Raw genomic sequence first — 138,236 nt, 5'->3', positions numbered from 1 at the left:
CACAACCATCATGACTCTGTGATACCATAAATTATAGCCATCGGAAATATTATTTTTGTTCAGACGTGACCGTGATTTCAATCTGTATGACTTTTATGGGCCACTAATAATGATGTATGCCGCGCAAATCGCTTTTAAGTGAGAGCAATCGCTTTTTCAGCCCACTGCTCTTGTGCTTTGTTTAATTGGAAGAGAGTCATTACAAAAGCCATATCAGCCCTAATGCTACAAGAACAAGAGCTGTAATGATTTCGCGGCAGATAAGTGCACTGAATATAAGATGTGAGGGTGTTCAGTGATGTTTGATCCATTTGCGATCAAGCCATTAATGGAGATTTTGTTTGTGAAATCGTTATGGGCTTAGGTCATAATAACAATGGCATTGTGATTTTCTCAAAGTTGGTTTGAAAGCAACATTAATAAAAAGGGAAGGTGTTACTGGAACTCCATTCATTTTTATTCACAGCAGCCCTACCAATTTACACAATACATTTTTTGAATCGCTTGAGTAAATGATTCAATGACTCTATTAACTTTTAAAACACAAAAAACGTGGAGTGAATCAACGTTTCTGAACAAATGGTTAAATAAGTGAGTCAGATGGTGACTTTAATCAGTGAATATTTAATTAAAGTAATGATTTAGCAATTGGCACATCACTTTAATACATGGCCATCATCATCATCATCTGTTACGTCATATTCATCTCTCTCAGTGAAAAGCTAGACGTTTTCTTTCTATTAACTTTCTTGATGATGGAATCTAAGAGTCATCTGATTGACTATATTGGATTCCAAATATATATATACCAAGAGACCAAGAAGGCAAAGCCATGATGGTGTTTTGTGCTCCCAGAGCAATAATCTTCTCTCATTTGCAGTGCCCTCGCCGTTGTCTCTTTGTCTCTTGAGGGGTACTTCTGCATTACTCTTTTCCTCTAAAAAGCTTAACCTGCTTTACCTGCTGCTCCAAGCAGCTCAGCCGCATGACAAAAATAATGTTTAGAGCCACCTTAAACATTGAGGACACTTGGGGCCGAGCATGTTTCTTTCCATAATGTGCTTTTGAGAAACCAAGGGCTTTGTGTCTTTCCTGAGCTAACTTAATTCTAGCTTTGCATGCAGGTTTTTCAGGCCTGAAAAGAAACTTGATTTTCTTCGTATGAGTCACAGTATAAACTGCTCCATGAGACATCATTCAAAGGCATAAGTATATAGTCTAATTAAAACAGGTTCTCAAATTGTATTATATCAGCACACTCAGGTCCACATAGCCATCATTCAATACTTTAAGCGTTATTAAAATCACCCTCTTTCACCCCACAAAACCAAACTACTCCCATTGCTTCACATTAGAAAGATCGTTTAGTGAAAATACATCACCTTCCTCTAATTACTTTGCCCTCTATTGGAATGAACTCTTTCCACCATTTATTCAGTGCTAGTTTATTTCAATTACTGGCATACTTTTCTCTACTTCTTCTCTTCCTCTTTTCTCCCTTCCTCTTGTTCCCTAAATAGATGCATTTCTAGTTGTCAGCAGAGTTAGTGGGACAGAAGGAATTATGGAATCATACAAGCTTTGGGTGCTTTAATAGTTTTTCTGTGGAGAAGATTACAGAAAGAACACAAAGAGCCTATGCTGGATTAGGACAGATATATTACATTGTGATGGATCACAGAGCCTGGATTTGGCAGTAAAACCAAGCATAAAAGACGTCCATTTTTAGAAAACATCCTATCAAAACCATCCCACCTGAGAACCATCAAATGTTCTTTTGATTGGAAATCTTTCATCCAGGCTTTGATGCGGGGTTTCTGACGCGTCTACTGACAATGATTCGGTTTGAAATGTATTTTTAACTTTGAAGACAATGTGGAGAACTCTTTTTGTTTATATACAATGAAAGTCAATGGGGTCCAAAAGTTTGGATCATATTGTCTTTCACTGTATGGACGAAAGTAGTTCACTTATTTTTTTAACCAAAATTTTATACATAAAAATTTTATACATAAAATTTTATGAAAATACCAAAATGTATTTTCGATGCTCCAAAAAATTCTAACTGACCCTATGATGTCACATGGACTACTTTGAAGATGTTTTATTACCTTTCTGGACATGGACAGTAGACCGTACACACAGCTTCAATGGAGGGACTGCGAGCTCTTGGACTAAATCTAAAATATCTTAAACTGTGTTCCGAATATGAACTGAGGTCTTACGGGTTTGGAACGACATGAGGGTGAGTTATTAATGACATAATTTGCATTTTTCGGTGAACTAACCCTTTAAACTGCATAAATGTACAATGAATGAAATGTTCAAAGCTGACAATCAACCTCACTTCTCTTCAGGAAGGGAAGCAGCGAGCTAAACCGCTGCTCAGGAGGCAGAGAAGGGCCTAAAACAGGATGATCGTGGCCCTTGAGTGGGATGCTAATGATGATAAATGGTGTATGCGTGGATTAATGAGAACAGAAGACCAAACGGGGGGAACCGGGAGTTCCGGGAGAAAATCTTTGTGCCATCTCGCTCTAGACGTGAAGAGCTCAGTCGTCGGTGACAGTACTTCACTGTTTGTCCTTGAAAAGCAGGTCCAGTAATTATCTCTCCCCTGTGCAGAAAAGGGGGAAGGGACAGACCTGCCTGGAAGCTTCCTCATAATTACATGCTGCCTCTCCAGCAGGATCAGATGAGATGATTTTACCTGTGAACCATCTGTGTTATACTCCACAGTTATTGGTGAGAGAGGATATCAAGCAGACTCGGGATTTTTTAGTAACAGCAATAGTCTCGTGGGTGTGCAGCATTATCTCAAGGTTAATAATGAAAAGAAGAATGACTTATGAACAATGGTCCCATAGGCATTATTTGTATTCCATGATGACTTTTCAAATTGCATATGACCAGAAGGATTCTGCAAATCAGGTCTGCACAGATATTAGGACATAATCTGTGAAACCCTAAACAGTACTAGACACTTAGCTTAAGGCATAAATAATAAACCAAAATATATCTATAAAATTTAGGCCTAAACATTCACTAGACATTCTGTTTTTTTAAGATATTTCATATCTTAGTATCTCCCAGTTGTTTATCAGCTATCTGGTTATTGTAGGATGTAGATAACAACAATAAAAGCTTGATCACACTAACCCCAAATTTTGTGCTTTATGTTATCACATAAAGCACAAAATTACATTTAATTGTAATTACACAGATGGATTTCACGAAGCTTCAGATTCAAATTAAAAGAAGATTAAATTAAAAAACCAACTCAATGCAAACAGATAATCCAAACACGAGCAGCACAGTCCAATTTCGCTTCAATTAACACTTTGATAGGCCACATTAATCACAAACTGCAACAATTCAGCCTGTATCTCTTCAGCGTGTCCCTAAACAAAACACTGCAGAAGAAGGGAACAAACGAGCAGATAAAGCAAATTGGATTGGAAATTTAGTCCACGTAATGATCGCGTAAATTATTGCCCATGCAAACTGTCCCACTGTTAAGCGTCAAACAAGAAAGAGGGTATGCTGATGCTCGCCATCCACCAAGGATAATTAAGTTCCAAAGTAGCTGGAGTCTTTCATAAAGGCAATGCAGCAAATAATCGATGTAGAGTTGGAGCACACATTACTTTTAAGACACAACAGCAATACAAAGTCGTGTATTGTTATTGATCCGTGCCTCCAGCTCGAATGCTGCTTCTTGGTGTATGAACATGAAGCGAAATTCAGTCAAATCCCTCAGAGACCGGCCAAAAGCCAGCGCAGCACTTTCACTGTAAACATGGCCACAGGAGAAATTAATGGAAATGTGTTCTGAAGGAGTTTTTGAATTTGCAGTCTTGAATAAGATATAAGCAATCTCAAGAGACTCGTCTTCGCGAAGCATTGAGATTGCATTCAGCGTATCTATATAACGCTAAGGAATCTCTGCTTTTCTCGACCATATAGCAGCCCTTGAATGTGTTTAGGCTTCGGTTAGAGGCAGATGGGTTTTCTTTTCACTGGGCTAAATTATTATTGATTTAGAAGCCAAATCCTTTTCACTTGAAAGGTAAAAGCATACAAGTGGGAATAATTTGAGCAATTTGCCCTGCACAGTAGCGCCACGTACGAAAAAGAAAAAGAGTGATAATGGATCATTTCATTTTCCTGGTATACAGCTTTGTTGCAAGCCGCTTCAAAAGGTATTCATAAATACACTGCGCTTGAACATGCATGTTATGAAAATGACATGCAGTCATAAATACACTTTTCTTCAATAAAATGAATCAAGAAAACTAGATGTGCTACTATAACACGGCTTGAAATATTTCACATTTCATTTTCTTTTATCTTTGTGCACTATTTCCTCTACTGCAGTGCTAATTGCCAAACGGCGGATCATTTTGAGGGAACTTTATGAAGTCGTTCTGATAAAAAGTGACATTTTCCCAATATTTTTCTTTTCTCAACTCTTTCTTTTATTCAGATCGATGGCTGCAAGCCTCCCATTCCCTCGTTCTCGCTGCCCCTGATGTTCAGAGTAGCTCTAGGCTCATTTGAATTTCAACAAGAAGCCAGTTGACGCTTATGTCAGTCTACACAGATTAATGGAGTGGAACTTTCCTCACAGTGTGCGGGCAAACACAAGGCCCTGAATGTGTAAACAAGCAGTACAGACTCAGTACATCAGCCCAGATAAAGGTCTTCCACATAGAGCGCCAGTGTACTAAGGGATACAATCTGTGCGGCTGCCTCAGAAAATAATCATGAGTGTTGCATTTTAAGAAGCTGACTGGCTTGTCCTCAATTTATCCTCTAGCCCTTCACATCAGAGCCCTTCTGGTTCATATTCAAGTTTCGCCTTACTCTTTTTCCAAGATTGGAGAGACACAGCTGCAATTTTAACTAGTGCTTGGGTACCTAAAGGCGAGGGCTGGACCTAACATAATTTTGCTTTGCAAGCGACCTTGTTGATTTCGAATCTCTTGCTCTTTAAAATCGCAAAGATCTAAGAAATCTTGATTTTATGAACCGTTTAAGTTTTTGCATCCTCTAATTCTACGGCTACAGTTTAGACGGTAGGAGTCTTTTTGCACCCTGCGGATTTTTAAAGATCCAGTGTCATGCATCCTGTAATTTTAAAAGGAAGTCAGTGTGAGCGGAGAATGCTAAGTGCCTCTGTAGAGATTCGACGTCTGTGGAATTAATTGTCTGTAAAAAGTTGAATGCTGGGGAAAGGCGGGGTTGAATTGATTCTCATTGATTTGCGCCAAGGCTTTGATCCATGAGAAAATGCCTTGTAATCATGCTTCAGGAGCTATAAACGAGACTAAGAGCTAAGTCATTAATAGCAATGTTTTTTTTAGAAATGGCGTTCTGTAAAACCCCCCTTGGTGTGATAAAGCAATAGCATAGCTGTAAGTTTAAGCACTGTAGCTTTTTATATGCTACTGTTTTCATAAGGCCTCAAAGATATCAGTTTATTTTTTTCCCATTAACACAGTATTGCTGTTCTTGAATCAATCACTGTTTTTTAACGAATCGTTTTTGAGTGAATTGGCTGAGTGAATGATTCAGTGATTCTTTCATAAACACAACAATGTTTTGTTCCCGAATGAATCAGTGTTTTTGAACATGAATCATGTAAAGACTCACTGATAAATCCACAATTCTATTGTGTCCCATAGCAGTTTTATTATTGGATGATCAATTCAGAAACATCTTCTTAGCCTAATGCCATAATGGTTCATATTCAGACTTGTTCATGTAAGACTTTAAATTTGAAAAGATCTCTAATGATGTGTGTGCATGTGCATGTGAGTGGAAGATGACAGATCTGACAGCTGGATTTGAGACATGCTGTTCATGTCATGGTGCTTGACCTCATTCTCTAAACACTGTGCTTGAGGTTGATGCCATCCCCAACATAGGCTTCCAGATGTGAGGTCAGAGCTTGGAGAGAATGTTGTTTGTCCCAGTCAATAACGCGAAGGCACCATTGTACGCCTGGCTTCCAGGACCAGTTGTTTGTGTTTGCATTAGGCCATGGTATGCATGGAAAAGACACCTAAACATTCTTAGCACTCCAGAGCCGTCACTCTTTGTCACTTTCACACAGAGCAGGACTGTTTTTGAAAGGACGCCAGGCCGGAGGACATGAGCTGGAGCAGAGGTTAAAATAACCCACTGAAACTGATGCATGTAACAGGATGGCAGTCTGGCGGTAATTGGGGGATGGCAGTAACTTCCTCTGCTGCTCTTTTTCATGGGGAGAAGTTGATCCACTTAATGTGGAAGCTCAATATCTGAACGTGCCGCAGGATACATTATGAGCAATTAGAGAACAATTGGCAACTAAAATCCCTGCAGACTCTGAAACAACATGTGTTGTGATTTTGTAGCGTTGCATTAATCGTGTTTTACCCTCACTTTGATGTACACATAAAATACTCATCCAAAAGCTACTGGTTTTCCCTTTACAAGCAATTACATGTGTGGCAAGGGTCCAATCACACATGGTACGGTGTCAGGGCCAGCGGATGCAATTTGCTTGTATTTTTTTCACAACCATTTTGTCGGCTCTGAAAGAAAAGAAGAGAGGCCACTTAAGACCATTTTCTAAACCTAGCCACAAAGCTGTTGGATTACAGTGATTTTCTGTCAGTCTCAGTCTGGACTGGATTATGGGTGAATCCCACGAGTGACCCAACACAGTGCTTTAATACAGACCCTCAACCAATCGTTTGGAATGTATGTCAAAACAGCCTAGTAGGGACAATCGAATTGTCCCAGACGAGAACCCCTTTGAGAATGATGGCCTGGTTATGGCAAGACATTGTTGGAAAATATTGAGCGATATTAGAAGATATTGGAAAATGGGAGGAGACTGGATGAGATTGGGAAGTGGACCAAGCTTTTGCATGTGTGACACCTGTTCATATCTCCAGCCATATGTGACTTCTGGATGTGGTAATGGCCTATATTAACCTTCGTTTATGCATGAATAATGGTAATTTCCCTTATTTTTGCATATAAATTGCCTTTGCCATCATCTAATGCATATTTGGTTGCATCTCATTTTATGATTGTGAATCCCCCTTAAAAAGGCTCGAGAAACAAACAGGAAAATATTTAAATGTGCAGTATGTAAAGTGCTAACACAGCACTACTAGGAAGTATATTTACATTTGAAAAATGCTACTTGGGTCTTCGGTGACGTTAGTGGGCACTGGATTACTGTAAATCAACTGATAACACAAAAATTAAAATGATCAAGTAGCAGTGTTGTCAGGTAGCAGAAAGACATTGTGACTCCTCATGGTTCACGCTTTAAAACTATCTGATGTAAAATAGTAAACGCAACTTAAAACAAGGTTAATTAACCCGGGCATATGCTCAGTTCACACTCTCCTGTTGTAAAATATCTCATGTTGTTCAGAATTAAACAAGCCTACAGAGATAATTAGATAAGTAATGAGTTATTCAGTTCACTTCTCACGTACTGTATTGTGGTTGTTTAGATAGGGTTGTTGGATGCTATCTGATCCTCTAACCTACATTTCTTTGTGATATGTTATCTTTAGCCCAGAAATGTTTCTGCATTTCTAGTTTATTCCACATTTCTGCACTATAAGCAGATGCTGTTTTTTAAATGATCTGCGAAGACTCATTTAGGTATTCAGATCTGTATCGCATTAGATTCTTTTTAAAAGAATTAATGTGTTTCTGTTCCACCAGATGTTCTCCCAGTTGGTTACCAAAACTAGCTTATATGAGTTCAAAATATGTCTATATATCTGCAGACAATTCATCAAAGGGCTCCGTGGGCTCCTAACTGAGAGTACCATGTGAAACATCACTGACAACAGCTCATCAAATACAGACAAAAAAAGTCATTTATTATATGTCAGAACTTGTTCTTTCAGTATTATTCAGCATTTTATTTCAGACCGATTTGATTATGGCAGAAACTGCTACTGATTGTTGTGAAGTGTTTCTTATAAAAGAACGTTTTGAGCTCTGAATTAAGTAAGCAATACATGCTATTTCAGTTTATATTGTGTTACAGGCAAATTCTCATCTTTAATAACTTTTTATATAATTAGGACGTTTGCAAACAACCTGTGTACTTAAAATCATATTTTCTAACCAAATTACAGTTTAGAACAACATATTTTTAATGAAACTGAATAGCTTATGGTTGCAACTCACTCCTATAGCAGCCATACTCTGAGCCATACTCTCCTATTAATTTTTCTATGGTCCATCTCCTTCTCCTCATACTTTCTCTGGTATAGTATTACACACCATTTGATAGTGTATAAAAGATTTAGGTTGTTTCATAAAACAAAAAACGGTCCAGATGTCTCGGGGTATATACGGTGGGGTGTATCATTTATTTACTCGATTCATTTTATTTCTGCGCTTCAGACTTGTTAGACTGTGTAAAGTGAAAACTATAGCTTTAAGGCAAAATAAATCCACAAAAACACGAATATAACCACCTGTGCTGTGGTATGACATCCAACTGATTTTGATACGTTGGTGACAAAAGAAAGTTTAAATTTGCATTTCAGGTCTTGTTGTTATTCGAGGCATTTTGGACCTTATACAGTGCAATCCTAATGCAAAAAAAAAGTAAAGTATTCAATTAATTACCATCCCATAACCGCCCCCCCCCCCCCCCCTCCTTCTCTCTGCTTCTCTTTTTACTCTCTATCTAGGTCATCAGCACTGCAGAGTCTCTGTAGCGGCAGCAGTTAATTCCCTCTCTTCAAAAAACAGGTTTGTTTCACCATACACGCTTCATCAACGGGACGTAGATGAGGCCATTATCGAGAAAAATAGTTGAGCCTAAAAGATCCATAAAGGGTGATTATAGATGTCATCTGTCAGTTCATCCATCCCTTGATGCAAGTCAACAGGATTACAGTCAAACATCAGAGAGCTCTAATTGCAAAAACACGTAATCTTTTGTTGATTGCCGAAACCTGGCCGACAGGTTACCCACTGGGATTTTAAAGAGGTATAACCAAATCTCCCACAAGTGCCGGCGTTAAAAACCCCTCTCTGTAGGTTTTGCATGAATACAGTTGATTATTCAGAGAGAGCCAAACCATGATTACAATCAGGTTTTATTACTGTGATCAACACGGTATGACATTCAATCAGGGGTTTTAATTGAGAGAATGAACGAACGATAGCAGTCAGGTTGTTAGAGCCAAATAGTCTATTCTTGCCTGAAACCCACACTATATTTTCCACAGCTATGATAAGGAATAAAATATGAAATAATTGGTCTATTAAAGTATACACGTGGGAGCTTGTTGTCCAAAAGTCAGATTTAATTAGTCAAAAAGTTTACAAATTTTAATTAACCAAATGTTAATGACACCGACCTTATTGAGTCTAGAAATACAATGCAGCTAAAACCTAAAACCATTTTTTTTTCTTAGAGGACAACCGAAACAACTGAAATCCATTTGCATTCTCCCATTCACTCTATTGTCTGACTGGCCCATTTACTGCATGTGTCTTTGTCTTACCATGCAAACATTTCACAGTTCTGCGCTGTGACACTCAGCATGCCCTCAAGATTTATTATTTTGTCTTTATTATGCACACTGACACCCGTCTCCCTCCCTTGCCCTTTTAACAATAGTTTTTCTATTATAAAAATATATATTTTAATGATCTTATGTGGATTCTCTTGGCAAAATTTGTTAGCAGTTATGTGCCAAGCTCTGCCTGAACAGCTAAATAAACATGCCTGAAGAATAGTGTATCCAGAACTACAATTTTAGGCCAAGCAGTTTACGACCTTATGACCAGCAGATTGTGCTTTGCATGGTAAATTTTTTAAAGAAAAAATATAGCATTTTCTGAATTCAAAACAGCAGATGGACTACAATAAAAATATCAAAAGTGACGCACATTTCCACACCACTGCACCCACACTGTTGCCAGTGGCATTCCTTCAAGTTCGTAGTCTTTGCCATCATTTTTGTGAAGCCATTTGTTAGGAATGGAACCAATCCTTAATGAGGATTGGTCTGGAAGATCATCTGTGCCAAATTTGGTGAGTATCGCCTAAAATTAGTTTTTTGAGTATTCAAAAAACTTGAACATGTCGGCCAGTTTTGCCAGGCGCAAATTGAAACCACCAGGTGTGTTGAATGAGTCATAAAACAATAAAGCCAAATAATTGTATTTGTAGAGCACATGTTTTGAAAGATATGAGCAGAAACATAAGTGTAATTTTAAGCATGTTTCTCTGTAGTTCTCTGTTGATACCTGAGGGGTTGTGATGGCCTATAAATCCTCTCTATTCCCTGATTTAGGATTGGACGTCTCAAGACAAATAGAAGAGGACTACCTGGAGATACTTACATTAAAGCCAGTCAGATTCCAGTTGCGTTGAAAGCTGTTTTCTACCAATTATAAGTGCCTACGGGTAGGTAAAAAATTCAGTAAGTGCCTGCAGAGCACCAAGACATACTTGAGAAAGAATTATCTAATGAAAAGTATTGTTATATTAATATTAAATGTGCTATACATATTTATGTTTAAAAGTTTGATGTAAGATTTATTTTCTTTTTTTTTTTCTTTTTTTTAGGAAATCTACTTTTATTTAGCAAATTAATTTGTATTCATGCATTAAATTAGTTAAAAGTTACAGGAATAAAGTTATAGTAAATTATAAAGTTACAAAAGATTTATATTTAAAATGAATACAATTTTGTCAAGGCAACTCTCTGAGAGTATAGCATGGAAAAATACATGGCAATGTTAAAGGGATAGTACATGTTTTTCTGCTTACCCCCAGGGCATCCAAGATGTAGGTGACTTTGTTTCTTAGGTAGAACACAAACAAAGATTTTTAACTCAAACCATTGCAGTCTGTCAGTCATATGATGGAATTGAATGGAAATCATGGTTTGAGTTAAAAAACTTTGTGTTCTACCTAAGAAAAAAAGTCACCTACATCTTGGATGCCCTGGGGGTAAGCAGATAAATGTTAATTTTTCGATGAACTATCCCTTTACTGTGTTTGGTCTTGGTGGAATAAATCTGCTACTGTATGTTGCTGCAGCAGAGCATCCACATACATGCTGCTGTGAGCATGTAAGGAAAACTGCTGCTGCACATAAATGAAATAACCCCCATATATAACATACATCAATTCACCCATTAGCAGATCTATACAGGTGGAGCTGGGGAAGGTGAAGGGTTTCTGAAGCGCATTGCAACTGCTACACCAAGCACTAGGAGAGTATGTGAAAGTTGAGCATCAAGCTATTTGGTTGCTGATGTGAAAAGAAACTGCTGCACCATGTGAGTAATGATTGAGTTAGAACTCTGTGCCAGCTAGAGTTTCATAGCAGAACTTTGAATTTCTTTTCAACTTTCTATTATTTAAAGAATCTTGAAAAAAAGAAAGAAAAGTTGATCAGGGCTTTCACTAAAACATTAAGCTGTTTTCAGCACTGATTAAAAGTTTTAACATCACAAAAATAGTGTACATTGTAAAATATATTACAATTTTATTCAAACTTATTTTAAATTGTAATCAATTTAGCTGTATTTCGATATATAATCTTAGCCAACATTGCATATTCGCAACGTAGAAGAATTTTATACTCTTTTATTTCTATATTATTCACATTATTAATAACCAGTGGGTCATATTGAAAACCCACTGGGCTGACATGGAAATGCACTGAAGTGCTATGGTTTCTGCTAATGGTTTATACATATCTTGTGTAGTTCTTTATAATGATTATTTTTGACATGCTTCAGAGTCATTTAGATTTGGACAGCCCATCAAAAGCCCTCATGTTACCAGATTTTCTAACACTTGTATGACTAATTCACACTCACAGCACGCTATTCCATCAACCAGTATATAAAGTCACCGGCACATTACACAGAAATTAGTGAGACGTGTACAGTCACGGCGTGTTCCACATCAGCCTCGGACCAAAACTAGCAGCGGCTCCATCTTGCCCTGCCGGGAGCTCAGGAGTCAGACTCACCTCACTCTGAGCAGTCCTGTTTTCATTTGCGCTGTGTATCGTGTAAATTGATGTTCTTGCAGGCCAGGTCATGCTTCCATTCACTTCCATTCACTTGAATAGGACCGTGACCTGTGTGTGCGCAACGGCTCAAATCGCTACTTTCTCAATGTCCTGAAACTGGGCATGTCAGAAAGAGAATGATGAATGGGCGTGGTGTAAGTACGCGTGTGTGTGTGTGTGTGTGATGATGCTGCAGCAGAGGACACTGTTTCCATTCAATCACACACACACCAAACCAAACAAGACTCAGGGGTCAGTCGCTCGTCCCAGCGGTGCAATCTGTCCCACCAAATTGGGTTTTATAACAGATCGACTACAGCGACAGTGAGCATAATAGCTTCCACTATTACCTTTGCCCATCAACAGCCAGATGTCTTCTTTAAAATCTGATATAAGACCATTTCCGCTCACACACGGCTGAGTCAAAAAAGTAAATATAAAACGCAACCTTAAGTCCAACTGAAATCAAAATTGACCATTTTACTTTGTTTGCCTAAATTGATCATTTTGTGGTGAACAATTCATCCATGCAAGTCAATCCACACACCAAAAAATTTTGGCTTCGTAATCTTTAATCAAAATCTGAAAATGCCCCTCCCCTCTGCATTGGAGGACCTTCCCTGATGAAGTAGGTTTGACGGTTTGGGTGTCTGCTTAGCATCCGTAACCACACCCCTCCAACTGACAGTAGACAGGCTGCATGTGTGTTTGAGAGAACTGACAGCGATGGCGAGGAGGTGCATTTTAGGTTGTGGCACTCACAAAACACTTTTCCCATTCCCCAAAATTCCCTCGTTACGGTCCAGATGGCTCAAATTTTTACATTTCCAGGAAGGAGGGATAACAGAGAGGTAACGGGTGTGCTTGAAGCACTTCACAGGCGAATGCTTCAAAAATTGGAAAGAACACGAAATGGGTTTTGTGAGATATCTGTCATTAACTTTCTAGATCCAGTCAAGTGCTAGTTGGAAAATAAAGCCACGCCCACTATGTTTCCTAATTTAGTATTCCGTTTCTCTCGGAAATACGTCACAACACTGGCGAAAAGTCATATGCAACTTCTGGTTCAAGCGGACTTTAATTTTGTCATTTAAGAGTGACTACCTGGTTATTGCTCTGTTGTAGGACAGCAGATGCGATTTTGCGGTTCATGAGAAAGCATTTCTGGTTTGCGGAAGCTCCACTCATGAAGACTGAAACAAATCATTTCAAATCATAAAGTGGTGCTACAAAAAACCTTATCCATCAGTTTGACTAAATGAGCTTTTTCCTTTATGTTTTATTTTCAGATGGTGGGAGAATAATGTAACGCTTGGTACTTTAATGTGACACGGTATATCTACAGTTTTGTTCAAAATAATAGCAGTACAATGTGACTAACCAGAATAATCAAGGTTTTTAGTATATTTTTTATTGCTACGTGGCAAACAAGTTACCAGTAGGTTCAGTAGATTCTCAGAAAACAAATGAGACCCAGCATTCATGATATGCACGCTCTTAAGGCTGTGCAATTGGGCAATTAGTTGAAAGGGGTGTGTTCAAAAAAATAGCAGTGTCTACCTTTGACTGTACAAACTCAAAACTATTTTGTACAAACATTTTTTTTTTTCTGGGATTTAGCAATCCTGTGAATCACTAAACTAATATTTAGTTGTACGACCACAGTTTTTTAAAACTGCTTGACATCTGTGTGGCATGGAGTCAACCAACTTGTGGCACCTCTCAGCTGTTATTCCACTCCATGATTCTTTAACAACATTCCACAATTCATTCACATTTCTTGGTTTTGCTTCAGAAACAGCATTTTTGATATCACCCCACAAGTTCTCAATTGGATTAAGGTCTGGAGATTGGGCTGGCCACTCCATAACATTAATTTTGTTGGTTTGGAACCAAGACTTTGCCCGTTTACTAGTGTGTTTTGGGTCATTGTCTTGTTGAAACAACCATTTCAAGGGCATGTCCTCTTCAGCATAGGGCAACATGACCTCTTCAAGTATTTTAACATATGCAAACTGATCCATGATCCCTGGTATGCGATAAATAGGCCCAACACCATAGTAGGAGAAACATGCCCATATCATGATGCTTGCACATCCATGCTTCACTGTCTTCACTGTGTACTGTGGCTTGAATTCAGAGTTTGGGGGTCGTCTCACAAACTGCCTGTGGCCCTTGGACCCAAAAAGAACAATTTTACTCTCATCAGTCCACAAAATGTTCCTCCATTTCTCTTTAGGCCAGTTGATGTGTTCTTTGGCAAATTGTAACCTCTTCTGCACATGCCTTTTTTTTAACAGAGGGACTTTGCGGGGGATTCTTGAAAATAGATTAGCTTCACACAGACGTCTTCTAACTGTCACAGTACTTACAGGTAACTCCAGACTGTCTTTGATCATCCTGGAGGTGATCATTGGCTGAGCCTTTGCCATTCTGGTTATTCTTCTATCCATTTTGATGGTTGTCTTCCGTTTTCTTCCACGTCTCTCTGGTTTGGCTCTCCATTTTAAGGCATTGGAGATCATTTTAGCTGAACAGCCTATCATTTTTTGCACCTCTTTATAGGTTTTCCCCTCTCTAATCAACTTTTTAATCAAAGTACGCTGTTCTTCTGAACAATGTCTTGAACGACCCATTTCCTCAGCTTTCAAATGCATGTTCAACAAGTGTTGGCTTCATCCTTAAATAGGGGCCACCTGATTCACACCTGTTTCTTCACAAAATTGATGACCTCAGTGATTGAATGCCACACTGCTATTTTTTTGAACACATCCCTTTCAACTAATTCAACTAATTGCCCAATTGCACAGCCTTAAGAGCGTGCATATCATGAATGCTGGGTCTCATTTGTTTTCTGAGAATCTACTGAACCTACTGGTAACTTGTTTGCCACGTAGCAATAAAAAAATATACGAAAAACCTTGATTATTCTGGTTAGTCACATTGTACTGCTATTATTTTGAACAATACTGTACATGCATATCTGGCAAGAGTTATTTTCAGTCCACTGCATTCTCTTCCTCCTGATTATTTTCTTTTTTTCTTTTATATTGCCCTGCAGTATGAAAAATACAACAAATACCTCACATTTGTGGTCTGCTCTCCTGATTTAATTTATAATATTTCTAATGAATAATTCACTGGAACAAACTAAGAATCTCTACCATTTTTCTACCAAATCTTCATGTCTCTTTCCTGGTTTGTTTTCAGGCAGATTCTTTTAAAAGTTATGATGCATGTTACGTAATATAGACACATATTAGTAGAGTCATATTTTAAAACGGCTGCAGATAGAATCAAGCTTTAGGGGTTTTTCATAGTCTGTTGAAATTGGTTAATGCTTTTTACATTTTAACATTTCCTTTTAATGTCCGCAGATTGAAGGATAAGTCAAATAATGTCACCTCACTGTACCCAGTTGAAAATGCTTATTATTGCATTCGTAAAGAGAACTTTTCATTACTCCCATAATTCATGCAAAAGCCACATGGGGCTCAGGAAAATGGTGGATACTATAAAAATATTCATGACCATTAGTTAAAAAGCCTATTCTGTCTGACGCTGGATGATAAACATGCTTTACCACCAATCACCAATAAGTTTTCTAAATTTGTGACTGGCCCAGGTTCGAGTGATATATAATTTACCCCATGGGACCTATTTACTAATAGTCTATTCAGACAGACTAGTAAGTAAAATGACATTTTATACTAATAAAAATGTCCTTAAAGGAACAGTTCACTCAAAAATGTCCCCCCCAGGCCATCCAAGATGTATATGACTTACTTTCTTTAACCGAAGTGAAATTAAGCTTTTGGAGGACAACATTCCAGGATTATTCTCCAATGCAAGAGAACCAGGCTTTATGTAAACCATTTTTAAAGACTCAAAATCCATATTTAGGCAGCTTCAAAGTAATCCACACGACCCCAGCGGACAAATAAGTGTCTTCTCTAGCAAACCGTTCAGGCATTTTCAGAAAATGAAACACTTTTTAAATACAAATGCTCACCATGGTCCACCTCTGATTACTTCACAACCTCTCGTGTGATGCATGCATGCTGTGAAGGTCACGCGTAATGTAAGCAGGAGGGAAAAAAAGACCCCTAAACACCCCTATACAAATACATTGGTTGATTGTTTTGACCCACTCTTGCTATAACAAAATAAAAGACATTGAAATGCAAGATTGCCAATTTCAGGTCTATGTCATGTGGTAAAACATTCACATTCGTTTTTAAATGTAATCATTCAATTCGTAAGGTAAATCCAGTCTGACGTTCCCCGTATTAGAGTTGTGTGAATCAGTCTGGCGCTTTAATACTTCCAAAATCTTTTTGTAGACTTTTAATTGGACGAAAGATATTATGAGCCCTATCTGTCAGTCTAATCTCCCATAATATCCCACCCAGCAATGACAATCAAGCTCCAGGAGGGTTTATCTCAATCAGAAGGGGTCATTAAAACTTCTTAAAACTAAGCGCACTTGAATAAAACTTTCACAGGCTTCAAGGTAATCCAAGTGACAAAGAAACTCCAATAGTTTTATTGTACCAGTGCTTTCTTTCTATTAAAAAAACCAGTGAGATCCAGTCACATGCCATGATTTCCCATTTAAACACCCCCATCCGAGTATTTGAGTTTGAGCTCTCCTTAATATTTCTCACATGTATTTATGTTGCTTCATATATTTATTTTTAATCTCAAGTATAGATCTTCGATAGATAGTGAACTTTGATAGATTAGTGTTGTTCTATTATGTATTGCATTTTTCTTCTGAAATAGTGATTGCTAAATCACAGTATTTTTTCATACAGTTGAAGTCGGTGGGGTCCAAAACAGCACTGGACCCCATTGACTTTTTTTGTGTGTGTGTGTGTGTGTTGCACAGAAGAAAGAAATGACCCTCTTTAGCAGCAGTAAGAATGAACAGACATCATAATTTCACTGAATTATAAATTACAGAAGAACTATTTGTTGGCTGATTTAATTTGTAATCATTGTTCCCCTTGTATGATCACTTTAAATAGCCCAAAAGCTCTGATGGAAAGAAAATGGTCAATTAGATGAGATAAAAATGCTTGCAAAATAACACACAATTTGACAATAAATGATTTGTATATTTTCTGGAAACATTCTGCAGATCAGTATATGAGACGATTTAGCTTTGCAAAGCATCAATCTGTCCCTCAACATCTTAAAACACTTATGCATCTATTTTGGATGAAGCACTTCTTAGCCTTTGGCTGTTGATGGGCTTCAGATAAATGAGTAAGAAAGCAATCTTATTTTCGTAAAGAGAGGCTGAGAGAGGGAGGATGAAAATCGCATAAAAGTGGGATGATGGAACCAAAAAGCAGAGGTTTGCATATTGAGGTTTGAAAAGATGTGTTTTAAGGAATCACAGCTAAATCATTCCTAACCTCTCGGTTCAGTTGTTGTTTAAGTTGGGCCAGTATTGCACCCATTATCGTCGCTTTAGAAATGTGGATTATTCATAACCACCCAAATTCCAATTAAACCATGAGAATTTAAAGCAATAGTTCAGCCTGAAAATTAAAATTTGCTGAACATTTACTCCTCCTCAGGCTATCCAAGATGTAGATGTGTTTGTTTCTTCATCAGTACAGATTTGAAGAAATAAAGCATTACATCACTCGCTCACCAATGGATCATCTGCAGTGAATGGGTGCCGTCAGAATGAGAGTCCAGACAGCTGATAAAAACATCTCAATCTCTATCCCCTATCCTTGATATTGCTTTCTCCAGGGACAAGTCATCTCATATGAATCAGGAGAGAAATATGCAGACACTGCTGTAATGATACATTTTTCCAAATCCGTTCTGATGAAGAAACAAATTCATCTACACCCTGGATAGCCTGGGGGTGAGTAAATTTGTATCAAATGAAAAAATTTTAAGTGAAAGATTCCTTTAAATTATTAATTGATAAATAAATAAACTAATAAAACAATGCAAGCAGTGTGTGCAGTCACCGGCTGCAAGTGATTTTTGGCTGTTACCTTCTGAAATGTTCCCCCAGAATGTACAGGAAATTAAATGATGAATAATATTTCATGTCTGTTCAAACAGGGAGCAAAGCAACTAGAGATGTTTGAACAGCTGTGAGCAGCTTTGAGTACCACTATCAGATCTATTCATTCTTCTGAAGTTTATGGTTTACTCCACAGCCATATTTTTAGAGGAATGAATGCACAATGCTGCTTTCTGAAATTGTTTAGTGTTTGTAGTGAATTGCCCATCTGTCACATTAAGACAAATCCTCCATTAACAAATGAAATGAGACGTCCAGATGGCATGAAAATAACACTTCAGTATGGTACCAAATGTCACAGGAGAGTGATAAATGCTCTTTAATTTTCGAGAAAGTTAATATATTATTATTTTTTTTAATTATCATGATTAAAATATGTTTGATTGTTTGGAATTCAAGGGCAACTTGCACCTCTTAATACATCAGTGCTTAATTGTTCATACATACTATTTTCATTTCCTTGTTATTATACACAAATATTATTGCAATGATTTAGAAAGACTTCATGTTACTCGTTTTTCCAGTAACAGCAGAATTTGTCCTCAGAGATCTGATTTAAGAGAAATCCTTCTTTCTTATATCAGTGTGTGCCTTCCTACAAAAGTCATAATAAAACTAATAAGGGGGAAAATCGATGAAAACTCTGGGGTCTAGGTTATCAGTTTGCAGATATTAGTTCTGAAAGTTCTCTGAATGCCCATAAATAGAAACTTGAAAGGAACCCCCCCCCTCCCCTTTTATATAAGCCATGAGAATTTTTTTTTTTTTTTTTTTATTAATTCAACAATAGCATTTAACTTAATTTAATTAAATGTATACCTCTGGCTTCAATAAACATACTGCATAACAAGGTACACTGTTCATTGTGGAATAATGTCAAAAAACAATATATTGTCAGTATGCAATACGTATATACTGTGCAGTATTCAGTCAGTTATTAACACATTCTATCCAAACAGTCATTTTTACAGTTCCATTTACACTGTATTTGAAATATTTGCATGCTGAATTGTGATTGGGCTTTTGTACATCCATTTACACCAACTACTGCATTCTATCTGTGTTTACAACTTTTCTAACTATGCTTACCTACTTCTAACACTATTCTTTTGCTGCCTTGCAATCACCGGTATTTCCTTCAGGAAATGCAAATTTGGTTTGTCGGGATGATTGCATCTCTCCTGTCAGACATCACAGGCAAATTTGCACCTATCGCATGTGGAAAGAGATGAAGACTTTAATGTTTACATCCACTGCTCCGTCGACCGACACAAACCAGTGAACAAACATTCGTATCGTTTCATCTCTAGAGCCCTGGAGCCACACACCCTGTGCTCCAAACAGAGTGCGGTCCATCGCTGCAGCAAGCATATAATATGCACCCTCTGACTAAAAAAAAACCCCTAGAGCCCTCCAAGACGGAGAACAATATTTCCCCTTGACTCGCTACAGCTGCGAAATGAATGCTCCGCTGAAAAACAGAATCACCACCGGGGGTCTGGCGACTTACTGCTGACACGAGAATCAGCGATTTTCTAGACTCCAGTAATTAGCGCTTCAAAGACAGAAAGTTACCGGGAGCCGCTACATCAGCGCGTGTTTTCCACTATCCTCAGCACACACATCGCCTGCGTGAACTTCTAATAGTCCGCCTGCTCCTGTTTATCTCGAGAAGCATTTTTGCTACACTCATAGATGGTGACTTTCATTTTATAAACTTTTAGAGAGATATTCAGTATACTGTATAATTTTTTGAGTGGAGAAGGTCAGAAGGCAGAAACAATTCAGGCCTCGATATTTGGGTGGCTGCTAAAGCATTGAAGAGTGTCAAAAGCAACCTTTTCAGTAAGGGATAAAATTCTCCTCCTCAAACAGATTTTCAGGGACATTTTGTCTTTATGAAAGCTTTAACCATATAAAAACACAGTGTGCTTTCCATTTATGTAAATGTATATTTACAGGATCCGTGAACTGAAATAAATTGTGAAATCTACAAAAACAAATCAACGTCAAATAGCTGTAGTCAAATAGCAAGTACAGTAGGTGTAAATAATGCACAAGATTTGGAGTTTGGGGAACGTTTGCTTCAAGTTCAATTTATTCAGTCAGCAGCACTCTCTAAGGTGCACTAAACGAAATAGGCTTTTAATAAAACAAGAAAGAAGTATATATTTAAACACTATGCCCAAACATTTTAGATCTTTACTTTAGTTTGGACAGATTCATTTTTCACACTGGTTAAAAAGTGTCAAAACCCAAGTCCCTAAATATGCCAACCCCAAAGTATGAGCAATAGTACCACAATGGTGATATTTGCTTTAAACGTTCTGAAATAAATGAATCTTTCAGTGATCTGATGAATTATTGATGCTATGCTCATAACACATGTTGTCAGAGCCTGACAACTGCAACTGAAATCTGAATCATAAACGTGCTGGATGCTAACAGCTTTCTTTATACATCCTAGTAGACCCAGCATCATCCTGTGAGAATATTACTCACTGTTTAATGAACACACTATTGTCGCTTTCTGGTTTGTCTGCCTAACCAAGCATACATTTCAGACACTTGTCTGGGTTTAAATATCTCCTTTTTTTTTGTCTTATTCGGTTCCTTATCCAGAGAAATCGATAGGATGCAGGGAGAAATAAACATGTATCGATCAGAGAAGGGAAGTTAGATGCAAGGGTGGGATTAGAGCAGACCCCCTCTCTATCAGTCGGAGAATGTACCTCTAAATTGACTCTCTCTCTCTCTCACACACACACACTCTCTCTCTCTTTCCCTGATGGCAATGGCAGAGCTGCTTATTCCATCCGATTCCACATCAGATTTGAAGATTAAATACTTTTTAATAAAAGTTGGAGCAGAATGCAAGCACAGACCAGTTAAAGGCCATGAGAGGTCACCAGCTGTTGGATTTTCATGAGCCAATCATGACTGTTTGAGCTGTAGCCTAATATTTGCAGTGTTTTCCATTTAAAAATGACAGACACAGACAAACAGAAATTGGGCTGGAAAAACAGTCCAACTCGATTCATATGAACAGAATGGCTGGCAACATCCTAATCTAGTTTATATACTGTTACTTCTGATACTGTTGTTGGTTTGGTTTTTGGTTGGACGAGAGGCACTTGGACTGCGTTTGCACATTACAGACAGACTGCCAGTCTGTGTATTAGTGCCGGAGATGTTTTATCGACTCTTTCTGCATGCTAAATCCTTATTCTAGAAGCAAAACATTGTTGATTTAACCAACGTGTTCAAAAATGTATTGATTAATTTAGGAACAAAACGTAACTGTCTATATAAGTCAGTTAATTATTCACTCAACTCTTCAGTTCAGAAACACTCATTCATTCATTCATTCATTAACTCCAATGATAGGCTTTATAGATGAGTCACTCGACTGTTTTTTTCCCTTAAAAAACAAATAAATCTGGAATAAAACATGTAGCTGTTTTTATAAACGAGTCACTGATTTATTCACTCAATTTATACATTTAAAAACGCCAATCAATAACACTGATTCATTCAGAAATGGAACAAGTGACTTTTTGGGAGGGGAAGGGGGTTGAGTCACTGAATGTTTCATTCAGCCAATTTGTTCAAAAGTACATATCATATGCCATTATGTAAATTATGACAAAATATTCATGCTCCAGTGAACTATTCCTTTAGTCTGATAATTGGCATCACAGCGAAAAGAAAATGTGGCATTGTCCATCCAACCCCACAGCATGAAAACCGGCTAATATCCAGCACCTTCCCCTCTCCTCCTTCCCACCAACCACGTCCCAATCAGCCCAGCCAAGCGATTTATCATCCTCACCTGCGGCCGCTCCATTTATCATCCTTAGATCGCATCTCCAACGGACAGGAAATGTTTATTTTCGCTCATTACAGTCACCCCCATTCCCCTTCCACCAATGCCTTCTCAACCCCCCAACCCTTATGTGATACCTGGGCCTGTCTGATCTCATTGCATGTACCCCCGTCTCATGCAGACCATGCACCGCTGCCCTCGGCCATCAAGCCCTCACAGCCTCCAGCACCACTCCATTTGCATTTAAATGGGCAAAAATACACATTTCACAGCCTGTTATTGGATTACACTCCCCCTCCCCTGATATCTCCTATTAGCAACCGGAAAGGTTAAATGACTAATATTGTCGAGTCACACCAGGACTTGTAATAAAATTGATGCGATGCTGCACAAACTCATATGGAGGGGGTTCGAGGGAATTACCTTCCATTTTATACACCAGCGGCATCCCAATTATTCTGTCAGACCTGCAGTGATAGCAAATAACACCCACATTTCATACAAGTTAACTCACCCGGGCAAGACTGCATTAGCGTTGAATTATGAGGATCCAATAGGGATTTGTTTGCGGTCTTGCATAAAACCCTTCATCCTGGAGAATATGATCAAGAGCGGAGTATTATTACAGTGACTGCTACAAGCTACCCTTGATTGCACACCATGTAGTGCAGATGGTAAACAACCATCTCCGACCACCGATAAGGGCACTTGAACCTCTTTCACACTTTGCTTCATTCAAGATCAATCATTACAATCCTCTGCACAGGGCAACGACTGTTAGCTGGCACCAAACATCCCACTTTTTCCCACATGCCGCGTGACATTGAAATTCTCATTTCGAACCAAATCTATTTAAAATGTAATTTTTTATTTCTATTGTAAGTTGACATCAATGTGTGCGAGCCTGTTCATTTCTGAGCCGATGTGAATAAACAGCTCTAACTTCAAGGTTGTACAAGTTTTTCTGGCCTCTAATTTCCAGATTTTGTTTGGCTGGGATGAACCAAAGCTCTTTTTAGAGTCTGTCTCCCCCGTATTTTGCTGAAAACTGCACCTCTGCCTCCGCTCTCCCTGCTGACAAATCAATCCAACACTTTTCTTTATTGCAGCAGGCCTGCAAGGAGCTTTCGACTGCCTCCTTTGGTTTTGTGGATTGCAAAGTACTTTGGTAACAGTGAATAAAACGTACATATGCTGCAGTTAAATTACTTTGCCATGTAGTCTACAGTTAAGTATATTGTCCTTGTTGGAAAATTCACACAATTTTACTAATACTATTTTACAATAGTACTACTATAATACTATTTGATAGTATATCATATTTAGACAACATGTTAACATTTACAATAAAAATGTAATTTTTAGTCAAATAATTCATATTAAAATTGTTTTAATAAAACAAATAATATTAATATTATGATCAATCAATTTTTTTTTTTTTTTTTTTTTTTATGAAATATGTTTATTTACGTATAAATGTAGTGATTTATTGTGCAAGTTATGTATAAGTATTAGAATGTTTAATGTTATACTTTAGGCAATTTTGCAGTGAACCAGATGTTAGTTTACTAATAAATTGAACAGTAAGCCTATTTTTTGCTGGTGGATATAGAAGTCTTTTTATTTATTTTTTGCAAGAAAAGCTATTTTTTTTATATATATATATAGATTTCTCAGATGAAGCCTTGAGTGGCTGGTAATTTGTAGGATATGCATGCAGACGGTGTGTGTACAGATTCATGCGAACATGTGTCCATTCCCACTGGAATAAATCTGATGAGACTGTGTGAGATTAAATTGTCTGAAGCCTCTGCACCTGAACTAAATTGATTCACACGACATGGCAGAGAGCCCAAAGAGACAGATTTATATGACAATAACACAAAAAGCAAGCACTCCACTCATCTTGCATAAAAATGGAAGAATGGAAGAAATGCAAGGATGTGTTTATCATGGGCTACAAGATCTGCAGGTTTACCTTCAAACCAGGGTCACTCAAAGAGTTCGTGTTTTTTCACGTACTAAACATAATTAAACATAAAACTACAATTGCTCAATTGCTTGCTCCGAAGTGACAAATGTGACCATTTCTGTTTCTGTTCTTTTACAAATTTTTCTGACACACAATATCACAGTGAGTTATGTGTTCAATTAAACTCAGAAGGACCTGAAAACCTTGAATATTTTATACATTTGTACATTTGTGACAGAATACGCAGTAGGCCATTGTGAAAACCATTTGATGGGAAGCTTCCTTTGACATTAGCTTGTATTATGCAAGAGTGCTCTTCATTAAACATTCATGCTTACACATCAATCTCAAAGGTGGAGCGAAACCCTTTTATTTTGTGCGTGGAGGAAAAGAAACATTAAATAAATTGCCACAGGAAACATCCAAGCACCAAAGAAACCATTTGACATTACAGCAGATGAAAACCGGCGATGTAAAAATGCTGATGTAGAGCAAAAAAAAAAGCTGACCCTTACTAAGGCCACCACTGAATTAAATTTGATATTTTATCAACAGGGGAGAGCTATGACTGGCAGATTAATTAAACAAAATGACATGTGTAACCCAACCGCAGTCGCATTTTATGTGAGCAAATGCGAACTACTCCGTTTGCCTCAGGTAAGAGATCAGAGCGCATTTCAAACTATTTAAAAAGTCAGTTTCTAAACTTCAACGTGAATACTTTGTTCCCCATGTTTGCATAAATGTTCATTCCGTGGATATTTTGATATGCGAGTCAAAGTCGGTGAGGTAAAGAATGATATTTTTGCATAATTGCATCTACTGAGTGGACTGGCGTGCTGTAATACACGGCTGATGAAGGGGGTGAGAACCAGCTGCCAGCTGTGGTGTAATAAAACCCTTTTATGCCTCACACTGATTGCTGAGCTATGGAGGTTGAGCTTATGACCACCGAGCTGATTTCCGCCACCAGAATAGCCCTTTTCGCCATCAAGGCTGTGTTTCAATGCTGAGAACATACCGATTCAGATTCAATGTTTGCGTAATAAGTTGTCCGAGATGCCTTCAAGTGGTCGGTTTAATAGGTGTGCTCGAGCTGAACTATACTTGGCTTCCACCAACAGATGAGGTTTCAGGCAGAAGAGGAGGAAAGAGCCATTTTCTGCTTCCTGTAGTGACACTTACTCGTTTTTTTATCACAAGATAAAGTGGATTAGATGCAATGTTTGTCAAACACATTTTCAGACATTTTCATAAAGCATGGTTGGACAGTTGGATCATGGTTTGACGGTTGACGGTTGACGGAATTATTACATTTTTACGTCAGAAACCTGAATTGTAGTGAATACATATTTGAATATGTCCAAAGGCGAGATGAATTTGTTCTAGCTGCTTAGAAGTGATCTTGTGATGTCTGAAATCGTATAATCGTAAAAACTGTTGTCAACATAATTTAATGTGGATGTGGCCCAGAGTGTAATAAGCTGCTGTGAGGCGGCTGCCGAGTACTGTACTGTATGTTTATTGTATTTTTAAAGTTACGTTTGTCTGTTCCCGCTTCCTTCTTTTACTTTGTTACATACACATTTTCCTTAAATCATCCTGGCGACCCATTTTTCAAGTCTCACCTCCCTCAAATGGGTTTGAAACCTAGGGTTTGAGAACCACTACTTTATTGTATCCCTCGTGGCAAAACTGATAAATTATGAATTGTGGCATGAAGGTGTTTGTGCAAGTGCGGTTACAGTACATACTTACATAGAGCTTATTACAATTATAAGACCTGACACATTTTGGAAAACATTTAGGCTTGTGTATTCCAATGCATCTTATCTCCTAAAACGGATAAATTAGAATCAATTTGTCATAAATAGTGGTCTGAATGTTACGTCAGTTTACTGTCAAAGATGAAATGGGTGCTTTGTGATATGTTTCTCTGAAAATACACTCACTCTTACTCTAATGATGCTGATTACTCGCCAGACTTTTTCTTTTTTTTGTTTGTCGTGAAATGGGGGCATTAAGTACAGTCATGAATCTTGTTCTTTCTCCCAAATGGGAGCGACGTCAGGGGCAGCGCAGGATTAATGGTCATTCCTCCTGCCTTCTCTTTTTTCTTCAGGGCCTGGGTTTCTATTCACCCACAGGCTAATGCAAATTAATATCCACTCTCCCAGAAAATGAGTCCTGCGGAGCTGGGCTCTCTCGGCCCCGACAGATGCCGAAAAGGAGTTGCGGAGCACAAACACTTCATTAACTATTTCTTTGCGCATTAATAGAAATAAAAAGCAGTGGAACCTTGCCACAGACTGGATGGTGGTAATCAGTTTTCTGCTTGATTGTTTGTTTGCAGAAGAGGAAGTCCACCACCCATGGGTTCTCGTTCAGTTAGTGCGATGTGTACATATTCGGAGGAATCTAATAACTAATAGAAATCTGTTCATAGTGTAGTCGTCCTTGATAAGATTGGCTTTGCTCTAACTCACTTATTCATGCATTTATTCATTAATGGCTACCAATGTGTATAAAATGAGTAAGTTTCAGAGCACTTTTGACCCTGACAAGGTTAAACATCTGCATCGATTGGTAGCTTAGAGGGCATACTGTACATGCAAGTAAAGAGCCTTCAGAGGACTGTTCTCATGCACAGCTTTTTAAGTGCAGATGCCACTCAATAGTGGCACGATTAAAGCTGTCTCCTCTATTTTTGTCCTAACCAGCTGCGAAAAAGGACATTTTGTCAACAGTTTGGATTAATTATAACTTAGCAATTCATTTGCGTCAATGTCTGGTTTGAAAAAGGAAAGAAGTATTTTTTTTATTATTATTATTATGGTTCATAAATTAAATACATAAAAAGTTAAAATAAAAATGGCATTAACTGGATATTAATGTTGTTTTAAGGAGGATTTTTCTGGCAATGTGAAATTCAAGCAACTTGAAATGAGTAGGATGTCTGAAAACTCATTATTTATGAAACAATATGTTTCAAAATTGTCTCTGATTGACACTTAAAGCTGCGGTAGGGAACTTTTGACGCTCTAGCTGTTAATAAACAGAACTGCTTGCGTCTTGCGGAAGAACATCGTAGCCGGAACTACTTCTCTCTGTTTATGTCTATGAAGAATCACAAAGGTACTGGGTTACTCCGCCGCGGTACCCCCGAAGCAATCTAAGATAGTCCGAATATAAACACTTATTATAGGTGCACCCTAGTGATTCAGGACAAGCTAAAAACACGGTTTGGAAAATGGATTCATGGTGTACTCGCTTATTATATACATTTTTCTACATTTTGAACACAAACAAAGTTACGGACCGCAGCTCTGATTGGTTATTTTTTACCGGGAGCGATGGGGTTTCTGCAAATGGCAATAGGACCACTGGGAGGAGCCAGAGGAGCTTGATTTTTTTCACAGATTATCTGTCTCATATTCCACTGTCAGGACATAATGACAGGTTTAATAAATATGTAAAAAATATTTTTTTACAAAAGTTCCCTACAGCACCTTTAATAGCAAAAATGGCATGCATAAATACCACTTTGGCATGCACGAAGTGGGCTAGGCTTCATATGGTTGTGCTTTTCAGGAAGTCGCACAGATATAGACTTGCCTCCGGTGAATTTTTCACATTATCTACAATTAGACATTCTGAACAACATGCCTTGCGGGCATCCACTGCCCATGATACAGTTTGTTAGCTGTAGTTTTGGGACAAGGAAGGTTTCGCACAATATGAGGATGTTTGACAAATTGAAAGTGCATTGTACAGGCTGATTTCCATAAAAATAACTCTTCGGATGGCAGAAGACTGTAAAGACACAGAGCTTCCTCAGAGAACTAAAGCGTTCCAACCTCCCTGTGTGCGTCTCTGTTTCTCAAGAGAGTGAGAGATGTAAACACATCACAACACAACTTCACATCTGTCATTTCCCAACCTTGAACCACTTAGATGATCGCATATGAGGTTTATAAATACTGTACCATTGTTTGAAGCCTCTTTGAGATGTCACTTTTTTCTTGTCCTTTAAGTGAAAAGGAACGGAATATGACTAATACTATTAAATACAAAGCTGTCTCACTGGAGAATATGAAAAAATATGATTAAAAAAATGACATAATGCACAGTTTTATTCCAAAGTCATGTTGTATGCACGACATTTGCCTTAAATAAATAAATAAACTCATGAGTTTGCTAGTGGCATGCTCTGCTATTATGATTAATAAATGTATTTATTATTATATTTATTTCATATATAAATGGTTAATATATTCAACTGTAAATAATAATAATAATTTGCATCTAATCTACAAATTAAAAAAATTTAAAAAAAATCTAACAATAATCAATAAAAAATAATTTAATTATAATCAAATGTAAAATAATGTTTAAATAATCAAATGTAATAAAAAAATAGAAAAGTAAATAAAAATGAGAAAAACCTAATTTGAAATAATAAACACTTTCAAATGTATAATTTACATTTTATTTAATACTGATTTTTATTTTAATGTTTTAATATCTTCAGTAATTCATAACTAACATTTAGCCAAATAATTTACAGTACTTTACAGTTTCATTCCAAAGTCATATTTTATGCATATTATTTGAATAAATAAATAAAACCCATGACTTTTCTAGTGTCTTTTCTAGTGGCATGGGTTACTGTAAAAAATGTATATATCTAAAATATATATATATATACACAGTATATAACAAAAGTATAACAAAAATCATTTAAATATGAATTACATTTTAAATAATTAAAAAATATTTATAGTGCAAATCTAATAAAATAATGAATTAAGTGAATTGAATTAAAATGTTTATTCAGTACTACTTTTTGTTTTAATGAGTTAACAACTTCAATAATTCATAATTATTCTTTAGGCAAATAGTTTGCATGGTTTTATACGCACATGCTTGATATATTTTTAGAGCTTGATAAATGTGCTTTGACATTCAGTCTCGTTCCAATATGTTTTATCAAGCAATTTCACATTTGCATGATTTATCAAGCATATGACTATGTGGCATATTCGCTTCTCATTTTAATGACCCCTTTCCTCTTGTCAAACAGAAAAGATAAAGGCAGCGGCACAATTTCCTGTTGCAAGGGGCTAAAAATACTTCCGACTTGCTGATCTAGATGGATTCAGTCAATAAAAAGATGTGAAAATTACAGGGCAGCTCAAAAGGACACGGCTAGTAGCTGGTGAGCGTGCGTTTGTATGAGTAACCCTATATGAATATGTGTGTGTGTTTGCACCAGGATGGCATATGAATGCATCTGGCTCTTTTCACAGGTGTGAACGAAATGCAAAAGACCCAGAGAGTTGATGGAAAGGCCATTCTATTTAAAATACTCTGTTAAAGCCCAGTGCCAAATGGAGTTATAGGAGACCTGTTTGTTAGACCACTTCTCTCAGCTTTTCTCATTTGGTGAGCTTCAAATTAGATTCAGTGTGTTACCACCATCAGTTTTCAGCAGTCCGTCTACCTTCTTTACTCTCTGCATTCTAATTTGATTCTCTTTCATTCGCCATTCATTTTCCTCCCCCTCTCTCTCTTATTCACTCACTTTCTCTTAAACTCCCCGACATCTCTGTCTTACCAGTCCAATTTCATTCCAATCAGTCTTCAACTGTCCAGCAAAATAAAAAACAGCCAAAAAGAACAATGGAAGGCATTGTTAATCAAAGCAAGCAAGCCAGTGTTATTGGATACCACATTAAAGCTAAAATACCTGCTTTAGAAACTGCTTTAGTAAACAGATTGCACTTGCTTTTCTAAATGCTGTTGCACATGGTCTGAAATATTTAATAGGCGACTTATTGGATATTAATGGTGTGTTCAAAAAACTTTTTACTTGATATAAAATTTAGTTTAGTCATTCCTACTTCCAAATATGCTTACTTCCCTGATATACTCTACGAAAATGTTGTGGAAAAAGCCATATGTCACATAAACAGGAAGAAGTCTGAAACATAATCATTAAAAAAATAATCTAATAAAAAATAATATCAAATTTAAAGTTTGCTAAAGTCGTCTGAAAATTGTAAAAAAAAAAATGAATAGTTTCAATAGCAAAAAATGCTGTTAGACTTACAAAGTGTGATTCATTTTATAAATAAGTTTGAAATTGAAAGTGATTTGAAAATGCAGATTTAGATTCAAAATGAACAGTTGTGATTCTGATACAATTTATTCAGTGTATTCATTTAAAACCTATTTAAAGATTTACTTTGTCATCATTCAAAAAAATAAAAAATTGTCTAATTTAATAAATGCTTTCAAACCTTTTCAGATGAAATACACAAGTATTGAGATATTGAATATCCTTATTTCTCACTAAGCCCTATTATATAAAACTAAGCTGAGATTTTCTGGAACTGAGAGAGGGAGAGAGTGATTTCAAATTGTATCAGTGGCTCATTTGCATATAGAGGAGGTTGCACAATCGTGACCAGTGTGAAATGAGTTTGGTCACTGATGAGAAAATAAACAGTATTTGTTGGCTCCTCTATACACTGAAATGCACTTTCTTCACAGAGTGTGTGTTTCAAAAAATAAATATATTATACATTACACTTTACAAATCATTTGAAGGTCATCCTGTGAATAGTTGCATGGAAATATAATTGAAAGGGGATAGAGGAACATATAACAATAAGAACAAATTAATCAAACTATGTTTCTCTGCCATTTACAACTTATCTCTACTGATAGCAAGCAATTGGGAAATGGGAAAAATTGTATCTTCAACTTCATTAGCTGGGTTATCTAAATTACAGCCCTTATCTGTTTTAATTATTAATTTAAGTTTTAAGTGACTTCTTTATCTGTACTATTCAAATACAATGTGGTGCTATACTGCTGAAATTTCCACTACAAGTCTAAATCTACTCGGATTTTCTTGCTCTAGAACTATTAAATTGATATGAGGTTCCCATCTGCTTGTCATATTCTAAGTCATCTGACAGACCCGAAAAAAGAGGGAAAAGTTCGATTTGAACCTGAAATCCACATGGTGCACTGCTGTTTCATTTACAAGCCCAGCAGCTCCAGAATGCAGTCTGATTTCAGCACCATGGAGAGCTCACAAAGCAAGCTCCTCACAGCTGAGCACTCCTCTTTCAACTAGGGAATTTCTCTGTGTATCTGTGTTCTAGGTCTGTTTTTGGAAAGTGGCATGGAATATATTTTCCTACCTTTCTGGATGGGTTCTGTCATATTGTTGCCCTATTTTCCTTCTCCCCAAATGTAAATTATTAATATATCCCCATTTGAGGACATTTTATGCCACTAAATCTTTGATTACTCAATTATTTGTGCTAACTGTGCAGCCTTCTAAACTCTAAAATATATGTTAGTCATTCTGTCCATTTTCGGGGTCAAATAAATAAATACATACATACATAAAATTATTTTATTAATTAAATTAAAAATAATAAATAAAAGTATTTATATTCAGCCCGTGTAACTCCAAAATGCATAATTTTATATAAAAAGGCAACCTATCCCATTTTTTGAACAAATAAAATGTAATAATTATATAAAAAAAGAAAATTATCATATAAAAAATATAAAGAATATATATTGATTGGTCAAAAATAATAATAAATACAATTATTTTATCAATGTTTTTCATGTTTCGTCCATTATTTGTGTGTGTGTTATAATCATTGTACTACATTATTATATATATGCAGCCTTCTTAATCGCTTAATGAAACATAAAAAAAAAAATCATACATTGTTTATATGTAATTCAAATTAAATATAATGTGAAAACATCAACATAAATAGCATATTATCATTTAGCAGACTCTAAAAGAAGAAACCTCAACCAATTAAAAACAGGTATGCATTAAATGTGGTAAAGTCATTTGTGTTTTAGGGTCAACTGCATTCTTCACTGACTTAAGAAATTGATCTGAATTAAGCTAAACTGAATTTTCTTGCCTTATATTGTAGTATCTCAGTGCATAATGTTAAAACAAATGTGAAATGCTTCCTTTCTCTCTCTTTACTTCTCCTTTTTAGTTTGTCCTTGATGCCATTTCACTCAACCCAAGGCGAAAAAAAAGCTACTGTACACAGAGCTATTTTAGCAACACAATGGCTTTTTTCATACAGCTCCACAACCTTTTTGGCACATTATCCACAGGGCCTGTGAGGTCATTTATAAAAGACTGTAAAGAAACCGCAGCCTTTCAAGGGCTATAGTAATACGCCTTTGGATTTACACAGTTTCGTTTTGCACATATAAATGTACATTTCTAATAAAAAGCATTTACAAGCACAGACCTTTATTACTGTGCTGTGAAACACCTCACTGTGGTTTAATTAGTCCCATTACCCAGCATTCTCTCTGACTGAGCATTGATAATACAGCGGATGCAAAAGCTGTGTAATTGTATTCGAGGCCCTCGCCTGAAGCCGGCGTCTGCGACACATTAAAAATGAAGCGGCACACATACCCAACTCTCACAAACACTCCACTTGCTAATCTCCTGCCTGAGTTAGCACTTGTTATGTTGAGGGGAGAGTCAAATAGTATGGCCCACTGCCTCACAGACAAATGTGCCACATTAGCATTTGAATATGTATTGTATTCTAATCTCCTTTCACTCAAGCATATTGAATATAAACCAACTTTTTTCCTGTCCATTCCGATTAGTCACTTTGCATTGCTCCGAAAGGACATGGTTAATATTCAGTATCAGATTTTCATATTTTGTAGGTTCATTGTGTGGTAATGATATTTTATGCTATAATAAGTTTTTTTTTGCGATTTTTACTGATGTGGGTTTTATACTAGGCTTTGTCTGAAGTCTATTTTTTTCTTTTGCTCTGATACAAACCTATCTTTGAAGCTGTCATAAACTATAAGGTTGTTGAGCTAGGTTTCTGTGTGCTATATTTAATCAGAGATTTGAAGGCAGGAGTTAGCCCGCTTCTTCAGAGCGAGCCTCAAAAGGCCAGATCAGACATTTTGTATATATATATATATATATATATATATATATATATATATATATATTTATTTATTTATTTATTTATTTGGTTTATTACACTAACCCTGAGTGTTAAGTGTCATGATTCTGCCTTCATGTCCTGACTTTTCTCTAGTCTTGAGGCAGGATCATGACAGACCCGTGTTTTGTGTACGAGCACATGGCCTTGTCTTTGGGCCATGTGCTTGTGTTGTCTCGTTCCCTTGCCCCGCCCCCTTGTTATCCTAGTTTTGTCGTGATTGCCTTACCTGTGCCACCTGTTGTGTCTTAATTAGTTCTCCTATTTATATCCCCTAGTGTGCTCTGTCTTTTGTCGGTTCATTATTTCTATATATGTTTCTACATGGTTCCTGTGATTGTTAGCTTGTGAGTTATTGTATCATTGTTACCCCTAGAAGAAGTTGTTGTGTTACCCGTGAGTGTTTTGTTTGTAGTTAGTGTTTAGAGTCATTGTTTATCGTGTCAACCCAGTCTTGTTTAGGTATTTAGTCTCTGCCTTAGTCATTGTTTTCCCCCTCGTGGGTTTTGTTTTCCCCTTTTTTTGTCTTGAATAAACCGTTGTGTTGTACTTCCTGTCTGCAAGTGAGTTCCTCCTTACCCTCCACATAACAAACCAAGCTTCCAATAAGGTGTGACTGATGAGGTAACAAGACACAGGTGAAGGCAATCAGTGATGATGAGTCTGGCAAAGAATTATGGGAAATGTAGTCTGTGAGGGTGTGACAAGGGGAGGTCAGGGAGTCAGGGGAGGGATGCCCTCTGGTGGAGCTCATGGGCACTGCAGTTGGTGATCATGACAATAAGATGATTAATTACAAATGTATTAGCACACACAAAGTACAGTCTCTAAAGTAAATAATATAATATTAATATAATAATATACAGAAGTAATTATACATATATATAGAACCACTCTGATTTCATAAGCCCATTAATTATAAAATTAATAATATTCATATTTAATATAATAACAGGATAATAATAATTTGATAGTTTTAATGTTTAAATTTACATTTGAAATAAGTTGTGTTTTAAAAAGTAATTACCTGTTATCATTTGGAAACATTGACCTCGTATGTACCAAATGTACCAAACTAGTCCTTGCATAATTTACAGCAACAGCTGAAAGAGAATGTCTTCCATTTAAGCAAAATTCCATTACAACCAATTATATACCCAGATGAATTTAATGAAACAAAGCAAATTGGAACTGAAATGAATCGAGAGCTTGTTAATGTGAATCAAACCCACTTGAAGCTGCATAGAAACTCCCTGGACAATCACCCACAATGCCCTTCCATTGTGAAAGCAAGTCTTTCTTGAACAAATACTGCTTAAAATCTAATAGCATCTCCATCCATTAGCATCGCCCCTGTTACAAGATGGGAAAACCTCTGGTGTGTGCTACATAAAACACCTTTGCCACTAACAGGCTTCTATAATTAGAGCTTTGTCAATCAAATATTGAATTTCTGGACTTGTTTTATTAAAGGACAGTATTCAAAAGAAAAAAGAACAGCCTGTCTCATCAGTGTAGTTTATAGCAAGGGACCCAAGCAGGTGGTGATCATTAGTCTCTGGGTTTGATGTTGCTTCTGGGAAGTGTCTACGTCATTGTGTCTTATCAAAGAGAAATACACCACCAGACCACAGCTACAGATGACCACAGCGGAGCTATTGCGAATCTGTTCACCTCTAACATAATTAGAGGTTAAGAGCTTTAAAATGGCCCTTGACTCATTTGCTTCACCAGAGCCATCATTAAAGGATTTGAGTTCTGCACGGGAGGGCCTAATAAATCTCTGTTTCTCACTAAGTGAGTAGATTTCATGATTTCAAGATTCACCCTAAGCACTTTCTACTGACCTAAAAGCTAAGCTTTGCAGTCAGACCCACAAGTGAGAGAAGCCCCTGCAGTCAACTGCGAGCAGCAGCCCGTGACAAGTTATGTCCATGGTTTGATGAAGCACATCTTCAGAATGAATGGTGTCAGGTCAGTACAATGACATATTCTATGGGTGGATCACTGTAACATGTCCTCCAGCCAATACACGGGTATAGGTTGTTTGTCAAAATCCCTGAAATATGACCCATCAAAGTGTATACAACAATTATGCCCCTATCAGCAACAGGACACTTTCATATTAATGCTTTGTACTCTTTTATCTGTGTCATAATTTGGGATTCGTATAGCTCAATTGGTAGAGCATCATGTTATATATGACAATATGCAATCATGGGATCATGGATTTGATCCCAGAGAACGCACTTGCTAGTAAAATGTATATGCACTGTAAATCACGATTTTGCATGATTTCTGTGAGGGTAGGTTTAGGGGCGGGGTTAGGTGTGTTCATTCATACAAATTCATATTAATAAGCCACCTAGTAAAATAGGTATGAATTGCTGTGAGATCATGTTGAACCATGTAAAAAGTCTGCGCTGCATTTAAATAAAGACACATTTTGATTGGTAATGACAGTCATACATCATTTCATGACGACAGACGCGACACAAAACTGTCATTATTTTTACGCCCGCTAGAGGGCACTTAACTTTAAAACGTAAATATAGGTCCTAATAAGGTACTTGCACAAATTACCTATAGGGTGTTTTTTTGTTGGAGAAAAGTCTGGGTGGATTATCCTTTGTTTGCTTCACATCAGGCGAACAAAACAAACAGATCCTTATACATATTAAACAATTTTATAATGTTTTCTCTGAAACAGCGGGGACATCTAATTACATCATTTGTTGTGATGTTAAGACCTGTGCAAATCTGCTCCTCGCAAAAAAGACAGATATCAAAGTGAACATGTGTCCAATGGCATGTGTGAGGGTGATTGTATCGATGTAGACCCCATGCACTGAATTTCAAAGAGGGATGCGTTGAACCTGACTCCAGACACGGCAGGCTGACAGTGAAATGCCTCGGATTGAGAGTGGATACAATGTCAACATTCATTAGACAAGGTCCTAAATGAAATGGAGAGCTAATGGACTAGAAACTAAATGAAACTCTGGTCTGTGTGTGTGGAAAGCAGGATTTCTGGAGTTTTTTTTTTACCTTGGCTAAACAAACTTTGCATCAAATATTAAAATAATCAATTTTAAAGCTAATGATATCAATACAGCATAGTATATTGTCTCCTCTTTATAATTCAAGCACAGCTAAGCAGTATCATTGAGTGATAATAAGTAGACTATCTACAGTGACTTTGACTGCTGAAAACAAATGAACTATGGGTTCCATCTATCTAGTACTTTTGTGAAAGAGGCAAAAAATAATCATTTGCAGAAATTAGCTTTTATAGGTGAAATACCAAGAGTAGGAGAAGAATTGCAGCTCACTGGAACAAAGAAAGTCATAGTCAGAGTTGGCGTAATGGGTACTGAACAGTCTGAACACAGGCTATTGTGGAAACAGAAAGATCTTTTACAAGAAGAGACTCTTGTAAAAGGCCTTTAAAATGGGTTTCATTTAAAAGTAATACCACAGGGAGTAATCTCAGCATTATACGCTCAATTTAGGATCACATTTTCAAAACATATAGTTAAATATTACACTTATAACCTCCAAAGATAAAACTCCCAAATGTTTAGTGCTGCAGACCAGTGTTAATTCAGTATTAATTTTATACTGTAATAATTTTTATTCATATTTAGATTTTGTTTCTCATTTTATTTTGGTTTCATTTTAGTTCATTTTTAGTAATTTTCTTATTTGGTTTTATTATTTCTGTATATTTCTATTTAGGTTTATTTATTTTTATTTCAGTTCTTTTATTTTATTTACATTTAGTAATTTTAGTGCTTCAGCTTTTATCAGTTAGTTGCCAAGGAAACATTTCTAGTTTTCATTTATTGTAAGTTTTTAATTAAATATTTATATTTTATCTTATTTCAGCTTTATTTCAGTTAACAAACAAACAAACAAAAACTCTGTAATACAATATTTTTAATTAACAATAATAACTGCTGTGGACATTATAAAAACACACCTAGCGATGACAGAGAATACCCAAACAACCACTCCAAATGCATAAGCATCCACACAGAAATGTACAAATAATAATATGTCTATACTATATTAAATATGACTACTTTAGCAAATCATATCTACAATTTCCAGCAGTTTTTTTATATAAAAAATATTTTAATAAACAAAAAAGAGAAAACTTAACTTGTAATGAAATATATTAATGTTTTTTTTCTAGCAGATTTTCAAAATATTTTTCCTATATGTCATTTGAATATTTTTCTATGATATTTTGTAGCAAATAAAAAAAAAACACATAGCTGAAAGTAAAAACTGATTATTTCTTTGAGAGTGAAAATATTGGCAGGTCAATTAAAATCAGAACTACAGGTCTGCCAGGCCAGCAGCAAGAATCCTTAATGCTGAACACTGAAGGTATATCTGTTTGTAATGCCAACAACACACATGCCTGCACACACACACTTGCTGATATTAGATGGTGGTGGATAAGAGAGTCTGTAGACTCAGTATTTGTATTCAGAATGCTTTGGTCCAGTTGAATGAGTTCATGTTTTTGTAATGATGATCGTAATAAGAGGCTGTGTGTTTTTGCAAAGATTTCCCACGAGCCCCATTACAGACATCAGACAGCTGCCGCCACCACCTCTGTCCACCAGTTCCAGCATCTGCTACACACACACACACACACACACGGATGCCAATAGACACCATTCACTCACATACAAAAGCGGACTTCCTGAGGAGCCAGTAGGGGCCTCAAGTTTCACTTCTCACCTTTAAAAGGTGAAACAAACCCATTCGGCCACTGGGACCTCGTACTCTTTGCCAATAACCGTGCCAAGTAAGGTTTATTAACATTTTAGACAATCAATCATTCGATCAATAAATAATTTTCTTTTCATTTTAAAATGGCCTTACACAAAGGAATGCATCAATGTATCATTTAAATGCACCTCAAATATTATGCTGACCGGTTTTATTTCATGCATTAAATCAATTTTATTTTCCAAAATTGCTTATTCGTTAACTAATGCTGAAAAATATATATTTAAAGAAGTCTGCTATCATGTACATTTGCCTCAAAACTTATGCCAACAAATTATATTTTGCCATTTTCTACCGGATTGTTTATAAATAATAAACAATTGCACATAAATAAATGCATCCGATTTCCCTTCACAAAGAAATACAGCAAAGAATCGGTCGACATTTAAATGCACCTCAAGAATAATGCAAACAGGGTTTATTTTATGTTTTAACCCCATAAACTTCCTAAATTGCTTACTCATTCTCAATTCCTTAATGAAATATATCAAGAAATCTTTTATCACCTCATGTCAACAAGTTTGCCAATTTATGTGAATTTTCCAGATTGCTTTGCTTATTCATTCTCTATTATTTATAACGAAGTGCATAAATGTTTCAAATGGTCCACAAGAGTAACATAACCACAAAGCCACAAAGTGATGTCAACAAATCCCACAAGAACCCAATCCACAGTTGCCAAACATGTTAGCCGATAGCTTCGTGTGTGCCAGAAATGGGAGGGAATGTTCTTCCACGTTTACCTAAAACTAACTAATCACGAGAAACCAATATGACCCAAACCTGACTTCACCGATCTGTCGTTTTTTCCCTCCGAGGGCTCAAGATTAAGCCGAACAAATGGACAGATTGTGCAAAAGAAACCCCATCTCCTTTCAAGCCAACTTTATTACATTGTGTTGTCATCCGATACCATGATTAGGACAATGACTCTCACTGTGAGACAGCGTATGGCTATACGAGACAGAAACGAATATCCTTCGTTTCACACAAAAGCGGCCTTAAATGTTAGCGGACATCCAAACTCAGCAAAGGACATTTCTGTTTTCCTTTCTCTCCTGATTATTCAGAATAGATGGACCCCAACACTATGTCTGGCGTACAATTATCATCGGGCCCATTTAGCACAGGAAAGAAAGAGCAGCTTGTTGATTAAAAAGCTTTTTACTTTAGACGTGTCCTCCATTCATTCTATTCAAGCGCTCACATCAAATCGCCTTGTCTGGAGGCTAATCACTATGAATGATCTGCAAACTCAAGCAGCCCAAAGAGAAGCTATTCATAACTATTAGCAGCCTCAATAATAAAGCCTTCTAATGCTTTAATGGCTGTAGCTGGTGTGTAGTGGGATTCATTTTCCTTTTTAAAAGCAATTACGTTCAAATACTCAAACAGGTGCGCAGTCTCTCTCAGAGCTGTTTACTGTGACACGGGGTGCAATAAACCTTCTTTTGGATGGCATAGACTAATTTAAAAACAGCAGATTGATTCATATGCTAGACTTTATGGCTTCCGCGAGCTCTCTGGTGGATGCTAGCTCAGTTTTAGTATTGTATAATATGTTAAAACTACGCTAATCTAACTCACAGCCGTGCCTGGAAAGTTGAGCTGTTCGCTGGCACGGTGATTTTTAACGAGTGCAGCTTCTCATTACTGTCAAGAACTAAAGGACCGTCTTCTCTGACTTTAAGGTGCTAATTTCGCAAACAGTGCATTTTTTACCAGTCAAGTCCTCGTTTCTTTATATTTTCTGTGGCACGCAGCAAAACCAACTTAAGTAACATATTGCAGCGGAAGCTAAAATTCACAAAACTTATTTATGCAGATGACACGTACTTTACGGCACCTCTTGACTCTGTTTTGGATCTGTTACTGTCATCACCTCGCTCCTCCAGACGTCTCAAAGGGGAGGAAGGCAGATGCAGAGGGTCATTCATGGCCGTGATACGTTCTCATCCATGCTGACCGAGAAAAGGAGCTTTTCTGAGAAAGATCTAAAGTGCTCGTCTGCCTACCAGCTGATAGCAGCATTCCAGACTTAGAAATAACTTTATTGCAGAGATAATATTGGAAAGAAAAATGTAATTCATCATTTTAACCCTTATGTCAATCCAAACCTGCAGGATTTTATTATTTCCATAAAACGCAAGAGATAGTTGGATGTTCAAGATGCTGTTTTCCATCAAAGGGAGCCCTGACCAAGGCCTGTCGATGTCGAAAATGAGTAAGAAACGTATATGTAGCATAGCAGTCGCAGTGAGTCCTGGATCAACATCTTTTGATGATCCTGGGTCAACATTATTGTCCAAAAATATAGATTTAACCCAATCCCTACCCCTAAACACAACCCTACCTATATGATAGCTAATTAACAAGGGTGTAGAAGAACCTAACTCTGATTGTAAGCTTAAACCAGATATTTCCTGAAAAATGATATCTCAATTCTGATTGGTTGATTGGAATGCTGTTCCAGGATCAAGGATGTTGATCCAGGAACATGTTGTACTTGGTGAAATCACGCTCACCGTAGCATAAAAGTGCTTTATATCATTAGCATATCATAATAAGTCTTTTAATTTACTCGCCTTCGTGACTGACTTTCTCATGTCAAACTTAGAAATCTAGCAAATCATGACAGTATATTAATTGTTGGGTTATTTATTTCTTTTTATATACACTTACTGGCTATAAAATTATAATTGTATTATAATAACACATTATGCTAATCAAGTTATAGTAATAATAGCTAAAATCATTGGTGTTTATTGTACATATTTTATTGTTTAAATAAAAACAGCAACAATGATAATAATAGCTACAATTATTATTTATTAAACATTGAATATTTTAATATAGTTAATAGTTCAAAATAATTGAAAATATATTGTATTTTCATTCATAGCTTTATTTTTTTCAGGTCTTACACCTCTAACTCTAAATGAAAAAAGATCAACAATTAAAGATCTTTTCCGCACATATTTTTAACAGTATAAATCGGTCTTTATATGTGAACCTGGACCACAAAACCAGTCATAAGGGTACATTTTTTGAAATTGAGATTTATACATCATTTGAAAGCTGAATAAATAAGCTTTCCATTGATCTATGGTGTGTTATGATAGGACAATATTTGAGATACAACTATTTGAAAATCTGGAATCTGAGGGTGCAAATCTAAAAACTGAGAAAATCACCTTTAAAGTTGTCCAAATCAATCTGGATCTTTACGTAATGTACTAAAGATTTTTGGTAGCACTTTATTTTACAGTCCTGTTCCTCATGTACATACTATGTACTTATTATACTGTAGTAATTACAATAACTATGTAATAACTAGGTACTTACCCTAAACCTACCCCTAAACCTAACCCTACCCCATGTAGTTACCTTGTATTACCAGAACTTGGATCTTAGATAAGTACACTATAAGTACACGATAAGTACACGTAAGTACAAATACTGTAAAATAAAGTGCAAGCAGATGTTTGGCATAAAAAAAAAAACTATATTTTTAACCCATACAATGTATGTTTTGCTATTGCTACAAATATACCCCAGCAACTTAAGACAAGTTTTGTGGTCCAGGGTTCACATACAGTATATGAAATAAATGTATAGCTTCTTCGATATTTTTGGAAAGGGATCCAATGCAAGGGAGTTCGTGGCATCAAAAAGCTTACGAATCTCTGGGTTAACAAACTCCAGGAAGCATCCCTCATTTGTCTTTTTCATGTATTTCATTGATTTCTTCATTGTGTTTTCATTTTGATAATGGACTTTGAGACGGTTTATTCTTTGTGACATTAATGATTCAGACTGACCTACCATGTTTGAGCCAAATAACAAGGCCAGTGGATTCAGACTGCAGAACCAATGAGAGTGACAAATTATCTAAACATCAGAATCTAGCAGATCATCTGACTCATCGTCTCCGGTGTGTTCATTTCAGTTCCGTTCTTGTTCGAGGTGGATGGAGGATGAGTCACTGGAAGCGTTTTTAAGCTCATAAATGCACTCTGCTCATCATCTGCAACTGATGAAGTCATAATTACAGAGCTTTGCAGCCGTGCAGCCGCCAGATATCATTCAGCATCACCTCTGTCCTCAGATGTGTGTCTAACAGTCGGGCCGGTGGAAAGAGATGCTGCACAGCCACAGTTAGGAATCCGTGTTCGCAGATGGGCACAGCCTTCAAACACTTTGTGCAACATCAATCTTGTGGACGTGACATTTGGCCCCCTCCCGGCGCCTTCCACAAAGCTTGCTTTTGAAAGATTACTTCGGGGAGCGTTTTTCTGGAGAGCAGAACAACCTGATGTATTTCGGTCTTGGAAAAACCTCAAAAAGATTAAAAGCAGACTGCACCTGCACCTGCAATCGACATATTTTCGTACAGCGTGATGAATGGATATCCTAGTTTTTCAGTTATTAACTGCATTAAAGAGTTTCTGTACAGGTCAGCAGAGATCTGGTAGCTGGTCATTAGTGGTGTCTGCTAAAGCAAAGCATTGCTAATAATTTTGCTCATTCTTGAGGGATTTGAAAAAAAAATCACTAAGCAGTAAAATTTGGTGCATACATTTTCCTGAATGCATAAAATCAAGCAGCTTGTTGAGGAGATGTTCGATTGCGTTCGATTTTTATACCTGGTGGACAATAAAATGTATGAAAATATCCTTGCACTGAAGGTGAAGAGATAACCCCTGACAATTTAAAACGAGTGCCTAGAAAAGCATTATATAAATGTAAGGAATTATTATTATTAAATTCAGCAAGACAAGACTGCTTTGCTGTCTTCTCGCACCATGCCAGCTCTGTGAGACATCCAAAAAATCCCCCGTGCGTTAACTGGCATGGACACTCATCCCTGGCAAGACATGAATTAAAGCTAATACAGCATGGATCAGCACCACCTGTTCTCACAGAACAACAAGACTTAGACCCAAAACTTTTCATTTAAAAAAACAACACTTTACATAAAAACACTCTTAAGCCACTATAAAACGGCTTTTGAGGACTCACTTGGTTTGAAATTAAACTGATAGTCCGTATTAAAACTTTTATCTTTCTAATTAAGTCACATTCATGGATTCATATGCTACTCATATAGTCCAAAACATACTAATATGTTTTTTTATACAGTTTTCATAACTTTGTTCCTTATGATGCCTACTAAACACATGTATGCCTATTTGGAGATAAAACATTTTTAATCTTGTGCTGCTGCTAATAAGTTAATGAACAGTTATCAAACACTTGTTAGCTGTTGTTATATGTTGTATTATAATAAAATGACACTTCTTAATCCTGTGAAATGTCAGATTAAGAGACTTCCACAACAGGAAACTGTTTCTAATGAGGTGTACTTTTCGATACAGCATTACTGAAAGAAATGAGAAGGTCGTTGAAAAAGCAGGAACTTGTTAATCATTTATAATGTCTGAGACACATATGCTTTTTACAACACTTGAATATTATAAGGATGTACTTTATATTAAAACTACTTCTACTGATAGCAAGGGACAGCTTAAGGGTCAGCTCTTTTGATGCATGTTTTAAAGCATTCAATTTTAATTGTCCATGGTTGATTTTATCCAGTAAAAAGGGATTAGTCTAAGAGATATTTCTCTGGTATCACTACATACAGCAGGAGGTTTGAAGGCTTATTGTAGAGCAGGTTCCAGCTTGTCAGTGATTGAATTTAGAGCCTTTAACACCCAGAAATTTATCAGACCATTCATAACAAACGTCTGGAATCTGCCCAAGTTCAATCTAGACTTACCATTATTGATCAAAACACATCGCACATCTGAAATTGGATTGGTTGTCTCGGAAAATATATAAAAAATAAGAGTGAGCCTCTTTTTTTTTTTTTGCACTCTGCTCAGTTTTCAAGCATGTGAGGTATTTAAGTCATTCCTTAATCCAGATCTTAATTTTGATAGACAAAAGAAAGAATTTTCTCTATGAATGTTATTAAACTTTAGACCTTAACAATTTAACTCAAGAAATCCATGCTGGCATTGTAGATTAATAGAAAAATAAAGTGGAAGGCTATTTTTAAAATCTGTACTTAAAGCGCCATCTAGAGGCAAGTAAATGATTTATTATTTTAAAAAATATATTTATTTTTTAATTATAATAAATTATTTATTGTTTAAATATATGTATTAGAATATTTATACAACATCTTGTATAGAATATAATTTCTTAATATAATAAATGGCTCAGTGAACTTCCAAAGGGCCACAAGATGTTACATTATACTGTACATATTAGATTAAAATGTTGAAACCATTAAAAATAATAATGATAATAATAATAATAATAAACCTGTAACAGGAAAAACATCTGAAACTTTACAACACAACATTTCTCTCAATAAATAAATAAATTAACTATAAATCAGCGGATCTAAAATGTTTGTACTGACAAATTCTCCCAGATATACAGTATTTACTCATGTTTCCTGTAAATAGCTAAAAAAAAAAAAGACTACAGTATATATGTTCTTCAAACAAAGAAAAAAAGTTTATTTTAAATGGATACTCCACCCATAAATAATCAATTCATTCATAATTTACTCACAAACATTATTTAATACATTTTGAAGAATGTTGGTAACAAAACCATTTCGGTTCCTAGAACCATACAAAAGATATTCATACATGTTTGGAATGACATGAGGTGGAATAATTGATGACAGAATTTTCACTTTTAAGTGAACTATACCTTTTAGAATCGTTAAAAAAAAAAAAGGTTCTTTCTAGAACCCAAAATGGTTCCATGGTATAGCTGCAAAACAAAACTTTATTTTTAAGATCGAATGACAAAATAATCATAGCAGAAATCCATGTAAGCAATAAAAAGAATATGCATTTATTTACATTGAAGGGTTAACGTAAAATCAGTTAGAAATTACAAAAGAAGAGGAAGAAAAAACTGACCAGGGAGCAGGACTTCAACGGAGCAAAATCAAAGAAAATAATAAAATACAACTCCACTTTAACTAGATTCTCATTCCCAAAAACTACCTATATAAAATAATAGAGTAATAATAATTTTTAAAGTTATTATTAACTTTCCTAATAACAGTTTGTTTTCCTAGGTGTGTGCAAACATGGAAGACAAGTGACACCCTAGTCACTGTTTGCAGCAACTTCAGAAAACACATCGAAATAGAAAAAGCACTAGCAAAAAAAACTCTTCATCAGTTTGACAGCAGGTGCTGCAAATGCTCACAATGCAAACAAATAAAGAAATGCATTTCAAATGCTTACAACATAACCAAATAAACAATTTTATTTGCAGCGTTTCTTTGTTTGGTTGTGTTGTGAGGGTTTGCATTGCATGTTTGTTTTTTTGGTTGCGTTGTGAGCATTTGCAGCAGTGCATCTGTTGTCAAACTGATGAAGTTGTTTTCTTAATTTGCAGGTGTTTATTCTATTTGAAGCACGTTGAGTTCTCTCGGCCACCGTAGGCCGGCGATCACAAATCATAACAAACTGGCAAGTAGCAACATAAAGACTCTAAATATCAAAGTAACACCAAAAAATACTAAATAAAAAAATTAAAACTAGTTAGTTCAAAGCAGGAACGACATTAACTAACACACACACACTCACTAAGCCTGTTCAATCGCTTGGTAGCACAAATTGCTAATCAGCCAATCACATGGCAGCATCTCTCATTTAGACATCTAAATGTGGTGAAGGCGACTTGCTGATGTTCAAACTCAGCATCATGGGGAAGAAAGGGGATTTAAGTGACTTTGAACGTGGAATGGTTGTTTGTGCCAGACGGGCTGGTCTGAGTATTTCAAAAACTGCTGATCTACTGGGATTTTCAAGCAAAACCATCTTTAGAGTTTATAGAGAATTTTTGAAAAAAATATCCAATGAACAGCAGTTGTGTGGACAAAAATGCCTTGTTGATGTCAGAGGTCAGAGGAGAATGGTAAGAGATGATAGAAAGGCAACAGTAACTCAAATAACCACTCGTTACAACCAAGGTATACAGAATAACATCTCTGACTGCACAACACGTCGAACCCTGAAGCAGGTGGGCTACAGCAGCAGAAGACCACACCAGGCGCTGCTCCTGTCAGCTTAGAACAGGAAACACCAAAATTTGACAATAGAAGATTGGAAAAACGTTGACTGGTCTGATGAGTCTCGGATTCTTTTGCGACATTCAGATGGTAGGCGTGATTTTTGGCGTGAAGAACATGAAAGTATGGATCCATCCTGCCTTTTCTCAATGGTTCAGGCTGCTTCTGGTGGTGTAATGGTGTGGGGGATATTTTCTTGACACACTTTGTGTCACATTTTTGTGGGGAAGTCGTGGCCTAATGGTTAGAGAGTCAGACTCCCAATCGAAGGGTTGTGGGTTCTAGTCTCGGGCCGGACGGAATTGTGGGTGGGGGTAGTGCATGAACAGTTCTCTCTCCACCTTCAATACCACGACTTAGGTGCCCTTGAGCAAGGCATCGAACCCCCAACTGCTCCCCGGGCGCCGCAGCATAAATGGCTGTCCACCTTCCTCCTAGTTTTGGTTAATTGATTCTTCCCACCTGTTCCAAGTCCCTCCTGATTGTTTAAATACCCGGTCTGTTCAGTTCTCCCTCGTCCGTGATTGTTGATGTGTTTGTAAGTAGATGTAACCTGATCTAAGTGTTTATGCTAAATGTAATCGAGTCTATTGTCTTTGTCCTCCTTCTTCACCAGTAAAACTCCTTATTTGTTCCATATCCTCATCTCGCCCTTTGTTTGACGTTTAGCACTACCTTAGTTTTCTAAAACTTTGGCCCCCTTCGTGCCAATTGAAGATAGTTTACCCCTGTTAGGAAAAAGGTATGAAGTAAAATTTTAAACTCACTACTTGTTCTTTTACTTGACTACATTCATGAAGAAAATCTGTACTTTTTACTGCTTGAGTCCTTACAATTTTATTTCAACTTGAAAAGTTCTCCTTACATTTTTAAATGTTTTATTATGCACATTGAATATGATCAAAAGCTCAAAGGTGCTTTTGACATGCGAGAACCAGTGAGGTTTGTTTTCATGAATCAAGCACACACACACACACATTTCAGGTTTCATCAGATAAATTTCTGGCTTCAAATGTTTGCATGTTAAAATTAGCATCACTAATTTTTATTTGCAATCAACCAATATATTTCACAGCTTCCTCAGATTTTATAATCCATGTTGTGATAGGAGTGATTGCTTTTTAAAATTAAATGTAACAAATCTAAAAAAAAAAAAAAAAAAAAAGTAATTGTAACAGTTTCGCTTTGCAAGGAGAAGATGGTTCAACATGGTGACAAAAATTATATTTATTTATTTTGAGTACTTTATTTGTACTCCAACTTTTTTTTTACTTTTAGTCAAGTATGGTTTTGGCCAGATACTTTTCCTCCATTTAATTTTTACTGAGTTTCTGTACTTTCACTTGAGTATAATTTTTAAAATACTTTTTATACCTTTGCAAGTCTGAATATCATTCAGTTCCTACTTTATTTATTTTTTAAAAAAATGAACTATTTATCAGATTTAAATATCCATCCAGATGTGTAATAACAACTTGTGCCATGTCATCTGCTGGTGTTGGTCCACTGTGTTTTCTGAGGTCCAAGGTCAACGCAGCCGTATACCAGGAAGTTTTAGAGCACTTCATGCTTCCTGCTGCTGACCAACTTTATGGAAATGCATATTTCATTTTCCAACAGGACTTGGCACCTGCACACAGTGCCAAAGCTACCAGTACCTGGTTTAAGGACCATGGTATACCTGTTCTTAATTGGCCAGCAAACTCCCCTGACCTTAACCCCATAGAAAATCTATGAGGAAGATGCGATATGCCAGATCCAAGAATGCAGAAGAGCTGAAGGCCACTATCAGAGCAATCTGTGCTCTCATAACACCTGAGCAGTGCCACAGACTGATCGACTCCATGCCACGCAGCATTGCTGCAGTAATTCAGGCAAAAGGAGCCCCAACTAGTAATTGAGTGCTGTACATGCTCATACTTGTCATGTTCATACTTTCATTTGGCCAAGATTTCTAACAATCCTTTCTTTGTATTGAATTAAATTCTAATTCTCTGAGATACTGAATTTGGGATTTCCCTTAGTTGTCAGTTATAATCATCAAATTAAAAGAAATAAACATTTGAAATATATCAGTCTGTGTGTGATGAATGAATATAATATATAAGTTTCACTTTTTGAATGTTATGATATTATAATTATATTACCAGCACATGTATGTGTGTGTGTGTGTGTGTGTGTGTGTGTGTGTGTGTGTGTGTGTGTGTGTGTGTATATATATATATATATATATATATATATATATATATATATATATATATATATATATATATATATGCCTCTTTTCCATTTTGCATTTACTTGCACTTTTACCTTCCATACTTTTCCGTACATTTAAGATTTAAAAAATACTTCTCAGACTTAAGTATAAATATCACATACAATTACATATTAAATATTATTAGTATTATTAATTTAATAAGTAATATTGTATTATACTACAGTATACATTATATTAAGTTGTAACACTATTGATATAAATTTTTCATCCATATTATAAATAAAAAACATGACTTGGCCACAAAAAATAGCACTGACCCTAATCTGAACCTTGTTTTATCTGAGCATAGCAATCTGTAGAACTACCACGAGGGGGTGCGAAACACCACTTAATTGCAAACACGTTAATGCAAGCCCATTTCTTCCGTTTATGCTTATAAAACATTTAGACCGTCATGTCCTCTCGTGTTGTGCTCAGTGCATGTATTGAACAAAGACTTGCCGTCTGTTTACCTCAGAACACTTAAGCGTGTGCTTTACGTGTTGTACCAGTTGCATGAACTGATCTCATGATTTAACGATTATTTCCCACGAACACGGCGAACAACACACCAGAGAAACGTGACGGGGCTGGACTTCCACGGTGGGGCGGAACCAATAGCCGCCAGGAAGCGCGAGTCACTCACTATGGGTAATCCGTACACGTGTCATTCTGCTACCCAATGAAAGAGACGAGAGGCGGAAAAACCATCGAGGCTAGTGTGACTGCCCCTCATCTCAAACTTCACAGAGAGGCATATGTGGCTCCTGGTCGGCTGAAATCGGGAGTTTGTTTACGCTTCTGGAATACCATCGACTTCACTGAACCTTTAAAATGGAATAAAGTGCAACTATGGTGGTGAATTCCGTGCATTGGTTTCGTAAAGGGCTGCGGCTTCATGATAATCCGGCTTTGCAGGAAGCACTAAATGGCGCGGATACTGTACGGTGTGTTTATATTTTGGACCCGTGGTTTGCAGGCTCGGCCAACGTAGGAATCAACAGATGGAGGTAACGTTACGTGCCTTTTGTTTTAGTTTTTTTTTTAGCTATAAACAGACATACTGTGTGAAGTGTAGTACGTTACACGTGTGAAGGGTAACGTTAGATATGGTGCCGCGTAACTACGCAGCATTTTTGCATAGCCGTTGTTATGTTTTGGCCCTGACATAGGCCGACTCGTGGTCTGCTATGTCATTTCAAGGCAATACTTGTGCATATATCTTATTTAAGTTGGAAAAATGTAACGTTGTTTTTTTATTACCCGTGTATATTATAAAAAGCGTAAATTATTGACTCTCGTAAGGGGCCCAGCTGCAGTTTAGAGCAAGTGAACGAACTTCACCAGTCAGCTGGACACTTCTGTTCAACTTATCTAAATTCAATAGAGTATTTTATTTCTATTTTTAAAAATAGGTCCTGAATTAATTCTTCTTTAACTGCATGAAATGTATATAATTGTGGTGGGCCGTGTGACAGAGTTCAGACATCTCAGCTATATGGAAGCTAGCAGGCCAGTCGTTTTGCTCACACCCACTTTGGTTTTATATAACCACTAAAATTACCAATTTCATTATTGCGTCACTGGCTGTGTCTTTCGGTGAATTCAAACACGCAGTTTGGAGACAGAATTTATAAAAGCCTGCGCGATTCTGAAGGTTCTAAATGCGATTCCGCGAGTCACGTGACAGAACGGTCCTGTTTTCACGTGTGCTGTCGTATGCTGCATTCAAGCCATGTCATTATTAATGTGATTTCGAAATGACAGCACGTGCTGTTCTACTTAGAGCTGTTCACACCCTTGGACTCGGAGCTATTTCACTATCAATCAATGCCTAAACATAGCGCCTAATGAATCTGAAGTGGTCAGGTGGTAAAAACCGTAGCTGTCAGAAAACTCCCGGTTCACCAGTTGTAAATACGAGTTCTACGAGGATGTGAACGCTTTTTACGAGTTGGTATCCCATAATCACGGTAATTACGATATGCTGTGAATGCACCTTTACTACGTATGATGTAAAATGAATTGTGACTAGCGAGCTGGAGTTTATTAAATGTCAGATGTTGAATAGTATTTACAGTTGTCCAATGAAAATCTGAATAAATATCAACCAATTGAGATTTGGGTGATCAGTGCAAGGTGCTAATAATATCGCAATTTGCAGCATTTCAATTTTCCCAAATGTTGACAGAAAAAATGTATACAGTATGTATACTACACTAACAATATTGAGAAATTACTCCTGGTAAACTACTACAATTTAGCTCTACTACAAGGTTATGGCTTATTCATATAAACTTTTGAAAATATTATAATATTTGAAATTTCCTCTCTGGCAGATTTTTACTGGAGTCTTTAGAGGATTTGGACACAAGTTTGAGGAAACTGAATTCCCGGCTTTTTGTGGTGCGAGGACAGCCAGCGGATGTCTTCCCAAGACTCTTCAAGGTTTGTATTTCTCTCTGGATATTTGTTGTGTTCCTTTTAAGTCTCACTCTGGCTTTTAGAATCTAAATCGGTATGTCTGATAACTTGAAACATGGACATTTTCCACCAGGTCTGATGATATACTGGTGCAGAAATGCAGAGTTTTGTTAGTATGTCTAAGTGTTTACTATGGTTAGTGGATCTGATAAAGCAGAAACTTATCTACAGAGAATTTAGTGGCTAGCTATCATTATGCGGTTCATTTGCAAGTGATGACTTGTTTCAACAAATACACAATTTTTGTCAGGGTTCAGTCTACATTTTTCTTAAGAACTATAGAAAAACTGCTATGCAGTGTGTTGTTGTTTTTTTTCTTCTTCTTCAACAGCCGTTCTTAACAGATAACAAGCCTAAACACTGATTTCAAACATATTGTCAAATATGTGGGTGTTTTGATCACTGGTCCATCACAGTATCAGCGTAAGAAACATCCTCAAAATGATGTTCAGTTTCCTGTGTTGCCCATTCGGTACAAGACATAATAAAATGATGCGATATGACCTGGATGGTGTTTGTTGGAAATCATGGCTTAAGTTGTTTTTTCTTTATAATGATGAGACTAATAAAATTACAAAGTGTTTGGAGATGGTCTCTATGGAGGATGACAAACCTTGTGTTCTAACCTAAAGTAATAAAGTTCAGTGCATCCCACAGCTCTTACATTTCTCATTTAGATGCTCCATTAATTCAATATTCAGCTAAACATCCTGTCCTGATTGGATAGAGTAGTTTGCTATGAAAGATCTCATTTTCTTGCAGTCGGAGTGGTCTTCTGTCTCTTGATCACAGCAATACATCACTCAAGTGGCTTGTACAAACCCTTTGGCAGGTTAATAGTGCTGTTTATGCAAGGGGGTGAGGGCACCTGCACACCAGCCCTTCAATGTGCCTTTATGCAAAGTGCACAAAAGTCACCTGAGTGATGTGTGAAAGGATATTGAAATTACTAGTAATAGTTTTCTTTTTCAGGCCTTTTGGTAATAATAATAATAAATTATTATATCACTAGATGAGATGTAGTTGCCGTCAAAAGAAACCGTTTGCTAATTATGTTAACATCTCACTTTATAGATAGAGAGAGAGAGAGAGAGATTTAAAAGATTCTGCACCCTGATGTTTTTATAGTTAGTTGTAATATTTGTATCATTCTTTAACACACACATCTGGTCTCTTGTCTCCTTTAGGAGTGGAATGTCACACGTCTCACCTTTGAATATGACTCTGAGCCTTATGGCAAAGAAAGAGATGCAGCTATCATTAAAATGGCACAGGAATATGGTGTGGAAACCCTGGTACGAAACACTCACACGCTCTACAGTCCAGACAGGTGGGTGATGAACTGAACTTGCACACACATTCATTCACAGATGCAACCTTTAAGGTTTAAGGTTTTGTAAAGAAGTTCATTTAGTGCAATTATTTGTCTAAAAAAATGTCTGTATTAAATTAACTTTATTAAATATACTACCTGTCAAATATCGACATGCTAGTTAATTAATGATATTTTTAGCATTATTTTTTTTCAACCATTCACAAGTGTTTTAAGAGGTTTTATTATGAATGTTTACTGCCGTTTAAAAGGTTGGGGTCAGTACAAAATTAAATATTTTTGAAAGAAGCACAATAAACTTTGTAAAATAACTCAAGAGCAATCACACACCCAATTTACACAAAAAAAAAGATAAAATAAAAAAAATGACTGTCATGGTACAAATCATTATCATAAAACAATGCGATTTTGGTCATGTTTACAGTTGTATAATTTCAGGTATTATTTTTATAATTCTAAAATAATTATTTAATATTTATAATTTAATAAATTTTTATAGCTGAAAATGTGTGGGTGTGGGTATATATATATCATTGACCATGTCATATGCATTGTTAATATAATAATAATAATAATAATAATAATAAATAAATATTATTTACATGTATTAACCCTTTCGAGTCGATTAACGCATATATGCGTTTTGAGTCATTTTCACCTGATAACCCCGAAAAGAACTTAAATTACACTCTCAGTTTTAATCGTACAGATAAGAGCAATACATCAATCGAATCTGTAAAGGCTCTAGTTTTTTTTGGATACAGACATAATAACAAAAAACCTTTGTGCACTTATAAAATAAATATAACAAACAAGGTGCGCTGTCTACAGTCTTTGTCTCCGCTGATCGTCATGTACAAACATTTCATTAAAATGAACTGTAACTCCGTGAATACTCAACGAAGAGACATGAGAGAGATATCTATAGACAGCCTGGAATGTCTACTTTTAAACTAAACAAGTGCTGCCGAAAACAAATATTCTGAGATAAAGTAATCCATATGAAAACAACGCAATGTCTGTTCTTCATATCTCCGCTCATTATATCTAATGTGACCACGCCCCCGCGCTCAACGCGCTATTCAGATTCAAACTGAAGCGCGCGGCTTGAATACGCCCACACAGAAGAAAAAGCAGCGAGACTGTTCTTCGAGTTTTTATTTTATTTTACTGTTTGCTTCGCGATGAGAGGACTAAGACATAATTCACCCCAAAAAGATGTGATGTGGTTGAGGATTTGAGAAATGGATTTCCTCAGAAAAAAGAATGAAGCACTTTATTCAGCAGAGATCATAAACATGAGTAAGTCTCTTTTTATTTATTTGTACTAGTTTTCACATAACGTGTAAACATTTTACTAGTTAGACTTTTTCCAAATACTTTTTCCAAACTATAATTCCTGACTAAATGTATAATCAAGTGAAACATTATGAAGTTTCAATAACAACAATACTATACCATTCAAAAGCTTGATGTAAATAATATAAATGTGACAAATAGAGATAACTCTAACAAATGTAAAAACAATGCAGTTCTTTCGATTTATTCCCCCTAAAAAAACCTGAAAAATATTATCAGCTCTTTTCAACATTAATAATAATAATAATAATAATAATGATGATGATAATAAATGGGGTTTATTTGGTAGAAAATAAGATTGTTAAAAGGATTTCTGAAGGATTATGTGACTAGAGAAAGGATGCCAAAAAATTTGAAAGTCAGCTTTGATTGTTCCTAATAAACTGTTTAACTGCTCCCCCAAGTGGATATTAAATTATGTTGTGGGATAATTAAATATATTCTTAATAAACTACAAACATAAAATTATATACTTTTATTTTGTTCTCACATTCTTTCTTGTAAGTCCTCACTCAGTGGCACAGTTGAATGAGAGGCTCATTATGCAGCTCATTATGCAGGCCTTTGTCTTCTCAGGTGTAAATCACAATGATATTCATGATAGTTGACGCCTACTCGCATATGACTTTTACCAACAAAAAGTGTTTTAGAAAATTTAAATCAATATATTGTTTTCTGTGAGTGAGTAAACAAGATGATTTTCACATCATTCAGAAAGAAAAATTCTAGGCTACAAGCTCCAGTTCTCAAAAATCCCGGGAACCAATGTTATGTATGTGTTTTATGGCCTTATTCAAGTGATTTAACATTTTTAGTTTTTCACTAACCATGCATAACATTTTTTTTCTCAAAAATACAATCATGTACATGCATGCATTTCACATATTATTATAGCCCAGTTTGTGCTGATTACAGTGATATTAGACTTTACCCATTTAGATATTTATAAGAAACTGAAAAAAGCACAAATGTCAGGGCATGACAAAACTTCTCAAGGCCCCAAAAATACCCTTAGACTCCAGAGGGTTAATAATACAAATTACATTTGCAATACTATCATTTTCAGCTATTACAAATTGTATTTGTTAAATGTTTTTATACATTTTATCATTCTTTTTAAAAAATATATATATATAAAAATATATTTATATATTTTATTATTTTTATATATATATATATATATTTTTTTTTTTTTTTGCAAATGTTATAGGTAAACTTTTTGACACTGATGAAAAAAAAAAAATATATATATATATATGATACAATCTACTAACTTAGTTAAAAAAAAAAAAAAAAAAAAACTGTATTTGGGACAAAAAAAAAACATTGACAGTAGGGCTTGTACACATCTCAACTAACTGGGCCAGAAGGGAAAACCTCCTTGTTAGTGCACATCATGGGGCAACATTCCCTAATCATTGATTAGATTCCTCAGTAAACTTTGCCAGCACTTTTAGTATAATATGACATAAAGATGAATTGTGCACTCATGTTTATGTGCAACTCCCGGTCTGTCTCATGCCTTTCCTGAGAGTATTACCAGACAGGAGAGAATGACTCTTCCCTTCTCAGATCATCATGCAGATACCATTCCTGTCGTGTAATGTAAAACAAGTGTCCTTTTGCGTAGGTTACATAAATGGGACAGATGATGGTAATACGCCCAGATTCTACGTCTCATTCAGAAGGGAAGAGAATGAGCTTGCATTCATAAGCGTGTGTGCATGCATGTGCGGGTGTGCATATGACGTCAATCGCTCTCCTGGACATTATGAGACTCGCTGCTGCCATCTGGCCGTGGGAAGCGGCACTGGCGGTCACACTGTGAAACATGTGCTGTGGGTGGGAGGGTGAAATAGCTCATCATGCAAGTCACCACTCCAAACATGTGCGAGCCGAGCACTAGGCTTTTCCTAACGAGCACGCGGATGCACCCTGATTCTGCACCGTGCCGAGACAATCAGCCAATGGCAGGGGCTCCACCCCTGACCGATATAGACAGGAGTTGTATAAGGTCAGGATTATAAATAAGGGACGGGCTGTTAATGTTTTAAGGCTGTTGTTTCTCTCATAGTGTAGCAACTGAGACAATTAGCTGTTCTCTTTGAGTCTCTCAGAACCAGACAGGCATATGTGCTTGCATTTAAAGGATGAGGGGAAATGTATTCCCAATGGACATATTGCTATGCACACTTTCTGCTTGATCCAATGTGATTTTACTTTATTGACCTTGTTTTCTTAAGAATAAAATTGGGCTTTTTGCAATGCCACTTTAGTAGAATCTAATATAGATAGAAGAATATAGTATAGTGAAGAATCTAATAATCAAGCAATTTTGTATTATAACAGTCAGGGCTGTAAGTTTGTTTTTGATTTTCTGTTATATCAAATTTCTGGTCTGACCACATTTTATATTTTATTTTAAGTAATTTAATTAATGTTTACTTAATTTACAGTTTTTTTTTTTTTAGGAATGTTTTAAGTCTTTTATGCTCACCAAGTCTGTATTCATAAAAAAAATAAATAATAATAAAAAAATATATATATATAATACACACACACACACATTTATATAAAATAAAATAACTGATGTGGATTATTATTACAATTTTAAGTAACTGTTTTCTTTTTTAATTTATTCTGAAATGTGATTCATTCCTGTGATAGCAAAGCTGAATTTCCAGTATCATCCCAGTATGCTGATTTGGTGCTCAAAAAAACAATATTATTATTATTATTAGCAGAAAAGGAAACGGTTGGGCTGCTTAATATTTTATTGGAAACCATGATTCACTGTAATTTTCAGAATTCTTTGATGAATATAATGTTTTAAAGAACAGCATTTGTAATATTATATTATGTTTACAGTCGCTTTTGATCAGTTGAAGGTGTCCTTGCTCATAAGTATTCCTTTCAACAAAAAAGTTACTTGCTATCCCCATATTTCCATGTTTTTTACACAAATGTAAAACCTGTGACAGCCTGTGATAAGCTTGATCAAACTTTTGAACTAGATGAACTCGGCAATGCCTTTGAAAATTATTTATCTACTCAAAAACAAGACAAAACCGAAATGGTTCAAAACAAATACTTTTAAAATTAAGTTAAAATTCAATGACATGTTTTTGCTTTTCCCTCAGGATCATAGAAATGAACAATCACAGCCCCCCTCTTACTTTCAAGAGATTTCAAGCCATTGTGAATCGACTCGAACTTCCCAGGAAACCATTGCCGACCATCACTCAAGAGCAGATGGCCAGGTGTCGGACGCGGATCTTGGAAAATCATGATGAACGTTATGGCGTACCCTCTCTCGAGGAGCTGGGTTTTAATACTCGGGGGGACAGCTCACATGTATGGAAGGGTGGTGAGACAGAAGCCCTGGACAGATTAAATAAACACTTAGACAGAAAGGTGAGACATGGTGATACTTCAAGGTATAAAGTTCAAGTCATAAAGTTCAACATTTTAGAATACATTTTAATAATGACTGTGTACTTATTAATTATTAACTAGAAAATCCTATTATGTATTTTTACATTTTTAATTTTTTTTAACTCCAGTGTATTTCTAGAAAGTAATAATTAATGGTTATATATGTCTGCCAAAATAGTTATTTTTGTAACTTTTATTGATTCTTTTTTTATTATTTGATGTAATCTTGTTATTTTGATGCAGGCCTGGGTAGCAAATTTCGAGAGGCCTAGAATAACCGGTCATTCACTGTTCGCGAGCCCCACTGGACTTAGTCCTTACCTACGATTCGGCTGTCTGTCATGTCGCGTGTTCTACTACAATCTGCGGGATCTTTATATGAAGGTAAGTCATTGCTGTTTTATGGCATTGTTGGTAGTCTAGAGAAGTGGAAGTTTATAATTACTCTTGCCAATAGATGCATTTATGTTGAATAATAGAGGGGCCTAGAATCGAGCCTTGGGGACGCCACAAAAACAAAAAAACATGATGATTATACACTACTAGCCAAAGTTCTGGACACACTTGACTGAACTTATTTTTCTAATGATCTTAAAAGTCCTTTTGATCTACAGGTTGATGTTAATTTGCTTGAAAGTATTTTAGGAGAAAAATATAAAGTTTATTTACAAATACATGGAAAGTTCAGTACTAAAGTATGACCGGTGGATACATCATGAAGTTAGCTTTGAAATAGAAAATTCTAATGTGGCAGTAATTAAAATGAAAGAAATAATTGTGACCCTGGACCACAAAACCAGTCTTAAGTCACTGGGGTATATTTTTAGCAATAGCCAAAAAAATGGTATTGGTCAAAATTATCGATTCTTCTTTTATGCCAAAAATCAGGATATTAAGTAAAGATTGTATTCATGTTCCATGAACATATTTTGTAAATTTTTCTACCATAAATGGATCAAAACGTAATTTTTTTATTAATAATAAGCATTGCTAAGAATTCATTTGGACAACCTCAAAGGCGATTTTTATTTATTTATTTATTTATTTTATTTTTTTTTGAATTTTGACTTTTGCAGCCTTAGATTCCAAATTTTCAAATAGTTGTGTCTCGGCCAAATATTGTCCGATCCTAACAAACCATACATCAGTGGAACGCTTATTTTTCAGCTTTCAGATGATGTATAAATCTCAATTTCAAAACATTTACTCTTAAGACTGGTTTTGTGTTCCAGGGTTCACTATGCCACAGCATAGTAAAAATAATATTTTGTGACAATTTTTATGACCTTTTGCACTTGTCCAGCTACGGAGACACTCCAGTCCACCCCTCTCGCTCTTCGGACAGCTGCTGTGGCGAGAGTTTTTCTACACGGCAGCCACCAACAACCCCAACTTTGACCGTATGGAGGGAAACCCCATCTGCGTGCAGATCCCCTGGGACCACAATCCCGAGGCGCTGGCTAAATGGGCAGAAGGTCGGACAGGGTTCCCTTGGATCGATGCCATCATGACCCAGCTAAGACAGGAAGGCTGGATCCACCACCTGGCCAGACATGCCGTAGCCTGTTTCCTCACTCGTGGAGACTTGTGGATCAGCTGGGAAAGTGGAATGAAAGTAAATGAGATGGCACAACTTTGCCACCTTTCCTTTTTTCTTTTTTCCCCTCTCTTAATCTCTTTCTCTTTCCTCCAGGTTTTTGAGGAGTTGTTATTGGATGCGGACTGGAGCGTGAACGCAGGCAGCTGGATGTGGCTTTCCTGCAGTGCGTTCTTCCAGCAGTTCTTCCACTGTTACTGTCCCGTGGGCTTCGGCCGCAGGACGGATCCCAGCGGAGACTACATCAGGTACACAAACCAGCCCTGAACCACTCTTAAGCAAGTCATACATCACTGGCAGGTGTTACATTTTGAGGGCTTTGCAGATTTGTGTTGTGTAAAGGCTTATGTAAAGTGCCACAGGTTCAGGCCTTTCCACTGTGCATATTCAAAAGAGCTGCTGTGACATTGTGAATAAAGATGAGAATCAGAAGAATACCTTGGAAAATAACCAGCTGCGTCAAATTATAGCACCTGCAAGATGCCATAAAAAATACAAAAAAATTATGAAATGAGATTTTTAATCTTTTGTAATAAAATGTATATAATTAAATTAGTTAAGTGTTTATTAACCCATTATTTGTGTCTGATATAAAACGGTCTTGTACATTCTCACATACAGGAGGTACATCCCGAAGTTAAAAGACTATCCTAATCGCTATATCTACGAGCCATGGAACGCTCCAGAATCAGTGCAGAAAGAGGCCAACTGCATTGTGGGTGTGGACTATCCTAAACCTATGATCAACCATGCCGAGAGCAGCCGGCTCAACATCGAGCGAATGAAGCAAGTTTACCAGCAGCTGTCACACTACAGAGGCCTTAGTGAGTAACACACAGACTTCTCAATGATGACATTACTAAAATATCATTCTGATAATATTGAATGCTTGTGTATGGGGTTGTTTAAGCTGTTATTAAGCAATAATTTTCAGTACAGTAATTTACTGTCATTTCACACTAAATTTTTTTGAAGCAGTAGCTTTAAGAACTGTAATGATGCAGTTTGTTTTCGACCCAATGGAGTTTGTAGATCATTAAACCGCATAGAGAAGTGATCATGCTTGCTACACAAAATGGAAAATATTACATTTGCAGAGGCCATTTTAGCTGAAAATCGATTGCAAATTATACAACAACTGAAAAAGCTTTTCAAGACTGCCATCATAACATCTAAAAATAAGATAACTGGTCTATTGCATTGATTTCAATTTTTAGAGTATTGTTAACATTGCACAAAAAAAAAAAAAACAAGGCTGAGAACATTACTTGTTAATACCAAAAGAGGTCTTGGTGATTTCAATGTGTGGAAAAAAAAAAATAATTTCAGCATTTTAATAGAATTTCTGTAAATGTACAACCCAGGCCATCAGAAAGACTTGCTTATACGTAATGTGAACCTTGTTTATTTGTTTTATGCAGATAATTTAATTTAATTAGCATTTACAAAAAACTGCAACTAAGCCTCTTTCTCTCTTTTCATGGCAGGTTTGCTCGCCTCAGTTCCTACGATCCAGGAAGAGGCAGAGCCTCCCATGTCAGATGACTCTCATGCCAGCAGTAGCTCTGCAGGTGAGACACGTCAATCATCCATCATCATACTAACAGAATTCACTGTTCAGCTTTCGGTTTTCTTTTCTTTGCTTTGCTTTGTTTTTATCTGTAAAGCAAAATGCAACTACACTCCCTGATCTCACAAAAAAGTTTTACAATGCCAGAGAAAGTAAATGCTTAAAGCAGATTTCACCTTTAATAGGTTATCATCCCTTTGGCCCTTAAATTTTCCTTGTCAGGACAATGATTTGCTGATGAACCATCGTGTTTTCTATAGGTCAAGCGTCCAGTCCTCTCTCATCACCGCACCGGCCCACATCTGCACCATCAACCCCGCCCAACTCGGAGCCCTCAAGCCCGACAGCGGCTGCCCCCGGGGCCCACACCCAGAGGAAGAGGGGCCGGCCCTCTGGGCTCCCATGCAAACAGAAGTCAAAAGTCAAGCACACCAGCCAAGCCAAAGGAGTCAAGCAGAATACTGACGACAAGCAGTGACAACAGGTACCAGCCAGAGTTATAAAAACATATAATAATTAATAATATAATTATATTTTTTGTTTATTATTATCAAATGATGCTTTCTTAAAGATCATTATTTTGTGTATTTGGTGTAACAGAATATCCTGACATGCTTTAATGTAAAAAAAAAAATATATATATATATATATATATATATATATATATATATATATATATATATATATATATTATTGTTAATAATTCAATATAATATTCTTGTTCATTTTAATTTGAATAAGTGGCAGCTCCGGCTGAATGTATATGTATCTATTTATTACTGAAGTGTTTTGTGATGAGGTCTGGGAGCGGTTTCATAAACCAGCTTTATTTCTTAATTTAATTAGCTGAATCCCACAACTGATTTATTAAGCGTATTCAGCAAGGAGCTATATAAGCCAGCCAACAATGATGATGATGATGAAATGCTTATATTCTGCTCTCTTCAGGTTGAGACTGCATTTGCGGTCCCATATTCAAGGAAGTCGGAGTCTCGGCCACCTCCCTGAACCAGCACAGACAGAAACCACAGGAGAAAAGTGTGAAATGGCGCCACCTTTTGCAGAAAACAGAAACGGCACCAAAAAAATAAAAATAAATACAGCAAAAAAATGAATGCTGGAGTTCCGTCAATGCGTGTGACAAATCTAGGACTTAATTTTGTCAAGCACCCATAATAAAAAAGCTGCTTTTGTTCCAGTTTTGGCCTGCTAAGCTAAACATGATTGTATGAAGATACAGATCTGTGTCACGTGTGTAGTTCTCTTGGCGTTGTGATCTGACCGAGATCTAATGGATATTGCTATCACTGTTTAAATTTTAGGGTAACGAGTGATCCGCCGATATGACTATTCATGGATTCTAGCCAAATTTTATGCAACCCATGTTTATGTTTAACAATAGAAATGTTGCAGGAACATTCGAACATATGGCCTACAGTGTTCTGACCAGGTGAATTAAAAATTTTCTTTTTTTTTATATGAAGTCTGATGTAGTTGGACTCAATAACTGCTTGCAAGCTCCAAGCAACTAGTTCGCACAAGCAATGAAGAATTGTACTTCTTCGGTTTCTGGTTTAGTAATTTATCCCTGTAAATATACGCTTTGTGTATCTAACTCTGAATGCAAACATTTCATTGCCATTGGCCGCACTAAACTTTTCTGAATTTAACAGTATCCAATACTCCGTTTATAATTCTATAAGCTTGATTTATTTACCTAGTGATTCATTTTAAACGTCTGCAAGGTTTTAGTTGACGAGGATTACATTCCACTAATGTGCATTCATAATAATTTAACATTTTAAGATGTTCTCTCTGACAATGTAGAACCGCTTTATTTATTTTTCGTCCCTTTATCTTTTTTGTATTGTATAAAAGAGTTTATTTTCATGAAAATGCTGATGGGATTGTTAAGCTGTTATGTTTGTAGGCAGTAATTTATTTATGCCCTTTCACTGCATGCTTCTGTCAGCGACAAACCGTTTCCGCAATATATTGCATCTACAATGTTTCAGTGTAGATTACAATACATCAAATAAATTTCTTGAACCCATTTAAAAAATATTTGAGATTGTTTTTCTTTAACTTGAGAATTTTATCATGTTATTCAGACATAAACGAATAATCATACAGCTCGCAGAAGAAAGTGTGTTTTATTTTTCTAAGTGATCAGACGAGATGTTGGAACAGCTGGATAGATCCCATAGATCAATACTAAAGGAGGGGCCGTAGCCATATGTAGGTATCACATGATCAGGTTGTGCGCTCTTTTGACTTAATCGCTAGCAATTGTTTAGCAATTCCCTATCAACCACTCACAACACTAGCATGGTGATGGAAGTCTGGTTTTAGTTTTGAGAAACACTGACTTCAGCCATCACTAGAGGGCATCATGTCGACCTAATGTTTGTTTTTAATAAATATATGAAAATGCCAAAGGGCATTGAGTGGTTAAAATTGATCATATTTATGGTCATAGTCATAAATCTTATAAATCATTAATTAAGAAATCTTTCCAAATGTCTCTTTTTTTTATGACTGCCCAGTACATATCTCAAATAAATATACTGTTATATGATTTAGTATTGTGTATTTTATTTCTGCATTTTTTTGCATTTTCTTTATTTTCATTTATATTACATTGTAAAAAAAAAAAAAAAAAGCTTTTATTGATGTCTTTTGGGTGGTTGTATGCATAACATTCGTTTGTGTGTTTATTATTTTAGTTTAGTTTTTTTTTATATAAAGTCTTTAGTGTTTTTTTTTATTATTCTTGTATTGTTTTATTGTGAGTATTGTTTTGTATAGCGGTATGTATTTTAGATTTGTTTTCCCTTTATTTCTATTAAATATATAGTATTTTGTTTTTAGTATTTATTTTATTGTATTGTATTGTATTTTCTTGTATCGTCTTGTATTGTCCTGTCCTTTTGGTGTCCTGTTTTGTTTATTTCTTTTGTTCTCGTTTTGTGTTCTTTTTCCCCATTTGTTTTTGTTTTCCTTTCCCTTCTCTCTTTTTGGTGTGTTTTGGAATTTTGTTTAATTTATTTGTTCTGTTCTGTTTTGAGTTTTGTTTTGTTTTTTTATGTTCTGTTATGTTTTTTTGTTTGTTTTTTTTATTTTTATTTTTGTCCTGTTATTTTCTCTTTGGTTTTTTTTTTCCTCTCTCTGTTGTTTTTTGTTGCTTTGTTTTACATAAAAGTCTCACATGGTTAATTTTTTTTTTCTGAATAAGTGTAAGATTGAAATGACATCTATGAATTTCACATTTGTATTAAATCAGTGTGCTGTCAGCATCCAGCAGTGAGGCTGGCAGTGTAGTAATGCAATAGAGCTGCTGTAAGCAGAGCTGATGTGAATGGCGTCCTGTGGGAGCTGCGCTAATGAGGGAAGAGCTCTCAGCTCCTGTCTAGGTCTGCTAATGTCTGCTCTTATAGAGCATACTGACCATGGAGAGACTCTTATCTCTGCCCGTTTCTCTCTCTTTGTCCTCCATCTTCTGCAGAGTCCCACAATGAAACGGATCTCCTCCAAGTCAATAACACGTTATCTGCAATCGCCCCACTGCACAATGTAAAATAAGATGACGCATGTATGATCCGTCAATAACATGCATGTTTTTCCATTAATGAAATGCAAGAAGATCTGAATCTAATTAACAGGGTTTAGGAGGAGATCCTAATGAACTGTAATGATGCAATATATATCTCAGGAAGCTTTCCAGATATTTTCATCTGGTTATCAATGCCATCGATTCCCAGCAGGCATCTCTTCACCAAACTGGCCTGCAATTGTGTGGAGGTGGCAACTCGAGCCGCATTGATCTGGACCATCAATCAGTGGGGTGGCAGACCCTTTTAGTGGAGACTACGCCTCTCTCTCTCTCTCTCTCTCTCTCTCTCTCTCTCTTCAGTCATCCGCTGCCGACTTTAATGGCTCCATTGAAGGACACACGCAGAGCAGAGCAAGGAGTGTTAGGGGTGTACAGTAGGATGTTTTCAAGGGGAAGTGAGGACGTCCTCGACAGCTTCCGTGGCTGATGTAACCCCCCGAGGACCCTCGTGGAGGACATTTATGTGTGGAGTGCCGGACGGGTGGTTGAGAAAGAAACTGGCAGAATTGTTGGCTCCATCGATTTTCCCCACAAGAAGGGTCCAGTGGCATCCTGCCCTGCCCTGCAGATGGTGCTCAGCCTGGCCATGGACTCCAGAGAGGATGGGGACAGCTGGATGGAGGAACAGTGGGAGAAATGGTACAGTAGTGATACTGCCGTGTGCCCCTGCACGGCCTTTTTGCGCTGCACTTACCTGACCTTGGATCAGCTTGTGGGTTCTGAAATAGGCCAACATGTTAGTTTGGTGTGCATGAAGGAAATATATGTAGGGTTATGGATGGGACTGAATGAGATGTGAAGGTTTACTCATTTAATGCGTGTATGTTTGTGTTTCCGATCATTCTTTTGAATGGTACAAAATCATAATCGAGGGATACAATAATGATTGTGGTCTGCAGAAAGACGTTTATAGTTCTGCTAGGTTGATTAGATTGACTAAATTTGCTATGTTAAATTGTTTGTCTTGTTATCAATCTAGAAATGTGGCGACTGCACAATTGCTGGTATATTAACAGGAAGTACTCCAAATTTTGGATGTCGGAGTGCTTTTAAAGCTTTATTTGTCAGTGAATGGCTAGCTTGCAGACAGAAGGTATAAGGATACTGAAAACCAACTTTATTCAAAACATTAGGTAGAATAAGAATGTTGTTGTCATTAAGCAAGTTCATACAATGTGTTAAATCAGCATTTAGGATTTACATTTAGGAAAACAAAAACAGAAGAATTGTGTTTGTATTTGCTTATGCTTTCTTACAACAGATTTCTACATGCATAACTTGCATAATTCTGAATAATATCCTTGAATCTATGTAATATTATTTTATGTAAATTTGTTTGTATATAAATATAAATTAATGTAAAGGTTTATAAAATAGACTATTAAATAACTAAATAATCTTAAAGTTAGCAGGATGTCAACCGATAACTAGGATTACATTAAATGACTAAAGAAACTACTTTAAAAGAAAGTGGTGGGGGTATACACATTTATATAAATGTATACACACACACACACACACACACACACATATACATATGCATACATACACACTTATTTTATTTACATTTTTATTTGCATTCATATTTGCATTCACACCTACAAGTTACAGCATTGCAGTAGTTGTGCAGTTATCAGACGAGCAGGCAAGCCGTGCCCTCTCTTGTGTATGACTGTCTAGCGATGGCCTCGTGGAGGGATGACGTAATGTGTGTCACTATCTGTGTGGGTGTGCTGGCACTTTGCAGGTTAACCCATGACATCAGTCTGAATGAATACGAGGATGACGACCTTTCAGAAATGACAGAAATCACGGATGAGAATGGAATCACTCTCAGCCAGCTCGACCTCGACCCTAGTGTAAGTCTGTACCCTCAAATAAACTTACTGGACAGATTTTAGTCTGTTTTCATAGCTGGCATTTTGGTGTAAACATACATTTTCATACACTCTCAGAAAAGAAGGTACAAAAGCTCCCACTGGGGCAGCACCTTTTCAAAAGGTACACTTTTGTACCTTATTTATCCTTAAATTTGTAACTTAAAGGTTCATTTTAGCACCTAAATGTACTTTTTGAAAAGGTACTACCCCAGTGCCTTTTTTTCTGGGAAGGTATTAGTAATTTAGGTTATTTCCATATAAATATATTTACTTGTATATTTAAGCAATATATTTGTAATTTTATCCATTTATTTATTTTGTTGGTATATATATATATATATATATATATATATATATATATATATATATATATATATATATATATATATATATATATAAAACATGCACGTCCTGATTTTGCCAAGTTCGATGTGTTCCTAGGTCAACATATTTTGTTGACCCTGGAACAACATTTTACTCCAAAAATATATTCTTAACCATATCCCTACACCTAAACCTAACCTTAACCATGAGTAATCCCTAAAATCAGAGGATATGATAGATGAATGACACTGATGTACAAGCACCAAACACTGATTTTAAGCGTAAACTTCACAAAATCTATAAACTGGTTCTTCAAATCTGATTGGTTAATCACAATGTTGTTCCAGGGTCAACAACGATGTTGTCCCAGGAACATGTCTCACTTGGTAAAATCAGGTTCTGCATAAAACATATTGTGGTTTCAGGGTTTACTCTTAATTTTTGGGAGGTGTGCCAAAGCACCACCTGGACATGCCTATGTGGGTTAATAAACATCTGCTCTGAGCCTGTAGCTAATCTCCAGTGGGCCAGTTTAGGAATCAAACCTTACACTTAACTTTAGATTTATTCGCAGCTACAAAATCATTTTATGTAGAAAACAAAAGATGATGTTAGGCAAACATCAGTCACCAACTCTCAGTGTGTAAGAGAGAAGCTTGGACATTCTGTGAAGCATTTTCTTTTGCTTTTTATGAACAAAAAGTCAAACCGGTTTAAAATGGCATGAGGGTGTGTAAATGATGACCAGCAGACTTTTGCATGATCTATCCTTTCCGTTTTTGACCTCCTTTGTGTCTTCCTTTGATTAAAATGACTTTCAAGAGCATGGACTATAGTGATTACTATAGTAATCACAGTTATCTTAATTTTAAAACATTACATGTCAACAGGCAGTCCTCACCACAAAGTAAAACATGTATATGTGGTTTATCTCCACCCTAAAACCAAACAGTCACTTATCTTTCCATGAGACACAGTCTGGAGCTGAATGAGGATTCATCTGACACTGCAGAGCTTTGCGAGCTGTTTACCCAACAGCAAAAATAGATTTTTTAGTTCAAAGGCACATCATCCGTTTCCATGTATTGCAGCCCAAAGAATGTGTAGAGATTGAGAATTTTTGTATTTGAGTGAGTAAGTGAGGTCACAAGAGACTGTTGTGTTCAGAGCCAATTAGCATAGCAGTCAGTTAGCATTAGCATTAGACATAAACTCTGAGGGAAGCCGTCAGAGTCAATCACATCTGACTGTTTATCATGTTAACCACTTAAAAATCCCTCATTTATCATTTCAATAACTTTTTATGTGATTACGAAGTGTTTTTTGCTAGAAAAGCTGTGTTTGAAGACAATAAGGCGAGTTAGAGTTATTGGTTTGACAGAGAGAATTTATTGTTCAGTCTCATCTGGTGGTTCAACATGGATATCATTGTCTGAGCACTTACATAAAAATCCCTAATTTATGAATTCACCACCTTTTAATGAAATAATTAGCACTGTAAGTGTTTATGCTATCAAAAGCTGTGTTTAATGACAACAAGGCAGTTTAGTGTCATGACATTGACAGAGAGAATCCAAAACATTTTAATTTACGTCAGATGATTGATCATAATTATTTTAATGCAATGATTAGCATTATGACGTAAGTGTTAATGCTAAGAAAATCTGCGCTGAAAGAGCATAAGTTTCAGCTTAATTTGCTTTGACAGAATTTAAGACATGTTCAGTAACATCTAACTGTTTAGCATGGATATCATTATCTAATCACTATCAGTAAAAATCCTTTTTTTATTTTCACAGCCTTTCAATTAGATACTGGAATAGTGCTTATGGTAAGAATAGCTGAGTTTAAAGACAGTAAGGCAGTTTAGTGTAATTAAACATGTTATAATCGTTCTCCTTGTCATTTTTGGGTGTGTTTATTTTGCTTCTGTCTTGTGACACGCCTCATTGTTCTCTGGGATTGAATTAGCTTTGCTTACAGCAGCCAGGAAGGGAGCCACAGGCTGATGTCATCCCCGTGCTCTGATTGGCCGGCTGCGTCTGACTGCAGCTCCTTTGCTCTCGCCTCTAAAGCTCTGCTGCCTGCTCTTCCCAGGATCACATGACTCAGCCGACCAATGGCACGCCGAGGAGCGGCCGGAGGAGGGGGGTGCTGGAGCTGCAGACCGAGATGCTCCACTTGGACCTGATTGATGCAGAGGGAGGAATCTTGGAAGAAGAGGAGGAAGAGGAGAACGAGAGGCGGCCGGTTGATCCCTTCGATGACAACCACAAGGAAGTGCAGGGTGCAGGGCCGCCTGTCACTCAGCCTCAGCTAAAGGATTTCATCCCTGCCGTCGCCATGGATACATATCGGCCCAAGAGACCCACCACCCTGAATCTTTTCCCCCAAGTGCCAAGGACTCAGGTGAGACGGACAGGTTTTGGCAGTGGCCTATGGTCTTTAAGAGGCTTGTGATTACGTCTGAGGCAGATGGACAGGGATTACAAATTGTTTTACAGTAGAAGTGATGATTTCCATTCTGCACAAACAGGATCTTGAGCCGTAATCTCGAGCAGTTCCCCTGGAGGGATGGCATGTATTTTCAGTGTGTATGCAAATCGGTGGCATGTAGCGTTCAGGTTTCTTTGATACTACCGACCGGTGATGTTGATGATGTTTCCTGTTTGTGAGCTCCCGCTCGTCCCACCTGCTATGAATCACTGCTATCCGCCCTCCGTGTAATGCAATCCAACAAGAAAGAGCGCAAGTGGATCATTACTGTTGACCTGTGAGGGTCAAACAGCAGGGGGCGGCACTTTAATGGGTCGATTCGAACAAAACATAATGAGGTGGGAGTAAAAACATAGTCATATGTGGCACTGTTTTGGAAAGGGTTGTGATTGACATTGTTGGGCTAGCTACTGTAAATAATTTGTTGATCTATATATCATGTTAGAAGAGACCGGGGCATGTTGTCTCAGTTTTTAACATTATAAATGTGTTATTTCTTTCTTATTACTGTGCATAATCTTACCTAGTATTGTTATTGTTAAATCAAAGTAAAACTATAAAAAAATAAAGTTTCTGGATATTGAAATAAAGCTTAAATAAAATAAATATTAGATTTAAAAAATATATAAGAAATCTGAAATGTTGCCTTGGCAATAACCAAAATAAGTAAAAGTACCGATATTACTAAACTAAAAATTTTAAAATTTAAATACAAAATTAAAATAGTTAAATGTATTTAAAAATACTAAAATAAATAATAATAATAATAATTACAAAAGCACATAACAAAATTACTAAAACTAAAATGCATTTAAATACTATATATATAAAAAACTATGACTCACTGAGTCTTCTCTCTCTGAATTTTGAAGTGCATCATGGGTAATGAGGCTGAGGAAACTAAATGATTTAAGTAATGGCCCAGCACTGATCTCCTGAAAAGACTTCCAGCCCAGACTGTACTGAACTTAAAATGACCTTTTCAGTTTTCTCTATTACTGAAATTGGATTTGGTTATGCTGCTTGCTGAAATTTTCAATATTGCCCCAAGTTTTTTCGAAAAGACATTTATTCTAGAAATAATGGTTTTATGTGTTCTGTATTTTCAACTCCACACCCAAAAATGAATATTGTAATCATTTACTAACCCTAATGTAAAAAAAATTACATTTAATATAAAGCAGTTTAATCAGGTTGTTCTGAATTGCATAACAATATTTACCATTTTATTAGTCCTGGCCAGTCCAGTGTCCCGAATTCCCAAATCACCCGAGATATTGAAACCAGTGGTCTCTATACTTAAGACTTGCATAAGCCCACTTGTATTATATCCAATTATTTTGCCAACTGATTATTATGAGGTGACATGAAACCTAGCAGTTGAAAAACAGGCTTTTGCTTGAATATTTGAGCATACTGAATCATATCCAGGTCAGCAGACTTTTTAACGATCACAGAAGATGATGCGACTGTAAATGTGCTTCCCTGTCTTTAATCTCATAATCTTGCCTTGTCGAATCTCTCCACGTCTGCAGCATTGGCACAGCCGCTGGGCTCAAAGGGCATTTGAGGAATTAGCAAAGAGCTTTTCATCCTGAAAGAAAACAGAGTTATTGGATAATACAAGTAAAACCATGAGAAAGTCTGCTCTAAAAATATCTACATTGTGACAGTAATATTTTAAGCCTGGGTATTGACTGAAACCCTAAGAATCAATGTGAAGCTCTATTGACAACTTATTTATATTACTTCTGTAATCTGACATATTTCTGAGAGAAATGGCATATTCAGTTGTTAAAAAATTTAAACAGTTGATTTTACAAGGAAATTGAATTTTTAAAAGTGTTCATGGCATACCTTTCATTTCTTTCTTTTGTTGACATATGTCCTATTTCCTAAATCATATTTTTGGGCAAAAGTATTCCCTTAAAAATAAAAATAAAAGCCAATTGCCTTTAGTGATTTTTTTTTTTTTTTAAAGTTCACATTCACAGTCATTCTTACACTAGAAAGCATCTGATTGGATGAAACAATGTAGTGAAGGATGAGTCATCAGCACCAATAATATCCATCTTAAATCTGCTAAAGGAACTTTTAGGTGAACATTAGAATATAGATAATGCTATATATGATAGTAGCATATAGCTAACTGTGTATATAATAGTAGCATAACTGTCAATTCCTCAAAAAGCCTTTCTCAAATTTCAATGTTACCCATTATATTTCCTGCAGAAATAAAGATTACTTAATTCTAGTCTGATATTAGTAGACCTACAGTAAAAGACTGAGACAGGCTCCAATTAATAAATTAGATAGCAATGAACTGTGAGGATCGAGTTTCTCCCATCTGGGTTCTTTCCTCATACTGTTTTTAGTGTCACTAAATGAGAACATCATATCAGCCATCTGTGTCTTCTTTCTCCATCACGAACACTACTATGCGTTCCCATCTACCCCCACACTTACACACACACTACTGACACGCTCTCACGCAGGCCAGTTCCTGCATCATCGATGGGCGAGTTGCTATGACAGCATTGGAGTGTCCATGTTAAAGGTGCATTATAGCGTGGTCAATTCGTGAGTCAGCGTCAGGAAAGAGCAGTAAATCTATCTGTAGATAGCTCTTCCTGTAACTCTCTCGTTATACGGACTGTAGTCAGATATGGTTTCTGTTTCAATATATGATAGAAAAGCACCTAAAATGTGTTGACAATTAGAAATGCTGATTTATCCATGATGGATGGATGTACATGTCCGTATGTGTTTTAGTGTAATTTTTACATTTGATTTAAATTTTAAATACTTTAAATAAAAACTATTAAAAATGCAATGACTGTACTGTACTTTTTAATTTATTATTTTTAGAAAAGTGGTCCAAAAATTGTATCCTGTTTAGTTTTGGTATAAACAATATGGACTCTCTCAGCCTTTTGTATATTGAAAAACCTATCCCTCATTCTTTTTACTTTAATCGCAGGACACAATAAATAACAATTCCTTTGGGGAGAAAGAGCGGAGGAAAGATAAGAAAAGCCATTCTTCATCGCCACACATTAAGGGTGAGTAATGGCCACTCACACCACACAAATGAACATGTCTGAAGAATTGCTGACTTGACTTGAATTTTCCAAACAAGTAATTTTTCAATAAACACTTCCGTGCATACGAATAATTACCATGAGATAAATGAAAGAAATACAAGTTGTAGGTGTATTATTGTTCATACTGTAGCTGTTTTTGTAGTATTCGCTTTCATGGAATGAAAATGTGTTTACGTGATGTGATTAGCTTAATGGGATTTCCGTCAATCTACTTACCCAGAAAGTTCGTCAGACTTGTGTCTGACTCTTCCAGTATGAAAAAAGGTTTGTATACTGTAAAGCTAGTGTCAATTGTTCTGTTCCAGCTTTATACATTTAGGAGTGTAAATATTATGGCTTTGTCCCAATTTGGATGAGTTAACTATATACTAAAATGATATGCTTCCCTAATGATGGGAAATTAGCATTTGGTATATGTAAGCATTATATGTAAGCACCAGTCTGTATGAAATGAAAATTCACACTATTTTCTATTACCTATTTATATATATTTTATATATTTTTAAAAACCCATGTTTTTGATCTTATTCTTAATGATGTTCATCATTGATTTTTTTCCCCCTCTTACTACCTTGCGATTCTTAATCAAAAGTCATAACTGGATCTTCTGTTGAAACTACAGACGACTTTCTGGTGACAGACTTCTCCAGTTAAGATCTGGCTCCATCCAATCAGCAAACGGTGGATTGAATTAAGTCCCTGCCTTACAATACTAGATTTTTCGATAATTTGAATGTTAGTCCTAGTATGGATAAAAACTGCTGTTGCTATTTCTATTGCAATACGATTTTAAAATTCATTACGATTTTAATTTTAAGTTCATACCTTTGTTGCGAAGGAAGCTTTGATCTCATTGTATTTGATGGTACCTTTCTTCAGTTGACAAAATGACAAATTTCACCTTTATATATTATACCATATATATCATATAGTCACCTTTTACATTGGTTTAAAAGTCATCAGGATTCATTACTTCCTGTGCTGAGTTAAACTTGGCATTTTGCAAGGCTTTAACTGTGGCATTAACTGACATTTTACATAATCCTCTTCAGATGTTTTTCTCCATTAGGCTTATTGCCTAATGTATAATCTTCTGTGTGTGTGAAACAGGAGATCCCGCGGTCAAACCTGAGCAGGTTAGCCTGACCGATGCGGACAAAGTTCAGGCCAAGGCTGGCACAAAACCACGGGGACCTGCCTCCTCCACGAACAAAGCCTCAGCCTTTCACACCAAGAAGCAGGATAAGCTGTCTGAACCTTTGAAAAAGTCCAATGTGGTAGCACCCCTTACGCAGACAGTCATGAAGGGAAAATCCACGGAAGTGACACTGATAGAGGGTGTCCTTGACATCCCAACCATTTGCAAGGAAAAAGCCCGGTATCACACCGTCAATGGCTATCGGGAACAAGTGCATTATCTTGTGGAGAATGAAGGTATGTGTGACCAATTGGTCGACAAAAACAAGGACTATCTCATTTCAGAAGGAAATGCAACAGAGGAGATCCACCTCACACCAGTCAACGGTGAACAAGAGCGGCCATTTCTGTCCCAGAGCAGTGACAGCAACCGCATGTCCATTAGTTCGGACACAGATCTTCCTCCCCTTCACTACTACCCATCAGCGGGTTGTCCGAACCCCTCTATTAGTGAGGAGGATGAGGTGTACGCACCCACACCCCCATGCCGGACTGTCAGCCTCAGCAATGCGGGGGACTCTTGTCAGTGGGCTGAATCCCGTAAGCCTAAATTGGTGAAGGAGAACACAGGGAACTTAAAGACAGTGGCGGTCAGCACAGATGCTTCGGGACTGACTTATGACTCTGTTAAGTACACCCTGGTGGTGGATGAGCATGCTAAGCTCGAGCTAGTGAGTATCAAGGACTGCTACAAAGGTTACGAAAGTGACAGTGACAATACTGTCTATGAGTCTGCCATCGATGAGGATGAGGAGGATCAGGAAGAGGACGCAGAGGGAGAAGAGTCTGGAGCGAGAAGCATGAGGAGAGACACTTCCTGTTTGTCTACGGATTCCACCACAGACACCACCTCAGACATGCCCCGTTCCCGCAAGTTCATGAATGTCTTTGTGAATGGACGGTCACGTTTATCTGGTGGGTAATAGATGCTGATTTGGAATTTAGAAAATAATTCATTTAATTTCTTAATAAAGGGGTTGTTGCAAATGTGTACAGATCTTAAACATTGTAAGTACTCTGAAATCCATTTAGTCATTTACTGTGGCTGCTTCGGCTACTTTGATCATGAAACACTTCCACTTTCCACAATGCCAAGTTTATGAGTTTATTTTTGGCTTCTGGTATGTTACAATAATATGCAGTGGATATCAAATGAAGGCAAGAGCAGTGTGAGATGCTCAGAAAGAATGGCAAAGGGCCAAGGGTTGAACCTTGTGGCACCCCTTCAGTAATACATCTGCCTGAGACTTTGCAAGAACACCAGGTTTTTTTCATTTATGGGTTTGCTATCAGACCCACCTTTCACCAGCCAGGATCAAGATTCAGCCGGCAGTTCCTACCAAAATGTCTCTATCCTTTGTTGTTCTTGTTGTGACAATGAACGTTTGTTCTCCCACTCAGCTGCTGAGTTTGGATTCTTCTCCTGTGTTATTAACGGAGAGGAAAGAGAACAGAGTCACAGAGCAGTGTTCAGGTAAGAATTCTTGATGCAACATTTGAAAACAAAAACAAAAAAACAGGAAAGTAACCATGCAACTTAAAAAGGATATTGAACCCTATCCTGTCAAAGAAATTTTAAGGAAGATTTTTTATTTATTTATTATTAAATGAAGCCTATTTTGGGGACCACTATTATTATTTATTTTTCTGCTTTTTAACTTTTTTTTTTAAATTATGCAAAGAGCATAACTGTAATACTGTGTTGGTTTATTATTATTGTTGCTATTATTATTAATATATTTTCTTTAAATGTGCTAAATTGTCATTAAAATAATGTCATAATGCAAGCAGAATAACTGTCCTAAAAAATATATATTTTTATTTGAGTGTGAATTTTACCCATTGACCCAAATGAAACACGAATAATAGGAAAAACTACACAAATATATAGTTTTCTTCAAATAGATAGTCAAATAGATAGTCCTTATTTTAAACTTGTTTTTGATATTTTTAATGTTATATTTGAAGTTAGACATATTTCTCTCATATATGACATTTTCAAAAACACAAAATTTAACTTTTCAATCTTGACATATTATGATACTAATTTATATGATGTTATCATCATATTAAAAACTGAAAACTGAAAGGCAGAATAACTGTCCTAAAAAATATATATTTTTATTTGAGTGTGAATTTTACCCATTGACCCAAATGAAACACGAATAATAGGAAAAACTACACAAATATATAGTTTTCTTCAAATAGATAGTCTACTCATTGGTTGTTACCCTAAACCAAATTTTGGCCTTTTTACAGGTTTATTCCTCGTCATGAAGATGAGTTGGAGTTAGAGGCAGATGACCCCTTACTAGTTGATATGCAGGCCGAGGATTTATGGTGCGAGGCCTACAACATGCGCACTGGATCCAGAGGCATCTTCCCTGCATTTTATGCTGTCAAAGTGACAAAAGATGAACTTGTTAAAGGTACGCCTTGGCTTTGCTATAAGTATTTTAAGTATTTGAGCTTTTGTATCTTGTACATTGAGGAATAATGGCCTTCTCTGTCTGCTGATTTGTTTAGAGGTCAAAAGTGACTGGATGGACAAATTCTGGGTAAAATTCCTTGGTTCTGTTCAAGTTCCGTATCACAAAGGGAATGATGTGCTTTGTGCCGCCATGCAAAAGGTATACTAATCATCCATTTCTGCATTATAATTCTGCCCTGGATTTCCATATAAATTTACATAATTAAACAGATATGATGTTGTTCAAATGTAATCTGATGTTCATATGCAATTTGATTGTCAACAGATAGCATCAAACAGACGAACAACAATGCAGTTCAGCCCCCCTTCGCCTTGCATTCTGGAAATCAACACACGAGGAGTGAAAATTATCGTTCAGGATGACTGTCGGACTTCTGGAAGGGTTTGTATAATATAAAAGACCTATAATATTATTTTTAAAGAAGCACAAGGGTCATTCCTAAAAAATAAATAAATAAAAATGAATGATATGTTATGATTTATGGAGGTAATTCAATAAAGGTTTGATGGTGTCAATTTAATTTTGATAATTTGTATCCTTATTTTAACCTTGTTTTTGATATTTTTAATGTTATATTTGAAGTTAGACATATTTCTCCCATATGACATTTTCAAAAACACAAAATTTAACTTTTCAATCTTGACATATTATGATACTAATTTATATGATGTTATCAAAAATGTTGAAAAAAAACTGAAAACTGAGCCACACCAAGTAATGATACAAAACCTCACAGAATTAATATGATCTTTTGCAAGAAGTGATATTAACTAAACCTGTGATATGGGTTTTTATAAATTATCAAAAAAAAAATGTTAGATCAATGTTATGAAGATACGTCTGGAATAAATTAATATTAAATGAAAATTATTAATTATATTTTGTAATATAATATTAGAACACATACATTTAAAATATATATAAGTGTTTGTTATAAATAATATGATTTCTATCTTTAAAAATTTGATGATGACATAGGGACATAGGGAAATAGCATAGGAATGAATAAGATGACACAGTGTGAAGTGCTCTCAATATTACCATCCATAGATCTATAATATGGATAAATAATGATTTTAATTCCTTATTTGGAAATAAAAAATTGACCTTTGACCTCAAGGTCAAATGATTCCTCCTACCTCTGCTTCGCACTGTAGCTATGTTGCCACCAAAAGACTCTTCCAGTCAGCTGTGCTCTATGATGCAACATTTGCAGACCTACAGTTATGCAATTAAGCATTTTAAGACTGAATGGTAATCTGTAGCCATAATGTGTGTGGGGGGGATCTCGCCCCTTAAACCTCTCTGAATTAGTGAATTAGTGAGCCTGCTCAGTGATGTAAACCAAAGGATTCAGGAGTTTAGCACACGTACTAAGACAACCTCACACTGCAGCTTACACCAATGTTTCAATCCCTGCTGCTGATTAGTCTTTCTTTCTGTATTTTACAGGGTGAGAAGTGCTTTCACTTTTTTCAGCTGAAAAACATCTCCTTCTGTGGGTGCCATCCGAAGAACAAGAAGTGAGTTTAAACAGAAATGCATTTCTCTCAAAGTGCTATTATTAGAAACTTTCTCTCCATTTTGACTTGTTCCGATCTGAAAATAAGCGAATTGGGTTCTTGATGCATCTTAGAGACATTGCCACAGTTCTTCTGGATTTAATCGGTCTCAGTTTGTTCTGTTTCTTCATGTTATTCCAGACTGAATGATGGTGAGATCAGATCTCTGTGTTGAGCCCTGGCTATTGTCAGATTCCTTGTGCAAACAAAAATCTCACTGGATTATTACAATCAATATCAATATTTTCTCTGTGTGTTTCTTTCAGGTATTTTGGAGTAATAACGAAACATCCAGCATATGAGAGATTCGCCTGTCATGTGTTCTTTTCAGATGATACAACCACAAAACTGGCTGAATCTGTTGGGTGAGTTCTCTAGATCCCACAAACACAATTTTTGTTTCTCAATTATATTTCCTGTTGAAACCAAGTTATTTATTGTGGAACATTTCCTACTCATTTAACATACTGCTTTATGTATGTTATCATCATGTATTCTGCATATTCAATAGTATACATTATTTTTATTTTTTTATTTTTGAGGGGGGGGGCATATTTTAGCTGATTGGTCAAAACGGAAAATAGAGTGCAACAGTGCCTTTCCACTTTTTATTTTTCACATAAAAAATATGTCTTTGTAAAAAAGTTATAAGCCACAAACAATTCTGCTATTATACATTATTATTAAAAATAAAAAAGCATATACCAAAAGCATATACCGTTGATTAACAACTTTGTAGCTTAAAAGGATAGTTCACCCAAAAAATGAATTAATTCTGTAATTAATTACTCACCCTCATGTCATTCCAAACCTGCAAGACCTTTGTTCATCTTCTGAACAAGATGAAGATATTTTTGAGCTACGAACTAAAACCATGACGCATGCATGTGGTGCCACTGACGTAGAACAAGTATGCGTTCTTACAAGCAAAGGAATGCACATGCATGCGTCATGGTACTCTTGTGAATAGAGGCGGACAGTGACAGAGAAGAGAAGAATTGTTGAATAAAGTCATTGTTTTTGTTTTAGCTTGTAGCTCATAGCTTTATAAAATTAAGGTTGAACCACTGATATCACATGGACTATTTTAATGATGCCCTTTCTATGTTTCTGGGCCTTGAATGTGGTAGTTCCCTTAATGTCTATGCAGGGTCAGAAAGCTTTTGGATTTCATCAAAAAATATCTTAATTTGCATTCCAAAGATGAACAAAGGTCTTAGGTTTTTAACAGAATTAATGACAGACTTGTTATTTTTGGGTGAACTATCATTAATGGTTTACAAGTTAGCGTTAAAAATATGTTACGTTAAAATATGGCAGAATTATGCTGCTTTCTGAGGCAGAAATATGAGTTCTGTTCCAGAGTAAATTTTTGAAAGCACAAATAAAAACAAAACTCGTTCTAGATCTAAAATCACATCTAGACCTTCCCAAAATGAAATGAAAATATGGCTACAGTGGATAATTTATATATGTGCATATAAATAAATACTTTATTTTTACAGGAAAGCGTTTCAGCAGTACTACAAAGAACATATGGAATATTCCTGTCCAACAGAAGACATCTTCCTCGAATGATCTTCAGTCTGCTTTTATTTTTCCATTATCACATAATATATGAGGCGTCGCATGATGGTGGTTTTGAGTCACTTTGTACGTATTGACGATGTTTATTTTAGACAAATGTTAAAATCGAAACAGATATCAGCTACAGCGCAACTACTTTCACATACTGGTGTAAAGCCTTAAGATGTTTAATAACAGAAAAAAAAATTTGATGTGACTTGTATAAATCATTTGTGCAAAGTCTGGTTTTAAATTCATTCGAAGCACAATGTCTGACGCATTAATGATGGATGAAACATCACAAAAAGATCTTAAAACAACTGTATGTTTAAAAAAAAAATTACCTTGAAATTTAAATTTCAAAATCATTCTGATTGCGTACATAATCTATCTGAGCCGAATGGCTTGTTTTTTCCCGCGCTCCTTCACAAATGCCTGGGAGTTTGTAAGCTTGGTGAGCGGATACGAAATACCGCGAAAAGGGCGGATTGTTTTACGGTAGCAACAAATTCACATTTACTGTTTACTGTAATTACGATAGCGAAGTTCACTCTTTTAACTGTAGGGGGCTTCAAAGTCGCAACACATAGCTACAATACAGTCTTTGAAAAATACACATACAGTTGCTTTAAAGCTAAACTGTGTCCAAAATCAAAGATTATCTGAAACCAAAGCTATTTTGGGCCATGTCTTCTTCGCTCAGAATGGATGTGAACCGTGTAATTGAATTCAGCCCAGACTGTCCATCTGGTGTCCCACTATGCGACACCCCAGGTTGAAGACCACTTTAAAGCGTTTCTCACATTGTTTTGAAAGGGTGGCTAGCACCTCTCTGAACTCAAGGTTATGAACCGGTGATCCAGAGCATAGCTGTGCCACAATTTCAAGTGTTGTGTGTTAAATAGGATAATTGCTGCCATTTTTCTTCAGTCATTTGAGACAAAGTCTCACAAATCCATGCTATGACGTCCATGCTCCATCTGTGAATGCTTTTTCTTTTTGGTTGTCGTATTTAATGTTTATGTGTGCTTATATTCCCATATGTTGCTCTGTTAAACAGAGCGTAGTCTGGGCTTATTCACATTCTTGCTATCCATGATGTATGTAGCTGTGAAAACCAAATAATTTCAATTTCTTTTTACATATTATATATTTCTTGTTTAGAATTCTATTGAAATGGAAAGATCTTAAAATATATTATTCTGGCAACTGAAACATATAAGGAGAGTGCAACACTACTGTCAGAAATGGTGCTGAGAAATACAGCTGTTTGGTAATAAAAAAAAAATGTGGTAATTTTTTTCCCCCCAGATACAAAATGAAAGGTTTTAAAGCCTTGGCCTAAAATGGACCCATCTTAACCAGTCCATTCAAAATGGCACATCCTTACAGCATGCGCTTACCTAATATGCAATATTTACTAAATTAGCAAAGTTTTCAATGAACTGATCATCAGGCCAAATGGTTTGTGAAGAAGTTATGGTTGGTACGGCCATTTTGAAAGGTGGAATTCAGTTATTAGGATCATATGTGTCTGCAAAAAATATCTGCGATCCGATCCTGCAAAATCACAAGTTGTGCCTACTTCATTTCTCACTGTAAATTTTTTTTTATGATCATAACTGTTCTGTGGAACCCATAAAGTTATATCCTATTTGTAAATGGATTGTCCTGGTGTGTAATTATTAAAAGTCTATTTTAATAAGGAAAGGAAATATGAAAGTTACGTTAAATATCAATGTGAAAGGAGAGAAATTTCAAGGAATCATCTATATCTATATCTGTATATACATATATACATACATATATATACACGCGCACACACACATGAATCTACCTGGCTGCGTTTTGTACCATCTCAGTAGTAAAGTCAGGACACAACAGTTGTAAAAGTTAACTATATTCTGCCATTGCCAAGAGATCTGCAAGAAACAGCTGTATTTGTTCACTGTAAACACACCAATGCAAGCAACTAACATAACATAAAGAGTTATGGCTTAACATAAAAAATGATAAGAGGATTTGCCTCGGCTGACCCCCATTCATTCCAATATGTCTGAAGCATTTCCAGAAGATATGGATGAAGGACTCTCGGTTGTGAGAAGTCACCTTGATAACTGAATTCCCTGAAGAGCACGATTCCCATTTTTCACACTGGTAAAACTGTAAAATTATATTTTGGAACATGTAGCATGGTATGTATCTGTATTTTAAAAAGATATATATTTATTTATTTAATATAAAAATAGTATAGTTATTAATAAGATAATATTATTAATTTCAATTAACAGCTGTAAAATCAAAAGTGCTAAATAATAACAACTTACTATTATGCAAAATATCGGAAGAAACGCCAATGACATGACAGTAGTGTGTTCATTCTTTTAAATGAAACTGTCATTCTGCGAGCAGGCATCTTGGAACCAACTGCATTTTATCAATCTACGAACCACCCAAATAATAATAACCTAAAAATACCCAAATACTCGTCAATAGGGAGGTTGAATCGATCCGTATTCATTTTCATGGTGTTTTATGAAATTAACTGATTAGTCTTAGCTGAGATGCAGATGCAGAATGATGGTAAAAAGGTGCTTTAGCGGTAAGTGTGCCCACTCTGCACTGCGCCAGAGTAACATGCGTACATTTTCTAATGGCTCAGTGCTGAAACTGCAGGTAAAACGTTATTTTAATTCATTTAAATTTACTTTATTCTCTTATTTAAAAAGTATATGATCACTGAAAGTCGATATTTGTGTTTCCCCCGAAACATTTACTTTGTATTTGTGTAAGAACCTCAGTCTCTTCGCAAAAATTAATCCAGGGATATAAACCAACCAATAGACGACGCGGTTGAGTAGCACGTGACACAACACGAAAGTGGGCGATGGGTGGAGTCTGGCCCTCATTTTTGAAAAATGCCTGCCTGTGTTTCGTCAGTTTTTGTTGACGCAACCGCGGCCATGGAAACCCGCGCATGCGCAGCGCAGCTGTTTTACTGCGTCCATATGGCTGGCCATTTAAATACTAATCCACGAGGATCTGTAATTAAGTATTTTTGTGCTGACAGATTTCATGTAAGTTACATATCAGTTCCAAAAGCACTCTAAAAGGATATTTACTGCATTACAAAGGTACATTTTGTTTATAGCAGAAATGTAATACTATAATTCTTAATAAAAAATGGCATTATATATATATATATATATATATATATATATATATATATATATATATATATATATATATATATATATATATAGCTAAGTATTAGAAATTGTTTATTACTATTTATTATGAATTTATATTAGTTGTTTTGTTTTGTTCCAACACCATTTACTGAAAACGTGATAAGATGTGAATATGAGGATTAAGTTAAACATGAACATTCGGAATGAATTGCTCACTTAATTGACACACAAACATATTCAAATGTTTAATATCATGAAAATACACCATAACAAACGAAGCAGTGGTTTGAATGAGAGCTGGGCGTCTCCTCCTCCGTCTGCCGTCCCGCCCTCGGAGGCGTTTACTTTCAAAGCCTGGAGAGTAATGACCAAATATCGGTCCCAGCTGATGAAGATCGCCCCGTCTCCCCTCTCTGAAAGCAGGTAACTAAAATTTTTATATTTACTTGTGATCGGGAGAGCTTGGAGATTATTAGGCGAAAGCCGTTTTAAGCCTTTTCTGCCTCGTTGTAGGTTGCTGCGTTTTATTTGAGGGCCTCGGTTTTAGTGACGGACTGAATCAAGCCGCTTTTATATCCGTGACAAACAAAAGTGTGAGTCGGGTTTTTCATTTTATCGTCACGTATCAGGTTAGATGAGGTCGCAAAGGGGGATTCTGACATTTCCAGCGTTGTTTTTTTGGAGAACGTGAATTGCGTGATGGTTTAAGCTGTTGCAGGGCTAACAGACAGTCAGTCAGGGCCGCGTATGTGCTAACAGCTAACCGGTATATTTAAATTTAACCATATTTACACTTCGAAGCTAAACAAACCATACACGGAAAAGGTTTTATAAAGCTGTAAGGAGTAGATTTGCATCGTCCTGATTGAAGTAAAATCGTATTTAAACGTCTTATCCTGCAAAAAGCGACGGCCCGAGAGACAGCAGCTGCGGGTCACTAACGGCTCTGCTGCACCCCGAGAGCTTTCCACATGTGATGCGCTGCAGGAAACTAACGGTTTTAAACCCCTCAAACTACATAATCTAGAATTATTCCAACTGCGAACTCATGTAATCGTTTGGTATTTAAATGCCAAACGACACTCCTTATTTGCTCTTTTATGTTTGTTTTGGGCGGGCTGTATTGGCGGCGGTTTCTGCACGCGTCATTCTTCTACACGTTTCTTGGTTATAAATTACTTTAAATGGTGTTTCTCACTTAAAGCCTGGGCTTTTGTGTTTAAGGATTTATTTTTCAGCTCGGATCGATATGTAATATGAAACCAGCCTCTTCTGGGAGATGCATTAGTGGATGTTGCTCTGCTTTGGCTGCAGATCTGGATGATGTGTGCATTTGCTGTGAAGTGAATCGAGGCATTTCTTCTGTCTGGCTGGAGGGGGGTTGTTGTTGAAATGCATGAGGATGATGATCTTGCAATGTTATTGTGAAAAGCTAGTCAAGTTCCCCATGCCATCCTAATTTACATTTGTTTTTAATGCTTTAGTGAGATGTTTGTTGCATGCATCAGATGAGCTCAAACGTGTTTCTAAACTTCAGAACTTTATGTGGTCTTAAACTGTAACCTTTATATATTTAGTGCAGAATGCTGAGAAGTGTAAAAGTTGGTCTGGTTGTTTGTTCTGCTTTGTATGCCATAAGAGCAACTAAAGTTTCCCCTTCTTTTGTTTAGCTGAATAGATAAGACGGACAGAAAACAGTCATGGGGGACGACAGTGAATGGATGAAGTTACCCACAGACCAGAAATGTGAACACAAGGTGAGTGATCCTGGTTACTTTTATATTTTGGCCCGTCCAAAAATCCCCTGATGATGTAAGAAGCACCAGCTTGTGGATACAGTCAGCGAACGCCTCACCCTAATTGTTGCCTTTAGAGATGAATGCATGCAAAGCACTGAATTAAATGCAAGCAGCATCTTTATGGAAATAACAGCCCTCTTGTCAGCAATTTTATTTACAAGGGAAAAGCCACCTTGCTATATGGTTGTCATTTTGCGTCACTTGCACCCGAAAATGCTTGGAGTTTAAAAAAAAAAAAAAAACTAGGATTTCAGTCATACTGGAAATCTTGGAAATACTTGCTAAATATTTGTTATAATATCTTATCAGGATTCTTTGAATGGAATGTTCAAAGTTCAGAATTTATTTGAAATTGAAAGCTTTTGTAAAATTAGAAATGTCTTTACTGTCACTTAGTCATCATTTTAATGTATTCTTGATAAACAAGTAATTTTTAAAATGTATTAAATCCAAACTTTTTGAAATGAATAGAATATATAAATGTAGTGATGTGTTTTAGTTAGTGGAGAACTATACTGAGGTGAATGTCATGTGAGGTGACAGGTTGTTTACATGTGACATCATCCCACAGTTTAAACTGATTGGATGATAGCATGACAGATTTCAGACAGTTGTTTTGCTTCTTTCATCATACCCTCTGATGTTCATTCATTTTTATTCTTGCTGGAACTTGTAGTAAAGAGGCGGGACAATCAGGGGGAGATGGTAGTGAGCAGTGCTGCTGTTGGAATCTTTTAGTTCATTCTGACAGATTCTTAAATGGCGGATTGTTAAATTGCTACATCAATTGCCCACACACACCACATTGAAGAGCAACACATCTTTTGCTCGAGTTTAACTCGAGCAAAAGGTTAATATCTGGTACTTTGTTTTATCAACCTGAGTTTTTGCATACACGTTACATTACCATCAGGAAATAAAGCATTTCATATACAGTGTCCTTGAGTTCATGTGTCCCTTTATTATAAATAATGGTTGTTAAACGTATGTATCAGCCCCTGAAGAAAGTGGGTCAGTTCATCAAGTAACAAGCTCATTTATTTGGTTGTTCGCTGTCATGATCTTGTTTCCCTTAGATTTGGAAAGCAAGATTAAATGGATACGAGGAAGCATTGAAGCTCTTTCAGAAGATAGAAGATGAGAAGAGCTCAGAATGGGGCAAATACCTTGGACTTGTCAAGAAATTTGTAACAGATTCAAATGCTGTAGCCCAACTCAAAGGACTGGAGGCAGCACTTGTTTTTATCGAGAATGCACATGTGGCTGGCAAGTAAGTAGATTTTCTTTTTTTGGTCCCAAAAATCGCACAAAAACATCATAGTATTAGGAACAGAACTCTTTGAATATAGTCCTAGTCATGCGTTTCACAAACCACTGATTTGTCCTTGGAGGATTGATGACAATGTTTGCTTTTTCCCTTGAACCTGAGCAGCTCTTTGTGTTTCTGTGACCTGTTTTATATGGAATAATGCTAGGCAAGAGCTAATTTTTTTTTTTTTTTTAAACAACTGAGTTATGGAACAAAGAAGAAACATGATACCTGGTAAAAGTGTATTTCTGGATTGAGTGAGAGTCATCGGACAAAAAAAAAGTGTCCTGTTTAGTAACACTGTAGTTTTAGCCCATTCAGAAAACATGTATGCCAAATTTCCTAGTTTCCATGAAGAACACTGATTCCTTGGATCGAAACAAGCATTTGTGGGGGGAAAAAGTCAATTTCTGATGCTCGTTGTACCTTTTTTTTTTTTTTTTTTGAGTGATTGTCTAAATATAGCTTGATAGAATCTAGTCAGCCATTGTTAACGGTACAGTAAACTTTTGTAGAGTATTGATTGTTTTAAATGAGCTTTGATAAAGGAACGATGTGAAAACAAGTAACTTATTACTTGATCTTTGTGTTTTGATGTGGTTTACTCGGTTTGCTGTAGAGATACAATCTACAATTGTCATATTGTACAAGAAAATTTTCTATTGAAGTAAGAGAAAACTTATTTTTAGCTATCTGTGACCAAAATTGTCCAAGTTGGTGCTTTAAACGAGGAAAATGCTTGGCACATTATAGAAGAATTTTCTTGATGCTGATAGTGTTGATTTGTGTGGCCTAGTGTATCTATAATGTCCTAATGGAAAGTCTTGTCTTGCAGGACAACAGGGGAAGTGGTTTCTGGAGTAGTTGGCAAAGTCTTCAACCAGCCCAAAGCACGAGCTAAGGAGCTGGGGTCTGATATCTGCCTCATGTACATAGAGATTGAGAAGGCAGAGGTGGTCCAGGATGAGCTGATCAAAGGACTGGATAACAAGAACCCCAAGATTGTTGTCACTTGCATTGAGACGCTAAGGAAAGCACTTTGGTGAGTAGGCAATTTTTAAACCTGTTAACCAGAAGACTGAAGAAAATGCGGTAGTCAAATTGTCACTTACTTGCTGGCACTTATTCAGCATAAAATACTTTTTAAATGTGTTTTTGTTTTTTCAGTGAATTTGGATCGAAGATCATTACTCTCAAGCCTGTAGTGAAAGTGTTGCCAAAACTGTTTGAGTCTCGAGAAAAGGCAGTTCGAGACGAGGCCAAATTGCTGGCGGTGGAGATCTATCGATGGATCCGCGATGCTCTGCGAGCTCCCCTTCAGAATATCAACTCAGTACAGGTGAGTCTGCTTCTCATGACGTTTTCAAATATATAATGTTTCATTTAAAAATATGCATTGAAAATTCATAAAGATTGGGTCTTTTGAGTTAAGTGGCATTCATATCTCAATGTAAATGGTCCATACAGGTTGTAATATTTGATGCTTTTCTTTTAGTTGAAAGAGTTGGAGGAAGAATGGGTGAAACTGCCAACTGCAGCTCCTAAGCAGACCAGGTTCTTGCGCTCTCAGCAGGACCTCAAGGCCAAGTTTGAGCAACAGCAGGCTGCTGGAGGAGATGAGGCTGACGGTGAGAATACAGCTTCTACACCAGTGCAAAAAGCAGTCAGTAGTGGAAATTCAGCATTAAATTTGAACTCTTATGAAGACAATATTAGTAGTTAATACTGCAGATTTATACATTTTCTCTCGAATCCTGTTTTTGTAACTGACAGTCCCTACTACCATTTTGTATGTAATGAAATCCGATCTATTTGTCCAGTTTGTGAATATCTGGTATATCTACATTGGTTGCCATAGTAATTAATTAGTTGCCAGCACAAATCAAGGAGACTTTCTATAATAACTCAGTAGCTGTCAGTGAGGAAATAGTCAGTTTACTGACTCAGCGAGAAATTTGAAATTGTGCCAACCTATATAATTACATATATTATGGGTGGAATGGTATACAGATGTTACAGTTTAGTACATTACTCAGTTTGGGGGTAACAGTTTGATATGATCTCTGTACAATAGGGGAAAAAACAAAAAACAAATCTACTATGCTCGGTTTCTTTTTATTTATTTTGGACAGTAGGACAAATTACTATATTTTTTTTCACTTTGATGTGAAATTCTAAATATTACATAGTGTTTGTGTGTGTGTATATATATATATATATATATATATATATATATATATATATATATATATATATATATATATATATATATATATATATATATATATATATATATATATATATATCTATATCTGCAGAACATACAAGAAATTCTTGAAAGGAGAAAAGTGCGACACATAACAGCCTATAAACGCTGAGTTTCAGTTCATTCTGACAGGCTTCATTGGTTCACAGAAAGGAAACCCAAATGGCAGAAAGCACATCCTATTTGTTCTTTATCTTTTAAAAAGCACAATGTTTTCGTTGCGAGTGTACACCGATAATAGCAGACCTTTATACAGTGATGCATAATTAATAAAACAAGTTGATTCTGCTGGTTTAAGGAAACCGTTTGGTAATGGCGCCTGCAAACAAAGCACATCAGATCCAGCATTGATAATTTGACAGTGCCGTTGGTATTTTATCAAAATAAAATAGTGAACCAAACATCAGCGCGCCCGCTTGTGTGTCACCGTTGGAACGCAACTGAACCACAAAGCCTATAATTTACATAAAAAAATAGTTTAATATTCAGATACATTGCAATTTACATCACAAATATGGAAATTTATTTAATTACATATTTAATTTAAATATTATAATTCGTGCTCTGCATTTAACCCATCCAAAGTGCGCACACAAACCGTGAACACACACACGGAGCAGTGAGCAGTCATTTATGCTGCGGCGCCCGGGGAGCAGTTGGGGGTTCAGTGCCTTGCTCAAGGGTTCCTCAGTTGTGGTGTTGAGGGTGGAGAGAGAACTGTACATGCACTCCCCCCACCTACAATTCATGCCGGCCAGAGACTTGAACAACCTTTGGATTGCTAATCTGAATGTCTAACCAATAGTCCACGACTCCCACAAATACTATTTTTTTTCTTTTTCTTTTTAAAAAAAAATGTAAACCATGTAAAATATTTTACAGGACAGTACTAAATCATTTTTTTAAACATGCATTTTGTATGATCTATGTGTGTGTGTGAAATTTTCTAAGAATTGAACTTGATTTCTAACTGTAGGAGACGATGATGATGAGGCTGAAGTTGCTCAGGTGGATCCTTACGAGCTTTTGGAAGCTGTCGAGATCCTTTCTAAACTTCCAAAAGACTTCTATGAAAAAATTGTAAGTTGAACAATATAACACTGATCTATTTAAATAATATTGGAATTTGTATCAATTTCAATCCTGTGTCATGTCACTTACTAAATCGCAGGAAGCGAAAAAATGGCAGGAGAGGAAGGAAGCATTAGAGGCAGTTGAGACTTTGACTAAGAACCCAAAACTAGAGAATGGAGACTATGGGGACCTGGTTCGGGCTCTAAAAAAGGTAACGGTCCTAGTGGGATTCTGGGTAATGGGATATCCTCTGTGTGCAAGGCCATTAGAAAATACTCCTTTTTGTTGTTCTAGGTTATTGGGAAAGATGCCAATGTGATGCTAGTGGCTATGGCAGCCAAATGCTTGGCTGGACTGGCAGCAGGATTGAGGAAAAAGTTTGGGACATATGCAGGTCTTGTAAGTGCTCACTATCATGAAATTAACTCCATGGAAAAAGATAAGCAAATCATGATGGTGCTTCAATTCAGACGGCTATATCACTCTTTTTTTTCTTTTTTTTTTGTGAAGGTGGTGCCAACCATCTTGGAGAAGTTCAAGGAGAAGAAACCTCAGGTGGTTCAGGCCTTGCAGGAAGCCATTGATGCAGTCTTCCTTACTGTGAGTGATCAAAATGCATGGTGGCAATTTTACAGAAATGATTTAAAATTTGATAATTTAGGAATAACTTGGAAAATGCCAACTGTTGCAGACAACCTTGCAAAACATCAGTGAGGATGTTCTGTCGGTGATGGACAATAAGAACCCCTCCATCAAGCAACAGGCTTCACTGTTCCTTGCCAGAAGCTTCCGTCACTGTACCCCGAGCACGTTGCCAAAAAGCGTTCTGAAGCCCTTTTGTGCAGCATTCCTCAAGGTACATATTCCCCATCAGTCAATGCAGGGAAACGGTTTTTGAAACATGTCAGTACTGGTGTCTTTGGGTCTTGAAATGAGTAAGTTGTCCCTCTTTTCTCTGTGTAGCAAGTGAATGATTCTGCTCCGGAGGTCAGAGATGCTGCTTTTGAGGCTTTGGGGACGGCCATGAAGGTGGTAGGGGAGAAAGCAGTCAACCCATTCCTGACTGATGTTGACAAACTCAAGTTGGACAAGGTAAAAAATAAAAGTTTCGCTTTGCATTGAGATTTAGGTTGCTGTTTTTAGAGGTACAATATTTGTAATATTCGGATGAATACTGATAAGCCAATAACCAATCATTTTTTTGTAGATTTAAGTGTTTTACAAGATGTAAAACTGAGAATGAAACTAAGGATCTCTGAGATATTCATTCAATTAAGTGTATTACATTGTTTTACAAAAAGTTAAGCTTCTAAAATGGCATAAAACCAGCTAGTTGAAGGGGAATGACACACACTTCCTTTCTATTAACTTACCAGTTTTGCAATGCAAATGTGTATCAGGCGGTCAGCCTACAGACTGTGGGTGGAACAAGTGCAAAAGTTCATGACTTTTATTTCATGTTTCATGCATAAATAGATAAAAGAATGTGCTGATAAAGTGGAGCTTGCTGGAAAGAAAGGAGGCGGCGGTGGGGGAGAGAAGAAAGAGAAACCTGCTGCAAAAGCACCTCCAGCTGTTGAAGCACCTGCCAAACAATCCGGGCCTCCTAAGAAAGCTCCTCCTGCGAAGGTACAACTAGTTCCTATTTTATTCATTATTTTGAACCAAGATAAATGATATTGTACTGATTTGTTTGTCTCGTTCTTTATGAACAGGCTGCAGGACCTCCCAAGAAGGGCAAACCTGCCTCAGCTCCGAGTGCAAAGTCCAAGAAAGCTCCAGACACAAAGGAAATTGTCGAGACGGAGTTGTCTGTACGTCTCCAATTTTACATTGACACTTAATATTGTATTGAATTGAAGACTTGACCAAAAATAATGGTGTCATGTAATTGTGATCTTGTGTGTCAATCAGCCGGAAGTGTGTGAGGAGAAGGCTGCCGCTGTGCTCCCAGCCACCTGTATGCAGCTGCTGGACAGCGCTAACTGGAAGGAGAGACTTGCTAGCATGGAGGAGTTTCAGAGGGTGACTGGCTTTTGTCTCTCTACCCTTTGTGCTGTTTTCAGCTTATTTGTAATGATTTCAACTTGAGGAACATGCTCTAAACTTGAATGTGTTCTGTTCAGGCTGTGGAGCAGATGGACAAATCTGAAATGCCGTGCCAGGCTTTAGTCAAGATGCTGGCTAAGAAACCTGGATGGAAAGAGACCAACTTTCAGGTAGTCCTCTTTACCGTGTAGGGCTGTTCTTAATTCTCAGTGTTTGGCATTCGATCTGGTGCTAGTTTCCAGTATCTTTCCATCTCCAGGTAATGCAGATGAAGCTCCACATTGTGGGTTTAATCGCACAAAAGGGATCGTTCTCGAAGACGTCCGCGCTGGTGGTTTTGGATGGTCTGGTTGATAAGATTGGAGACGTGAAGTGTGGAAGTAAAGCTAAAGAGGCTCTCACTGCGATCGGGGAGGCCTGTTGTCTGCCGTGGACTGCTGAACAGGTTGGTGTTTGTGGTGTGTGGGACGGTTACCGCATTTTGGCAGGAAAATCTAAAAGTAGTTTCCATTGTGCACTTTTTTTTTTTTTTTTTTTTTTTTTTTTTTGGAAAGGAGTATTTGAGGTTTATTTTATTAAAATAGTAGTAGTAATAAAAAGGCATGTTTAATGTTGTATCCTCATTGAACTGCAAGATACTTAAGTATGACTATTGTTCTATATATATATATATATATATATATATATATATATATATATATATATATATATATATATATATATGTATGTATATGTGTGTAAAAACTTGTATTATAGACATGTTTGTCTTTTTTATTAATACAAATGGTGGTTTATTTAATAATGAAACACCATTATGATGATGTTAATGTAAATTATTTTGCATTTAAATAATTGCCCTTGTTTCTTTATTTGCAGGTTGTCTCGCTGGCTTTTGCTCAGAAAAATCCTAAAAACCAAGCAGAAACATTGAACTGGTTGGCCAATGCCATGAAGGAGTTTGGATTTGCAGGGTGAGCAGTGTGTATATACATGGCCTTTTTTTTCTCTCTCTTCATAGTCAATCTCTTCCTCATTTCTAAATCTGAATCTAATTCCCCTTAATTCAGAATAAATGTCAAGGCCTTTATCAACAATGTCAAAACTGCTCTGGCTGCCACAAATCCTGTGAGTAATTTTCTGAGTCATGGTTTCAATATGCATAACCATACATCTCTTGTGCCTTTCAAGTGGATAGGCATGTTTAAAGAAGTTCACTTTCAGAATGAAAATTGTTATTACTCACCTTCCACTTATATACAAAAGAAAATATTTTAAAAAATGTCAATATCCAAACAGCTGATGGACACCACTGACTTCCATAGTAGGAAAAAAAAATACTATGGAAGTCAATGGTGCCCATCAGCTTTTTTCAAAATATCATCTTTTGTGTTCATTCCGGTTTGGAACAATTGGAGGGTGAGTAAATGATGACAGAATTTTCATTCTGGTAGTGAACTAATCGTTTAAAACTGCCTTTATGTGCAACCCTTACTAATGAGAGTAATTGATAAACATTCTTTGTCTGAAAAGTTTTGCTTAAACCACAATGCAGATCCATTTGTCTGATTGTGTATAATGTGTTGTGTTGGTGTTGATGTAAGGCTGTGAGGACCTCAGCGATCACTCTGTTGGGAGTCATGTATCTGTACATGGGCGCTCCCCTGCGCATGTTCTTTGAAGATGAAAAACCAGCCCTCCTTTCACAAATTGATGCGGAGTTTGAAAAGGTAAATATGCTCTTTTGAAATACAATAATTGAAAGTTGGCATTTCAACAAGTTGCCTTGATCATCAGTGGGGCTTGCGTTAAAAGCTGGTTTATGTACATAATCGTTTGAACCATTATTTTTATTTGGTATTGCCTGTTGCTCCCTACCTAGTCTGTTACATACATACATAATAGGGGTGTGTGTTTGTGTATATTACTGCCTCACTGTAAGTATTGCCTGTGTTTGTCTATTAGTTATTACACCATGTTTATCAAAGCAGATTGTTTCATAGTGCACATGATCCTAATTTCACCTAAAGATGCAGGGTCAGTCTCCTCCCGCTCCCATTCGTGGTACCAAAAGAGCAGCACCGGATGAGGAGGGAGATGCAGCTGAAGAAGAGGTGGACAGCGGAGCCGGAGACATCATGGACCTGCTGCCCAGAACTGATATCAGGTCTGAGCGAGTGTGGCAGTGCTTCAAAAAAACGTTTTCTTTTCAAACGTGAAATTCATCAGGCAGTTTTGGGATCTCTGTGTGAACAAACAGTTCTGAATAAGAGTCTGATTTCTTGTTCACAGTGATAAAATTACATCGGACATGGTGTCAAAGATCAGCGACAAGAACTGGAAAATCAGGAAGGAGGGGCTTGATGAGGTGGCAACAGTCATTTCTGAGGCCAAATTCATCCAGGCCAGCATCGGCGAGCTGCCATTGGCACTGAAGGGCCGTCTTAGTGATTCCAACAAACTACTGGTAATTCAAATTACTTAAATTATCTAAAGTCAGAAATAAAATGTTGGAATATGGTGTATTTTAAGATCTCTTCATTGCCATTCAGGCTTTTCAGTTGTAGTGTTCAATTAAAGGCATGGTTGTAATCATGTCGAATGTGTATGTAGGTCCAGCAGACTCTCAGTATTCTGCAGCAGATAGCTACTGCCATGGGGCCATCTCTCAAGCAGCACGTTAAGAACCTGGGAATTCCTGTGGTTACTGTTCTTGGTGACAGTAAGGTATGAACCACTTAAGAGTCTGTTTGTTACACTTGTGGTATGGCATCATGCACACTTGTGCTGCTTGTCTGGCTGTTCAGATAACCTACAGAGAGTGAGTTGATTGTAACTTGACTTTTCAGCCTAATGTCCGTGCTGCTGCCTTGTCAACGCTGAACACATGGGTGGAGCAGACTGGAATGAAGGAGTGGCTTGAAGGAGAAGACCTATCAGAGGAGCTCAAAAAGGAAAACCCCTTCCTCAGACAGGAGGTACTTCATGTGTGCTTTACCCTGTAATGCCTAGCATATGAAATAAGTCCAATAAAAAGAATTTAGTGAACCTATAGACAAAATATTAAAAAGGAGAATAGAATGGGAGCATAAGAGAATATGGAGCTCTTGCTTATGGAAAAGACTTTTAACAAAATAACCTTAAATTAACTGTATGTGATCAATGATCACAAGCTAAAATGCTGTTAAAATTCTGTAGCTGCTGGGCTGGCTTGCTGAGAAGCTGCCCACCCTGCGTACGGTGCCTGCAGACCTCATGCTGTGTGTGCCTCACCTGTACACTTGCCTGGAGGACCGCAGCGGAGACGTGCGCAAGAAAGCTCAGGATGCACTTCCCTTCTTCATGATGCACCTGGGTTATGAGAAGATGATCAAGGCTGCCGGCAAACTGAAGGTAAGTAGGAGAAGTGTTCAATTATTTATATAATTTTTAAAGATGTATTTTTTTTATGCATGTCTTTACTGTCACTTTTTGATCACTTAAATTCATTCTGAATAAAAGCATGATTTTCATTCAATGTTATTGTAGATGGCTCATAAGACCAAAACGCATGGATCAACTTTTGACCATAGAAAAGCCGTCGTGTAACATCAGTCTCCCTCTTGTCTTTCTGCAGCCGGCCTCAAAGGACCAGGTGGTTGGCATGCTGGAGAAGGCCAGGGCCGTGATGCCAGCCAAGCCTGAAGTTCCTGTCAAAGCTGCAGCTTCCAAACCCGCCTCCAGTGCCCCTGCTGCCAAACCAGCCTCAGGTTCATGCACTTTCCCTTTAACCACAGCTAATATGACCACTACTTCCTGGCTGGTTTATTGAAAACATTTATATTTGCATGGTTGTTAATGTAAACACATGCACACCATAAATGTACCCTTTTGCACCATACATTTACCCTTTTTTTTGGGGGGGGGGGGGGTAATTACGTGTCTTTCAGAAAAATACAATTACTTTTTCATTCTTTATTGGTTTAAGGAAAATGTAAAGTAAAAACTTAAAAAAAAAAACTTTTTTTAAAGATACTGGGCTCAACTTGATCTTCTTTTTATTTTACAGCTCCAGCCAGGAACCAAAGTCCCAGTGAAGATTTCAGTGAACCAGAACCCAAACCAGACACAAAGAAAGCTAAACCAGCAGGTCCTGCGGCTAAAAAGGTGCGGCACATTTCAATGTTTCTGCTTTGCCTGCTTCGCTAGGGAGTTGCTGCTCATGAAAGATTTAAAATCTTTTTTCCCAAAATGTGATTGAAACATCAGGTCCATAATACACGAGGGACTGCTCCTGGGAAGACAATGACTGTTCTTTTGCAGTTCAAAAATAACGAGCCTCTATTAATGTGAATTTAGATTTTGGCCTAATTTCTAAAGTATGAAGAGGCTGAGGATGAATTGGGTTCTACCTTTGTTTTAAATGAGTGTTGCTCTCTAAAGTGTCATTTTGTGCACTAGAGAGAGAGCATGGAGCTCAAGGTGAAAGGAGAGAAAGATAATGCTAAACAAAACAGGCTCTCAAGAGGGACCCCTAGCAGTGAGAAGGTATATTAGAATCTGGTATGAGGTGGCACGGTTTGGTGTGGAAGCACTGCATGTAAACTGACTCACAATCTTTCTGTAATCCCATCTTCTTTACTCAGCTGTAATGGTCCTGTCCAAGTTCGGTTATCAGCAGAAATTATTACAATTATTGTAATGAGAAACTATTATAAATCTGTTGCCAACAAAGAGAAGCTTTAAGGACTTCCTGCTGTTTTTAGCTGAAATAAAAGCCCGATTGATTGAATGAAATAGATATTTATAATTGTAGGTTATATAATTTCAGACAGCATTTTTATTAAAGCTTTGCTAATGATTAAGTTGCGTGTTAATATTAATTGTAAGAGTTAGAATCCCAAATGAGAAAATGAATATCCCTGAGATAAGTTGCACAATTCGTAATGTTGAACCCATTTAGCAAACTGAGGCAATACGATCAAAATAACTTGACATGAAGTAACAGAACTTGAGACTGATTTAGTGTAACCATTGTTTTCCTGACCCTTTTAGGGTGTTGTGGGTAAGAAACCTCCAGTTAAGGCTGGTGCAAAGGATGAGGAGGACAGATCTGGTCCCATCTTCATCCTCGTTCCCAACGGCAAAGAGCAGAGGATCAAGGAAGAGAAGACATTAAAGGTGAGCAGTTTTCGAATCGTCCTCCTGAACATTTGTCAGAGCTGTTAACGCCTAGTCCACACGCACATGGGTATTTAATAAACTGAGTTTTTCCTCCTTTATTTGAAAAAAAATCTCATCCACATGAAAATGCAAAAACATGCTATGAAGTGCTGTAAAGAGCATGCCAAACCAACAGGTAGCGGTATAACCCTATCCATAAAGTTATAGACACGCCTCATGGAAAGTGAAAGTCGTGACATTGGCCAAGTATGGTAACCCATACTCTGAATTGGTGCTCTGCATTTAACCCATCCAAGTGCACACACACACAGCAGTGAGAATTGAACACACACCCAGAGCAGTGGGCAGGTATATATCCAGCGCCTGGGGAGCTAAGTGCCTTGCTCAAGGGCACTTTAGCCATGGGTATTAAGGGTGGAAGAGAGCGCTGTTCATTCACTCCCTTCCACCTACAACTCCTGCCAGCACTGGGACTAGTTACCAGAAGGTTGCAGGTTTGAGTCGAAGTCTCTAACCATTAGACCACAGCTGCCAAAGGAGATGACAGGCACGCTCTGACATCACAAGTTAAAATCTCCTACACTGCAACCGGTGTTCTTGAAAATCTTCACACTGGCAGGAGTTTTCAAAAAAGGTCGGGTTTCGCATTGAAAATGCTGCAGTTTTGAGAATACCAATGTTTGTGTGGATAGGGCCCAAGTTTAGGCTTTTGGGCATGTTTGGTAACCATTTCTCAACTCCTCTCCAGATTCTCAAGTGGAACTTCATCACTCCTCGTGATGAGTACGTGGAGCAGCTGAAGACTCAAATGTCAACATGTCTGCCCAAGTGGCTCCAAGACGAACTTTTCCACTTTGATTTTCAGCGGCACGTAAAAGCTATTGGAGCCATGATTGAGGTTAGTCATGTCGCAATTTGCGAGTCAAATCATATCAATTTACACAAGACTAATAAGTTGCTTACAACTGTATTTTTCAGCACATGGAGCCAGAGTGTGAGGCTGTGATTGGCTGTCTAGATCTGATATTGAAGTGGTTTACTTTGCGGTTCTTTGACACAAACACCAGTGTGCTGATGAAAGCCCTGGAGTTCCTCAAACTGCTCTTCACCATGCTGAGCAGGAAGAACTACCAGCTCAATGACTACGAGGCCTCCTCTTTCATCCCCTACCTGATCCTCAAGGTGGGTCTTAATCCATCCAAACATTAGTTTTGGATAGCATGCATGTGTTTTGTTAAAATAAACCACAGACTAACATGGTGCTTTCTTGCCTTTCAGGTTGGAGAGTCAAAAGATGGGGTGCGTAAAGATGTCAGAGCTATTCTGACAATGTTGTGTAAAGTCTACGCGGCCAGTAAAGTCTTCCCCTTACTTATGGAGGGAACCAAATCCAAAAACTCCAAGCAGAGATCTGGTAAATACACATGGATTATGTTTCTCAAACACAGAGCCATTTTTACAGTAGAAATAGTCTTTATCGTAACTGTCTGTCTTATTCGTTCTTCAGAATGTCTTGAGGAGCTCGGCTGCCTGATTGAGAACTTCGGGATGAATGTCTGCCAGCCGACTCCAGCCAAAGCTCTTAAAGATATCGCTGTCCACATTGGAGACCGTGACACTACGGTCCGCAACGCTGCGCTCAATACAGTCCTGGCTGCCTACAACGCTTGTGGAGACCAAGTCTTCAAACTCATTGGCAATGTAAGATGCTAATTACCCTCATACATGAACCTTTCCCTTTTATTACCATCTTTGGATGTGATGTCGGGTTAAATTCAAATTTGAGCTTTTTATCATTGTCAAGCTGTCTGAGAAAGAAATGAGCATGCTGGAAGAGAGAATCAAACGTTCGGCCAAGAAGGCGCCTGCAGCCTCAGCCAAACAGGAGCGACCACAGAGAGAGCCTCCTGCAAATCCCAGTGCAACCTTCCTGCGCAAGCCTGCTCAAGAGGAAGTGCCCAACAAGCTCAAGTATGTACTACTAATTGTCAAGTAACACACTCTTAAAAGAGTCCTGGTCCATGTGTAATACTTTCTCTATACACAGTCTCATTCTGTCTGGTTCTGTCCTCTTGAGTCATTGCATGTTGTTTCTTAATCCTGAGCCTTTCTCTTCTCTTACTATTCCCTTCTTTTCTTCGCTGCCCTCCATGGACAGAATAATGTATCGCACTTACAGGATGTAAGTACTGCTGTAGCCACTGTTCACATGACATGGCACCTGACATCCTGGAGGTCTAGAGATCACAAAAAAACTGGACTGAAATATTTGAGAGATTAGTAGATCATATAGATGACTGATATAACCAGATATTTTTCAGCCTCATATTTGATATCCCTATTGGTTTCACTCTTGTGATTTTTTTTTTCTTTTTTTTTTTTTCTTTTTTTTATATAAAAGGAGTATATAATGGTACAAATGTATTTTGAAAGTAAATCATGTTTCCACACTTTCAGAAAATGAACACACAGAAAATATTTAATTGATGCACCAGTATAAAAAAAAAAATTTATACATAAAAATATTTATAAAAATATGTATACACTACCATTTTAAAGGTTTGGGGTACATGAAATTTGAATTTATTTTTGCACAAATGCACCAAAGCTGTATTTATTTGATCCAAAGTTAGAGTAAAAAAACGCAATATTGTGAATTACTATAACAATTTAAAATATATTTTTAAAATGTAGTTTATTCCTGTGGTGGAACTATTTTCAGCAGCCACATGTTACTATTGTTTTTTTTTTTTTTAATAAAAAGTAAAAAATAAAAAAATTGAAATGAAATGAAAATCCATAGTAGCATTACTGTAAATATTCAGAAGTGACACATTAAAATTGATTACAAAAAAATCTTACTTTTGATCAGGGGTCCGTTCTTCGTACCTCGCTTATTTTGAGATAATAATTTAAGTTTGTGTGTTATAAGCATTTTGAGATTTAAGAAGTGGTCTGCATCTACCATCAAAGTCACCCGCATAAAATCTTATTGTTCAAATTAATGCACGACTCAGACATACTCGATGTGTCACTGTAATAAAATTGAATTATTCCTTCACGATTAAATATCTCAATGAGTAAAACTGGTCGTGTCCATTATTATAGATTTACACAACATCGTAACTATTTTCAGATTTTTTTAAAATTATTTTTATAAAATATTGTTCCTGGTTTAACAAGGTACTCTTGTAAGAAAATGGCAGTGGTTGAGACAGTTTCAGTATCACCTTCACGTTAAATGATGCAATCTAATCCAGTTTATGTGAAATAAGCCCGCTACTGAGCAGGTGTGAGCTCACGGACCTGTTGCCATGACAGAAACTCCAGGCTGAGAAGTTATGAATCCTGATGTCAAATCGTCAACCATAAAATCCAGCTAACGGAGTAATCCATGTACGAAGAACGGACCCCAGGAGTGTGTGTGTGTGTGTGTGTGTTTACTTGTGCAGTGTTTTTAATGATAAATAATTGGAGTGAGGGAACAAACTAATGATTGAATCAGTTTCAGACCATTTCATTTGAAACCATGAACTTCACAAAAGAATCACATGACCAACTTTTTTTTTTTTTTTTCTTACGTTAAATGCTTCCTACTTGAAACTATTCACTTTACTGGTTTGTAAACTTGAGACAAAATGGTGACATTGTTGCAAATTTTAAATTGCAAGGAAAATCAAAAGTGCACATATATTCTTTAATACTTGCTTTCCTTTTTGCTTGTAATGAATCAGGATTTTGGGGGCTCTTATTCATGTTGTGGCCAGTAAATAACATAAAAATGCACCAGAAGTGACCTTTTTCTTCATTTTCAACAGTCAAGCTCGGGCACAGAATGCTCACTTGGAGCAGTCCACTCCGTCCATCCCAAAAGAGTTTCAGCTGGATCTGGATGTGTTCGAGAACAACCACACATGTGCCAGCGACATCCCTGACCTGGTGCAGCATAAACTGGATGAAGTTCTGGAGCCGGTCATGATCCCGGAGCGCAAGTACGAGTTTAGTCTTGTTGTATGTCTGTCAAATGTATTACATGACAAAATATTTTTGCTTCTGAGATGCTAAAGTGTATTAAAATGTTGTTTTCAGGATTCGTTCGGTCTCTCCTCATTTTGATGACATTCACAACAGCACTGCCTCCACCATCAACTTCGTCATCTCCCAGGTGGCCAGTGGAGACATTAACACCAGTATCCAGGCCTTGGCACAGGTGGGCATCCCGCATCCACTGTTTGGATTCTTGCATCCTCATGTCAAGCAAAAGAAATCACTTTTAATGTTTTATTAAATGAAGACATGAATACATCAGTAAGACATTTCCTTGTGACATTCTGCAGATCGATGAGGTCTTGAGGCAGGCGGACAAAGCGGAAGCCATGTCTGGCCACATCGACCAGTTCCTCATCGCCACCTTCATGCAGCTGCGGCTCATTTATAACACGCACATGGCTGACGATCGGCTGGACAAGAAGGACATCTTCAAACTCTACAGCTGCATCATAGGAAACATGCTTTCTGTGAGTTCGGTTTAGCTTTTTTGTTAGGGAAATTAGCTTTTGCGTCAACATAGAGGATCGCAGGAAGTTAAGGCCTAATTTCTGAACGCATCTAGTATTGTATTGCCAGAAACAATATGGCTTTTATTTGCAAAAATGCAAGGAGAGTCTGCAGAGCAAACAAAAGTGCTGAGTCACTGTGTGTCCGTTTCCAGCTGTTCTCTATGGAGAGTCTGGCACGGGAGGCCTCCATGGGCGTCCTGAAGGACCTGATGCACGGTCTCATCACACTGATGTTGGACTCCAGGGTGGAGGACATTGAGGACGGACAGCAGCTCATTCGCTCTGTCAATCTGCTCGTGGTTCGAGTTCTAGAGAAATCTGACCAGACCAACATCCTAAGGTTAGCAGTGCGGCTCCGCTGGGCTACAAGTCCTTAACAGGAACTTTGTTTTGTGTACTTTTCTGTATACAGTTGGCCGACACTGCAGACTGACTGTAATCGATGGTTGTAGGTTAAACCAAGGTCATTGTTCTCTTTCCAGTGCTCTGTTGGTGCTGCTGCAGGACAGTCTTATCAGCACCGCCGGTTCCCCCATGTTCTCTGAACTTGTCATGAAGGTACGACTGGTGCATTTTGTGCCCATATATGCATGTTGACATTTAAACTACAGAACTCTTAGGTCTTGTTCTGTTTTGTTTTAATAAGCCTGTAGGACTTTGTTACTTTCCACAACCCAATGAAATCATGATGGATAACATTTACTGGGCTGCTAAATTTTACAGGATTGTATCAAACACCAAAAAGTCTGAACAGTATGCCATTTTATTAGTTGATCGTCTTTTTATGGCAGTGCTAATAATTTCCAAGTCAATGTTGTAATCTAAAACAATTATATTTCCAATAATTGAAATAAAATATAAATAAAGAGGGGAAAACTTGACTTTAATTAGTTGCCAAGATTTCTTTTATTTTTTTGAAGCTGAAGAACTCAAATGTAAACGAAACAAAAATGAAAACTGAAAAAAATAAAAATATAAGTCAATTTAAAAAAAAAAAAATAGTATGTACATAACACTGATGTAATGGGGTTAAAAATCTTATTCCAGCATAGATTCAGTGTTTTATGAAAATATGACCTATTTTGTTTTCTTGTCCTCTTTAAATAACACCGCTCTCTGTCCCATGCAGTGTCTATGGAGAATGATCCGTTTCCTGCCGCAGACCATCAACAGTATTAATCTGGACCGCATCCTGCTGGATGTGCACAACTTCATGAAGGTTTTCCCTAAAGAGAAACTCAAACAGTTGAAGAGTGATGTTCCCCATCGGACGCTGAAGACGCTGCTGCACACGCTCTGCAGGCTCACTGGCGCCAAGGTACACGTTTGAGACCTTCATAGAGAATTAAAGTTCTTTATGAAACTTTCTTTATGAAAGTAATCGGTAAATGTCTCTCTCATAGATATTAGATCACATGTCCATGATTGAGAACCGCAACGAGTCGGAACTGGAGGCTCACCTGAGGCGGGTGGTCAAGCATTCGGCAAACCTCTCCGGACTCAAGTCCGACAAGAGCTCAGAAAAGGGCGCCCTCAGATCGGTATGTTCCTAATGATACAGGGAGAAAATTGTAGTGGTTGATCTGGTTTCTTTAACTGAATTTCAATTTGGATAGGATGATAAAATGATCAAGGCCAAAGTGAGCGACATCCTGTCTGAGATCTTCAAGAAGATCGGCTCTAAAGAGAATACAAAAGAGGTGACACTACAGCTTGCTAAAGACTTTTCAAATTTTGCGAAATAACTGGAACTATCCATTAATCGGAGTATGTTGTTTCTCAGGGTCTGACGGAGCTGTATGAATATAAGCAGAAGTACTCTGACGCAGACCTCGAGCCCTTCTTGAGGAACACGTCCCAGTTCTTCCAGAGTTACGTGGAGCGAGGGCTCCGCATGATTGAGTCGGAGCGTGAAGGAAAAGGCCGAATCCAGCCCTCCACAGGAGGTGGGTTGCACCAACTTTTATGTAACCTTGGTGTTTTGTTGTCTTGATTTTTGTCTTGGCGTACTAAGGTCCGCGTTGTCTTTCAGTAATCCCTCAGCACAGCACAGACTCGTATTTACCGGGCTCTAGCACCGTGCCCGTCAGCAATAACGGAGAAGATATGAACGCCGCTGCCTACTACGAGAGACTGAAGATCTTACGGAAACGGCGCGGCCTTGAGAACTCAACGGTTTGTCTCATTAAAATCTTATTGACTTTCTTGGTCTTTTGGTTATGAAAAAAGCTGAATTATGCAAATTCAGTAGTGTTTTTCCTTATAGTACGTGGCTTGACGTATTTAAAAAAATAATAGAATTTGGGTGCTAAAACAATATATTTTTTTTTTTTTTTTTTTTTGTGTGTGTGTAAAATTTATTTACCAATACCTTCAACAGCAAAATGCATTTAAATAATGTAAATGTATTAAAACAAAACTATTTATATTTGATGTATCAGCTAATTCTTTATTACATTTTTAGGATTTATATAATGACAATAACAGCGGTTTTAATGTAACTATTTTTAACAGTAAATCAAAAAAATTTGATTAACTTTTTAACAAATAAGTCTTAGGATCAATTTTGTTTATTTAAAAATGCTTCAAATATCAATGTTTTTTATGCTGTTTTTATTTACTTGTATTTAAATTTTAGTATATAATAATGAAACTAATATTTTGTGTAATTATAATGCATCAAAAATCAATATTTCCTGTATTTGGTAAATATTAGTGTAAAATATCATGATTGTCTATAATTAGTGAATCTGTGTTTTAATATATATTATGTATTTGCCATTATTCTTTTTAAAAGAAAAATGTTTTTCAACAAAATAATAATCTTAAAAATTACTATTTTTCTTTTGTTTTTCTTTTTGATAATTGATGTAGTAATACTTTTACAACTAAGATTTATGAATTTTAGTTCCAGTATATAAAACAGTTGTAAATATTTGCGTGTTCTCCTGCAGCCGGAGGAAGACCGGCCTCCTCTCAGTTCTCTGAGACCGTCGGTGGCCTCCTCCACAGACATGCTCCACAGCAAACTGTCCCAGCTGAAGGAGTCCCGTGAGCACTTCCAGCAGGAGCAGTCCCACTCCCACAGCCCCACCCGCTCCTCCTCCCCCGCATCCAACCTCGATGACCTCAAAAAGAGGCTGGAGAGGATAAAGAGCAACCGCCAGTAGATCAGCGCCTCGCCTTCATATGCTAATGCACTAGATAGTCAGCCGACTTCCCCAAACTCCACCATCCCAACGTTTTTCAGGGTAAATGCCTACATAGATTACGATAATGCGAAATAGGCTGAAAAAATATAACTCGGTCTGTCTACATTGTATAATATTAAGTAAACATTTTCTGTATGTTAGTATTGTTGTTTTTGTACATACAGTGGCTAACCACACTAGGCTTTTACGTGTCATTTAGGGTTTTCCGTGTACAGTTTTCCTGTGCAGAATGCTGTAATATGTGTAACTGACGCTTGTTTTGTTTGTTTTTAAAATAGACATTTCAGAGAAATCTAAATTAATGTCGCTTTCACTTGGTCTCAACTTCTGTCTGTTCAAAACTGTTTGCCATTTTTGCTGTTTTCTTTCTCTCTCTCAAGCATCTCTGAAGCTCTCATAACGTTTGAAGGATTGATTCCTTTCTTTTAAGGAGCATGGCATGAAGTACCGGAACTTTCTTTTAATGTAAATAAAGTTTGCATTACTAAAGGCTGTTAATTCCGTTCTTTTAATAACATTCCCAACATTTTGCAAACTGTAGTGGAATCTTGGTTATTGATGGATTGTTTTGAATTACCCAGCAGGGATTAATGTTGAAGTGTTGCTATTAAGTTTTAAGTGTATAATCTATAGTAAAAATGTCAATAAAGGTTTTTTATATATATAATTTAACAAACTATACATTGATGCTCTTCTGAATTTTTACTTCAAGGGGCTGAATGTGTCTGGCTGTACAATGCACAATACTATTACAGTATAGATTCATGTACATATCCATATTGTGATAGTATTGTATAGCTATCTCAGTTTTTTTTTCTCTGCAAAAATGGATTACATTAAAAGTAACAGTAAAGATTTTCACACCGTTACAAAAAAACTAAAACCTTAACTTTATATTCAGAACAGAGCAGTTATTAACTTCTTAAGATATTTTAGATTTAGTCCGAGAGCTGTCAGTCCCTCCATTGAAACTGTGTGAACTGTTATACTGTCCATGTCCAGAAAGGTAAGAAAAACATCATCAAAGTAGTCCATGTGACATCAGAGGGTCAGTTAGAATTTTTTGAAGCATCGAAAATACATTTAGGTCCAAAAATAGCAAAAACTATGACTTTATTCAGCATTGTCTTCTCTTCAGTGTCTGTTGTGAGCATTCAAATCGAACTGAATCATTTAAAACCGTTTGTGTCTTCAATACGCATTAATCCACAAATGAGCTGTTAATTGTTTTTTAAATGTGGCTGACACTCCCTCTGAGTTCAAAAAAATAAATGAATTACTCTGGGATTTTGGTTTGTTTCGAACTCAGAGGGAGTGTCAGCCACATTAAAAAAACAATTAACAGCTCATTTGAGGATTAATGCGTATTGGAGATGAAGATATTAGCAAGAAATCTGCACATTAGAATGATTTCATGTGACACTAAAGACTGGAATAATGACTACTCAAAATTCACAGGAATCATTTACATTAAAATATATTAACATTTTAAATTAAATATATTCCAGAGTTTTACTTTTTTTTTTTTTTTTTTTTTTAATACTGTGTTTCTGATCAAATGCTGCCTTGGTCTCTTAAGAGACTTCTTTCAAAAAACATTTAAAAAAAATCTTGACAGAGCCCAAACTTTACAACAGTTGTGTTTTCTTGTGGCATAATCACTTTTTCCAAATAGTGTATCAGATATTGTATGTGTTTCTTGACATTAATCAGATCAAAATCACCTAGGCCTACATAAAACAGAACATTCTAACTCGACCCCACGTCTACATCATAATGTGGGAAGATTTTCATAATGCTGCTCAAATGTTTACGCAAAGAAAGCATGACATTTTCTGTAATAATTTTTGCCACCCCATATATATATATATATATATATGAAGAGTTCAGATGCAAAAGCCTCTAAGTGCCATCTGAAATTTTCATCTAAAATTAGGATTTTTATCAAGCTCCTATGCTTAGGATGAGTCATTTTACTTTAATGGCAATGTGCAGGTCCTTTTCCAGGCTATTAAAGTGAAATAACTGAACATAAATATAGGAGCCTGATAAAAATCCTAATTTTAGATGAAAATTTCAGATGGCATTTAGAGGCTTTTGCATCTGAACTCTTCATATATATATATATATGGATGGGGAAACAGGAACAAGCTGTGCATGTGACACAGTTCAGGGGCATGACTCATTTGGTCATGGTCTTGAATCAAAAGATTCTCACAGCAATCCAGAGAAATTTTGGTGGGAAAGTACCAGGAGAAAACAAACGACAGCTCTGAAGATCTCTTAGCTCTTTTTTTTGTATGACATTTTCCCAGCTACATTGTATGTTGTTATCATGTACAAAAGTATGTCTTGCGTGTCTCTTTTTATTGGTTTATATTAATAGGCATGATATAGTCATTTTTCGCTTTGTTACAGTTTATTATACAGAATTTATCAAATATATTTCATCTGTACATTAAAGATTATAGCCACCTCTTAAAGTGTGAAATGTACAAAATGTTTAATTTTTTTGTATAACATAGCATAACTTAAACTGTCTTTAGTACCATAATATGTTAATTATATTTATATATATATATGCATGCAGGTGCATCTCAATAAATTAGAATGTTGTGTAAAAGTTCATTTCAGTAATTCAACTCAAATTGTGAAACTTGTCTATTAAATTAAATGCACACAGACTGAAGTAGTTTAAATCTTTGGTACTTTTAATTGTTTCATTAATTTAACTTTTAATTTTGATTTTGTCTCACATTTAACAAAAAAATTAAGCTATTCTCAATAAATTAGAATACTTCATAAGACCATTAAAGAATACAAATAAAAAAAACATTTTTAGTGAATTGTTGGCCTTCTGGAAAGTATGTTCATTTACCGTACATGTACTCAATACTTGGTAGGGGCTCATTTTGCTTTAATTACTGCCTCAATTCGGCGTGGCATGGAGGTGAACAGTTTATGGCACTGCTGAGGTGGTATGGAAGCCCAGGTTTCTTTGACAGTGGCCTTCAGCTCATTTGAATTTTTTTGGTCTCTTGTTTCTCATCTTCCTCTTGACAATACCCTGTAGATTCTCTATGGGGTTCAAGTCTGGTGACTTTGCTGGCCAGTCAAGCACACCAACACCGTGGTCATTTAACCAACTTTTGGTGCTTTTGGCAGTGTGGACAGGTGCCAAATCCTGCTGGAAAATAAAATCAGCATCTTCTAAAAGCTGGTCAGCAGAAGGAAGCATGAAGTGCTCCAAACTTTCTTGGTAAACGGGTGCAGTGACTTTGATTTTCAAAAAACACCAGCAGATGACATTGCACCCCAAATCATCACAGACTGTGGAAACTTAACACTGGACTTTAAGCATCTTGGGCTATGAGCTCCTCCATACCTCCTCCAGACTCTAGAACTTTGGTTTTCAAATGAAATACAAAACTTGCTCTCATCTGAAAAGAGGACTTTGGACCACTGATCAACAGTCCAGTTCTTCTTCTCCTTAGCCCAGGTAAGATGCCTCTGATGTTGTCTGTGGTTCAGCAAATTCCTTGACACGTCTGTGTGTGGCTCTTGATGCCTTGACCCCAGCCTCTGTCCATTCCTTGTGAAGTTCACTCATATTCTTGAATTGATTTTGCTTGACAATCCTCACAAGGCTGCAGTTCTCTAGGTTGGCTGTGCATCTTTTTCTTCCACACTTTTTCCTTCCACTGAACTTTCTGTTAACATGCTTGGATACAGCACTCTGTAAACAGCCAGCTTCTTTGGCAATCAATGTTTGTGGCTTGCCCTCCTTGTGAAGGGTGTCAATGATTGTCTTCTGGACAACTGTCTGCAGTCTTCCCCATGATTGTGTATCCTAGGGAACCAAACTGAGAGACCATTTTGAAGGCTCAGGAAACCTTTGCAGGTGTTTTGAGTTTATTAGCTGATTAGCATGTCACCATATTCAAATTTGTTGAGATATTGGGTGAATTGGTGCGCTTTTGTTAAATGTGAGCCAAAATCATCACAATTAAAAGAATCACAACCTAAACTACTTCAGTCTGTGTGTATTGAATTTATTTAATACACGACTTTCACAATTTGAGTTGAATTACTGAAATACTTTACTGAATTACTTAAATTACTTTTCCATGAAATCCTAATTTATTGAGATGCACCTGTGTGTGTGTGTGTGTGTGTGTGTGTGTGTGTGTGTGTGTGTGTGTGTGTGTGTGTATACACACACACACACACACACACTCACTGGTCACTTATGTACACCTTTCTATTACGGAGTTGGACCCCCTTTGCCATGAGACCTGCCTTAATTCTTCGTGGCATAGATTCAAGGAGGTGTTGGAAACACTCCTCTGAGATTTTGATATTGACATGATAGCATCACGCAGTTGCTGCAGATTATTGGGCTGCACATCCATGATGCAAATCTCCCGTTCCACCATATACCAAAGCTACTCTATCGGATTGAGATCTGCTGACTGTGGAGGCCATTTGAGTACTCATGCATGTTCCCGAAACCATTCTGAGATGATCTGAGCTTTGTGGCATGGTGCATTATCCTGCTATAAGTAGCCATCAGAAGATGTGTATAACTACTGTAGTCATAAAGGGATGGACATGGTCAGCAACAATACTCAGGTAGGCTGTGGCGTTTAAATGATGCTCATTTGGTACTAAAGGGCCCAAAGTGTGCCAAGAAAATATTCCCCACACCATTACATAACACCACCAACGCCGCTCATTGGATATTTTCGAATCATTCTCTGTAAACCCTAGAGATTATTGTGCATTAAAAAAAATCCCAGTAGATCTGCATGCGTCAAGGTTTTTTTGTCATTATCACGAGAAAGTTTATCAATATAATGAGAAAGTAAGTCAATATTAGGAGAAAGTTTATCATTATTATGAGCAATTAAGTCATCATTATATGAAACTACGTCGTTATCATGAGAAACTGAGTTTCACGAGACTTTCATAATGAGAAAGTTTTCAGAGTCTCCGCTGAGGCGGAAACGGGCTTTAGAGTTCAGATCATACCCAGAGCTCTCGACAGACAGATGAACACAAGTGCACTCTGAATCCAGTGAGCCAGCAAAGGTGTAAGATATTGAAAAAAAGAGATGGTTTCCTGCCATCGGTTGACCCTCGCGTCGCTCCAGCTGTGTTTGTTGTTGTTGGTGTCACTTACCGACAGCAGAAGTCTGAAATGCTCACCGGGGAAAGTGTGCCCGGATCGACCGCCTGTGGTTCTCAGTAAGTTCGTTGTTTATTTGCACATCCTCTTGTCCTGTTGCTTTTCTGTACTTTTATGTCTCATACTGGCTATTCAAAACCTAGTGCGCTACCTACCTAGACAACATTTTTGCTTTTCAGGTAGGCAGCTCACTAGTTCAGATATTCAAAAATTGTGATGGCCAAAATGTTGTATAGATAGCGTTTGAATGAACTTTGGGCGTTGACATGATGTAAGAGTGCTTTAATCTCATAATCATGCAATTTATAGTAGCCTATTATATGGGGTGTTTAATAGCTGAATGCGTTTATAACCTGATCTTATCTCAAGTGGCTTAACACGTCTTGAAATGTGTCGATATTTTATTAGCAGTTTAATTAACGAGTCATGAAATTATTTAAGCCTGTTAACTATCGATTAAACCTAAATCCTGTCAAACAGTAGAAATGGTCCATCGTATAGGAGGCTCTTGGTTTGGTTTCTGGCATTTTCATTTTCTTCTTTTTTTTTTTTTTTTTTTTAATCTGTTTATTTTCGCATTTTCTCAGATGACACTGTCATATGATCTGAGGGAAAAAATAAAATGATTGTTTTTGCAACCGGTGTTGTGTAAGATTCGATTCCTGTAAGGGACGGACTTGGAGGAAAAAAACGCCCCTGTATTTTCTCCCAAATATAACAGCAATCAATATAACATCACAAAACCCATGGTGACCATGGGTAATAAATAAATAAATAAATAAAAAGATTGTGTAAGGCTGGGGAATATGGAAGCATATGGGTAGCATTATTCAATATGGGATGTAATATGCAAAATGACAATGCAATATGTAAAATGGCAATGCATTTTCCGATACATTTGTGCAACGTTTGGTGCAAAATGAAAATCAAAATTAAATTACATAAGTTTCATTTGCCATTTCATACACCGGTTTTAATATGTAAAATGAATATTAATTTTAACGCTTTATAAGTTGCAAAATTAAAATGAAAATGTATTACAGAAATGATTAGATATGTCTAACACGTTCAAGCAAAGCCTGTGGCAAAATTATCATTTAAATGCTATTTTTCTTAAATGCATTAACACTCACAGTCAAGACACTTACGATTACATTTTCATTCAATGTCCCGCAATGAATGTAGCAAAATTCAATGTGCACATTGAAAATGCATTCCGAGCCGATCACGTGTACGCCCCCTCCCGCCCGTCAATCACTGTGTGAACAAGGCGGGGCTTGCAGAAGGTCAAGAGACATAAGTGAGAGAAAATGGACAAGACAGTTGGACCGTGTACGTTTTGATCATTTCGGTTTATGGCTTCAATATTTCATTCGCACTTGTGGGCGGACCTGAAACGCTGCTTTCATCTGATTGGTCGAATTGCTCCACTTTCAGCTCGGTCTTTTTATTCTTTCAGGCAGAATAAGAGTCAGTGCGAGTGAAGCACTGTAATGTCTGAAAGCACCGCTCACTGTTAATTAGCATAATATTTGAATCAGATGTAGCTGGGAACATAATTAGTGCTGCTGAGACCTGCAAATTATTTCTAAGTTGTAGTATTGTATGAATATTGTCCCACTGATAAATACACAGCAAATAGTTCTGTCTCCTTGAATTGAAAGTGAAATAAAACATTGTAACGAAATGCAACATTGTTCACTGTATCATTCAAAAGCTTAGAGTTAGTATATTTTTTTTATTTTTTGGAAAATAAATTATAGAAATGAATACGTTTATTTAGCAAGGATTCTTTAAATTAATCAAAAATGATTATAAAGACATAATTTTACAAAATAATTATATTTCAGATAAATGCTGTTCTTCTGAACTGTCTATTCATCAAAAAAACCTGAAAAAAATTCTACTCCGCTGTTTTCAACATTATCATAATAAGTGTTTTTTTTAAGCAGCAAATCAGAATAGTAATGATGCTAAAAATTCAGCTTTGAAATCTCAATAAATAACATTTTGAAATATATTCAAATAGAAAACAGTTATTTTGAATAGGCAAAATTGTACTATTTTGTTGTACCTTGTGATCAAATAAATGCAGGCTTGGTGAACAAAAGAGACTTCTTTAAAAAACATGAACAAGCTTACTGTTCAAAAACTTTTGACTGGTAGATACTATAGGCACATTAAATTTTTCTCTAATTTCTAGCTTTTAATTGGATTAGAAATCTATAACTGCTAGACAATAACAAATAATAATGATTTGTTTATATACTATAAACATTTTTTATCACATAATGAGGCAGAATAGTTTCTATACTGTAATAAATGCTATGTCAATTAGCACTGCGTTGTTCATGTACTTTAATTATTACCTGCTTTAGATGACTTGAAAAACCTATATGTAAGCTATACATTTCTGTTTTTCTGTGAAAACAACTGTGATAATTAATTCTGGATGTGGTGACTGATGATAAAAACATGCAAACATTGCAGAATATTATACTTTATAGAATTGTAGTAGGGAGTTAAAATGCTTCAAACCAGAACAAACCGGCCGAGATTAGTGATTATTATAACTGTTTAAACAGTATAGGTGGGAAGTATTCAATCTCTTTTGAAACGTGGTAATTTTCAAGTGTTTTTATCAGTGATTCTTATATCATATTTATAATTTTAGCAGTTTGTGAAGTGCTTCTCATTGATCTTTCTGTGAAAACTCATTAATATTTGATTAATCTCTCTTGTATTTTAATTCATTGTGGTTAGCTCTGATTGGTTAGCTGGCCTAATTACTCTTCTCCATAGTTCCAGGAGATCTTGGGAATCAGCTTGAAGTGAAACTTGACAAACCTAGTGTAGTGCACTTCTTCTGCTGCAAGAAGACCAAGGACTACGTCCCAGTATGGCTGAACCTGGAGTCACTGTTGCCAGGGTTCATTGACTGCTGGATTGATAACATGAGGTAAGTTGTTGATGTGGCAGTTTAAACCAATACCATTTTTCTAAAACAAGCATCCTTCTTCTGCAACAACCTTAACATTCAGGTTCCGGAAGTGTAAATGCCATTCATTTTTCCATAAGGGAATTGTAATTATAATTTATAAACCTTCAAGGACAGACCTACTGTGAGTTCCGAGGTGTTAATCAGTGGTATATACTTTTATTTAAGCCATCCGTTAAAATAACGTGTTTAACAGCCGAATTTGTAGTAAAAACTACATTACCCATGATGCTAAACTAAAAATTAAATCTGAGTTGCAGTTAACAAAACCTGCCAAAAAATTAAATATAAAACATGCAGTAACTTTACATATATTGTTTTCAAAGATATAATTTACCACTTTAATGATAAATACAATTTTTTATTTGCAATGCTTCATGGGATTGTAGTTTTTCTCTCACTAAGACCATTAAGTACACATTTTTGTACCTTTTGTCTTTTTGTTCAAGTTTAAATTTGGAAGCTGATTTTTTTCTGTTTTGAATATGCAAGTACATAATCAGCATATGATTTGTTTGCAGGCTGCTGTACAATCGTACAAGCCACCTCACTGAAGCTCCTCCGGGAGTAGATGTCAGAGTGCCTGGGTTTGGACTGACCTATAGTTTGGAACATCTGGATACTTCTATTCTGCCTATGAGTGAGTGCAACCTGGGTGTTTATCTCATTATGTTGATGTGTTGATTGGTAAAAGTTGTTTGAAGAGAGCTTTGTCTGTTTCAGTAAAATACTTCTTCACTATAGTACAAGCATTGGTTGAAATTGGTTATACCAGAAATGATGATGTTCGAGGTGCCCCCTATGACTGGCGTAAAGCCCCAAGTAAGTGTCTTCATGATCTCTTTGTGCACACAAATGCTGACTTTTTTCTTGATGTCTAACTTTTTAAGTTTTTCTCCTGATCTGTTATTTGCAGATGAGAATAAGGAGTACTTCTTGCGTCTGAAGCAGATGATTGAGGAGATGGCTAATAAAGCTGGAGGTCCTGTAGTTCTCATCGCACACAGTATGGGGAACATGTACACACTCTACTTCCTTCAAAAGCAGACACAGGCTTGGAAGGACCTGTACATCAAGGCATTTGTGTCTCTAGGGTCCCCATGGGCTGGAGTGGCCAAAACTCTGAAAGCTATGGCAACAGGTATGGGCCAAATTTGTTGTGGAAAGGAGATTTTGTGGAAATGGGTTTTTGTAGGTAAATGATGTAGCTCTCATTTTCTTTCTATTAATTTACGCAAAATGAATTAAAAATTCATTCACATATACAACTTTATTTTCTGAATCATAATTCGATTCATTTCACTGATATTTTTGAAGGCAGAAAGTCAAAACTGTCATAGTGATACAACTGTCCTTATTTTATAATGAAGAAAAAAAAAATATATATATATTTTTAAAGAAAACGTCCAAGTATTTTGTGATAGTCTTATATTATTATTGAAGAAGAAATATTATTTAATAAATATGCAATTAAAAGTTATTTTATCAGTAATGTTATTTCATAATTATTTAACGAAACTCATTATAATATTTATATTAATATTTTTAAAAGCTTTTTGTCATGTGGTTTGCCAGCTTAAAAATGTAATAACTGAATCAAGTCGTTTATTTTTATAGCGCAGATAAAAATTAAAGATATTTGTAAAAACGTATTATTATTTTTTTAAAATGTATACACGTTCCAAAAATACTGGTCACAATTACAAAGAAACTTGTTAAATTCAACTTGAAATTTTTAAGTAAAAAAATCTGAAATTGTATTTTCTTGTAAAACAAACTTCAGTAATCTGTTTTACTTAAAACTAAAAAAAAAAAAATATTGTATAGAGTGTATGTTAAACATTATTATGTTTATTTTATTTTTAGAATATAAAAAAACAACAACTTGAAAATGGTATAAAAGTTTTTCGAAACCAGATGAAATACAATACAATACAAATAGATACGTTTCCAAAAACAGGCGATTGTAACAGTCAAACATGTCTGTCTAGCGCATATTTAACAATCCCTAAAAACATGGCACTAGTGTTTTGAAACTCATTTACAATCACTGGTTTGACCATTTTATGGTTTCGGTTCCATCACAGGCGAAAACGACCACATTCCTTTTATCGAACCACTAAAAATCCGCACCCTGCAGCGTACGGCCGTCTCCACCGCCTGGCTATTACCCTTTGCCCACACCTGGCCCAAAGACATGGTCCTGGTTTCGACCTCCAACACCAGCTACACTGTCCAAGACTATAAGCGCTTCTTCAAAGATATCGACTATGAGGACGGCTGGGCCATGAGGCAGGACACAGAAGCACTGGTCAATGCACTTAATCCTCCGGGTGCTACTGTCCACTGCCTTTATGGCAGCGGTATCCCCACACCTCAGGGCTATAATTACACAAACTTCTCAGACACAAATCCCACCGTCATCAACGGGGATGGAGATGGAACAGTCAACCTGTTGAGCGCGACACTGTGTAAACACTGGGAGAACAATCAGAAGCAGCCGGTCTACACAGTCGAGCTGCCGGGGATTCAACATATCTCTATTCTGTCTAACGAAAAAACAGTTAATTACATCAAAAATGTGCTGCTTCCACCGTGATGGCATCACACTTTCCCCGTTTAACTTTGAACTGAAGATACAGGTTTGCCAAAGGGGCAGGACTCCTGTTTTTTTGGTGGGGTGGGTCATGAAATAGTCAGCTTTTGTTGGGCAAAATTGTCTGTGTCAATCACATTTTTAACCCTTTAACCAATTTTATCTATTGCTTTTTAATGCATTTTCTAACCAAATTATTCATGCATTGCAGTATTTTTTTGGATCCTGTCAAACAAGCAAGTGGCTATTTATCAGGCTGTCCATGACCGGTATTGATTTATGTATACGTTGTCTCAAATGTATAATATGAGACGCGACTGCTGGATATCTTATCATTGCTCAATTAATGGCGTCTTAACCTGTGTACTGCAATTGTGCCAGGACCCAGGATGGGTTAACTAATGTAACTCTTATTCAAACTCTGCTCAGATTTTGGAGCTTTTGTTTTTTACATGTACTGACCTTTTGAATATGATAAACAACGGTTTGTGAGGAAGGTTATTTGTTGCCTTTAAAACTGGGGTTGTATTATTATGTTCTGTCATTAAAACAAAGACTGTATTTAAGGTACAACTGTGGAAAGTAAAACTTAGGATGTGGTGTTTTGCTCGTAAACAGGGTTGATAGTAACAATGCATTTTTCAGTGGAATTCAAACCCTGGGCCTGGCTGTGTGTTGCTAACCAACATTTGCTAATTGCCATGTTGCAATTATGTACAATAAAATGCTCTAAAACTTACGTAACAAAACAAAGAGATTCTTCATGCATCAGTTAGTATTTAGTACAAATCTTTATTATATTATATTAAAACACAAAAGTTGACAGCAATACAAGTTAGCAAACCTGAAAATTCACATTTTATAAACCGGGTTTCAAGATCACTGGAGGGGGAAAAGAAAGACTTTATTTCCTGATTTGCAGCGAAGCTCCGTGCAGTTGAGCTTTATGTAAAATGGCCCGTCTTCATGAGCGTCAACGAGACTCTGGAAACAAACGCACGTTATTAGTTCAGATGTCAACACAAAAAACAGCCCATCTCCACAACCTCTGCCTTTAATCAGACCTCGTCCTTGTTTAGTTTGTGGTGCAGATCTGTGTTTGGGTTCCTACCTGCAATTCTGATAAACATGTCTTTTTCAGTGCTTCCACATGATCACCCACACACCAAGCAAGGCTTATATGGAAAGAAGGATCCTATAATAGACCAGGAAGAGTGTTAGATGATGTCTAAATTTTATTGTATTTGAGTCACAAATATGAAATCAATGCCAGCTTTTACCTTATAAAAGGTGCTAAGGTTAAATTCTGTCATGGTTTCATCCACTATTTTGATGAGCTCAAGCAATGGAGTTTTTCCAGTGGAGATTTCCATACCAAGGAAGGTCCTGCATGAACAACTTGATGCCATTAAATCACTGCATGTCCATTATTTGAAAGGAAGAAATGAATACACATCCTAGTTGGGTCATTAAGATTTAGAGTAATGACATACCTAGTCTTTTCAGCATTAGAATAAACCTTCAGTTTATCGGCCAAGCAGAAAAACCTGAGAAAACAATCGGACTTAGATACCCAGCAACTGACATACAGCATAATGAAACAGTAGGGCTTTTCACACTTAAATTAGTCAACCCTGGGTTATTCTAAAACCTTGCTTCAGTTTTCAGATAGCTGCCGGTAAAAACTAATGCTTCTAAGTTACTAGTGTGAAGCGCTCCTCTTCCTGGGGTTATAAGCGGTGGTCAAAATGACAATAACCTGGGGTTAATCACAGTGTGAAAAACTCTAATGAGGTTTTGATTAGATAGCACTGACTTCTTGAACTGTGTCAGTCCAGTCCGAATGGACTGAATAAATGGTTGGATCCAGTGATGGCGCAGAACCACTGTCTTTGAGAGACTGAGGTGAAATTCTTCAGACAGGGTCAGGGGGATTCCGTGAGAGACCGCAAGCACCATCATTTCATTAAGTAGCTCCAAAAAGGCCTCCTCGGGATCATCTAAAAAAGGGTTAAAGGTCATTCTGAGAAAAAATACAGTATCTAAATACCCTGAATAAAATGCTTACAAGGACAGAACACGCATGTAGCCCAGTTGCCCCGCTCATGCTGGAAGGACCGCAGTCGCCCTCCATGTGCTTCACTTTTATCAATCCACTGTTCTTCTGATTCTCTGAACATCTCCTTCACGCTGTCAGGAAGAGGCAGTCGAGGTGCCGAGTGGGCTGATTTGACTGCTTTCCTTTTAACAGATCCATGGTCCAAAGGTTCACTGATGCTATTGAGGTAAAAAGAGGAACTTAGACCATTGGAAAAGCAAATCAAACTAAAACTAAATCAAGAAACGATCAAACGCACCAAACCTGTTTTCAGTGTCAAGTTTTCCTCTTTTCCTTAAAGGTGAGGAATCATCTTTTGAAGTGTTTTCAGTTTCATCTTCAGAACTGCTGCTACTGTAATTGACAATCATCTTTACAAAAAAACTTTTTAAAAAACTGCATCAGAGAATTAAAAAACCTTTCTTGAAAAGCACCAACTCAGTTATGACACTCGTTATTACTGTTTCGTGCAAAGTTGCACGATTTTAGCGCCCCGCTAAAAACAAACCAGAGGATTCATTAATGAATCATTCTTGAGTCGGATCTTTTACACTGATTCAGTTGAACCGGTTCACAGATCCCGTCAGAATGATTCACTCACAAATCTAAAGCGGCCCGAGCAGTTTTGAGCGACTTGGTAGTTTCATATCATAATCTATAACACAAACGAAATAGTGAAATATATATTTTTTAACATTATTTCATTTTAGCGGAGACGTCCGTTTTATTCCTAATCATGAGTTTATTCAAAGCAAGGATATTGGATGGGTGCGTAGGTACGTTTTAAATTGGTTCTTTGAAACTAAACATTCGAAAGAACCGATTCAGGAAATGATTCGGAGCTCCTTCCACCAGAAAACAAACGGTGCTTCATCACAGCGTCCCACTACAACAAAGATCAACTCAAATTGTTCCGGTTCTTTTGCATTCTGCCCTTATAAAACATTACAGTGGGTCAAAATGACATGAAGCCCATATACTCAAACTTAATCTGGCATCCTAGCATAAACACTAACATATAATGTTCACACGAACAAAATATTGACGTTGATTTTCTTGTGAAGCTTCATATGAACAATTATCCTGTCGTTTGCTACAATAATTACTCAAAGTGTTATAATAAAATGTAAATTTGCCCTGAAAAAGCGATATACACATATAATGCGTAACAATGACGTTTTTAGTGTGAATATGTAAATCTAAATGCCGGTTTCGAATAAAATTAATGAAGTTCCGGTATGTTTCGTGAAGATGTCAAGTATGAGTTATTCAGGTTCCCGCGCGGCTGTCGGGGGTTTCGGTGGTCACTGATCCAAGCCCGATATAAAACACACCATGTTTCGGGCTCTCCTCGTAAATCGGCTTTCCTAAATGCGCTGCAAACGCCCAAAAGGCTGTTATCGGTGTTCCGCGGAGTAATCCAGGAGAGATCCGGGGACTTGGCAGGGTTTTCAACTGTTATTGTAGATACTGACCAGGGGGTGCGGCCTAGCCTAAACCGAGGATCGGTGGGAGGATTCACGGCCTTTAGAAACACCATAAGCTGTTTTTTATTAAACTTATATTCCCGAGAATGAACATGCGTGGAACCCGCTTATGAAAAAGGTAACGTTAGTATGCATATGTGAACAAAACGTAGCAGGGTGTCTGTGTTGCAGAGCTGCAGTTAGCATGTTAGCCGTCTTGCAAATAATTGTTAGCCATATTGCAAAGCTGTGTGCTTACGTTTTTTCCCCCCATGTGTCTTGAAAACCCGCCTGTTTTATAAGTATGGTTCTGTGTAGGACATTATTATTAGTGCCAACTTACCTAACGATACAATTTTGTCACCGGCTTTTATGCTCTGCTGAAAAAACGCGAATATGTGTGCGCGAATGTATTGTGTGTAAACAAATAAGAGGCGATCGATCGTCTTTCAACATTGTTGCGTTATTACATTGTCTTAACCATGCATGCATGCTTTGGGACATGTGTACCCCCTTTTGTACACAGTCTATTTAAGAGGTGATGGAGACAAAAGGATTGTCTTAAAACATCTGGTGCATATGATACTGTGTTTACTGATTTTTAGTTTACTAGGTGCTCAGGTAGAATATAAGTAAGCACTTGAAATTCTAAGTTAGTATGACATGATTTGAAATGTACATTCAGGTGATCATTTGATGATGCTTACAGAGCATCAAGCCAAGACTCAAAACCAGCTGTTACAGTAAAGATTAAGGCTGTTCACATTAACAGTGGTTAAACTGCCAAGGTCGTCAAGTTGCTTTGCTGATGTAGTAGGATCACCATATCTTTTTAAACTCATGGTGGCTTAAATAGACAGCTTTCTTTATGTCTTCTGGTCAATTTTAATGATGCTAGCTCTTGTCAATGTCAGGGGTCTTATTGTTAAACAATAGAGTTTTTATTCTGTCCCATTCAGATCAGTATTTTTTTTTTTTTAAATGTATATATATTTTACTTTACTGGCCAGACACATTTTAATTTCAGCTATGTTTTCTATATGCCAGAAGATGTAAATTTTTCATATCATCTTTTTTTTATATATATATATATATATATATATATATATATATATATATATATATAAAAAAGGATCGATTTGCAATTTTTATGTCTTATTAATGTTTCCAAGATTTTTTTTTTTTCTGTTTTAACAAAAACTCAAATTTACACTTTAAAGGTGTCACATAAGTGCTTCTAAAGTGGTAGTTAATCGTCTTAGACTAATTAAAATGCTACTCAGAGGTGGCATTAATCCATTAACACAGCAAATACAACTATATAGTTTTATACTTGGGAATAAGATGGGTCAGAGCAGGCCTGGTTTTTATGCACCATTGCATCTTTACACTGTATTTGAAACGGGTACAAAGCAGCCTAAACTTGGCGTGTAAAGACTCCCTTTGTCAGCCAATTAGATAATGTTACCTTGGTAACATTTAAATCAGCAAAATATGCAATGACAATACTCATCTTAATATTTAGTTTAAAATTGCAAGGCATAAAATGACATGTACACGATCAACAAATGTATGATGTGGCAAGTGATGGTTCCATCAACAGGCTCAATACTGTTTCACAAGCCATCCTTGTTGTGGAGCCCTGAGGTGTGAATGCCCTTAAAGATGTGTTCCATTGCACGTTTTTCATTCAGTTCTCTTGTTTTTCTCTTATAGGGCTGTACCAAGGTGATGAAGAAGGTTAAGCTCCTTTTGCACTTTTGGCTGATGCTCACATCCATGTCAGTTGGCTGTTTATATCAAGCCACAAAGTGTTCCTAAAAACATTATTACATATAATTTTTTTTCTTCATTAGCAGTTCTCACGAGCTGTCAAAATAAGTTCCTCTCTGCCTCCCCACCTTTCCCACCGTGGGCAGTCCAGCATTTCCGTGCCCATAAATTCGTCAGGAAAGAGGTTCAACTACGGCTCAAAGCTGAATCCGTACAGCCGAGCCCGGATGACGGAGGCGTGGCAGCAGCATGCTGTTGCCCCGCCTCCAGTGGTGCACACCATCCCACCAGGGGCGGACACACTGGGCTGCACTGTCTACGGTATCGTCCTCCAGCCAGACACAGCATTGCAACAACAACAGCAGCAGCAGCAGCAACAACAATCCCAGCAACAGCAACATCACAGTCAGCAGCACAACCAGCAGCCGCATTCGGCACAAACGCAACAGCCCTCTTTGCATGTAGGGAATGAGGGGGGACACAAGTGTGGTGCATGTGGCCATGACATCTCCCATCTGGCTAATCCCCATGAGCACCAGTGCATGGTGAGCCAAGACCGTTCGTTTCAGTGCACGCAGTGTCTGAAAATCTTTCACCAAGCCACTGACCTGTTGGAGCATCAGTGTGTGCAGGTGGAGCAGAAACCCTTTGTGTGCGGGGTGTGCAAGATGGGCTTCTCCCTGTTAACTTCTTTAGCACAGCATCACAATGCCCATAACAGTGGCAACCCCATGAAGTGTTCCATATGTGAAAAAACATATCGGCCGGGTTCTGGAAATGCCACACCAACTTCATCAACGGGCACTCCAGGGCAACCATCTAATGACGAAGCATCGTCCAGTGGCAGCGCAGCTGTCGGGACATCAGGCCAGCCTACGTTTGAGCCTTCACAACCTGACAGGCCCTACAAGTGTTCGGTGTGCTCCAAGGGCTTCCGTCACTTATCTGAGCTCACCCGTCATGAACGCGTCCACACGGGTGAGAAGCCTTTTAAATGTGAAACATGCGACAAGAGCTTTAGCCAGTCCTCTCATCTTGCCCACCACCAGCGTACCCACAGCTCAGAACGGCCGTTCAAGTGTGCAGTGTGCGAGAAGAGCTTCAAGCACCGCTCCCACCTAGTCCGTCACATGTACGCCCACTCGGGTGAGCATCTGTTCAAGTGCAACCTTTGCGAGTTGCACTTCAAAGAGTCTTCCGAGCTGCTCCACCACCAGTGTCAGCCGCAAGGTGCTCGCCCATTTCGCTGCGCCACGTGCGGGAAGGGCTTCAAGCGCCCGTCCGACTTGAGACAGCACGAACGCACTCACTCGGAGGAACGCCCATTCCACTGTGAAGACTGCCAGATGAGCTTTAAACAACAGTATGCCCTGGTGCGCCACCGACGCACGCACAAGCCCTCCGCCGACCGCCCCTTCAAATGCAACCTTTGTGACAAGGGCTTCCTGCAGCCGTCCCACTTGTTGTACCACCAGCACGTACACGGCATGGATAACCTTTTCAAGTGCGCCTCATGCGGCAAGGGCTTCAGCCAATCCGGTGAGCTGCTCCGTCACAAATGTGGTGAGCCCTCCTCAACACCCACAAATCCAGACAAGCCCTACAAGTGCGACGTGTGCGGAAAGGCCTACAAAAAGGCCACCACACTACAGCGGCATCAGAATTCCCACTGCACCGAGAAGCCTCTCAAATGCTCGCTGTGCGACCGACGCTTCCTGTCCTCCTCAGAGTTCGTGCAGCACCGATGCGACCCTTCCCGTGAGAAGCCCTTGAAGTGTCCTGACTGTGAGAAGCGCTTCAAGTACTCCTCGGAGATGCAGCGGCACAGACGGGTCCACACCGGAGAGAAGCCCTACAAGTGCGCCAGTTGCGACAAGGGCTTCAAGCAACGCGAACACCTGGCCAAGCATCAAAGCGTGCATGCGAGAGATGCCCAGTTTAAATGTGTATGGTGTGGAGAGCGTTTTGCTGATCTAGGAGCCCTTCAGGAACATACTGTCCAGCACACAGCTGAAGGTGGGGGGTACCCTGTGTCCTCTCTCATTCAGTAACTTGTGCCCCCAGTTACCATTTGCAGAGTATAAGCAATTTCTACCCCAGTCAAATGATTTCTTACAAAGCCCGGTGACTTCATAGTACCTAATTTTGTTCTAAACATGCATATGATCAACAAGTATAGTTATTCCCTTTTTGATATCGAGGCATACTTAAATTGGATTCGATCAGCGAAAAGTTATTGAATCCTGGAAGGAGCGAACGGGAGATCTCAAACTCTATCCAAGATACCACTGTGACCCTAGTTCGGTAGGGTGGCATTTGCCCTGCATTGTGGTTCCTTGACCCGACATGGCTCACAAATGCCCCCATCAGATCTTTAGAGCACAACTCAAAAAATTATTCGGTCTTGATCCTTCATATTAAAAAAGCTATACACTTTTGTTAGTACCTAGTATGGTTGAAATAGTGCTTACTGTGGGCCTCCATGTAATAACTACTCCGATCACTAGCCTTGGTCCAGTGTACACATATTTGGAGTACCTCCGTGTGCCTACTGTGTGCATTTAGTTCGCCCAGCAGCTAAAGACAAAACAAAAAGGGGGACAAAGTTGTGCTGTTATAAACTATAAACTGTTATGAAACTGTCTGTATATGTCAATGTTGACGTTCCCCTATTTGTGGCAACTAATGGTATCTACCAAAAACCATCATTGTACTGTACCACACCTTAAATGGGACAAATCGTTAACCAGCAGAAGTATGACGAACTCAGATGCTCTACATTTCACGGATATTATACGTAAATATATAGAATCTATATAGAAATGTAAACTTCAATCTTGTATACAAACAGTTCATATTACCACGAGAATCAGTACGGCTGTCCTGAAAATTGCCTAAAAAAATGCAAAAGGCTTCCTGTTTTACTGTATGTACATAGTTAGTATGTATGCAACTTGTTTACCAGTCCTGTCATTAGAAATTGCATTGTCTTTCTTAAACTGCACCACAATTTTATAAGTAGCTTTTCACGTGAAGTTCTGATTCATACATTCTTACGTTTTGTTTCCGATTTGCCTTTTTAAAATTCATTTCAGCCTCTTTGTAGATGTAGTTTGGATTGTAATTGGTGTGTTCAAGGCTGTGTGAAAGTTGAGTCTGATTTTATAAAGGCTTTTGCCCCATGCCCTGACCACCCACTGCCCCATACAGGACTCATGTACTTGATGTGTATTATAGTAGCCTAAATGTCATTCTTCCTCTACTGTATAGATTTATCCATGTGTTTTTATCTCTAATCTGCCAACACTGTCTTGCCTGCAGTCATTTGCCTTTCGCAACATGACTGATTCATTTTTCTGTTATTCTTATATAAACACCATAAGATCGGAGCCTTTCAAAATGGATTTTTGGTTTCCCCCAGAATCCAGGAGGGAAGGTGTTTGTTTTGGGCCTCTGAGGCCTTGACTTAAACGTACGTCACTCTGATGTTTTTGTTCGTGAATGTCTGTTGCATACTCCTCAAACTATAACCAGTACGTTCTTTTGAGAAACTGATTTTTAAACTGACACCTTCTACAATTGTAGTATATACATGTTTAATTTAGAGAGTAAGTGGTACTCATACAAGAGTAATCCTTGGTTTTAGAATCACGTACTCTCCTTGTTTTAATGTTAGAAAATGCTACCACTTTTTTATTGGTCTACAAAGCTGTTTTCTGTCAAAGTTTTCATTTGCCTGCTTTGTTTCCCTCCCACCCACTTCACAATTTAGCATTATCTTACTTGGGGCAAAATGACATTCTCGGCTCTGTTGCGTATGCAGTATTACATGTTGGCCATTGGCCCTTGAGGAGCATCTCTCTCTTGCAGTTAGGTTTCGCCTAGTACTGTACGGTGAGGTTAGAGGTGGTAGTGACACTTTGGCCTTAAGCAGGGGCATCTAGTTTCTCTGCAGAGCCCTTTGCCTCCAATCTGTTTCCCATTTATTGTATCTATTTATCCATTGTTTTAATTACCAAGGGGCTTTTTTAAACTGTAGGCATTAAAAATCTGAACCGTTTTTTTTTATGTTTTGACATTTTTTGTATATTATTATTATTTTTTATTAATATTGTTTAAAATCTCTGTATAAATATCTATATTCTGGGCAGACGTGTCAGGACCACAGGGGAACGTTAAGATTGATGGCCTTCCTCTATGGTTTTGAGACCTCTCCATCCCGTGCATGCCTGCTGTGTTAGTTCCCGTAATCTGTTCCAAGTATGTGCGCTTCCAACTACACATACTTCTCCTTAGCTTTTTTTCAAACTGTAGATTGTGAATGAGCTAGTAAGAAAACTTAATGTGGTGGTTGATGTGACATTCATGCTGATATATCTGTATGTAGCATTTAATATACACAGCACTAACTAATAAACCTTTTCATTAACACTGCATTGTTGTGTGTCATTTGTATGTTCATTTTTATTGTTTATGTTAAGACATTTTTGCTTCAATGAAATTTAGCAAAAGATGCTAAATGTATGGGCATCTTTGACATTATCTTGGGCACTGATGTTATTTAGGACATAGTAGTTGTAGTTGTTTCAGAACCCATACAATCCAGCATCTATTGCTGCATGTTGTGCAGGAACTGGTCTGGCTCCAGCAGCGATCCGAAGCTTGGCCCAGGATTTTGTGTGTGTTTTTAAAGCCATCTGGAATAATTGGGTAATTAAAACGGAGACTCAATGATATGATTGATTCTTAGGGGGAAAAACCTTATGTAATCACCTCTGCAATCTCCACCTTGCGTTCCCATTCTTTAACACTCTTCTGCAGCTGACCATGAGACTCCTTAACCTTGATGTATTGTAGGACATGTGGTATGTGAAAATCGGCCAACTGGCCCCTCAACTTCCTGTTCAGGGCCTCTGCTTTGTTTTGTTCCTATCAGAAAAAAGAAAAAAAAAAATCAATATTATGGAGTACTACCCCAACTAGTAGACTACCAGAATTTTTTTATTGTAAATATTAAGCCATTTACTGCCATCATTTTGGACATTGAAGAACATATAAGTAATTTAATTTTTCTGACCTCTTCTGCTTGCTTAGTTTCCTCCTCAATCTTAACCAGTATCTTCATTCGTAAAGCAATGTCACCGTTGAGCACATCTGACTCATGTGCCAAGGTCTGAAGCTTCTCCTGCAAGACAGAGATATTGAAACAATTCTCTAGACACTTACTGTGCCCAAAATTTTCGGTTTACCGCTCAAGGCCAAGGGTTTCTTATAGTAATGATCCTTAACAAGATCTGTCCTATTATTACTGTGGTGTGTAGCTCAACACATATTTGATATCTCCACTTGTCAGGCTTGCAGACCACTTTATAGTTGGTTGAGCATCTCACCTTCTCAGAATTCAAGACATGCAAGGTCTTCCCTGCAAGCAGTTTGAGTTCCATATGTTTGAGGTTTTGCTCATCCAGCTGCTTCCTACATTTCATGTTCCCAAACTTGAGCTGCTCAAAGTCCATAGCCGTCAGCCCTTCACCCATCTCCTCTTGTTGTTTCAACTGGATTTGTAGTTTTTTCTTGTATGAGAGGAGTGCTGCGTTCTTCTGATACAACTTCTCAATCAAGTTCTCCTGAAAAAATGTGGGAACTTGATTGTGACTTTAAATCACAATTCCTGTCGGAATAAACAGGCAATCTCAAGTTTTCTTTTACCTTTGCCCTTACTTTATCCTCAATGTATCTGCTGACCTTCTCAGCACTCATCGTCACACCCTTTTTGTCTCGCAGTGCTTTAACGATGTCCCGATCAAACTGGCAACATTCTTTTTTAACCTCTGCCAAGTGGATATTAGCTTCTTCCAGAGTTGCCTAAAGAGGGTATAATCAATTAACTTGAACATATGAAATGAATTTGTCATAGCCTCATGGGCTTGTTCTCTGTCTTTTGACTAATGACCTTGTAATTATCCAGCTCTCTTTCTGAATGGTCTTTTGCTTTCTTCAAATCTTCTGTAATCTGTTTATGCACGCTTTGGGTGACATCACATTTCTGTTCCAGTGTCAGAAGCTGTTGTCTCTCTGGAGTGTGTACTTTGGTTTTCCTTCCTGGAATCTGATATCACAAGATGGACAGTGAACGAATGACGTCATGACTGACGATGATGAACAGACGAATGAGGTAATTGAAATGTATTATTGAAATGTCATTGAAAACGTTTAAATTACAAGATGTACATACACAGTCAATATTTCACTCTTAAAAAGAGTGGAAAGAGACGATTAAGACGTCACGACTTTAACGTGTAGCCTATGTAATGACCGTATTCATTTAACATTAAATACAAAGATAAAATATTCAAAGTGCGTATAACATATGTCGACTATAAAATACGTACAGTTGCCATTTCGAGCTGTGATGCTGTTTCAAAAGACTCCAAATGAGTTTGTGGGTCCAGTCGATTAATATATCGCTCAGATAGATCGATTTCTGCTTGTTGCGCTGCATTGGAGCGTCTTAAATTGAGGGAAACAAAAATTAGTTATTCAAATGTAGCTAAATATAATTTCTAATAGGCCTATACAACAATATTTGTCGACAGAATACTAAATGATACGTTTAGGGTCCCTTAAAACGTTTATAATCCGTCTGGTTTTCAGCCAACCACAAAACAGTATTATTAAAATGAATAATATGTAGGTTATAGGCTATCTTTTGGCAAATTATGTCTGCGAGAATAAGATTTTGAGAGAGAGAGAGAGAAAAAGATGTTATGCTTTACTTCAAGTCCTCCAAGAGTTCAACAAGTTGTTTTTTATCCGTGTCGATTCGACCGTCCTCTGTCGTTTCTGCCATGGTTGTGAAGGTAAACAATGCCATGGTTTCGTGCCTTTTCTTTGCCATTAAATGATTTATGTTAAAATAATAAACACATGCATTTATTAGTGTGATACTCTATGAAAAACAAAAACATATTTTCTATTTAGGGACATATTATACCAGACATTTGTTTATGAAAGATATTTAAGTAAGACAGTAAATTAATAAATAACATCAGTATTGTTATTTAATATTGTAAACATTTATCTTACGAGGAAATTTACATGCTAGATTTAACGTTACATATTCCGTTACTGTTTCCCCGAGTTCATCGTTTATTAAGATAACGTAAACAACTTGCACAAAACCGCAAGTGTGATGATACTTTTGAGTGAAATGAGTGAAACAGGAACAGTGAAAAATGCAGTCATACATTTCCTCAAAATGTATATGTCTTTGTGTGGATATGCAATCTGTTCCTCTGTCATCAGAGGAAGCGTAAGTCTTTCATATATGGCCGCTTAGCAACGGACGGACATGCCCAGTGGCCATGACAACTCGTACTTCCGTCAGTTTCAACGCTAAGCTATCTTGCGCTTCCGGGTCGAACCGTTGCAGTCCGTTTTTTCCTTCTGCAGCACGGGGGGGATTTGTCCGGAAAACCCGAACCTCGACCACAAGCGGAACGCTGCACGGGATTATAAACGAGTTTTGCGATTATTGCATATCGACTTTACGCAAGCGACGTCACGGTGACACGGTTTTTCCACGGGGGTCGAGCACAACATCGATCTGTAGTCCACCGCCTCTCTCTCTCTCTCACACACACACACACACACACTCTCACCAGTCAATCAATATCCTGAAGCTTAGAGACTGGTTAGTTATATTCTACTCAGTTACGGTGGACTGTATTTTCCAACATCCATTGTTACAGACTGAAGACTGCGAGGAAACACATCCTGGCTTTTCTTCTGGGATCTCTATGCTTCGGATCTAGGAATTTTAGGCCCCTTTGGGGTGGTGGGGGGGTTTAACCCACAATAATTAGATTAAAACAAACCCCCCCGCCTAAGACTCAAAGTCTATTTTTAAACCAAATGACTTTTCACATACAGATCTAAATTAGACCATCTTAGCTCTGCATGCGACATTAGCACTTCCAGAGCATTTCACAGACTATCCACCGTTCATTTTCACGCTCGGGTCTCCAGATATTAGACATCACACACCCGAACCGGACACCGTCAGACCTCTCCCGGGTTGGCGTACTTCCGATCAGTGGTCCTCCGCGTGTTTGTGTGTTTTAAATTGGATTTGGCGATCGGGTTTCTCCTACACCCTGAGCCCCGTTGCCCGCCATGCCCGGCCCGGTGGCCGGTAGTAAATCTCGGGTGTATGCCGATGCCAACACTTTGAAGAGCAGGGAATACTGGGACTACGAGGCCCATGTGCCCACCTGGAGGTGAGAGATTTAAAGATATAAAAAGTCCAAGTGCATCATCGCCTGATTTGTGTCTCAAAACCTAGTAAACTGCACACCAAGGCGCGTTTCGTGTGTGATTTTGTGCATGTGCCTACTGTTTTTCTTTGCGCAGTGGTTCTTCACATTTGTAGGCTCGCTATCGATTGTGCTGGGTAAGTCATCAATCTGCGTGATCGAGCAGCCCCTGTGTGAGAGCTGATGATGAGAGGATGACATGATCGGATGTACAGATGCTGTGTTAGAGAGAGGAGTGTGTGACTGGCCACAGCATCCACAGATTTTATGCAAATGCGCTGCTTCCCTCGAGTGCGCCAGTAATTACCATTCTAAACCAGTGCACAAATACAGCATTTAGTGGTTTTAATGGTTAGATTCCCCTGGAGTAGTTAATGTGCTTTCATTTTAAACAGTGCACATATATTGTAGTAGGTGACAATGAATATGCTGTCGTTTTTTATTTTCTGTTTTCTGTATTACTCAAAATGAGAATTTGTTTAGCAATTTTCACACAGCTCTTTTCCATACAGTAAAACTGATCATATTGATTGTCAAAAAAAAAAAAAAAAAAAAACACCAGGAAAGCACCATAAATTTGGCAACTATTGCTTGATATCAGTTTAGTGAAGTTATTTATTTATATAACTTACATTTTTGTGTGGTGATTCAAAATTAAGTCATTATTTACTGTCAGGTTCCACGACATTGATGTTCGATGCGATGTGCCAGAAACAGAAATTACTAATATTACAATTTGTTTTTGTTACTTGAAATACATTTGAAATAAAATATAAATATTAGATTAAACTGTCCCAAAAATGAGAAATGATGCTTTTAAATAAGATGAAGTACTAATGTAACTAAAACTGAAATAAAAATCAATTAAGACTTAAGAAATAAAACTAATTGCAAAATTACTAAAAATTATAGGGGTTATATGATGCTTTTTTAAAAGATCATTATTTTGTGTATTTGGTGTAACAGAATATGTTGACATTCTTTACTGTTCAAAAAACACATTATTTTTAAAATACTGTAAATTATTGTAAGTCCTCGGTGCCCCGCCTCGTTTTCTACAAAGGCCCTCCTTCTGACAAGCACAGTCTGCTCTGATTGGGCAGCTGACCCAATGCATTGTTATTGGATGAACACCGCAAGCACTCCTCGGAAATGTAACGCCCCTTTCTAAAATCGCGAGCTTCATCTTTCAAAATAATTGTAAAGATAGTTAATAATGTCCTTAGTTTTACCATCAGTTCAAGCCTGAAAGGGGAACAGAATCATGTGACAAACACGGATGAAGCTCTGTGTTTGCAGTACACAAGCCACAGACGGTTAAGACCGCTAACTCCACTGTGTGACCCTGTATCTCTCTCGCTCTCATACACACAAACACACACGACACGTAAAACTCTGCATTTAAACATTCAATAGCAAATACTTAAACTCACAACAAAACGTACTTCCAGTAGCTGATTCACAAGCACCAGATTATCTTAGCAAAGTCAGAATTACCTCCTCTCCTAAATTCACGAAACAGTCATCCATAAAATGCGTTGCTGTTCTGTTGTAAGTAATCTTAAAGATTCCTAAATGTATCTACTTTCAGAAGGCCAAATAAAGTGCTTTTGCTTTCTCCTAGAATAGATACACATAGCATCTCCCTGACATGTCTGCTTCAGCACTAACTGTGGGTACTGAAAGCATGCTTACTTTCTTTGTGTGAACATTTGGGCAGCAATATGCAAATATTTCCACATAGTGATGTAGACATGTGGGGGCGTGTTTGAATAAACAATACTAAAATAGGACCGTTGGATGGAGCCAAAGTTTTGTATTTTATTTTACATCGTAATGTATTTATTTATTGTAGCTTACTGCTTTAAGCCGTTTTGATTCAGATTAAAATGTGATTCTGCATGTACAAAGCTCTGTAAGAATAGTGTAATTTGCCTCATTGCTATAGTTAAGAGCGCTTCCAGACAGGAGGCCAATGCTGAAAATGTCCAATTTGGCTCAGTCCCTTGGTAGAGATGTCAGTCAGCCCTCGGCTGACAGGGGGAATGATGGGCTTGGTCATTTTCACAGATGGTTGAATGTGTTTCAGCCTCTTGTTGCTCGCAGATGCCTGGTGTCTGTGTGCTGGGTTGGAGATGTTGCTTTCTGGTCTAGATTCTCGATCTGACTGGCATGTGATTCTGTGTACCACCTGCAGTAACCAGGAGGATTACCAGCTGGTACGGAAGCTCGGGAGGGGCAAATACAGCGAGGTCTTCGAGGCCATCAGCATCAACAATAATGAGAAGGTGGTGGTCAAAATCCTCAAGGTGAGTTTTTCTATTCAGTGTGACCTTCTAGAATGAGAATTTCCCTCCCCTCTAATAATCTTACTAGCAATAGCAAACTATGTTTTTGAAGTAAACTACAGGCTATTGGCTGATTTCATACAAAAAGACAAGCCTTTTGAAATTCCTATTTCAACATTTACCACAGACAAAAATGTGTTTATCAAGTTTTTTTTTCTGTTGTTTACTGTTGATTAGGTGTTTATATTGTTACATATTTGATTTCTAAATTATAGCCTGTCAAGAAAAAGAAGATCAAGAGAGAGATCAAGATCCTGGAGAACTTACGAGGAGGAACCAACATCATTCAGTTAATGGACACAGTAAAGGACCCCGTGGTACATTGTCCATCTCTCTCCTCTTCTGTTGATGATACTTGTCCAATCAGGGCACACAGTTTGTCCCAGGAGGACTTAGATTTTTCCTTTTCTGAAGATCGTGGGTGGACAGCATTTGAGACCAATTGCTTTTTATAGCTTACAGATGCGGATTTGTGTTTAGGCCGGAATTAGTTGTAAGAAGTTTTTATGTATCAAACTTGTCAGTGAAATTACATTTAAAAAAAATCAGATTGGAAATGTCACAGATTTAGCGTACAAACATAAGCAGCCGGTAATAGAGTGATTTCAAAGGATTATATGGACACAAATGAGATCATATGAAAATTACTGAGAAGCGTAGTGATGATTATTTAAACAGCAAATTAGATTTCACATCTGAATAATGAGTTGCAGTCGGCCATGATCCTTTTGTAGTCCTTGTGCTCCTGTTTTATTCCTGATTCCCATCACAATGACTGCTTGATTGTGTCTGTTAATGCTTAATATTGTTGATTGAAGGATTTCCTGTTTTCTGATTGTGCATCTCTTTTTCTCTCTGTTTTTTGCGATTCCTTCCCAATCATTCTGCAGTCTCGAACGCCTGCGCTTGTCTTTGAATGCATCAATAACACAGATTTTAAGGTATATTCTATTTAATGTTGTCTATTTATCTGTCTGTCTCTCTTTAAATCTGTCTGTCGTCCGTCCGTCTTTCTATCTATCCATATATCTATCCATCCATCTATCTTCTGTCTGTATATCTGCCTTTCTACCAATCTGTCTATTTCAGGTAATGAATAATTTAGTGCATATTATTAGATTAATAATGTAAGTAGCATTTAATGCTTTTAAGTTGCATTAATTCTTCAAATGTAATAGTTTTTGTTTCCTTCCTCTTCAGGAGCTGTATCAAAAGTTAACAGATTACGATATACGTTTTTACATGTATGAACTACTAAAGGTAAGCTCACAAGTGTGTGCTTCACTGGCTTGTTTTGGAGACTTGTATGCATTGCTAAGGTCTTGTCTTGTTTTGTTTAAACCCGAGCAGGCTCTGGACTACTGCCACAGTATGGGGATCATGCACCGTGATGTCAAACCCCACAATGTTATGATCGACCACCAGTTAAGGAAGGTAATGATGCTGTTATTAATTCTTCATCTTGAATTGCATTTAAGACCTTCAGAATACAAATCGGAGAGCCTTTCAGAGAAAGAATGACTGTAATGTTCCCTCTCTCATGTAGTTATTGGGTTGGTACACCAGCAGAGGGCATCAGGGTACCACTTTCTTTTGAGTAACGAAGTGTTTTTCAGATGTTGATTTGCAGCATCATGTTTTTTGTGTGTCTGATGCAGCTGAGATTGATAGACTGGGGTCTCGCTGAGTTCTATCACCCCGCACAAGAGTACAACGTCAGAGTGGCTTCACGCTATTTCAAGGGTCCAGAACTGTTGGTGGACTATCAGGTAAAATGCTCTTCATGAATCACGCAGAATGATTAAAAAAAAGAGTCCTCTATTTTATGACGACAACAAACACTTTCTCTTATGTAACATAAAATTCCTCAGATTTTTCATCAGTAACTTGTTCATCCAGTTTTAGTTCAGTTTAAGTGGCTAAAATATTTCTGCATCACTAATCTCGGTCTTTTGAGGAGTTGCGCAATGTCATTGTTTATATCGAAAGTCTTTGAACTTATTTCCTTCTCTTCAGATCATAAGTATTCCTGACACTGTTGTCACATGAAAGACAGATATAAAAAGCTGTCAGTAACCGCCTGACTTGCATGAAATAAACAATGATGGTGTTTTGAACATCATTTGCTTAAACCGCCTTAAACGTAGTATGTTTGATATTAGACCGATGCTTAATAAATGTTAACGATTGTTTTTGTGTGCGAACAGATGTATGATTACAGTCTGGACATGTGGAGTCTCGGCTGCATGCTGGCCAGTATGATCTTTCAGAAAGAGCCCTTCTTTCATGGCCAGGACAACTACGATCAGGTGAGTGACATTTATATACATCAGGAATAGATCATTCAGTTTTAGAAGTATATTTAAAATGCATACTATGCATTTAACGCAACAAGCTAAAATCTTTATCTGAAGCATGTGACCATGATTTGATTTCCTTGTTCTCCAGTTAGTGCGGATTGCAAAAGTTCTTGGAACAGATGAGTTGTTCGGCTACCTGCGCAAATACCACATTGAACTGGATCCACGATTTAAAGACCTGCTTGGCCAGTGAGTACCAGCAGAGGATGTCATAGAGGCATTTCAGAAATTGAAATGGATTTTTTCTTAAATAAACAGTAATAAGAAACACAAGACATGAATAGAAAGCATATGTATTATGGTATGCTGTGTTATATTATATTCACAAATAAAATACCAATTATTTGTTATGTCAGTATATTGATTTATTATTTGAGGTAATTCCTTTAGTTAAGTAAATGTTTATGTATCGTAAATGATAACTGGCCAAACTTAAGTTTTAAGTACGTGGATATTAAAATACAAAGCAGTGTTATTATAGTCAATATATATATATTTATTATTATTATTATTATTTTATATATATATATATATATATATATATATATATATATATATATATATAATTATTATTATTTTTTTTTTAAGCTATTTACCCAGGCAACATTTCTAATTTTTCCACTTGATGTTATAAAATAACTAAAACTGAAATAAAAAAATGTATAAAAAAAAACAACTAATGAAAATGACAAAAACACCAGAACCAAATAAAAACATAATAGGATATTAATGATACTGAATTAACACTGATACAAAGTATCAATTGTTTTAATACTAATTGTGACATAAGTTTGTAACCAGTTAGTGAAACTCCTGCCGTATCCCGCAGGCAGACGCGGAAGCGCTGGGAACAGTTTGTGCAGACGGAGAACCAGCATTTGGTGAGCCCAGAGGCTCTGGACCTTCTTGACAAGCTGCTACGCTATGACCATCAGCAGAGACTGACCGCCACCGAGGCCATGGAGCACCCTTATTTCTGTGAGTCCGTTACCTCACTGCTGACAGCTTGTGTACACACAACTAATTGACTCAAATTCTAGAATCATACATAATTTGTCTTTAGATCCAGTGATGAAGGAGCAGTCTCACACTAATACAGATGGCACCATAGTGTCAAGCGGAACCAACACACCCCGATGAGAGCAGGTATCAAGAATTTAGAAGTGTGTGTGTGTGTATTTATTTATCTGTTATTTAATGGTACATGATTATTTATGCATATAGATTACCAAAGTTTCTTTAAAAACACTAAGTACTACTATGGTAGTATTCATTTTAAATAAGCTTTTATTTGTATATTTTCAGTCATCATTTTTGGTTTGTTTAGTCATTTTATTAAACGCTTGTCATTTTTAATACTTAGTTTTCATTTTAGTATTTCTACTGACTTTTAGTGTCTAATTAAAAATTGTCTAATTTTAAATCTAAAACAATTTTAATTTATTTTACTTAAGCTTTTTTCTTTTCAATTACCAAAAATTATTTTTTGTCATTTTAGTTATCTAAAACTACTCTGCTGTATTATAGTGGTGTGATGCCTAAATATTCATTGTACTTCTTTTTTTTGTATAATTTTTTATATATATAAATATTGGTATTGACCAGAATTTTAATATCTGTGCATCTTTAAAAATGATTAATCACCAATTACAATATAAAGGCAGTTCTGTTTTTATTCTTTGTATAGCATTTAATTGTCTGAAATTCCTTTCTTGGTATTGTTTTTCAGGAACCAGAAAAGGATGGCGTTTGTTACCTCAATTTTTTTATCCCTCGTGTCTGAAACCTCTTCAAGTGTACAGTGAAAGTTGGATCTAAGCAGCACCTGTTACACCTCGTCTCTCAGACACACACACATGCACACTCGCATACACTCACACCGACACAGACATTTCCGCTTTCCTGTGTCTGTCAAGGTTGGTCTGCCCCTCTATAACAGGTCTGTTCCTCTAGCTTGAAGATTTCAAAGCGTTCCCTTCCTCGACTCCACCCCCAAGTACACTGGCCCCTCCCACCTTAAACTAGGCATGGAGAATGAAGACCAGAATGAACCCCGCTCCCTCTCTCCTTATTGGTCTGTGTGTACGTCTGTTCAGTATTCAGACCTTGGCGCAGCCTCCACATACTGTAGTAATAAAGTGGCATGGTGGACCTTTATTTCTTTGCTCTAGGTAGATTGATTACTATATTAATGAAAATAAATGATTTTTATTTAGATTTATGTTCCTGGTTGTTGTCCATTAATTTGGGGGTTGAAATGTGTGCCTAATTTTTTTTGACGGGAATAGTCTTCCCCTCTTTACGTCACTCCAAGTATACTTTTTTTTTCTTCTTTGGCAAAGAAATTCTGTAAATAATGACTAGCGCTGTGGGAGGTGTCTCAATAGCACCATGGGTTCATGTATCCACTCTTGGCTCATGGGATGATGCGATTTCTCCAAGACCTCTTGGACTGCGCTGTCCACATCGGTCCAGTCTACCTCCACAGGTCATTGTGCACCTGTGTTTAGTTTCTTTTTTTAACCCTCTTCTCAGTTTCAGAGTTAAACAGAGAGACTCATTATTTATGTCCGGGCTTCATGTGGTTACTTCTGCCCTCAGTGGCCCTGACCTTGACCAACAGCTCTCCATGCAAGACTCTGACATTAATGAATCTCTCACCAGATTGAGGCCTGAGAGAATATATGTGAAGCATAGATCTCACAGGACTTCAAATACATATCCTTGAAATTAAAATGAGGTTTAGAGACATTACCAGCCACATCATGACCTGCATGTTCCAAAACTTGATTAAATGACTTGGGCTGCTCCCAATGGTTATACTTCGAGGTGAAAGGAACCCTGGGTCAATTTGGTTAACTTAAACCACATCCAGCAATTACACTGATGAATGGAAGTAAGGTTGTGTAAACAAACCCCAAAAGGTCACTTAAAGCGATAGTTCATTCAAAAATTATAACTCCCACACTTTATTCACCTTCTTGTCATTCCAACCCTGTATGTCAAATTTTCCGCAAACACAAGAGAAGAACTTTTGAGGTCCACACAATGAAAGTAAATGGTGTCCAAAAACATTTTTCAAAATATATTTTTTTGTTACACCAAAAAAATTATAATCATACAGCTTTAGAATAATATGCGGCTGAACTGTTGGGGGTGAGCTATTCATTTAAAGGTAACAAGAAAAGCCATTTTGTGAAAATAAGGGGTTGTTGGTGTCAAGCAACATAGAGGAGATTGCTATTTTATTTTATTGTGAGGATGGAATTGGATAAAACATTATCTGACAGAAGCTGTCCAAACATACTTTTAGTCTGGTGACAACATTCTTACAAGATGACTCACTGATACTACATCCAGATCAAACAGAAGGGTTGAGAGAAACACTAATCTGACTGATGGTGATTCATCTCCACACCTTTCCTGGAGTATAGCTGCACTATCAAATACCAAGGTTATTAAACTGACAACTGCATTTAGAATACTGTTTTCTGGAATTTTTTTAAGTGGTCAGTCGTTAGTCTTGTGTGACCAGACGTGTGTTTATTGACATATGTTGTGGTTTGCCTGAAAGCTTATTCTGTCTAGGTACCACCTGCAAAGGCAGGAAGAGATCATCCAAAAGACATGCAAATCATGCAACCGTCCACAGTTTATTTTTTTACACAATTTGAGGCAGGGAATTCTGAAATCAGGGATGTCATCATAACAGACAAGCATGCTGTTGAGGAAATGTTAGCACAATTAACATTAGGAAAGCAAGTTGCTCTAAATATTAAGTTAAAACAAGCAAAACTCAGAATATCTCTGAATACGTTTTTCTTAAAAGTACATTTGTAGCTCAGTATATAGGCTAGTAAACAACTTTGGTTTCAGACCAATGAGTTAAAAGTGCACCCAGACTCTCAAAAATTGTGAACTTGAAGTCAGCCAATCAGATCAAACCTAGTGATTTGACATTTACTTTTTCGTGTGTTATCATGTTTGATTTTCTTTCTTTATTACTCAGAATTATTTAAAACGTGTTTATTTATAGCAGCAGTTTTTTTGCCTCAGACTACAGGCCAGCAGCTAATGTAATTTGATGCGAGATAAACTTCCTGCTGAAGAAGTCACCTGATCCCTGGTTTCCTATCCTACAACCTGACTCCCAGGCAGGTCACGTTCAGAAAACTTCTTCCCCATGTTCAGCACTGCTTGGTTGTACCACAATCTGTGTCCGGTCAGCCGTGATCATGACAACCCCAGCACCTGCCTTAAGTCAGTGGAAAGCCATCTTAATTCCATAAGCGGCAGAACCATGAGGTGAGTTTAACCACTTAAAGGAACAGTTCACCCAAAAATAATATTTCTGTCATTATTTATTCACTTTTTTATTTCACCCTAAACTCGGATGACTTAATTCTTCTGTGAAATAGAACATAAGAACTATGTTCTTTCACACCGTATAAAGAAAGTGGATGGTGACCAACAGATTTCAAGCTCCAAAGGTATCATTGATTGAAGATTCATGCGACTAAAGCACTATATTACAAATCGTCTGAAGCCATAAAATAGCTTTAGGCTCAAATTGAATTAGTTTTTCTCAGACCGCTGTGGCTTTTTGCTATTAATTTAATCTTTTCCACATAAGAAAAAAAAGGAATATGATGAACTTTTATTTTTAATGTGACGTATTCTAAACATTCTACAGATGGATTTGAGGCATTAAGGTCCTAATAAAATCCTGTACCCCAAAACTGCAATTCTGGGATTTCCCCTTTGTCTTACAGTCAAGTCATCATACTAAAAAGCTTGTTGAAGTAATCTGAAGATGAGTTTATGATTATTTGTGCTGAACTCACCCAACTTTTGAAATCATACGTGTTTTATTATTGAAAGGTTATTCAAATGCAGATAAACAGGAAACCAGTAAATTCACAATGTTGTCACACACGATGTTTTAGTTTCAACACTGTAATGCACACCGATAGCTAAGTTTCCATAACACCTCTTTGAGAGAGAGGGAACCTTGAGCCCCCCATTCCACACACAAACAAACAAACAGATGAATAAATAAACAAACAAATAGCTGTGTCGTATTTCCAACCTGATGAAGACTTTCCACTGGTTTAATTACAGATAGAAGTGTTTGACCCTACTAAAATTTCATAGATTTCACAATTTGAGTCTAAACAAGTCCAAGAAAACATATCATATCAAATATCATGTAAAAAGAAAAAAAAAACACCTCCTCCGTGTCATTATGAGCAGTAAGATATGTAGAGTTCCAGCACTCAGGGCATCTAAAGATCTGCTCCTTTCCAATTCAAGCCAGATTTGTTGCATGTTAAATCCTCCCAACAAAAGAATTCAACAAGATTGTAGAGCGTCCCTCACTTTAACTCTTCTGTGTAGAGTAAGGACTGGCTCCATTAGTTTGTAATCTCCCACAGGGCTGAAGTTGTTGGGAGGTTTTGGAGATGCTGGATGCTTAACTCACTCTTTTGATATTGTTACTACGTCTGCGCCGGAAACAGAAGGGTAAGCAACGCTTTTCCGATTTGATAATTGGTGAGCTTGGAGGAGAGGCTTGTTTTCTGTAAATCAGAAACACAGAAAGTAAAAATCAATGATAACATAATCATTTATTTCAATCTATTCAACAGTTTCTGATGAGTACAAACAGCAGTGGGACTTTGCAGTATTTTCATCACTCCAATGTGTTGTCTGTGCACGTTCCATTCAAAAAGTCAGTCTGCAAGTTATGCCAATAGGTATTTTTGAGTCTTTAAATAACTAATTTGTTCAAAACACCAAATCATTGAGGAGTGAAATGTCTTTATGAATGTGATTGAATCACTCAGAATCTGTTCTACACTGATGTGTATTGTTTGGGAATGTACAACTATTAACTGCAGTGGCTTTGTTTGTTTCACAGATGAATCAAAAATAGACAAACTAACTGGCAAATTATGTGTGAACAGCAAATGAAGTATATTTGTGAATGAATCATTGTTCAATCAACTAATCTGTTGAGTAAATGATTCAACGACTCATTCATAAATACATTATTTTTTATTGAATCAACTGATTCATATAATTCATAGGCTCATAAAATAAAACAAAATCAAATAATATATACAATTTTATTTTATTAAATTTAGTATCTGATTACTAAATTAAATAATAAAAAATATATATTTTTCACCAGTTTCACTTTAAATAAATTTGCAAAAAAAAAAAAGTATTTCGTGTTTATATTATATTTGTGGAAATTATGCTAACTATTTATTTTGTCTTCCACAGATGAAAAATTGTTGCATGGGTTTAGAGC

The 138,236-nt window shown here is 37.1% G+C and overlaps 8 protein-coding genes across 16 annotated transcripts; 6 read left to right on the top strand and 2 right to left on the bottom strand.

Moving 5' to 3' along the window:
- The first annotated feature begins 48,825 nt into the window (after positions 1-48,825).
- Positions 48,826-61,987, top strand: LOC127947038 (cryptochrome-2-like). Its single transcript, XM_052543936.1, has 11 exons — positions 48,826-49,157; positions 50,487-50,595; positions 51,819-51,961; positions 56,464-56,737; positions 57,002-57,142; positions 58,062-58,373; positions 58,452-58,603; positions 58,977-59,179; positions 59,843-59,926; positions 60,186-60,409; positions 60,874-61,987. The coding sequence occupies exons 1-10, from the start codon at positions 49,000-49,002 to the stop codon at positions 60,401-60,403; spliced, it is 1,794 nt and encodes a 597-aa protein (XP_052399896.1). The 5' UTR covers positions 48,826-48,999; the 3' UTR covers positions 60,404-60,409; positions 60,874-61,987.
- A 1,904-nt stretch (positions 61,988-63,891) lies between these two features.
- LOC127947037 (C-Jun-amino-terminal kinase-interacting protein 1) lies at positions 63,892-79,821 on the top strand. Its single transcript, XM_052543935.1, has 12 exons — positions 63,892-64,177; positions 65,286-65,397; positions 67,840-68,151; positions 71,219-71,300; positions 72,453-73,454; positions 73,941-74,013; positions 74,799-74,968; positions 75,066-75,169; positions 75,296-75,412; positions 76,484-76,554; positions 76,860-76,958; positions 78,099-79,821. The coding sequence occupies exons 1-12, from the start codon at positions 64,107-64,109 to the stop codon at positions 78,169-78,171; spliced, it is 2,286 nt and encodes a 761-aa protein (XP_052399895.1). The 5' UTR covers positions 63,892-64,106; the 3' UTR covers positions 78,172-79,821.
- Positions 79,822-81,634: 1,813 nt separating this feature from the next.
- LOC127946934 (cytoskeleton-associated protein 5) lies at positions 81,635-103,459 on the top strand. Of its 6 annotated transcripts, none has more exons than XM_052543755.1 (46): positions 81,635-81,773; positions 83,021-83,107; positions 84,226-84,419; positions 85,294-85,500; positions 85,626-85,797; positions 85,954-86,086; positions 87,701-87,804; positions 87,896-88,009; positions 88,093-88,197; positions 88,309-88,398; positions 88,490-88,654; positions 88,762-88,890; positions 89,275-89,427; positions 89,514-89,612; positions 89,713-89,823; positions 89,925-90,017; positions 90,107-90,292; positions 90,724-90,818; positions 90,915-90,972; positions 91,449-91,574; positions 91,875-92,011; positions 92,137-92,311; positions 92,458-92,571; positions 92,694-92,822; positions 93,043-93,237; positions 93,461-93,593; positions 93,893-93,990; positions 94,285-94,371; positions 94,879-95,004; positions 95,756-95,905; positions 95,986-96,189; positions 96,286-96,421; positions 96,515-96,708; positions 96,812-96,978; positions 97,166-97,189; positions 98,826-98,999; positions 99,097-99,217; positions 99,345-99,524; positions 99,719-99,906; positions 100,049-100,124; positions 100,696-100,884; positions 100,970-101,107; positions 101,183-101,266; positions 101,350-101,512; positions 101,599-101,741; positions 102,521-103,459. In XM_052543755.1, exons 2-46 carry the CDS (start codon positions 83,051-83,053, stop codon positions 102,734-102,736), a joined length of 6,132 nt encoding a protein of 2,043 aa, XP_052399715.1. In that variant the 5' UTR covers positions 81,635-81,773; positions 83,021-83,050; the 3' UTR covers positions 102,737-103,459. The 6 variants fall into 6 exon arrangements, with proteins under 6 accessions (XP_052399715.1, XP_052399720.1, XP_052399717.1 ...); XM_052543756.1 differs by lacking the exon at positions 81,635-81,773 and adding an exon at positions 81,802-81,943; XM_052543760.1 differs by lacking the exon at positions 94,285-94,371.
- A 4,214-nt stretch (positions 103,460-107,673) lies between these two features.
- LOC127946833 (phospholipase A2 group XV) lies at positions 107,674-114,313 on the top strand. Of its 2 annotated transcripts, none has more exons than XM_052543631.1 (6): positions 107,674-108,025; positions 110,769-110,925; positions 111,486-111,604; positions 111,709-111,786; positions 111,881-112,105; positions 113,052-114,313. In XM_052543631.1, the coding sequence occupies exons 1-6, from the start codon at positions 107,893-107,895 to the stop codon at positions 113,561-113,563; spliced, it is 1,224 nt and encodes a 407-aa protein (XP_052399591.1). In that variant the 5' UTR covers positions 107,674-107,892; the 3' UTR covers positions 113,564-114,313. The 2 variants fall into 2 exon arrangements, with proteins under 2 accessions (XP_052399591.1, XP_052399590.1); XM_052543630.1 differs by having other exon boundaries at positions 107,678-108,025; positions 111,688-111,786.
- A 19-nt stretch (positions 114,314-114,332) lies between these two features.
- On the bottom strand, positions 114,333-116,936 carry usb1 (U6 snRNA biogenesis 1). The gene is made up of 7 exons (XM_052543637.1): positions 115,923-116,936; positions 115,629-115,837; positions 115,377-115,560; positions 115,054-115,107; positions 114,841-114,946; positions 114,672-114,755; positions 114,333-114,544 (listed from the first exon to the last, which is right to left on the bottom strand). Exons 1-7 carry the CDS (start codon positions 116,027-116,029, stop codon positions 114,440-114,442), a joined length of 849 nt encoding a protein of 282 aa, XP_052399597.1. The 5' UTR covers positions 116,030-116,936; the 3' UTR covers positions 114,333-114,439.
- On the top strand, positions 116,927-123,331 carry LOC127946832 (zinc finger protein 319-like). Its single transcript, XM_052543628.1, has 2 exons — positions 116,927-117,263; positions 118,841-123,331. Exon 2 carries the CDS (start codon positions 119,125-119,127, stop codon positions 120,946-120,948), a length of 1,824 nt encoding a protein of 607 aa, XP_052399588.1. The 5' UTR covers positions 116,927-117,263; positions 118,841-119,124; the 3' UTR covers positions 120,949-123,331.
- A 2-nt stretch (positions 123,332-123,333) lies between these two features.
- LOC127946834 (coiled-coil domain-containing protein 113) lies at positions 123,334-126,134 on the bottom strand. The gene is made up of 8 exons (XM_052543632.1): positions 125,674-126,134; positions 125,290-125,407; positions 124,851-125,006; positions 124,607-124,762; positions 124,288-124,524; positions 123,975-124,082; positions 123,671-123,826; positions 123,334-123,594 (listed from the first exon to the last, which is right to left on the bottom strand). Exons 1-8 carry the CDS (start codon positions 125,793-125,795, stop codon positions 123,484-123,486), a joined length of 1,164 nt encoding a protein of 387 aa, XP_052399592.1. The 5' UTR covers positions 125,796-126,134; the 3' UTR covers positions 123,334-123,483.
- Positions 126,135-126,299: 165 nt separating this feature from the next.
- On the top strand, positions 126,300-134,141 carry LOC127946835 (casein kinase II subunit alpha'-like). 3 transcript variants are annotated; one of them, XM_052543633.1, is made up of 12 exons: positions 126,300-127,176; positions 129,410-129,521; positions 129,776-129,877; positions 130,451-130,501; positions 130,761-130,820; positions 130,911-130,994; positions 131,219-131,329; positions 131,768-131,869; positions 132,009-132,109; positions 132,750-132,898; positions 132,984-133,066; positions 133,650-134,141. In XM_052543633.1, the coding sequence occupies exons 1-11, from the start codon at positions 127,073-127,075 to the stop codon at positions 133,058-133,060; spliced, it is 1,053 nt and encodes a 350-aa protein (XP_052399593.1). In that variant the 5' UTR covers positions 126,300-127,072; the 3' UTR covers positions 133,061-133,066; positions 133,650-134,141. The 3 variants fall into 3 exon arrangements, with proteins under 3 accessions (XP_052399593.1, XP_052399595.1, XP_052399596.1); XM_052543635.1 differs by having other exon boundaries at positions 126,315-127,176; positions 132,984-133,083; XM_052543636.1 differs by lacking the exon at positions 130,451-130,501 and having other exon boundaries at positions 126,315-127,176.
- Positions 134,142-138,236: the final 4,095 nt, after the last annotated feature.

Source organism: Carassius gibelio, chromosome A25 (assembly GCF_023724105.1).
Source record: "Carassius gibelio isolate Cgi1373 ecotype wild population from Czech Republic chromosome A25, carGib1.2-hapl.c, whole genome shotgun sequence".
NCBI classification, from domain to species: Eukaryota; Metazoa; Chordata; class Actinopteri; order Cypriniformes; family Cyprinidae; genus Carassius; species Carassius gibelio.
This window is presented reverse-complemented; position numbering and strand designations above follow the sequence as displayed.

What these genes read in the sequence shown, in the direction of transcription:
- LOC127947038 (XM_052543936.1), top strand. Translation starts at nt 49,000, where the DNA reads ATGGTGGTGAATTCCGTGCATTGGTTTCGTAAAGGGCTGCGGCTTCAT. An exon ending in ACGCTCTACAGTCCAGACAG is followed by an intron (nt 51,962 to 56,463) that starts GTGGGTGATGAA and finishes CTTTTCCCTCAG; the next exon opens with GATCATAGAAATGAACAATC. An exon ending in ATAAACACTTAGACAGAAAG is followed by an intron (nt 56,738 to 57,001) that starts GTGAGACATGGT and finishes ATTTTGATGCAG; the next exon opens with GCCTGGGTAGCAAATTTCGA.
- LOC127947037 (XM_052543935.1), top strand. Translation starts at nt 64,107, where the DNA reads ATGGTGCTCAGCCTGGCCATGGACTCCAGAGAGGATGGGGACAGCTGG. An exon ending in TTCATCGCCACACATTAAGG is followed by an intron (nt 71,301 to 72,452) that starts GTGAGTAATGGC and finishes TGTGTGAAACAG; the next exon opens with GAGATCCCGCGGTCAAACCT. An exon ending in AAACTGGCTGAATCTGTTGG is followed by an intron (nt 76,959 to 78,098) that starts GTGAGTTCTCTA and finishes TTATTTTTACAG; the next exon opens with GAAAGCGTTTCAGCAGTACT.
- LOC127946934 (XM_052543755.1), top strand. Translation starts at nt 83,051, where the DNA reads ATGGGGGACGACAGTGAATGGATGAAGTTACCCACAGACCAGAAATGT. An exon ending in TTGATGCAGTCTTCCTTACT is followed by an intron (nt 88,399 to 88,489) that starts GTGAGTGATCAA and finishes CAACTGTTGCAG; the next exon opens with ACAACCTTGCAAAACATCAG. An exon ending in CAGGTCCTGCGGCTAAAAAG is followed by an intron (nt 93,991 to 94,284) that starts GTGCGGCACATT and finishes TTTGTGCACTAG; the next exon opens with AGAGAGAGCATGGAGCTCAA.
- LOC127946833 (XM_052543630.1), top strand. Translation starts at nt 107,893, where the DNA reads ATGGTTTCCTGCCATCGGTTGACCCTCGCGTCGCTCCAGCTGTGTTTG. An exon ending in TGCTGGATTGATAACATGAG is followed by an intron (nt 110,926 to 111,485) that starts GTAAGTTGTTGA and finishes ATTTGTTTGCAG; the next exon opens with GCTGCTGTACAATCGTACAA. An exon ending in TGACTGGCGTAAAGCCCCAA is followed by an intron (nt 111,787 to 111,880) that starts GTAAGTGTCTTC and finishes TGTTATTTGCAG; the next exon opens with ATGAGAATAAGGAGTACTTC.
- usb1 (XM_052543637.1), bottom strand. Translation starts at nt 116,029, where the DNA reads ATGATTGTCAATTACAGTAGCAGCAGTTCTGAAGATGAAACTGAAAAC. An exon ending in GGACTGACACAGTTCAAGAA is followed by an intron (nt 115,108 to 115,376) that starts GTCAGTGCTATC and finishes TTGTTTTCTCAG; the next exon opens with GTTTTTCTGCTTGGCCGATA. An exon ending in TCTAATGCTGAAAAGACTAG is followed by an intron (nt 114,947 to 115,053) that starts GTATGTCATTAC and finishes TTGTTCATGCAG; the next exon opens with GACCTTCCTTGGTATGGAAA.
- LOC127946832 (XM_052543628.1), top strand. Translation starts at nt 119,125, where the DNA reads ATGACGGAGGCGTGGCAGCAGCATGCTGTTGCCCCGCCTCCAGTGGTG.
- LOC127946834 (XM_052543632.1), bottom strand. Translation starts at nt 125,795, where the DNA reads ATGGCAAAGAAAAGGCACGAAACCATGGCATTGTTTACCTTCACAACC. An exon ending in GAACTCTTGGAGGACTTGAA is followed by an intron (nt 125,408 to 125,673) that starts GTAAAGCATAAC and finishes CCTCAATTTAAG; the next exon opens with ACGCTCCAATGCAGCGCAAC. An exon ending in CACAGCTCGAAATGGCAACT is followed by an intron (nt 125,007 to 125,289) that starts GTACGTATTTTA and finishes TTGTGATATCAG; the next exon opens with ATTCCAGGAAGGAAAACCAA.
- LOC127946835 (XM_052543633.1), top strand. Translation starts at nt 127,073, where the DNA reads ATGCCCGGCCCGGTGGCCGGTAGTAAATCTCGGGTGTATGCCGATGCC. An exon ending in AACTGTTGGTGGACTATCAG is followed by an intron (nt 131,330 to 131,767) that starts GTAAAATGCTCT and finishes GTGTGCGAACAG; the next exon opens with ATGTATGATTACAGTCTGGA. An exon ending in TTTAAAGACCTGCTTGGCCA is followed by an intron (nt 132,110 to 132,749) that starts GTGAGTACCAGC and finishes CGTATCCCGCAG; the next exon opens with GCAGACGCGGAAGCGCTGGG.